Source organism: Mytilus galloprovincialis, chromosome 4 (assembly GCF_965363235.1).
Source record: "Mytilus galloprovincialis chromosome 4, xbMytGall1.hap1.1, whole genome shotgun sequence".
Lineage (NCBI taxonomy): Eukaryota > Metazoa > Mollusca > Bivalvia > Mytilida > Mytilidae > Mytilus > Mytilus galloprovincialis.
The window spans coordinates 45,501,685-45,645,863 of NC_134841.1; the positions used below are offsets into that span (position 1 = coordinate 45,501,685).

General features: G+C 31.6%; 4 protein-coding genes across 5 annotated transcripts; 2 read left to right on the plus strand and 2 right to left on the minus strand.

The window, feature by feature from the left end:
- Positions 1-39,509: 39,509 nt before the first annotated feature.
- On the minus strand, positions 39,510-49,451 carry LOC143072253 (ras-related protein Rab-28-like). The gene is made up of 6 exons (XM_076247110.1): positions 49,255-49,451; positions 46,829-46,925; positions 45,872-45,960; positions 44,847-44,976; positions 44,264-44,367; positions 39,510-43,679 (listed from the first exon to the last, which is right to left on the minus strand). The coding sequence occupies exons 1-6, from the start codon at positions 49,327-49,329 to the stop codon at positions 43,503-43,505; spliced, it is 672 nt and encodes a 223-aa protein (XP_076103225.1). The 5' UTR covers positions 49,330-49,451; the 3' UTR covers positions 39,510-43,502.
- A 258-nt stretch (positions 49,452-49,709) lies between these two features.
- Positions 49,710-59,663, plus strand: LOC143072254 (golgin subfamily A member 7-like). The gene is made up of 5 exons (XM_076247111.1): positions 49,710-49,867; positions 54,020-54,141; positions 54,663-54,815; positions 55,414-55,515; positions 56,023-59,663. The coding sequence occupies exons 2-5, from the start codon at positions 54,022-54,024 to the stop codon at positions 56,059-56,061; spliced, it is 414 nt and encodes a 137-aa protein (XP_076103226.1). The 5' UTR covers positions 49,710-49,867; positions 54,020-54,021; the 3' UTR covers positions 56,062-59,663.
- A 1,281-nt stretch (positions 59,664-60,944) lies between these two features.
- LOC143072258 (protein-lysine N-trimethyltransferase SMYD5-like) lies at positions 60,945-109,201 on the minus strand. The gene is made up of 12 exons (XM_076247114.1): positions 109,080-109,201; positions 105,720-105,968; positions 104,723-104,850; positions 104,133-104,202; positions 102,828-102,932; positions 98,439-98,501; positions 97,449-97,519; positions 66,303-66,409; positions 63,881-63,937; positions 63,489-63,583; positions 62,071-62,141; positions 60,945-61,073 (listed from the first exon to the last, which is right to left on the minus strand). The coding sequence occupies exons 1-12, from the start codon at positions 109,134-109,136 to the stop codon at positions 60,965-60,967; spliced, it is 1,182 nt and encodes a 393-aa protein (XP_076103229.1). The 5' UTR covers positions 109,137-109,201; the 3' UTR covers positions 60,945-60,964.
- Positions 109,202-109,356: 155 nt separating this feature from the next.
- Positions 109,357-118,306, plus strand: LOC143072259 (uncharacterized). 2 transcript variants are annotated; one of them, XM_076247116.1, is made up of 8 exons: positions 109,357-109,457; positions 113,327-113,459; positions 114,101-114,221; positions 114,742-114,849; positions 115,615-115,698; positions 116,654-117,005; positions 117,524-117,666; positions 118,151-118,306. In XM_076247116.1, the coding sequence occupies exons 2-8, from the start codon at positions 113,335-113,337 to the stop codon at positions 118,286-118,288; spliced, it is 1,071 nt and encodes a 356-aa protein (XP_076103231.1). In that variant the 5' UTR covers positions 109,357-109,457; positions 113,327-113,334; the 3' UTR covers positions 118,289-118,306. The 2 variants fall into 2 exon arrangements, with proteins under 2 accessions (XP_076103231.1, XP_076103230.1); XM_076247115.1 differs by having other exon boundaries at positions 109,358-109,462.
- The last annotated feature ends 25,873 nt before the right edge of the window (positions 118,307-144,179 follow it).

Genomic DNA, 144,179 nt, shown 5'->3' on the forward strand with positions numbered 1-144,179 from the left:
TGAATTTCTGACTGTACTTATTTCCTGTTTTGTAGAATCTTTTGCATGGCTTGTTTACATCGTAAAGGGTGCTCTCATACCCCCCCTGTTATAATGTCTTCAAAGCTTTTTTTCAGAAAACTTCTAAAAGCGACCGTTTCCAAGGCACTCTTCGAAAGGAAACATGGTATACAGTGTCGAAAGATACTTAAGATTATTTTAAAGTTTAGGAAAAGTCTTTTAAACGTGGGATTATATAAGAAATAGTGAACTTATATGATACATCAATATGTAACTTTTCATTATAGCATGATATGTTGTCATGTAACCTTTCATTCTACCTTGTCAATTATTATAATTATATGTAATGCCATAGGTCTTAACCATTTATTGTTAATGAGTTTGTGCCAATAAAAATATTTGTTTTATTTATTGTTTGTTAAAGTTGTAGATGTATGAGCAATCAGATGAACTTTATTGTTGCACATTTCCTGATGAATAAGTCAGATAATGAAGTAATAACTTTGTACTTGTTATCTCGATCCTTCCTCTATGAAAAAAAGTAATGGTTATCTAGAATTGAAAAAATGTATATGTGCCAATTTTAGGATTTAATGTAATTTTCTTTGTTTTATTATTAAAGCACTGCTTTTAGGCTATTTCATGGCAGCAAAATTTTATTGGTTTGGAAAGCCGGAGTGCTCGTAGAAAACCACCAACCTTCGATAAAAAAAACTGACAATCCTAGTCAATTAGGATTGGAGTTGTGTGCACCTGGGTTCAAACTCACAGCCTCCTTGTTGACTGGCTAGCGATTACAGTGGTTGAACTACTTAGACCACTTGGCCAATGAGACCCCCTTTTTTTGTTTAAAGAAAAGTCAACATTAACACAATGGTTAAAAGGACAATGGTTAAAAGGAAGGGGAGATAACATCTTTGATGTAAAAAGTGTATGAATCTCTCTGAAATTATACCACAAGTTTCCATACCATGAAGGGATTGTAAGTATTGACTTTGGGGGTTATGGCTCAAATTGTTTTGGAATTAGGGGCAAAAAATGGTGAAAAACTAGGTTTTTCTGGTCAATGGACAATTTAAACAATTTAAAAGCAGTATAAGGAAGGACACTCAAAATCATTTAACATGCAATGTTGGGGATGTTTGGATATTTCTACCTTACACTACTTGTAAATTATGTATAAAGAAATGTCAGGTTTTGGACTAATTGCAAAAAAGGGGGAGGTGGTAGTAGTTTTCAATTTTTTTTTCTCCAATTTTATCAAATTCCAAATTTTTGAAAAGTTTGAAGAAGAAATCGTTAATTGCACAATAATTTTGTAAAATCTTGACATTTGTTTTGTGTCAGAAACTCTTATATGTCAATATTTGATCACAATCCAAATTCAGAGCTGTATCAAGCTTGAATGTTGTGTCAATACTTCTTCTTCCAGTAAGCAGCCACCGTCAACTGGTTGACTATTCTGCCACATTTATGGAGTGCGTGCATGTATAAAATTTTTTAATTTAACAAAAACAAAAACTAAGTGATTTTTATATACAAGTGCAAATAAAAACATGTCAATTTAATTACTGACGGAGCTGAGCCTTGAAAGATTCAGGACTCGGGGCAGAGACCTTACAGTTGGGCAAGGTGTTCCACTCTCTTATTGTTCTAGGATAGAACGACTCCTTCCGAACTGTAGTTTTGCATATGATGGAATTCTGAATGCTTTTTCGTTGTTATTCCTGGAAGGACGTTCGTTTGGTATCAGTTTATTTGATGTATCAATCTTTACATAGTTGTTATTAAGCTTATACATCATTATCAGTCTGCTCTGTTTTCTTCGTTCTTGTAGTGTAGTCCATTCTAGATGTTCAATTATGTCACTAACAGATGAAGTGTTGTGGTATCTGTTAGTAACATACCTTGCTGCCTTCCTTTGGATCATTTCCAATCTATAAATATCATTTTGTTGGTACGGGTCCCATACTGAACTAGCATATTCCAATGTTGGTCTGACGAGGGACACATGCTTTTTCTTTTATAGACTTGTTGGAGATGTTTAAGTTCCTTTTAAGAAACTGATGGTATTGTTTGCTTTGGAGCAGATGTTGCTAATGTGTTTACCCCATTTGAGATCTGATGCAATGGTACATCCCAGGTATTTTGCTGCTGTGACATGTTCAAGGTTATGACCATGTAGTGTGTAACTGTATTAAGCTGGTGTTCGCTTTTTGGAGATGGTGAGTACGTTACATTTATCAGGATGAAACTTCATGAGCCATTCTGTTTCCCATACAGCTACTTGCCCCAACTGTTCAGGGTTCGACCTCTGCGGTCGTATAAAACTGCGCCCTGCGGAGCACCTGGTTACCTTATTAACTATTGGAGTTCATGTTAAGATATATTTTGATAGAAAATATTAAATGATAAAAAAAGCCGGTTATACAAATATCTCAAACCAGAAATTATCTTCATAAAAATAGAGGTCTATTCAAAATAATTGACAGTACTGTGGATACTTCATTATGTACCATGAAAATATGAAGAATCCACCGTACTGTCAGTTATTTTGAATAATTTTTTGCCTCCTTTTAATTGTCGAGATAATGTACAACAGTAACAAAAAGCTATTTACTGTGACGACATTTATTTTTATATTTATACACCCCTGATGAAGCAGATTGTGTCTAGTTTCTTTTGGGGTATTTTGTATTATAATATGATTTATTGGTAAATAATGTTCATTTGAGAAAACCTATCTCATATGTTATTTAATATAAAAAAAAACCAGAACAATGAGACAACTCTCCACAAGAGACCAAATTACATACTAGATTACTAGCAATGATACAGCCTTCAACAATGTGCAAAACCCATACCACATAGTCAGCTTAACAATTCCCATTGAATTAAGCCTGGATGGCAACTAAAGATGAAAGATACTTCTATGGTTGAGGGTATGACAATTTGTCAAAGCTGATTTATGATACCATCACATAGGGTATTGCTAAAGATCGAAAACGGAACGGAAAAATTAAAGAATTAGCATATTTTCTTTTTGGTTATTTTTATCTACATATATAAAGGCGTGCACAAGTAGACGGCAACTGTAAAATGCGCTTTTTCAAAAACTTTATACATATCATATTTAATATATGTATTTATAATATTTTTTGAAGAAAAATGTTTTTCATAATAAAATGATGAATGCTTGCCATGATAATCAACATTACAAGTAAGGTAAATTAATATTTAATCTATAAAGCATGAAACGGACATTTAGAAAACGGCAAAAACTTGGTGTAACTTGTAACATTAAATTAGCATGAAATAGAGTTTTTGACTTAAAACTTATACAAATTTAACATTGTATCCCACATTTTCGTATAATAGTATTGTTCAGATTCGGACTCTGACATAATATGAAATTTACAACAAACAAAAAAAAACGACCGTGGTAGATATGCTTGGAATGATCTTCGTTATGTGTAAGAGGTAGTAGTTTATATGGGGCTTTTTCATAACATAACATTAATATGTCTGTAACGTGTCCTAATCGAAATTTGAAAAAATAGGCATGACAGGAGTTTTGAATAAAAAAAAAAGGCAGGATGAGACACTTGCAAAAAAAAAAGTCAGGACAACAATTTAGGTAAAAAAAAGTCAGGATAAAATAAAAAAAAAAGGCAGGACCGAACAGAGTGAAAAATAAAAAGGCAGGACAGAGATTACAGCTAAAAAGAAATGCAGGACAAAATTTTTCACCCCCCCACCCACCCCCATAAAAATCAAATGGTAGCTCCCTTAGAGCATCTTTTTAGGTAATGCATGTTTGAGATAATTAGCGCAAATGCACAACTATTTGCTCAGGTATTACGTCGATATTGATGACTGGTGTTTTTGCCAATTATCTTGAAAACCGTATTAAAGATTGCTTAAATCTTTCCAAATAAAAATGATCAACAAGATCAGATCAACATACAAGTCAAAGTTTCGTTATAGTAAGCAATCTTTTTTTCAAGCCTGCGACTTTTGTCGCAGAAAGCTCGACATAGGGATAGTGATCTGGCGGCGGCGTTAGCTAACTTTTTTTTTTTAAATTTTTATTTTAGAACGTGGAAGACCTAGATGCTTCATACTTTGCATATGGATGCCTCATGTTGCGCAATTTCCGCCAGTCACATGTTCAATGTCCTTGACCTCATTTTCATGGTTTTGTGACTACTTGAAAAAAAGTTAAGATTTTTTGTAATGTTAAATTTTCCCTTATTATAAGTAATAGAATAACTATATTTGGTATGTGCGTACCTTGCAAGGTCCTCATGCCTGTCAGACAGTTTTCACTTGACCTCGACCTCATTTCATGGATCAATGAACAAGGTTAAGTTTTGGTGGTCAAGTTCATATCTCAGATACTATAAGCAAAAGGTCCAGTATATTCGGTGTATGGAAGGACTGTAAGGTGTGCATGCCCAACTGGCAGGTGTCATCTGATCTTAACCTCATTTTCATGGTTCAGTGCTTATAGTTAAGTTTTTTAGTTTTGGGCTTTTTTTCTGATACTGTATGCAATAGGTCAACTTTATTTGGTGTATGGACATATATTATGATCTCTTTGTCAGTCGCGCAGGTTTTATTTGACCTTGACCTTATTTTCACAGTTCATTGCCCAGTGTTAAGTTTTTGTGTTTTGGTCTGTTTTTCTTAAACTATAAGCAATAGGTCAACTATATTTGTTGTATGGAAGAATTGTTAGCTGTACATACCTGTCTGGCATGGTTCATCTGACCTTGACCTCATTTTCATTGTTCATTTTTCAAAGTTTAGTTTTCTTGGTGAATGTTAAGTTTATGTGACAGTTGTAATAAAGCTTTATATTTAAGACTATCAACATAATATCAATGATTTGTAAAGAAGGCGAGACATTTCAGTGTGTGCACTCTTGTTCAAGTAATGATTGCCCTGAAATGACGACTTTTTTAATTATCTCTTGTGCTTTGGGTTAAAAAGTAACGATAGAGTGATTTTTGTCATGGTTTATTCAAGTCTATAATGATCAATGAGAATTTCCTTTGTTTAGATGCACGCAGACCTAGATGAAATGACAACATAATTGTTGTGTGATTTTGTTGATTCAGTCGTTATTAATTTTCGTACTTCTTTCAATTTCCCTTCTTCTATTCCGTCCGTTGAAATATTTCTTTCTGTTTTCCTTCCCGTTTCTCTTTCGGTACTGTTTTCTGTTTCCGCAGTCAAGTTAGCAGCACCCGTATTAATGATGCCAGTAAAAAAAAACATTTTTGCTCTGCTGGGTATTATCTGTTCAATGTTATGTCTTTGGAGATGCAATTATTGAAAATTGATTCTATTAAACTAAAATATGGATTGAAAATGCATTAAACTAATTTAAAATATATCTCAGCAACACATGTATAAAGTCTTCGGCTTGAATACATGTAATGACCAAGACAACATTAACACCAGACAGTTTTTAAAACAGAAAAAAAGAAATTAAAAAATGAAAAGCAAAATCTCAATTTAGATAGTTGATTGAGGTGCTCAAGAACAGTAAAGCACCATGCCCTTACTGTCCATTTTAATGTATTTTTCCTTGTCAAGATTCATTGTTTTATCAAATGTACTAGTAATTGAGAACTTCATATTGAAGTATAACCACCTCAGACTATGTTTCCCCAATGAGGTTATGTTTGTAATTGGGTGTGTGCCTAATTGATGTTTCACCTTGTATTCATACTCAAGCAACCCCAAAGATCAAGCTTATTTTACTGTCGAGCCTTCGACTTTTGTCGGAAAAGCGAGACATAGCGAGACATAGCGAGACAAAGCGATCCTACATTCCGTCGTCGGCGTCCACAAATATTCACTCTGTGGTCAAATTTCAGCAAACAAATCAAACCTTTATCTTTTCATTACACATTTTTTTATTACACTATTAGTTATAACTTTATGATATGGTACAAAAATCAACCTCAAAAATCGATTTACATTGGCCCCAGATGACTTTAAAAATATTTATATCATTGAAAAAGCTCCAAATTATCTCCCTTTGGTGCAAAAATGCCATTTTTTGGCATTAAATTTGAAATACCTTCTTTAACTCATCGGTGGCCTATATTTTTTATTATTGTTTTCAAATAAGCTGTACATAAACTAAATAATTGTAAAATTTAAGCGATTTCTGTAATTAGGTTAATTTTTCATTTCGATATTACCTCTATTATGTTATAGTTATTGACCAAGCAAGTCGGTATATATATGGGATTTAATCTGCACAGCACGAGCTGATGACCCAATAACCCGAACGACGTAGGAGTTCGGGTTATTGGGTCATCTCTTGCTGTGCAGATTAAATTACATATACCGATTTGATTGGCCAATAACTGTTTTAACACATGACGTAATCAATTTACGTGAACGTTTAAGAAATGTTGACGCCATTCAGCAATCCACGGATCCTAGGAAAGTTTCTTGTACGGTAAAAAAAGGGGGAAATACGACTTTGGTTAGTTTAAAATTAATATTTTTTTTATATTTAGACTCATTCTTAAATTACGATTTAATAGTATATATTTTTTTTATCGTTTTCGTTAAATTTATTCCCAATTTTTATTAAATTGGGGACGATTAAGACTTTGACAAACTGTGGATTTTCAAATTGGTGTATGAATAAAAAAAAACATAACTGCAAGGGTTATTGAGTTTAAATAAGATTAATTGCTTTTGAATTTCTTTCCCTCAATGATATGCTCAGAGAAAAAAAGAACCGAGGAAGCTATCATATTACCAAAATTTAAAATGTTAAACAAACAGAAAAAAACGTTTCTCTTTCAAAACCTTTTACTCCCCGCATCCCCCATTTTTTATCTACTGTATTACTTTTTAAGACACGTCCATCTATAAAATGAAGTCTGATTGATCTCCAGTTAATCCCCCTGTTTTTAAAACAAACTTAAGTATGGTCCTCATTAAATTTGATTCCAAAATAGTCCCTTTATAGAAGAGATATTCAAAAAGTCGTTATAAATTCCTTTGAGTCTCAATATAATTTATCTAAATCAGAATTCTTTTATTCGGATATTCTTAGATACAATTCTTTTTTGGCAGAAATTAACAAAAATTGTTTTAACTATCTTTTTAACTTTAAAACACTGATTTAGATTTACGTTGTACACAAAATATAATAAATAGTGTATGTTCCAGCTTAGATAAAAAAAATTAAGGAAGGAGAAACCTTTCTTTTTCGAGAAAAAAAACCCCCAAAAAACTCTTTTTGATTAAATTTTTTCAAACTTTGCAACATAAGAGGAGGCACTTCAAGTGTAAGGGCAGATAGTTCAGATAAAGGTACTCTTACAATAGAATGTGTTACGAATTTCTCTATTTTATCATGTAGCAAGAAACGGGTCCGGTGACCTATTTTTGTCTTGTTCTTATCTGAAAGCATACTATGAAAGCTACCTTCTCATATTTTATCTCGAAATTCTATGGTGCAGTTTTCGTTTTTTTTGCAGAAAATTCGGTTTTCCATGCATAATCTATACAAAATCGGTCAATTTTGAACAACCTGTAGCATGAAAAAAAGCATCATGACCCATTCTTTTTATTTTTTTTTTGTTTAAAAAGCAGGATATAAACTACATTTTGGCAGATTATTAAAAATTCTATGGGTTATAATTTAGAAACCCCATCTGCCTGTTTTTGTATTTTACTTATAAATGGATTTTTTTCTGCCAGGAAACTTTCTTATAATATCCTGGATTTCTACCAAACTTAAAAAGAATCTTCTTACAATAAAAAATAGTATTGAGAGGAATACTTTTATTATTTTTTTCCTCATTTTTGTCGAGCCGGCGATTAACAGCAAAAGTAGTCGAGATACTGGGTTCCGCAGGACCCTTTCTAATGTTTAATTAATTAAATTTATCAAATCTACCTCTTGGGCTTACTCTTATTAGTTATCTTATTATTATGGACCATGTGGGCTTTTGGCCACGTCTTCTGTCTCTGTCGTTAATTTTAACAAAATACTTTCCCTCCAAAGCCACTAGATTAATTTCAACCAAACTGTACTTTGATGACCATTAGCAAACATTGTATACAATTTGTGCTTTTTCTTATGTTTATCGGCCCATCATGGATATAAAGTGAATCAATATCATTGTCTCTTCCAACATATTATACATTAGAATTATTTAAGAATCAATTTATTATTGAGGTGTCGGAAGTGGAAATTGAATATAAGAAGTATATCAAAAGCTAACTAATTTAACCTTAGAAAGAAAGAGAGAGTAACTCTTTTCCGTCTTTTGAAACCAGAAAGTTTGGAACCATTAAATGAGGAAAAGAGGAAATTCCTTCCTGTTAACTTTACTAGTAGAGGAATTGATGCAGTCAAAATCAGCTACGTTCTACATCACAAGGAGGTAACATCTAAAATTCCTATTTATTTTCAAAATCAGTCTGTTCCTATTATGTCCTATAGTTACACCAAAACCATTGCACCCAAAATATTTAACTATAAACAAACCTTGCAGGACCTTGATTAAGAACAATACATAAAGACCCTCTGACATGTGACTGTTCCCTTCACCTTATAATTACAGCCCCTCTGGGGCTCTAAACATAATTTAACATGAGAATCTCCGATACGTGATTTCTCATGGTCCTAAGTTTAGAGAACCCCAGCACATCAATTGGAACCGTAACTTCAAAATAATAATGGATTTCATTGACGAATACGCCAGAGCATGGGCTAAATGAGATGAAGTTGAACTGGACACTTTGTCAGAATGGGTCGAAACAATCAGGTCTCTGATAAAACTTCGCATTCATAAGTTGAAAAACTATGTGATTGATCGACAAAAGTCCGTTTTGTGAGACAAAGAGGCTGTGAAATGTTAATCATCTCTTCATGATAAGTATGTTGTTGTTCCTGCGGACAAAGCTTCAAATAATATTGTCTTTGTATGTAAATCGTATTTCGACGAGTGTCTTGTAATGAGCATTTGTTTGGGTTAACACATAATACTTAGTATACAAAATCAGATCATTTGACAAGGATGAGATTTTGGCGAATCATAATTCCTTCATGGCTTCTATGAACATTGCATTGAACAAAAAATCGGAGGACTTACCTTGTTTGTATTGGAAACCTAAACTTCACAAAATTCCGTACAAACAACGGTACATTGCCGGCTCATCTGCATGTTCGACTAAAAAATTGTCAATTAAATTGACTAAAATTCTGTCCGCAGTGAAAGAGAGTCTTCAGAAATACCGCGAAACTTTTTACTCGCGTAGAGATATTAACCATATGTGGATTCTTAAAAACTCTAAAGAACTTCTGAATAATTTTTAATCTCGGTCTTTTTCTGAAATAAGTTCAATTAAAACTTTTGATTTTTCAACCTTGTATACCACCATTACCAATGTGAAGTTAAAAAATCGTCTTAAAGAAATAATCCACAATGCTTTTCAACATAAAAATAGTAACGTACGCTGTACATTTATTACTAAAATGTGATACCATACGGCATAGTTTGTTAAAAGTAAAAAGTAAAAGTAAAAACATGCTACACAGAGGAACAAGTGATCAGTATGCTGAAGTTTCTTATTGACAACATATTTGTTGGATTTGAAATTTTTCAACAAATTGTCGGCATTTCTATGGGAACGAAATGTGCGCCTCTTCTTGCCGACCTCTTCTTATGTTCATATGAATCAGAGCTCCTCCAGAAACTTGTTAAAAACAAGAAGATCAAAGAAGCCAGGTTACTTGATTTCTGTTTCAGATATATTGATGATTCTTTCCATTAACAATATGAACTTTTCTGATTGGGTTCCATTAATATATCATCCAGAACTAGAAATAAACGAAAATAATAGACACGGCTTCCTCCGCCTCATTTTTTGACTTGTACCTTGAATTTGACATACACAGTCATCTCAGTACCAGAATCTATGACAAACGAGACGATTTCCCTCACCTTAGTAGAAATATACCAACTTCACCTGCTTATGGGATATACATTTCCCAACTTATTCGGTATTCAATAGCTTGCAGCTCCTTCTCAGACTCCCTAGAGGATTCTGTCCCAGTCAAAAACATATCAATTTCAATGTAGGTATTCTGTGTTTTATCAGAGACATGTATATGTCTCTGGTTTTATGATAGTCATATTGTACACAAATTTTTTGACATAACTATGGACATAAGGGAGCTACTATTTATTATTTGGGGAAGGATGGTGAGACAGGGGATAAGGATGAAAAATTTTTTCCTGCATTAATTTAATTTGTAATCTCTGACCTGCATTCTTATATTGCACTCTATTTGGTCCTGCCTTTTTTATTAGTTTATCCTAATTTTTTCACATAAGTTATCATCCTGCCTTTTGCCAAGTTGCTCATCCTGCCTTTTTGTATACTTAATTAAAACTCCTTTTTTTTTTAAAATTCAATCCTAATTACCCCTCCCCATCCCCCATAAAAAATTAAATGGTAGCTCCCTAAGGTTTTCAACCGAAGCCTGTGTTTTTTTACATCGCAACCTTCACATTAGCTCAAAATCCATCGAAGATATGAAATATTAGTAAGACCACAAATGGGAACCGTACCAGCAAAACCACATAGTTAAAATTGAAAAGGTACAAATTATAAAAAAGAAGATGTGGTATGATTGCCAATGAGACAACTACCCACAAAAAGACCAAAATGACACAGAAATTAACAACTATAGGTCTCCATACGGCCTTCAACAATGAGCAAAACCCATACAGCATAGTCAGCTATAAAAGGCCCCGATAAGACAATGTAAAACAATTCAAACGAGAAAACTAACGGCCTTATTTATGTAAAAAAAATGAACGAAAAACAAATATGTAACACATAAACAAACGACAACCACTGAATTACAGGCTCCCGAAAAGACGAGCTGCACGATATGTAACCAGCAGACATAGAAACATATCAAGTGTCAGCAACATGATAACTGAATTAGGATGGAAAAATTACAAACAAGACGAAAAGAAGGTCGACTTATCATGTGTTACAAAATAACAAACGATCTAGTAGGCATAGACAAGAATTAATATATACACAAAAAAAAAACCCAACAAGAAGCTCAAACCGGACAGGACATCATACCTACCAATTGCAGCCAGCCACCAAAGACTGTAGGAAATGGTCCATTTCCATAAACATCGTCAAGGATTGGAACAAATTTCTACCAGATACCGGCACAGCAATGTCTCTTGAGATGTTCTTACTGTGCTTTAATTTTGACAATGCAATGCTAACGTGTGCATTAACTAACTGAGTTACACAACACAGTTCAAATCTACTCTCAAAACCACGTCTTAATTGTGGTTTATCATCTACTGCGTCTGTTATTTTAAGTACCGAACGTGACTTATTCCCGAATATGACTGTTTTGCTGAATGCAAATTCGCATTGCTATTAGACGTGTTTCGGTATTTGTACGTCCTACATTCATGTATTTTATTTATGATGTTATATTTGTAATTCTGATTGGATGTTGTTTTATGTCTTAGCGCTTGAGGTTTTAATTCTATTTTTAATTTCTATATTGTTGTAAAAATAGAGAGATTAATCGCTTAGTTCAACGATATGATTAAATAGTTTAAAGCAACTAAATGCACAGGATTTATTTGTTTGTTCACAGTTTGATTTGAAAAAAAACCCGACATGATGGTTATAAAATACAATTAATCACACCATAACTAACACATTTTAATATAATTATGGTTTGTGGCGTTGATACTTTCGTGTGATGCACAGTTCATTTTCTGTTGTGCTGTATTAATGTTGGGTCATCTTCGTTGTAATTCCGTGGTTTACATTTTGAAATGTACTGTTTTATTTGTGTATTTCTCTGTGACTCTCCTGAATGTTCTTTCACTTATTTTTACTATATCCGGTCACGTAATTGTGTTAGTTTAGCGGTATTTTTAGAATTGCCATGTAAGCGAGAGGTTTGGCTTGCCATAAAACCATGTTCAATTGACATTCACCCTTTTGCTTTCGTAATATGTCCTGTACCAATTTAAGAATATGGCAGTTGTTCATACATATATAGCACGTTTTTATTTATGTTGGCGTTTATTTTTGTAGCAGTTTCTTGCCTCTTATAGTTGTATGTTCCCCACAGATTTGGTGTGTGACTCGGTTTGTTTCGATTCATGACTATTAAACAGCGGTATACTTCTATTGCCTTATTTTATCCTTAGGGTCGGATCCAGGATTTGCCAAGGCAAAGTGGCGTACGACTTTGGGCTAAATAAAAACGTTATATTTTTCAATCATAGGGGCCATAGTCCTCTCCAACCAACCCCTTTGAATCCGACACTAACCTTGCAGTAACGAAATAGTTTAATATATAGCATTACTAAACAATTTTGCACAAACTCAGTTATATAAAAATATTGAATGTCAAAAGATATACTTTTTGTCGAGCCTTAGACATAGTCGAAAAAGCGAGACTAAGCGATCCTATATTCCGTCGTCGTCGGCGGCGGCGGCGGCGTCCACAAATATTCACTCTGTGGTTAAAGTTTTTGAAATTTCAATTACTTTCTTAAACCATACTGGATTTCAACTAAGCTTAGAAAGAAGCTTGTTTATAATCATAAGATAGTATCCAGAAGTAAATTTTGTAAAAATAAAATTCTATTTTTTCCGTATTTTACTTATAAATGGACTTAGTTTTTCTTCGGGGAAACATTATTTTCACTCTGTGGTTAAAGTTTTTAAAATTTTAATAACTTTCTTAAAGTATCCTGGGTTTGTACCAAACTTAGACAGAAGCTTGTTTACAATCATAAGATAGTATCCAGAAGTAAATTTTGTAAAAAAATAAATCCATTTTTTCCGTATTTTACTTTTAAATGGACTTAGTTTTTCTGCAGGGAAACATTACATTCACTCTGTGGTTAAAGTTTTTAAAATCTTAATAACTTTCTTAAACTATCCTGGGTTTGTACCAAACTTGGACAGAAGCTTGTTTATGATCATGAAATAGTATCCAGAAGTAAATTTTGTCAAAAAATAAATCCATTTTTCCGTATTTTACTTATAAATGGACTTAGATTTTCTTCCAGTTAACATTACATACAGTCTGCAGTTAAAGTTTTTAAAACAATTAATACATTCAAAAACTATCCTGGATAACAATTTACCAAACTTGGACAGAAGCTTCTTACAATCAATAGATAGTATCAAGAGGAATGTTTTTCTCTCACTTTTGTTGAGCCTGTGATTTACAGCAAAAGTAGGCGAGACACCGGGTTCCGTGGAACCCTTACAATTTTTTAAAATCAGTTACTTATATTATAGTAACTATTTATTCTGTCTGTAATTCACGATAAAGACATCAAATAAACTGAAGTTAAATGGTAAGTGTTTCTCTTTATTTCACTGCACTCACTTGATACTAACAACCTTTTACTGAAAGACTTTGTTTACATATTTAACCAGTTGCTCAGTCTTTTGGAGAAGAAATCAAACTGGAAGTTCGTAAACTAGTTAAGCCATTTCCATTGTGATACCCGAAAGCCTACTGAATGAGCGAAGTGACAGGATCGTTGATAAAATGTACATACTGTGAAACACTTCAGCTATACAAGTTTCGGATCCAGCGATTTCAATTTGTTTTAAAACAAGGATAAAAGGGGGTCCAACCATATGTCCCAATTCAAAATCGTTGATCGTAAAAGGAAAGGGTGTTCCACCCTCCCCCGGACCCAACCTACTGGATCCGCCACTGTGTACCTAGTCGAATTTTGATCGTAGGTAGTATATATATACTATCCAGTAATAACATTTGTTTACCGGGTATAGTTTACATACAGTGATACTTAGTTCATGGAAGTATAATAACTCTTTGAAATATTAATTAATTGTTTCTGAAGCTTGCAGAAACTTCTTTTAGTATATCAAACTGTTTGAAATGCCAACCTTGAATATGTTTCCTTCATAATTTCGAAAAAAAACCAAGTGGACCTTTAAGTTTTACTAGAACACACCCGCGAAATCGCGGGCATTCAGAGCGTATTTGAAAGGATGTAAAGTGTTGTAGGAAGAATTTTGTAAAAGATGTAATGACTTGAGAATTTCAGGAAAAGTATCAAAAGTCATAGGTACTTGGGGACAGGAAAATCTTTTTTTAACCCTCCTCCTTTATTTCCAAAACTCTCCATATCCAAGAATTTGTTGCATTTCAGCATTTTTTGTTTTCTGTTAATTTCATTATGAACATACGTTTAGTGTACATGTATTTTGAACATTCCAGCCAGGAGCCTGTAATTCACTGGTTCAGTGATATTTGTTTTTCGTTCATTTTTTGAACATAAATATAAGGCTGTTAGTTTTCTCATTTGAATTTTTTTACATTGTCATTTCGGGGCCTTTTATATCAGACTATGCAGTATCGGCTTTTGCTTATTGTTGAAGGCCGTAATGTGACCTTTAAATGTTAATTTCGGTGTCATTTGGTCTCTTTTGGAGAGCTGTCTCATTGACATTCATACCACATCTTTTTTTTTGTAAAATATTTAGTGACTTGAGAATTTCAGAAAAGGTATCAAAAGTCATAGGTAATTGTTTTTCTAGCCTGGACCTTCCTTTTTTCCACAAAAAAAATCCCTTTTTTTTTGTTTGTTCTCTATTAATTTTAATGACACATGAATAATTTTAGCGCTTATCTGTATATTATGAACATTCATTAAAGGGGGGTCGAGGCAGAGGCGCTTATCTGTATATTATGAACATTCACTAAAGGGGGGGCGGGGAAGAGGCGGATTTAGGGGACCCGCCCTCTTTCTGGAAAATAATTGGTTGCTTATATAGGGAATCACTGAAGTATGATCAGAGCGGGCCCCTCTTAGGCAGTCAACGGACCCCTGCGTATGAAAATTTCTGGATCCGCCACTGCGGAGGGGCCCTGATCCCAATATCCCGGGCTTAAAAACATGAAATCCCGAGGTTCTGAATTTATTATACAAATTAAAAATATCTCGACATCCCGAAATTCGAAAAAAGAAATCCCGGATCCCGAAATGGTCAATCCTGAAATTTCGATCTTAAAAACACCCGTTCCGAAAGTGTATTTTCTTTTTACAGTCAATTCTCAGTTTAATAATAGATCCACAGCGGTCATTGATATATTATTCAGACCCTCTCTATTAAATAAACTCTGTGACTGCCGTGGATAGTAAACTTGAAAATGATATCAGACAGAAAATACACTTTATTCGTAGTATATGTATTTTTTCAAAGTAATAAGAAAAAACCGCAAACCTGAGGTTTAATCTGACTTAAATTTCGTCCAATGACGGATATAAGACAGAAAATACACTGTATTCGTAGTATTGTATGTTAAAGTATACAGAAAAACGCAAACCGGAAGTCTAATCTGACTTAAAATTTCGCCCAATGACGGAAACATATTCGGACGTCTATTTTCTTGTTTTTCACCCAAAATAACTCAATCTGAATAATCATATGAATGGATGACGAATGCGATTATTCACTGTACCCATAGGACACAGAGCATGATGATTTATTTATTGTGGAAAGAAGAGAAGCGACACCCAAAATGAGGTCTTCTCGTTTAATAGTACTAGAACACACCCGTGATATCGCGGGTCCGTGACTGAATTAAAGTATATAACTATACGCAAGCCTTATTTCAGTATTATTATTGTCATCTGATAAAGTCATGCTGAAATTGCACAGTTTTCTCTGCTTACAAATCCTTTTGTTTGAACCCGTCGAACTGGAACTGTGATTAGTATTCGTTTTGTTATCTTAGAAAGTCTTACTGATTAAAATACTACAATAGTGTCAACCCTTGTGATTATGACCCGTGTAAATAGCATAGTCCTAAATACACCGTTTGGTGGTGCGCCTGTCATATGTGGAACGTACAGATAAGGTAATAGGTAACAGGTAAATATACTATTGGTATCAGTATCGGACTCGACACGGAACTTCTTAATTATTGGCAATATTAATTACTTGGAAAACAAAAGAGCCTGGAGTGGTGTAACTTTTAATCTACACCTTTGTACTATATTAGTTATATATAAAGTTGAATTCTTTGATTCGTCGTTTTTACGTGATGACGGCTGACAAATTGGACCTCGTAATTTTAGTATTATAGATAGATGTGCATTTTATTTAATATGGTAATTTAGTTGTAGTTTTTAGATTCTGCTAGGTCCCTCAAACCCTTCCGAATTCCTTTAGAGTATCTTAACAAAAAGGTAATCTTAGCTGTTGTCATCACAAGAAGTCCGTCTGTCTATTGATTTTTAAAGATCTTCCCATTTCAGTCCATTACATATGACTAAAACAAGTTATGGTTATTGCTGTTGACGTGAGACTTGTTAAAGTAAAGGTGCAAATACGTGATATTCTTTTCAGTTTATTTACTTTCATCCCCTTTTAGCAACCTCGTTACTGCTCGTTCAGTTGATTCCTTTTATGTTTATTTTGTTTATTGTAGGTCACATTTCTGTTCGTTTTGTTTTGTTTCGTTTCGTTTCGATTAGCTTCTTTTTCTTTCCTTTTTATAGCACTTTATAGGCAAAAAGTTATCCTTCATACACTTTACATGTAATAAATCATTGAATATATATTAAGTCTGTACTAACACTGATTTTATTATCAACAAATTAAAATATAACTGAATATGTATTGCTATACAGTCATTAACACTTACGGTTTTTAAAAAGCCTGTCGATACATATGTTTTTCCATTGTGCAAGGTTCTAGACGTTTTGAAACGTAATAACACTAAATATTTGAAGTTTAAGGATGTTTACGGATTATCATTTTGTCTTGGAAACATACTCGTTTATAAGTTATACGCATTGAACTAGCTTTTGTTAAGTGCAGGAATTATCAGCTTGGTGTCATAAGTGTTTATGTTTGTTGTCAATGATTTTTACTGACTTTTACAGTTTGTTCTTATGTTGTGCTGCTACAGATATCTAATAATCTTATTTCTTTGTAAAATTTCTAATTAATTATATGATATACTCTTTTAAACTATAAGATATCTTGTAAAGTAAATAAGATATTTTATACAACAATACAATACAATAATATTTTATTAACGTCTCACCATCAATAATACAACTATAAACATTTCACATTATAAAAGTAAACCTTTTTAGAATTATTAATGCCATTCTAAAAGAATTATGAGAGACGGATTAAAAGGAACTAGTATTTACAAATTTTCAAAAAACAATTATAAAACAAAAGTTAAATGTTAAAAGATATTTACATCAATTATCGGTATAAAAAACGTCTTCTACGGTCTAAAATAAGCTTGCAGGTTTTGGCACTTTTTTGTATCACATTAATATTATCACTCGCTAAAATAAATGAAAGTTTGAAAAAAATCGGCATTAGACTAAAATTTTCGTTTTCAAAGTTTAAAATCTTATACAGTTCGTCTCTTAGATCGTCGTATAACGGACATTCAGTCAATACATGCTCCTCGTTTTCAATTTCATTGTCACAAACAAAACAAGTTCTTTGATATACTGGCAGACTCTCGTAACGTCCTGTCTCCACACGTATTGGGGCAACACCACAGCGAAACTGAGAGTAAGCTCTTCTGTGTGAATGTATAATCAGCTTATCTAGGTAAAGTTCTGTATATACATCCTGTTTAAATGTTCTATATGTACGTAGTTTTTTACCTCCTGGTCCATTTCGTCTAGTAGTGTCTTTTTGCATATCTTCATTCAATTTCTGTTTAAAGTCAGACATAAGTTTTACGTGTATAGCATTGTTAACTTGCTGCTTATCAATATCAGTGTCATTAAATAAGTTCGCTATACCACATGCTTCGAATAGACTATAAATTCTAAAGTTTGAGTTTTTGCACACTCAATGACGCCTAAAATTCTGCTCTGCCCAATTGTCTATTTTCTTATTTATTCTATTTTCATCCATATATCGTAACCGATTGCAATAGTTTATGATTACCCGCCATTGTTTCAAAGACGGTGGTGTCCATCCCGAATCTCCATTTACTGCAACGTTTGGGGGTATAACGACCAACTCCCATGAAAAAAACGGATTGCTTTGTTTTGAACTGCATTTATACACGAGAATGACTTATCTCCCCATACTGTAGCACCGTAACTAATAGTACTCCAAACCATAGAGTCGTACAGCTTTGTAGCTGCTGCAATGTACTTTGCCATGACGTTATAGTCCAAGTGTACTATAAAAACTAAGCCTAAATATGTGTAACGATATGTAACAAATATTTAAAAGATATCTTCTAAACTTTATAAGATATCTTACAAACTTTAGAAAATATATTTTAAATTATATAATATATCTAATAAAATATATAAAAAAGTAAAATCACAAAAATACTGAACCCAGAGGAAAATCTAAAATTTAAAGCCTTCTTCTCTAATGAGAAAGGTAAATATGCTAGATATACTTACTGGAGGTGTGACGAGATGATTGCAGCTGGTAATTTTCTCCTTGATAATATTTATGTACGTTTCGGCAACAAAGTTTATCGACAGGTTGTAGGTATCCCCATGGGCACTTATTGTGCCCCTTTAATAGCAGACTTGTTTTTGTACTGTTACGAATCACAGTTTATGACTAAACTCAGTAAAGATCCGTCGAAATTGCATTTAATTGATGAATTGTGACTTTTTTTTATTTTAACGAACGCAATCTATGTATTACTGGTAAATTATTAAACCAGGGATATCGTCACCAAAAATTACTTAAAACCTTTACTAAATTTTTCCATAGATATAAATATTTGGTTTTGAAGTTTGGTTGTACCTGTAGAAAACTTATTTCAAACGGGATAGCACATCCTCATTTTTTATATCATCAGATGGACAAAAATACTACATTATATAAGATATCTTATAGAGTATATAAGATATAGATTGACGACTTTACACATAAATCTATGACATACGTGATGATTTCAACTTCCTTCATATATATCATATTTCTCAGCAGTAAAATACCCTCTGCGCCATCGTATGGTGTTTACGTATCTCAATTGACACATAATGTTTATTCTTGTTCTCACTATACAGAATTAGTATACAGCAGTGTGCTCCTTAGGCAGAAACTGCTCCAACAGAGTTGTTATGAGTAAAGATTAAAAATGACACTCGGTAAATTTTATGGACACCATCAAGAATTGGTTGATCTATACGATGTGTCTGTGTCTAAACTGATTTACGACATCTTTACTATGTCTAAGACTGTTGTTTAACATCTTTTTCGTCGGTCTGCTAAGTACTGAACGTGCCATACTAGTATTTCTGAATATGACTTGTTTGTCGAGAATAAATTTGCATTGCTATACGACGTGTCTCGGTATTTATACATCCAAAATTCATGTGTTAATTATGTTTCTTTAGTTGGTTCAGTTGGATATTGTGTTACATACATTTCTTATCGTGTGTGGTTTTAATTCTGTATTTCCAGTACAATTGTCTTGTTTGTGAGTATAGTATAGTAATTTCAATTTTCCGTGGATAATGTATTGTGTTAGTCTAAACAATAATGACGTCGTCACATCATTAATTTGAAATACTAGTAGCCTTTTAAGACCGCCATTATCATGATAATCATTTGGACAAGTATTGTAGAACAATAGTAAATATTTGGATCTTGTTTCACCCCTGTCACGTCATGTAGTCATTTAAGCTATATTTTTTCACATTGCCATATAAGCGGGAGGTTTGGCTAGACACCATACCAGGTTCAACCCACTATTTTTTCTTAAGTCAAGAATATGGCAGTTGTTATCAAAGAGCTCCTTTCTATGTGTGTTGGCATTTGTTGTTGCACTACAGTATTTCTGTTGTTCTGTTGTTTTCCTCTTATAGTTGATGTGTTTCCCTCGGTTTTAGTTTGTGACCCGGATTTGTTTTTTCTCAATCTATATTTGACTATTGAACATCGGTATACTACTGTTGCCTTGATCTATATATTAAAAGAGATATCTTATACATTATAAGATACATCTTTTATATGATCTTATATAATGTGATATCTTGAAGTTAGAATAAATAGTAAAACGGCTTGCCATAAATCTGAGCATTATATCTGAGCTCCGAGTAAAGATGACAATTTTTTTCTCCATTGTGTCGGACTTTGAATCTCGTCCGCTGCTGAACTGATACTTAAAATATGGGAAAAGATTACATTTTTAAAATCTTAATCATATGAAAAGGGTGGGATAACATAGCAATACCGACACCCCTATTAATGATGTATTGACACCCCCTCAGCTAGCGTAGATGGTGTCCTAAGCACCTAAGTCTTCTTTTACGTCTTCCTTCATCAATCTAACGACACTACTCAGTATGAAATACTTTCAATATTGGTTTGATTTTTTTTTAAACATGGAGCTCAACACTAGCTTTATTCTCGTTTGAGGCAGACGCACCTTCACTATCAAAAAGTCTAATTTCTATAATGTCAATAATTTGATGTTATTTTGCAGATTAGTTATAGTAGGCACATTATTTTTATATTTGCTACATATCAACAATTAAAAATCACATTCCACGCATGTCCAAGTTATTTAAGCAACCTGTGCGTACAATTTAATTTGAATTGGAAATTGAACTCCAAGTAAGGGTCTGGATAAGGTTATGCATGTTTCTTTATAGTTTCTACATGCTCTTCCTAGTTTAAAGGTTGTCCTCCCTGAGAAGTGACGCTTTAATTGTCAGATCAATATAAATTGAAATAAGGGACACATTTTCATTTTGTTGTTGCGACTTAACATGATGCAAGACAAAAAAAAAAGAGAACTGAAAAATTAGAAAATATTTAAACGATATAGCTGCTTCATCTAAGAGAACAAATTAATATCGTGTGATTCATTTGATTAAAAGTAGATTTTATCTGTCCCCAAGTAGTTCCCATGTCATACGTTTTGGTCAATATATTTAGTTTTTAAAACAGTCAATAAACAACATTGATATCGTTTTTTGTTGGTGCTCATTCACCTGACAATTCTAGAGATTGAAATTGAGTTGAACTACCGATAATTTTCTACCTCAGGAATAGAGCTGTATTAGTCAAAACTTTGTCGTTGATATGAATTATCCATTGATATTGTCATTATTATAAATTAACTTTTTACAACTATGAACATTTTTGAAATACTAAGTCTTTTCTACCTCAGGCATGGATTACGTTAACTGTATTGGGCAAAACTTTTATGATTTTATGAGTTTTTGGTCCGCAAATCTCTTCCACTTCGTACTTAATTTGGCCTTTTAACCTTTTTTTTTATAATTCGAGCGTCACTGATTAGTCTTTTGAAGACAAAACGCGTCTGGCGCAAATACAAAATTTCAATCATGGTATCTATGATGAGTTTATTTGGTTAGTTTATCACGTCTGTAACCCTTGCTTTTGAAAAATGTAAGAGCTGTATCATTTTTATATTCACGTCTATACAATAAAAGATATGGATTAAAAATGTAACAAGCAAATAAAACGGAAAAATTTGGGAAAGCAAGATCAATATGTGCTCCCTAATACAGTGGTCATACTGTCCGTAACTGGACTATGCAGTTTATTTTGTGTTTTACGTTTACGACACATTATCAATAAGGGACATTTTGTCTGATTATTAATCTGGGTTTTGTGCCTATACTTACTAGTAGTCATGTTAGCTGAACCAATTTTTTTATCTGAACCTGTGGGTGTTTTCTTTCAGAATAGTCATGTTTAACCCCGCATCTTTCGGTATGTCTGTACCTGTCCCAAGGGAGATCCTGTAATTCAGTGGTTGTCGTTTGTTTATGTGTTACATATTTGATTTTCGTTCAATTTTTGTACATGAATTATGCCGTTAGTTTTCTCGTTCGAATGATCTGCTTTTTAATATAACTATTTATCAAATAACCACAATCTCGCAAATGGAGACGCCACTTGCAGAGTCAAGCGCACATTTTATTATAAATATGAGTAGTATAATGTGGAAAGTTTCAAAAATTAGCAGCTGGTACTGGTTTCCATATACTAGTGGTCTACAAATCTGAAAATAAACAATATAAATCATTATATTATAAACTTTGTAAAATGCATTTGTGCACTTCACACACATATTCTTACATGAAATATAACCAAACACTATATTTGAAATTCATAAATACTGTGGGTGCATAAAGATAAATATTTTTTTAAAGCAAATGCTTTGTCTTCTCGTTGTTTTTATTGTTTTGTCCTTGCGCTGCCAGTTTGTCATCGACTTTTACACAGAAACTGAGCCAACAAAGTTATGAGAATGAAAGATTAAAAATGACACTCCGTAAATTTTATGGACACTATCACGAATTGGTTGATCCATACGATGTGCCTGTGTCTTAACATTGCTAAACTTACTGAGGATATTTTCTCCACGTCCAAGATTGTGGTTTACCAATTATGTCGTCTGGTCTTTCAAGTACCGAACGTGACCTATTGCCGAATGAATATGTTTTGCTGAGTGTGAATTCGCATTACTGTAAGTCGTGTCTCGATATTTGTTTATCCAGCGTTTATGTATTTAGTTATGATGTTTCATTAGTAATTCTGATCGTTGCACATTTCCTAACACAATTCTATATAAATATTTTTGTAATGTTGTTTTTGAGAATTGTCGTAAATTGATTTTCGGTATTCGCTGTTAATCTGTGGTTAACATGTACGGATTGTACTATTATATTATTTGTTTATGTATTTCTCTGTCCTAAGTGCCTTTATTTGTACTGTATTTCTGTCATATAATGTTGACATTTTTAACATCACCATAAAGTGCGAGGTTTGGATAGCCACGAAATCAGATTCAGTACTTCTTTATTTTCATAAAATGTTCTGCACTAAGTCAGGAAAATGGCAGTTCCTATATATGTTGCAGTTCAGTGTTTCTGTTGTTTCGATGTTTTCCTCGGTTTTAGTTTGTAACCCGGATTTGTTTTCTCTACATCGATTTGTGACTTTTGAACAGTGGTATACTATTGTTGCCTTTTATTTATTTATTCAAATACAATATGGTAAGTTCTATCATAAAAAAATTACCGTTTATCCAAGCGTAAACGAAATAATCAAATTAATAATTAAAAGTGTTAATTATCAACTTATCATTATCTCCGGCCTATCAAATTTATCATTTTTTTAAGACAACCAACATCTCGTTATCTGCAGTTTTCACTTCTATGTGACCGTTTCACCTTAGAATGACCAACACTCTCAATTAACTTCATGGACACTCCCATATACATGCATGCTAAAATAAGAAACCCTTGTCAAACAAGCTTAATCAAACATGTTAGAAGACATTAAATTTCAATCAGTTAATTGATGTCTGGAGCTTGCATATCAGTTAATTGCTAGTAGTATGTTGTTATTTATGTATTATTTTGTCATTTTGTTTATTTTCTTTTATTACATCTTCTGAAATCGGACTCGGACTTTTCTTGAACTGGATTTTAATGTGCGTATTGTTATGCGTTTACTTTTCTACATTGGCTAGAGGTATAGGTGGAGGGTTGAGATCTCATCAACATGTTTAGCCCCGCCGCAATTTTGCACCTGTCCCAAGTCGGGAGCCTCTGACCTTTGAAAGTCTTGTATGATTTTTAGCTCATCGGGCCCGAAGGGCCAAGTGAGCTTTTCCCATCACTTGGCGTCCGGTGTCCGTCGTCCGTCGTCGTTAATTGTTACAAAAATCTTCTCCTCTGAAACTACTGAACCAATTCAAACCAAACTTTTCATCTGATTGATCCCTAGGGTATCTAGAATAAAGTTTGTGTGTTAATTCCCATTTCATCAAAAAACATGGCCGCCATGGCTAAAAATAGAACATAGGGGTAAAATGCAGTTTTTGGCTTATAACTCAAAAACCAAATCATTTAGAGCAAATCTGACATGGGATAAATTTGTTTATCAGGTCAAGATCTATCTTCCCTGAAATTTTCAGATGAATCAGACAACCCATTGTTGGGTTGCTGCCCCTAAATTGGTAATTTTAAGGAAATTTTACTGTTTTTGGTTATTATCTTGAATATTATTATAGATGGAGATAAACTGTAAACAGCAATAATGTTCAGCAAAGTAAGATTTACAAATAAGTCAACATGAGCAAAATGGTCAGTTGACCCCTTTAGGAGTTATTGCTCTTTATAGTCAATTTTTAACAATTTTTCGTTAACCTCAATGATCTTTTACAAAAATCTTCTCCTCTGAAACTACTGGGCCAAATTTTACCAAACATAGCCAGAATCATTATTAGGCTATGTAGTTTAAAAATTGTGTTTTGTAAATTTTTACTATCATTTTCCACTGAAACTACACGGACAAGTTCATTATAGATAGAGATAAGTGTAAGCAGCAAGAATGTTCAGTAAAGTAAGATGTACAAACACATCACAATCACCTAAACACAATTGTGTCATGAACTGTCTGCTTCCTTTGTTTAAATCACATATACCAAGGTGAGCGACACAGGCTCTTTAGAGCCTCTAGATAATTTTAGTTTTATGTGTATAATCCGGAGTTAAGTATGACGTCCATTATCACTGAACTAGTATACATATTTATTAAGGAGCCAGCTGAAGGACGAATCCGGGTGCGGGAGTTTCTCGCTACATTGAAGACCCATTGTTGGCCTTCGGTTGTTGTCTGTTCTATGGTCGGGTTGTTGTCGCTTTGACACATTTCCCATTTCCTTTCTCAATTTTAGATACACAAATCAAACAAAACTAAATATAAAAATTGATATACAATATTAAAACTAAACCTTGGCATACACAATACTTAAATAGTAACAAATGATGATTAATAAGTTATTTGCAGAAAATGAAAATATTGTCATCATGACTTAATCGGTTTCAACTTTCGGTTCTCTTGTTCAAAATTGTCAGCAGGAATGTCGATTTCTCAGAATATTCAAAATTCCCACTAACGTTTTAATTTGCTTTTCAATGTTTTTTAAATTTTGAAACGTTAACATTCATCTAAAAAAGGGAATCTAATTGACTGACGTAAAGGTTCACAAATATTTACATCCACGTCACTTACATTTTGGCGTATAAAAAATTATTCTAATTTATTTTCTTTAGAGCCTCTAGATAATTTTAGTTTTTTGTGTATAATCCGGAGTTAAGTATGACGTCCATTATCACTGAACTAGTATACATATTTATTAAGGAGCCAGCTGAAGGACGAATCCGGGTGCGGGAGTTTCTCGCTACATTGAAGACCCATTGTTGGCCTTCGGTTGTTGTCTGTTCTATGGTCGGGTTGTTGTCGCTTTGACACATTTCCCATTTCCTTTCTCAATTTTAGATACACAAATCAAACAAAACTAAATATAAAAATTGATATACAATATTAAAACTAAACCTTGGCATACACAATACTTAAATAGTAACAAATGATGATTTATAAGTTATTTGCAGAAAATGAAAATATTGTCATCATGACTTAATCGGTTTCAACGTTCGGTTCTCTTGTTCAAAATTGTCAGCAGGAATGTCGATTTCTTTGAATTCCAATAGTTCCAGTTGATTGTTTGGTGGTTTCTGATCGCGCAGTTTGGCAGTCCAAACTGGTGTATACATATTATACATATCACTAACACAAACGTTTGAATATTCACGTTTACTCTTAGCCTTTGTAATATTCAAAATTCCCACTAACGTTTTAATTTGCTTTTCAATGTTTTTTAAATTTTGAAACGTTAACATTCATCTAAAAAAAGGGGAATCTAATTGACTGACGTAAAGATTCACAAATATTTACATCCACGTCACTTACATTTTGACGTATACAAAATTATTCTAATTTATTTTCTTGCCTACGTTTCTTACATCAGCTATCATATAGTTTCACTTGAATGGAAACGCAATTATTTCTGCTTTCCGCACACGTCTTGACCTGGCATGATAGTCCCAATTTCGCGTAATTCATAAATTCAGTCAGCATTGGGAACTTTGGTACCTCCACCAAATGTAAAGAGTCTTTACCTGAACGCCAGATAAACGCTTATATGTACGCTATTCGCACGAATGACAACAGAAAAATAAAAAGACATGATAATAAGTCAATGAGGACAGGGCTGAACTAATTCGTTGCCTGTATGATTTTTTTTACCACGGCCGACGTACGTCGGAGCTATACGTCAAAAGAAATATAAAACAATACATCTTTATTAAACAAGTATCTTTATTCGGAGTTTAGTATGACGTCCATTATCACTGTACTATTATGCATATTTTAGGGGCCAGCTGAAGGACACCTACGGGTGCGGGAATTCTCGCTACATTGAAGACCCATTGGTTGCCTTCGGCTGTTGTTTGCTCTATGGTCGGGTGGTTGTCGCTTTGACATATTCACCATTTCCTTTCTCAATTTTATCTTATATATAATGCCAAACAAGCATTTGAGTTTACGATTGCATTTCTTTTTTAAAAGTAAGCAACTTGTTATATTTCTTTTATTGTGTCACGGAAACTTTTATGTTCCAGGTGGAATCCATAATGCTGGGTTTTGGATTTATTCACCAGTTTTGTAATTATTTTGGCAGATTTATCCTTAATAAGTGTATTTATGTTCAATGTTTTAATCAACTTAATCATTCAAATCATGTTATTTATTGTATGTTTTGTCTTGTAATCTGCTCTAGTACGGCCCCTGTGATTAATCAATTAAATTATTTGTATTTATATTTGTATTTGTATTCAAATGTAAGCAATTAAGAATGTTTAAAGATCTAATACTCTTGTGAAATATAATACAGTTTGCTATTATAATTTCCGAAAATATTCATTCTCCTGTGAATAAACTAAACACTTTTTTATAAAATATTTACGGGTAGATGTTCAAGATATTTTGAATTGTAAAAGATAGTCAATATATTTAAATATCTATATAATCAATATATATATATATATGTCACGTGATTTCAAGTAGGTGCATATATTATAATTTACTGATCTACTATTAATTATTACTTCCTGTTACAAAATGGACACAGAAGCAGACTTAGATCAGAATAGACTTTCTGAAATAGTTTCAGACATACTTAAATGCGAAGGGTTCTTTATGGAACATATTCATGTTTTCAGGTCTGAGTGTTTACTCTCTGAGAAGATAGCTAAAGATCTATTTGGAATAACAGAGATTAAATGTGGAAGTACAATGGCAGAAGGATCGCACATACTTGGTAGCGATATGGATATAATGCAGGTTTCTCCAGGAATCATTGCTGTCAATGGGGATTGTAATTTTTTCGATGAAAAGATACATATATTAAAAGAGGAAATGGACAAGTGTTTGCCTGGTTATACCAGACTTCTTGTACACAGATTAAATCCGAAAAGTCATTTCTTGCCGGATATTCAAACAATCATTAAGAAAGACGGAAACAGCCTCTATCTGTCCAGTGAAAAATATCTGACGATTTTTAAGAACGTTCGCACCAAATCTTGGACATTTCCCTACGGAAACGCCAACTTTTACTCCCACGGACCTTGTACAACAGCATCAATGTACAATTTGAAAGGAATTTCAATGAATATAGAATATGATATGACATGTGGAATTAAATGTCATTCCTGGCCTGTTGCTGCTACTGAGTGGTTACACAGACCACGTTTAATGGGTTGGCCATCAATCGATGTTGTTGAGAAAATTGCATCGTTTCCAGTTCATGTGATGCCAGTTGGTGATCCTAAATCGGAAATTTCTTCGATGCAGTGGCGCTTTGCGTTTTCTTACGCAGAAAGAGAGCTGATTTGGAATTTCAGTGATATCCAGTTTCAATCTTACATTTTACTGAAAAGTATTTTCAAAGGGAAAATCGAGGCTTTATCTCCCAATGAACTAAGTGGATATCAAATGAAAACCTTGCTTTTCTGGATATCTGAAGAATATGGTGTTAAAATATTTACGAAAGAAAATTTGCTTCATTGTCTTGAAATTTGTTTTGATAGATTAAAACATCACATATCGCACAGTTCGCTTCCGCATTATATTCTCCGCGATCGGAATCTCCTTGAGGGTAAATTAGACATGAAAACACGAAATCGAATTGTGGACGAAATAACGAAAATTTTGGCTGATATATTCGTTTCTATAGTCGAATGCCGCCATATTGTTTTACGATCTAGCAAATACCTAAACGTATATAAAGGTTCCAAAACACAATTCATTAGTCATATAATGACGCCACTAGTTTTTGGCTTGATGCAATGCCCGAAAACAGTAACATTGCAAATATTTTTAGAAAGTTTCAAAGTGTGCACAGGTATAACGTTCTTAACAAATAACTTCGAAGAACTTCGTACTCTTATCGAGGAATTACATTCTGGGAAGAACTTTTCTGTCAACATTTTACCATATATGCTTAAAACAGCAAAACTTTTTGCTGGAATACAGTTAGGAATGATGTTCTACGAAGACAGCATCGATGATAAAGCTCCAGAACAAATCAATATTCTTTTAAATGCTGCAGATTTAGCATTCAAAATGGGGACCGATTTGGATGAATTTTCCGGAAAACTGTACCTTGCTACCTTTGCGCTTTCAACTAACAAAATTGATTGCGCTTTGTCAATATTGTTTCCCATTATGTGTAATACAAAACCGTTCATATATAGTGGATGGTGCTCCAAAAAAAATGATGTACAGGTCTTACAATTCTCTAACAATGAAATACATTACATTGATTATGATACCATTGATGAAGAAGTGTCTAATTGTAACGATATTGTCTTTCCGAAAAATGTTGTACATTTCGTTCCAGAGCCGATTAAATATGAACTTTTCTTACAACAGTGTACAAAACAGTGGCAGTTTTGTCTGTATCATCCAGTTGTATACGCATTTCTCTTGATGTTCGAAATAACAAGAAAGATAAATGGACCAATGATTGTACAGAATGAAATTCTAGGTAAACTTTCCACTTTCATTGAAGAGTGTAAGGGGGGTTACGAACTTCATAGGGCTTACAATCTTCTTGGCTTCTGTTATTACAAATGTGGGCGAAAAGATGAAGCTATTGATATCTATTGCCGATCACTTCAAGAACAATCGGATAATAAAAATGTTGCGATTTACCACTTGTGTATAATATTGTTGGAAAAGATCACAAGTAAAATTTCAGTTTTATATTCTAGAACACAATAACGTTGTTTCTTCTAAGTTTGGAATACACAATTATCTATAGTGTGTTATTTCGGCTTTGTTGACTGAACAACAAACACCTATTTATGGAGCACCCAATGGGAATAACCTTACAATTGAAGAACGACTTCAAAATAAATAAATAAATGCTAAATTGGTTTTGTGTTTATGAATTTAGTTCTTTGCATCATAAACAAACTTAACCGTTAAAACATTTAGGATAAATAAATACATGCAACAAAAAACTTCATAATTTTCATGCTTGTTAGTCATTTGCACATGTCATACATACGGTAAAAACTATTATTTATTTATTTTAGTGCATGCTTTTTCTGCTTTATCACACCACTTGACAAACTGCAAAGTTATTGTGAGAAATTTTCTGTAGAAATATAGATATCGATGATGTTTTAAATGAACCAAAATCAAGAACACAATGGTATTACGTGTTATGAAATAATTTAAAACAAGATACACGGAAATATCATCTATACTCAGGATTTTTGTTTAATAAAAAAAGGCGATTCAAACTTTATTAGTGTTTTAGTTTTTATTAAGCAAAATACAAATATGATATTATTTCTTGGCGGAACAAACGGAACAAACATTTTAATAAAAATAATTATATGATTATCGTATTGAAGTTATATATACAATCTGTACACTTGACGTCTGTATATTGCATAATTCCTTAAACAAAATCTATTTGATCTGTTCATTGATGCGTAAAATATGCATGTATGACTATTAAAGGTAGATTATTGATCTTTGAGGGGTTCATATTGCTCAGGATTTAATATTATATAGTGTGCTTTGAAAACTGTTGATTAAGTTTAGATCAGGTTTCGTTTTTTTGCCATATTATTGTTAGTTTGACTTCGACTTAAGGTATTTGATTACAACTTGATATCTTCTGCACTAAAAGTTTTGATAATTTATTTTGATCAGCTATTTTATTAAAAAGTTCTCATACTTTTTTTGTAATGACATGAGTATGTCCATGATCTACCGGTAATTTATTATGCTCCGGTTATGAATTATAACAATGTCAAAATGACTGAGTACACGTTAGATGTTATAGTCCACTTTTGAAACAAATACATCTGAATTTAAACATCATGCAGACAATCTGATTATCAATACTAAATTCAAAAGGATATTAAAAACATTTAAAAGTATAAAAATAAAATCTGAATGTGATGAAGGTTTATTCCCAGAGGTTTGTAAATGCCAAGGTTCAAACGAATAACCGTCTTAATACTAGATATACTAATGCAAGGGGATGTTCAATTGGATTCAAAATAAGGACACTAGTAAGAAGAAACAGACTTAACAAGCGTTTTTAAAACCTAATATTTATTTTAAGCAACAGTTTACTTGATTGGGATATTCTTTTTGTTTATAATCCTTACTATGCGCTCATTTGTATGCAAAAAGTTATTGGTTATGTCAAATTGAGGAGATTTACCCCACTCTTCTCGTTTATTTATATTCATGATAACTATGAACGTTTGACTGTTATCAAGTTTTTTTTGTGCGGATCATTATGAATGCTACATATTTGTATACAATTTTTTATGGGACAACAATATTTTTCTACATAGTACAAGAAGCCTGTAAAGAACTTTTTTTTTTTTAAATTTTAAGTAATATTTTTTTTATCAGTGATGAAAAATATGTATCATTTATGTAAATAGTCTTCAAAAGTGAGACCAAATATGTGAGGTATTATTAGAACAAAATTAGAACAAAAATACTACATCCTGTCATACAGCTGGGGTAATCATTTCTACATTTCCCCCTAAAACTAAGAATTAAAGAGATTTTTTGAAAAAAAATAAGTAGAAGATTTCTGATATGCTCAAGTATTTTCCCTTGTAAAAATTGAGATAAATATACACGTTGATGCAATATTTTCAATGATGGTAAATTTTCATTATCAATGAAATATTTTTTTAATTAATCACATAAAGTTCAAAACAAATAAATATTTGATATGCAGGCAATCATCTTCATGTTAGCAATGACACGTGAGCCGTTTTATGGATAGTTATATTTACTTAAAGAAAGCGTTGTATTAGTAAAATTTCATTTTTATTTGTCAAATCAGTTTTTTTCTGCTTCAAGTCCGAAAAAAAGTAAGTTGAATACATTCAAAAAATAAACTTCGTAATAAGATTATACCCCGGTCTTTGCGATAGTTAAGACGCATAGGAATTTTTAATATCTTTTAAATATTTAGGCATAAAGGAATCTTTACTATATTTATTGCCTATTTCATATCTAGGGTCACAAAACACCAGATTGTCAAGCTTTGAGAATCTAGGATTTGGTTAAATCTCTGGTTTATATATTTCATCAAGTACAGATTTGAACTGGTTAGTCGACGAAGCATTTTTAGCATTAGTATCTAATTCATTCCAGAAATTGACAACAGAAGGTATGAAACTTTTATAATATCAAACTGTTCTGCACCTTGGGATGGTATAATTCTGAGAGTCTCTCCTAAGATTGTAATCATTCGGTGTGAGAAAACAAGGTTCTAATAAATCTATCATATAACTTGGAGAACATCCATTTTTTATTTTATAAAAGGTAGTAAGTTTATGCTTCTTCCTTCTGTCTGATAATTTTTCAAGACCTATTTCAGTGTATAATTTTTTAAGAGAAAGTCAGTTTACGTCGGAGACCAGTAATAATACGAGCAGCTTCAATTTGAACACTTTCTAATAAGTTAGCTTCTTGTAAAGTACAATTATCCCACATGATGTTTGCATAATCAAGAATAGGGCGAATAAATGCTGTATAAATTGTAATAAGTACATTTCTATCCAAGCTATATTTTACTTGTCTTAATAAATGTAATCTAGAACATGCTTTTTTTTATAAATTGCATTTATATGTAATTTCCAATTAGCCTTACTCTCAAAGTTGAGACCTAGGTGACAGTGACTTTTAACTTCTTTTATTTGGTCCCCCCCAATGCCAAAGTATAAAGGGGGAGGATTGATATCTTTTCTAGAAAATAATAGGGTATCTGTTTTGGAGGGATTAAATGTTATAGCCCAGTTTTCAGCCCATGTTTTAATTCTCCCAAGATCATCAGTCAAATACATAGAAACAGTATCATAGTCATCATTAATAATGGCATATAAAGAGGTGTCATCTGCAAATAATCTAATATGATTACTCATATTTTCCACAATATCATTAATTTAAGTTAAAAAAAGAAGGAATGGACCCAGTACCGAGCCTTGTACATCTATTATATCTTGTGAAAACTTCAATTCTTTAAATTTCTCTTTTAAAATGATATTTTTACTCAACCAGCGTTTTTATTTTTAAGACTTTTTTTTCTACAAGTGGAAATATTAATTTTATGGATAATAGATATGTTTCTGAATTTCAATGCAAGAGTGGTATATCAATTTTTTTTGTTCACCTGATCTTAGATTATGCACACAACTCAGTCTTTTCATTAGTGAACACATTTGATTGAAAATAACATAAAAAAAAATCTTGGTGTACCTCTAACTCATAATGGTTAGATCACAGCACCGACGTCTCATCTATCTATACTATTAAACGAGAAGACCTCATTTTTGGTGTCGCTTCTCTTCTTTCCACAATAAATTAATCAACACGCCTCTGTGTCCTATAGGTACAGTGCATAGTCGCATTTGTCATCCATTCATATGATTATTCAGATTGAGTTATTTTAGGAGAAAAACGAGAAAAAAGGCATCCGGGTATTGTCCCGTCATTGTACGAAATTTTTAGTCAGATTAGACTTCCGGTTTGCGTTTTTCTGTATACTTTGAACATACATATACTACGAATAAAGTGTATTTTCAGAATTTTATCTGCTATCATTTTCAAGTTTACTATCCACGGCAGTCACAGAGTTTATTAAATAGAGAGGGTCTGTATACTATATCAATGATCACCATGGATCGATTAGTAAACTTAGAATTGAAAGTAAATACGCTTTATTTATATAGTAATGAATGTTCATAATATACAGATAAGCGCTAAAATTATTCATGTGAACTTTTGATACTTTTTCTGAAATTCTCCAGTCATTAAATCTTTTACAAAATTCATTGATTACAAAAAAAAAAGAAGATGTGGTATGATTGCCATGTTGATACAACTCTCCACAAGAGACCAAAATGACACAGAAATTAACAATTATAGGTTACCGTACGGCCTTCAACAAAGAGCAAAGCCCATACCGCATACTCAGCTTCAAAAGGCCCCGAAATGACAATGTAAAACAATGCAAACGAGAAAACTAGCGGCCTTATTTATGTACAAAAAATGAACGAAAAACAAATATGTAACACATAAACAAACGACAACCACTGAATTACAGGCTCCTTACTTAAATAAATGTTCATAACATACTAAATGTATGTTCATATTGAAATTGATAGAAAACCAAAAATTGTGAACTTTGAAAATAAAGGTGGAGGATAAAAAAAAACATTTTCCTGTCCCCAATAACCTATGACTTATGATACTTTTGCTGAAATTCTCCAGTCATTCTGTATTTTACAAAATTCTTCCAACAACACTTTACATACTGATACTTTAAACTACGCTCTGAATGCCCGCGATTTCGCGGGTGTGTTCTAGTAATACTAAAATTACGAGGTCCAATTTGTCAGCTGTCATCGGGTAAAAAACGACAAATCAAAGAATTCAACTTTATATATAACTAATATAGGGCAATGGTGTAGATTAAAAAATACACCACTCCAGACCCTTTTGTTTTCCACATAATAAATATTGCCAATAATTAACAAGTTCCGGGTCGAGTCCGATTCCGATACCAATAGTATATTCCCCTGGCTGTTACCTATTACCTTATCTGTACGTTCCGCATTTGACAGGCGCACCACCAAAAGATGTTTTAAGCAAACGAGTCATAATCACAGGGTTGACACTCCTAAATTCAATCATTGTCAAATTGTTCTCTATTGTAGTAGTTTAATCAGTAAGACTTTCTAAGATAACAATACGAATACTAAAAATCTGGACTTAAAATAAAGCGTATAGTTACAGTTTTCAATTTGTTAGCAGGCATGACGTAAACAGCGAATACAAGAATTCAACTTTATTTGCAATGCTGTTGATGAAAAAATACTCCATTCCAGGACCTTTTGTTTTCCAAATAATTAATAAATACCAATAATTCACAAGTTCCAGATCGACGGGTTCAAACAGAAAAATCTTGAAAGCAGAGAAAACTGCTTTGGAAAATACCCCCATTATCATAGGATATGCACTTTTCGTTAACAGATCATGGCTATCACATCAACCAAAAAAAATAAAATATTACTCGTGTATTTTTTTATTAAAAAATAAACACAGCCATATATGGTTGGAATTGGGATGTTAAGTGTGATCTTTTGTATCTTAAAGTGTATTGTGAAGGTTGAGTGCCCATATTAATTTTACTATGTTTTTTTATTCTGTCAAACTAAACTTTATTGAATTCACAACTACCTTTTGATTTGAATTGATGTTTATCTTTGTCTCTTCCAGAACATGGATGAATGCAGTATAGAAATAAAATCACCTCAGCGTAAATGTATATATAAGTTTGCATATAGATATTATAAATCCACTGCTAAAACTGAGGAGTATTCATTTTGCTGTACGAGTTGCATAAATATTCATTAACAACTTTTAAAGGAACCAAAGATATAATGGCATGTCATAAGGCAGTTTTCAGCCTATATCTCTGACGACCTCTTTTTAAAGTACCAGTCCAAATTCTTCGTCCCTCTGCCAGGCCAACCCACTCTGCAGAACCTTTCTATTACATTCTTACTATTATCTCGTTATTCAAAATAACCTGAACTATATTCAATTTGATAGAAATCTAACTTTAAGCAATCGGTAGTCATTCCGAGCACTTTCCATGACTTTATCCAACACGTAATAAGTAATAAAGTGTTTTTGTATTGTCCAGTTTCATATTATGTGAATGTGCATAATCATATGTACCTTATTTTGAAATGTGTTAGTCATTATATATAAGCCGCGTACAAAATACCAGTTCTGTCTTACATGAAAAACCAGACTGTAATGATTAATGAGTAAAGTATTATCCATCAGAAGCCCGGTATCATGCCCTGTCAATAAAAGTGCACGGAATATTTGCTGCCCTGCATTACTTGAAGCATCACACATCAGTAAAGTTTACAGGAAATATATATAACTTACAGAGAGGCGTTTAATACCTGAATGGCATTCAAACTCAAAAGTCGAAAATAAACTGACAACGTCATGGCTAAAAAAGAAAAAAAGACCAATAGACAAACGAAAGTACACAAAAAAAACCCATAGAAAACTAAAGATTGAGCAATCAAGGCAAAAGTTGTATACCGCTGTTCGAACAACACAAACATCACCCAAGAACTATGGCGATCTCAGGTGCTCCATAAGGGTGATGAGATCCTGCTCCACGTGAGGCATCCGTCCGTGTTGCTCATGTTAGTACAAAGCCGGTAATTGGTACAATTCGGTTGGTTACATTCGGGTAAAGGGGTCGGGATAGCCGATTAAAAACAGATATATAGAACCTTGTAAGACGTTATTTTATTTGCTGTCAGATACATAAAAATCAGAATACACATTGACTTAATAAGTAACAGAACGGCGGAGGACACTTGAGCGCATTGATATGACATTTGAGCGAAAAATAGGACGTTTGAGCGCCAAAGTAGAACCCATTTGAGCGCTAGAATTTTAACTCATTTTAGCGAAAATTAAAATTGTGAAAGCCCATTATAGCGAAATAATTTTAACCTTTTTTAGTAAATAAATAATATATAATAAATCATGAAAAAAATGTTTAATAGACCCGAGACAGCAAAATATAAAACAATATAAAACATGTCCATTAATATACAGCACTAATAGACTCAAGACAGCATAACATAAAACAATATAAAACTTTTCAATTAAAATACAGCACTTAAAGTCTAAAAGTTTAAATCAAATGTTAAAATTTATAACCTGGAGAACGAACGTTATGGGCTCTAGATATACTCGCTATACAAAACTGTTCATAGAATTGCATAAGGAACTGCTCTTTCTCTTTATCTTTTCTCGATTGTGGTACACATTCCTCTTTATTTCGTATCTTTATATATGTTTGTAATTTCGTAATAGTATCGAGGAAAACGTATTGCTGGGTGATATAGTAAGGTGGGCATTATTCAACCAGGTAAATTTTCGCTAAAATGGGCTATCGAAAATACAAGTGAGCGGATTAATCCGGCGCTTAAATGGGCTCTAATGTTGGCGCTCAAATGTCCCCTAGTAGTTTTATTTTTTTCGCTCAAATGTCCTGCGCTTGTAACAGAAATACGTCGTTTTACTTACACATAAATTAGTTCAATTTCCAATAGAAAGGTAATTTAATCACAAAATATACACTCGGACTATAAAAGGATATTTAATTAATTTAAATATTTTAATATATCCATCCATAACTAGAGTTTTTTTTAAACATTAATTCCAGTTATATCTAATTTACATAGGTTGCCCTTGATTTTAATCCCGTCTTCGGTATATCCTGTACAAAGAATACAAAATTGCCCTGCCGTTGTAAGGCATATTGAATTAGGAAATATTATTCCGTTGTCTTTAGTGTTGATTTGTGTTATTAGTTCGCCAGATGCATTAAGGACGTGCAAAACACAGACGTCCTCATCCACGATTATGACGTTGTCCGCTGGGGTAGTAGCCAGGTCTGTTGGTGTGAATGGCATTTCTTTAGTATTTATTACTGGTTGGCCAGAATATGTGTTGATAATATTATCCAGTCCAAGGACTTTGACACTGCCGTTGAGTTTCTCATTATCTGTATCTATAACAAAGATATTGTCATTGCTGGTGTCGGTTATTCTTAATACTTTATTTAATGAAATGTTTTTTGTATTATCCTTTCCATATGATCTCTCTTGGTTTCCTGCATGGTTCATTACCCATACTAGACACGTATTGCCTCTTTCGTCCAAAACTCCTAATATAACCTTATATTTGCTTGTTACATGAACGGCCAGGAGTTTATAGGGTTCACAATCAAAAACAGTGTCTGTAATTTCACTTGCTTGATTTTTAATCTGTTTGAGTCTAGAACCTTCTGTAACTATTAGCAAGTCGTTGTTTGGCGTCATGGAAATGCTAACTACTTCAATGTTGAAACTCGATATTACTTTTAATCTATTATTAGCAATTTTCACTTTCTGTAATCCAGTATGTGAATTAAAAATTGAAATTACATCTTTACGCTTTCCGTCACCAATCCAAAACGAATCATCTGAGGACACTGCTAAACAATCAACATAATCAAGCCTGGTTTGAAATTCTTCCAAAACATAGAAATCAACGCAAACTTTGTTCTCATTGGAAGTAGACGCGCTTTTGTTATCGTTAAGTCCAATTTCTTTGATGTTAATAATCCGATGTTCATTGGTAGTTTTGAACATAGAATGAACATTATTCTTACATGAGCTGCACATCAATAAGTTACATTCCAAGCATTTCCACGATATTTTAGCACCCTGTGTGCAAGATTGACATTGAATTGGAGATTGAACTCCAAGTAATGGTCTGGATAAGGCCATATTTATTTATTTAATAAATTACTATATATTTATTGCGACTCAAATAACATGGTGTTTTGATAATTTCCTTGGTTATACATTCGGGTCAATAAGCTCTGTTTCTTTTGAAAAATCACTTCCTCAAACATTATTTTTTTTATAATTGTTTTTAGTTACATGCTTCTTTGCTTTTAGTATTATATGACAACAAAGATTAGAATTGAATTGAACTGAGTTGTCAATGTAAAACAATTTAATTTCATTAAGAAGAATAAATTTAAAAAAATTTCATTCAGAAGTCAATGATCACAATGTTTAGAATTTGCTGCAAGAATATTAGTTGCAAGGATATGTAAAAATAATGCTTCACAATGTTAAAACGTAATCAAATAACCAAACAATTACATGAACAAGCTACCAATTTCAAACTAGAATCTCTAAAGGAACATTCAGATAAGGTTTAGTAACATTTGGACCAGTTGTTTCAGAGCAATAACTTAGAAATGGATTGTAAACTGTTATGGAAAAAGGAGAAAACCTTTTTTGTTTTACCACATTGTTCGATATTTAGCAACAGCCATTGTGATTGCTGAGCAATCAAATCCCAAACTTCCAATTTTAAACTAGAATTCAAAAAGTAACACTCCGATAAGGTCAAGGTCAAATGAACAATGCCAGACAGTTATGTACAGGTAACAATTCTTCCATACAACTAAAATATTTGACCTATTGCTTATAGTTTAAGTAAAACAGACCAAAACACAAACCACTTAACACTGAGCTATGAACCGTGAACATCAGGTCAATGTCCAATAAAACCTGTGTGACTGACATATAGATCATAAAATATTGCCATACACCAAATATAGTTGACCTTTTGCATATAGAACAAGAAAAAAAGACCAAAACTCAAAAACTTAACTTTGATCACTGAACCATGAAAATTAGGTCAAGGTCAGATGACAACTGCCAGCTAGACATGTACACCTTACAATCATTCCATACACCAAATATAGTAGACCTTTGCATACAGTATAAGAAAAACAGACCAAAACACAAAAACTTAACTATAACCACTGAACCATGAAAATGAGGTCAAGGTCAGATGACACCTGCCAGTTGGACATGTACACCTTACAGTCCTTTCATACACCAAATATACTAGACATTTTGCTTATAGTATCTGAGATATGGACTTGACCACCACAACTTAACCTTGTTCACTGATCCATGAAAAGAGGTCAAGGTAAAGTGAAAACTGTCTGACAGGCATGAGGATCTTTCAAGGTATGCACATACCAAGTATATTTATTCTTTTACTTATAATAAGAGAGAATTTAACATTACAAAAAATCTTAACTTTTTTCAAGTAGTCACTGACACATGAAAATGAGGTCAAGGACATTGGTTGTGTGACTGACAGAAACTTCATAACATGAGGTATCTATATACTAAGTATGAAACATCCAGGTCTTCCACCTTCTAAATTATAAAGCTTTTAAGAAGTTAGCTAAGCTTTTTTTTGTGGGTTCAATGTAATTATATTTCAAAACTTCTAAAAGCAAGATTTAAGTTACATTTAAAGTCAAAACAAGTGTGTATATTCATTATCTAAACAAAGAAATAGAAGCCATTTTGTTATATATAAATAAAAACAATGTCTGATTTTGTGTATAGATTTAATCAGTAAATTCAGTGAAACATCAGATAATACTGATCTCAATAACAACAAAACATCTGGCATCATGCCAATTTAAATTCATTCAATAGAAAAATACATCCAAACATTTTACAATATGCATGCACAAAGATATGGATGGAACAATGAACTGTGTTTCAAAATTGGTGATGATCACCAAATATGTTATCTAGGATAAAAGGATAAAAGGTGAAAGGAATACAGTGTGTCCTGTCTCATCTGGCTTGCAACAGGCAGCAAAGTTCTAGACTATCAGTGATCATAGACATCTACATAAATGATACATTTTCCATACTACTGTTATATGCCTGAAATGCATTAAGATGGCAGGAATCTTATATTAAAAAGAGGGACAACTTGTATTCCATTTATTACTTTCTAAGTGCATGGACATCCTGAAAAAAAGTTTACTACAGACACATAAAATAAATTTTCAATTTTATTCCTTTTCATAAGAAAATATGTCAAATGATGGAGGATTTTTTCAATCAAACGGCTAGAAATTGAATGGAATAATACAATTAAAAATACCATTAAAATATAAAAATAAAGGGAAAAAATATCAGGTAGAGAGAGGCAAGAACATAAAACTTAATTCAATTTGGCTTCATAAGATTTTCCATATAAAATTAACATGCAAATAAGTCATGTAAATAAAGAAGGCTTCAAAGTACAAAAATTTCAGCAAAAAATTAGACATTTGTTTTTTTCATTACAAATTTTATTTATTATGCTATTAGTTAATATCTTCTGATGTGGTACAAAAAACAACTGAAAAAATCGTTTCGGTTTGGCCACAGATAACTTTAAAAATGTTTATATAACTAAAAAAGCTCCAAATTATCTCCCTTTGGTACAAAAATGCTATTTTTGGCATTAAAATTCAAATATCTTTTTTAACTCATTGGTGACCTGTATTTCTTATTGTTGTTTTTGAATAAGCTGTATATAACCCAAATAACTAAAATTTAAGCAATTTCTGTAATTTAGTTCTTTTTTTATTTCGATATTACCTCAATTTCTCCTATTAGTTCATCAGAAAAAATAGGACATCAACAAAAATGTAAGCTTCTTTTGGAGACAAAATGTGAGCTTAAATGGACGGTGACCCCATTTTCTTTTTACTTCATTTTCATATTCAGTATGAGATAAATTTCATTTACAAAAAAAATACCAAAATCCTATATTTAAAAAAAAAAGATTTATACCAGTGAGCCCCCTTAAATGTCAATTTTATCACATATAACCAGCACAATTTTAATATGAAAATAACATTGAATGGTGCACTGATTTGTCATGTGTTGATTCATTTAACACTCTATCAAATGTATTTCATATCACCTTAATAAATCACTTTTTAGAAATTTAAATAGTTAATATATTGTACTATTTAATCTGATAAATATCCAATCCCCCCTTTTTTCCATATAAAATTACATGTTATAACATCTCAACTTTCAATATGCAAGACAATACATATACACACTTCCACTGTCTTTACAAAAAGACTAAGATATTCATTGAAATAAAATTAGAGATTCAAAACAACCTTTTTCGAAAAATAAATGCAAAATATTTGTACCAGTAAATTCCACCTATATGCCAGCTTAATTCAACTGAGGTCATTTCACACCTTAATTGGTGTTAAATTGGAACTATAACATTTAAATAAAACAATATATCAACTCAAATTTACTAAATCATTTCATACACAAAATAAGATAAAAAATATTGCAGCTGATATGTGACAACAAAATGAAAGGAACTTATCATAAATAAACAAACAATTAAAATACAACAAATAAAAATACAACAATGACTGAAAGTCTATCAATACACAGATCAACACTTCTGAATGTTAGATCTACTTGTCCATTCCGGAAACAGTTCTGAGATTACACAAGTTTTACTGTTAATCTACCTAAGAGTGACAAGTCTCCTTTTTCTGTATAAAAATGTATTGATAAAAACACAGCTGTTAAAACAACTTAAAACAAGTGGACGTTTAAAAAATTATTAATTAGTAAATAATTCTTTCGTTTATTCAATTCAATAGAGGTAAGAATAATGTTACTATTTGTAAATGTGTTATTTCTGATTTTGTTAGCACTTATCTTCATCTTCCATTATTACAAATTTAACTTGACTATCCTATGTATTAAACATGTTAGAGATTTTTTTCTGAAGTAGATTAATGGTAAATAAGAGAAAGGGGTGTTGATACATTGTACAAGTATGACAGATACAACCTTCATAAAAACTAAAATAAATAAAAAAACATTTACAATTAGGATAAGCTGAGAGAGAACTGAATATCATAAACCATAAAACATTGCTACATGTATGTGATGTAATAAGTTGCTGCTTTCAAATTACATGAATCAATATCAATTGTCAAATATTCCAATTTTAGTATGAAAAAATAATTACAAATATCTTTTCCAAACTCAATCTATCTTTTAATGATTTTATGAGTATGGTGGGATGTGGTCATTTCATTGATACAACTTATTGTAAATTCTCTACAAAATATTGAAAATTACAATATTCCTTAAAAATTATGAGTTTCTTTCACAAAACGACAGACTAGGATGAATTCAGTTATTCACACATATTTGAAATTAATGCAATCTAATAAAATCAAATTGTTACAACAAAATTGAAAATCATAGCAAATCTTCAAGTAGATAAACTCCTTGCCATTTTGTTATAGACATTCCTTCTTTTTACAGTGATTAAGAGAAACTCTCTTATACAATCCTCTGAACAATCACTGCCTAGTTTATAAGAAGCAATGAGTACTGAGTACCATCTTTTTAATTGACAACCAATGGTCACTGATCAGCCACACTTTTGTGCAGAAAAAAATGAAATTTACTCCTCAAAACTAACCATCAGATCAGGTCTAGATTAACTGCAAGCATAAAAAAGTTAATTTGAATTGAAGTATATGTCTTAATAAATGCATTTTAAGGTGGTATCTAACACTACAGGGAGATAACTCTGTAGAAATCAGCTAAATGTTATAACCACATTGTTTTGTTAAGGAAGTATTAAGCTTCTCAATGATCAAAATCAGTGTTTGTCAAACTACTATATATCAAATGAATTTTTTCCGAGAAAGTGTGTGTTTTTTTTGAAATTTTCATATTTTTGTCAAAGGATCAAAGTTTTATTAAAATTAACTTGTCAAATTAATTTGAGTCAAGGTGTTTGGTACCACCTTAAGTAAAAAAAAATTAGAATTCATAAATCTTGAGTATCTGTACTTGAACAGGTACACTTTCATGGAGAAGATAGGATTGTCTTTTATTAGCTTGACTAACGTAACAACTATCATTCAGGAAAATAATAATAAGTTTACAGGTTTGTTCCAAAGATAAATATCCTCATTGAAACAGAACACTGATTCAGATAACTTCTCACAACAAAACATATAACTGACTCCATCACTTCAATTTTGATTTCATATCGCAACATAAAAAAAAAGAGAAAAAAAATGAACTAAAATTTATATCTCAGTAGCAGATCTTTTTACATTTTATACTGATTATAATGTATATGACTTAAAACTGAAAATCCTTCATCAAGTTCTTAAATTAAAATTTCTTAAAATCAAGTACATTTTCTTCAAATGATTTAGAGTTCAAAATAGGACGAAAAAAATTTAGTCTAAATCTTAAAAGTTTAACTTTGCTTATAAAGTTAAAAGAAAGATCTTTTACTTTGTGTTTAAATAAATAGGTATTATTTTTAGTGATGAAATAAAAACATAACTTTATTATGGATCGATAAAATTGAAAATATTAAATTTCCACTAATTACACCAACACAAATTTTAAAATGACAAACATTTTGTCTAAAATTTCAATTCTTCCCCCAAACCATGAAGAAAAAGAAAAAAACAAATGCACTGTTCCAAATCTCCGAACCAGCAGAGATGAATCATCATAACATTATTGTAGCGAACATAGAGAACTTTTCTGCGGTTTATTTGTGACAGGTTTAGCCGAAGCTTCGTTCTTATATTGTACAATTTCTGCCTTGATCACTTTCTGATGTTGTTCCACTTCAGGCTTAGTCAGTTTTATACCAAGAATGTCTGCTGCTACTCGTTGGAAACATAGTGACACCTGGAAATATATCTTATTTTCTTACATATTCTTTAACATGACTTGTATCATAAATTCTACTTGATTAAATAAAAAATACATACAGTAAAGTTATAGAAAATCTAGTAATAAAGTCTCGATTCACCTTTGGAAAAAAAATCTTTTGAATTATCTGTATATCTCTAACATGTCTAAAGTGTGTTGTGCTGCAGGGAAAAAAAGATCTATATAACATTCTTTATTCTTGTTATTTAGTGAAATCATGATAGTCACATTTCACTATGGAAAAGTGAAATGGCCAGTTATCTCATTTGTTGGGAATTACTTTAAGTGTTTCTATTAATACAAGGAAAGTATTTTTGCTGTGTTGTTCTCTCTCAAACTGCTCTAAAAATTCTTAAATCATGTTTTTAATTTAATGTGTATGGTTTCTGGCTTTTTTTTTTTCATTTGTGCCCTGTTAATGTTTTACATTTTTCTAAATTACTACAATCTATTATACATTTGAAAAAAAAAAACACTGTTCATGCCATATCTTTTTTTTATAGGCTGTTTAGACATAGACATGCTAATCTACAAACCTGTAATAAATACATTGTACTTACAGAATCACCAGTTTTAGCTGAGACAAAATGACTTGACATTCCTTTTTCCTGAGCAAACTTTTGATGCTTATCTATTTTCACAGTTCTCATGTGTTCTAAATCAACTGCAGAAAAGAATAGTTATGTTTATATAAGTTTTTACTACAGACTCAATAATTTTCATTTGCATATATTTTATGAAAGTATAAAACACAATGTAGAAATCTATACATACAGTTATGTACTGAAAACAATAGTAAGTTATGGAGAGACTTATCATATCCACCATTGCCTTAGTCGGTGTGTATATTACATCAAAATTTTGTGCAGTAAATCATATAATTTTTCTTCCACTTCATGCTTATGTGCTCATTCCACATGAAGAGTTTTCTCAGTGATAGTCATCTGCTTTGATTTTGTTCAAAATTTGGAGTTGTAGATGTCAAATCTTTGTTTTTTTCAATTTGTTTAAGTTTGTAATATGACCTTTAATGACATTTATCATTCTAATCATGTGTTGTTAGGCTATTTTTCTCACCGATTTTACTTAAAATTTATTTTAAATCTTTATAGCGTTAAGTCTTTAAAAAGAGCGTTTACTTACTTTTATTTCCAACTAAAGCTACATGAGGCAATTTTGTTTCTTTCCCAAATACTTTTTTTAGAGATGAATACCAATCATCTAAATTTTCAAAGCTTGCATAACTTGTAATATCATAAACTAACACGATACCCTGAAATACAGAAAAAAACAGGCTTCTTATTTATTTTCACAAAATTTTCACAATACATTATATGAAAAGACAAGTTACTTCCCTTGTGACCAGGATAATTCTACTACCTAGGATGCTAATGATATTTTCAGTAGTCATGTTTTTTTTGTTGTTTTTTTAAATTTGACACTTCCCCTTGTAATTCTGTTAAGAAATTGACACCTAAATCTGAGAAATTATATATATATATGTACGTATTACTACGTAAAAATACTTCAATGCCAAACACCAAGCTTTCATCCTTTACTTAAGTAGATCAGAAAGATTGGCAAAAGAAGAAATAAAGATGACAACAATAAAATTATCTCCCCTTTAATCTTAAAACACCTGTAAACCACCCTATTTTTGCAAGCCAGCACAAATCATTGGCATATATGTCAAACTTGAATCTTCTCTTATAAACAAACAAAGTAAGAAAATTGAAAAATGAATCCAAGGATATCAACAAGAAAGGAATAACAACTAAATAAAGTAAGTTAATTTTAAGGTGGTACATAACACTACAGGGAGATAACTCTGTAAAATCAGCTAAACGTTTTAATTACGTTGTGTTTTAAGGGAATATTAAGCTTCTCAATGATCAAAATATGTGTTTGTCAAATTACTATATAACCAGTGTAATTTTTCTGATAAAACGGTTGGTTCAAATTTTTTGAAATTTTCATATTTTTGTCAAAGGGTCAAAGTAAATACTTTGTCAAAATTTTAAGAAAATTAAACGAGCCAAATTAATTTTAGTTAAAGTGTTAGGTACCACCTTAAGTCTCTTCAATAATAAGTATTAATTAGAGCAAACTTTACTCCCTTAAAAGTTAGAATATCCATTACATGTACATGTATGTTCATTTAAACTTACGTGTGATCCAAATATGTAGTTTTCTAACATTTTACCACCTAATGTCTGTCCACCTATATCCCATACTTGTAAAGCTACATGAACATTTCCTGAAACACAAATACAATTTATTCATGATATTTAAAGAAATTCATACTTAAATATATATCCCATACTTGTAAAGCTATATATACATTTCCTGAAACACAAATACAATGTATTTATAGATTTTCATACTTATAAATAAATAAATGTAAAACTTAAGTTTGGAATTTAACCTACAACTTGTATGGCAAAAAATAGATTATAAATGTAATACATTTGTAAAAGAATATGTGACTTTTTAAATAAAGAATACCAGTTGAAGGATGAATCAATTTCTTAATTTTTCAGTGAAAAATAATTGAAATGTTATGTATTTATAAAATTTCATTCATTGATGGATTTTATAAGCATAAAAATTATAAGGTAAATTCAGAAATTAAATCAAAATGCATGGGTTTATCTATCAATTTGGGTCTGTGAAAAAAAGTTTATATGTTGTGTTATATTTCTGTCTGTAAAACAAGAGATAACATAGTTAGATGTTATTATTCTGCATGCAACGTACAATACATGTAATCATCTTAGCAGAATTTGGCATTTCTACCAAATATAACTGTACCAGGAACTGCTTCCCCATAATTTGAAAAACTATCAATAATTTGATATTAGTGATTACAAGTCATTAATATTACTACATGAGGTAGACATCCACTTGAGAAAATCAAAATGGAAAGTTGAATTATTGCAATATTCTTCCTGTGATTTTTTTTTTACACTTCATTTATTTCCAGATTCATAGTGGTAAAACGGCTAATTTAATGTGAAGTCTTAACAAGAAATACTTGTGTATTAGCTATAGACACCAAATTTTACGCATTAAAACTTTTGCAATTTATTTGTCTCAAATGTTTAGCAACCTAATTCAACAAATACCTGGTAAAACTATTCTTTTCAGGAAAAAGTCAATTCCAACTGTCTGTTTATACTGCCTTCCAAACTGTTCTTGTGCATATCTAGTAGCAAGTGATGTCTGTAATGTGAAAGAAAATTACTTCATCAGTTATTACTCAAAAAAGCAAATTTCAAAATGTATTAGCTGCACAAAAGTATCAAAGTCAATGATTGGGCCATGATTACATGAACAGGGCTTAATAATAATATAATTTCTATAGAGATGAGATGTGCCTGTGACCAGTGGCGGATCCAGAACTTTTCCTAAGGGGGGCCGCTCCAGTCATGCTTCAATGATTCCCTATATAATCAACCAAATTTTTCCCACGAAAGGGGGGCCTGGGGCCCCCAGGGATCCGCCTATGGTGACAATGCTACATGTACTAAAACTGCATATCAAATACATGTATCATTAACTTTGCATTAGTGTTTCCTGTTTAACTGACTTAATAACAAACTCAATTGTTGCATCACATACATACATGTATCACTATGACAGATGCTAGAAATTTCACATCTGCTTTTTACTTCCAAGACTTTGTCTTAGGAGAGATCAAAATAAAATAAATGTCTATGTAAATTGTAAAGAAAGAATTTTTATTTGTATACATAATCATTCAAGCTAATCTTCTGGTGTACATTTAGATAATACAACTCAAGGCATGCAGTATCTTTCACATATTTAAATTAGTTAATTTAAAGGACAATTGATTATTGACCATTTTGTTTGCCTTTCCTTGTTAATATATGTTTTATCAAATTTAACATTATTGATTCTTTTTTTATTTCAAAAATCAATTCAGTTTTTACAAATTTGTTAAAACTTCATTACCGTAAAGTTTAACGATTGTTTGCAGTTCTCTTTATAAAGTTATAAAGATCTGCATATTGACTTTTTATTAGATTTTACAAATTAATCAATACTTTAAAAAAAAGTTTAACATTTTTTTGGGGTTCGCTTCAAGTTATAGTATGTTTAAAATATCAATATACAAATGTACAAAATGATAAATTGGTACTGGTTACTGTAAATTCAGAAATTATTACGTGCATTTATTATTGCGATTCTGTCATTTCAAACTTAAATACGATTTGAATTTTTACGAATTTGAGAAAAATTCTGTTTAATTCATATAAAATATGAGTTTAGATTATTGTGTTTACAAATCTGTCACATTTTTCGCAATAATAAAAACGTCGCATTAATTTACAGTAATTAATACATATATGTTCAATGTATAAGAAGTCACATCTTAAGTTTTACTGTAAAACTTTTAAAAATTATGTTTGTCTTGAAAAAAATAATTGATTGTTTGCCTTACATGTACATGTATAAGGGCTTGATGAACAACACAAAAATACTGTAAAATAAAAAGATGTTCCCATGGCTAGATTAAAGTGACATCGTAATCACTAAATAAGCAGTTTTTTCCTTCTTTATTCATCATTGTATGTTTGGATTGGTTGATTCATGTTGTATGGTGTAGTGTCACTTTCAGTACTCTTTTGTTTTTCATTAATTGCAGCCAATTTTAATTTGTAGAGGAAGATGTAGTATCAAGGCCTCTGCATTTATTGCCCATACCCGTTAAAAAAATAATATTCTTGACATGAAAACAGGCAATCCTTGTACATGCTACATGTTCTAGTAAATTAAGAGTGGAGTCAAACTCCACTTGAAAAGAATAAAAAGGAATGTGGTGACTATACAATGTACTTAAATGGAACAGCAATTGATCATTTTTTATATAAAAAAATGAAATAAATACAACTTTTTTTAATAGTATAAATGTAATACAGTCTGGAGATCTGGAATTATTCAGATATTAACTTAATCCTGTTTGCAAAACATTATATCTTAGGCTGTCATGTCCAAGATGTTCTGTTTTTGGAGCTGAATAAAACAGGAAAAAGATTTTCAATTGCAGACAAACTGGATTTTAGTGTACTTAAAGATCATGTAAAACATGAATTCGAAACATGTCAAAATTTTTAGCAAAATCATATGTACAAAATTTTTAGCTAATGACAGTTATTTGACCTTTATCAAATGTGTGCTATGACTGCCATGGGAAAAATAAATTGAAGCTAAAGATTAATATTTGAGTTGTTACTTTGTTTACTTTTTTGTGTGATTAAGTGTTGTTCTGAGCTATCAGAAGAAGATATTGAGTGATCAGATTTATATTTTCTAGGATCTGATTTTGTTTTCATCTGTTCAACTCTTCAAGGAAGTGATATACGTGGGTTACAATAAATATTTTATGGAATATGCTTTATTCAGTTTTACAATCACAAAAACTAACTTTTCATTATTGCCTGTTAAACATATATATAAACGCCCTATATTCCTTGACACGTTTTATGTTTTCTCGGTTGCTAAACACAACACTGATGGAATGTTTTACCTTTCCTGAAGCACCATCTCCCATAATAACAATTTTGAGCTGTTTGTCTGGTGCTTCATCTTCTGAGTCCGACATATTGAACAAAAATCAAACAATTTAGACTATCAAAACAGGGATTATTTCTATTTAATCATGTTTTACTCCTCTATTTACATCTACGGTCAGGTCACCCAGGTCTTTATGTCAGATTAATGCTTGAACTTTTACCTTGTATTCCTGCTTCTAATAAGCGTTCTGTTGACAGGAATGTACCGAAAATAATTAAGGGCACCCTACAGGGGATTTGAAAAGAAACGCCTGTATAGAAATGCTTCAAATAAGTTATGCTTGCACATATTATCTATTGCAATTTTAAAAGATAAATACGAAAGAACGATATATTTCACATTTTATACTCTATAAAAGGCTTTTCAATCTTCCGGAATTAAATTATCCGGATTATGTCCTAAATTATTATTACATTGTACCACGTGACTTAACAGGAAATGCCCGTATCGTCACAACATTGACATTTATTATTATGAAAATGCTTTGTATTTAGACAGGCTTTAATTCTGTTTACAAAATACCTACAGCTTTCAATTATAGACCAAGGAAAAAAGGTCATCCATAGGTAAATTCATATCAGGCTATATTTCTAGTCGAAGTTGTACGCCAAAAACCTCTTATTTTTTTGATAAATTTGAGACTGACAAGATTTTTGTGCCTTCGAGACGTTTCGGCCACAACACCATTTCGACCATAGACGAAACGGCAGAACTATTGCATTTGATGGTCATACTGGTGTTAAGTTGCAACAGATGACCAACCACATTTCGTTTAATTAACTTATACACCTTATTGCTATTTCAGTATTTGTCTGCCATCTCTGTACATCACAAAAGTTCCCTTAAATTGTAATAGAAAATATCTGAAGCCACATTATAAAAGTAATAGTTTTCTGTTGTAAAATTTCAATCGGGACAGATTTCCAAAAAGCAATCAGGTGTACATGTATATGAGGAAGGCATTGGCATTAGCCATTATCTGTGAAAGGGGCACAGTCAGCATGTATGATTTTTTTTTTTTTAATTCAAACATATTTTAACGAATGCATGTCGTTTCATAACCTGGTCAATTCGTAACTATGTTGATTTGTAACTGAGAAGTCATACCTGGTGTAATTACATGTATATATGGTTATAATGTGTCAGTTTAAATTAATTAGTTTAAATGAAACAGTTAAAGTTATTATTTATAAATGATCAAATTGTTCATCTAATAATAACAATATTGAAACGTTATTAATTTAAAACTTTCTGAAATCTTTTTAATTATTGAATTGGCTAATTGATTATTACGCTCGGTGACAGCTTTAATAGTTTTATGAAAACTACATGTAATGACAGGTAATAAAAAGTAATTATAGTAGGTGTAAAGTGATTAAGTTGATTAAAGGCACATGACCTATGAATCTGAGTGACTGTCACTGAAAAGGTTTGGTCTGCCAATAAGTATATCTGGTGAGCTTAACACCTGACCTGTATCGGAGTCACTGTCACTGAAAATTTTAGGTCTGCCAACTATTATATCTGGTGAGCTTGACATCGGACCTGTGTCTGAGTTGTTGAAATTGGCTACAGGTATGCTACAAAACTTAGTGGTCTAGGTTGTTGCTCAGTTGGTAAGGGTTGGTCTACAATAATGTAGTTAGAACAACTCCAATCGATATCAGCCTTTGCTTTGACCGCTTTTCTGTATGCATCCCTGTGGCATGTACAATGCTGCAGGGTTTGACACTAGCATTAGAGGTGATGTAGTCCACAGGACTACCTAGAAAAAAATTTGGGTAGTCCTGGTAGTCCACCTCTATCACTGGTGAGGGCCGCAACGCGGCCCGAACTAGCTAGGGGGGTTTGGGGGCATGCCCCCCCCCCCCCCCCCAAGAAAATTTTTCGAAATAAGATGCAATTTCCTGCCATCTGAGCACCTCAAAAGCACGCAAATGTTCATTTGAGTTTTGAAAATATTTTGGTTTTTTTTTTTCAGATAAATTAAAGTTGACATTCAGTGAATAAATTTTATTACTCCTGAACTTTTACCGTCAGAAAATTTTGAAAAATGAAATGCAAAATCTGCAATCTGAGACAATTTCTAAGGCCTTGTTAGGTGGAATTATTTGACCTTTTATTCCAGGATTATTTAGAAAAAAAGGATAAAAATAAGTCAATGTTTTCATTAATTCTTCAATTCAAACAGTTTATAAGATTTTTCTTGTAGTGATACAATGTCTTTGTAATGTTTGTGAACTAGAGGTCAACTTCATCATCACTGTTGAAAGCAATTCAGTGGATACGTTGCTAAAACAAAATGCCTTAATTAATACCATTTTGAATGACATGCATATATGTTGTTTTTTTTTAATAAGAAAGCCACCAAAAAATATTGTTGGCTTTTTCTTCAAACTACCTCTTCCTGTTTCTTTTTTTGGGGGTTATAATTTTTTTATCCACATTTGGGAAGTATTTTTTTTATTAACTCTGACACCTACGTTTTTATTGCTGACCTTTGCTGTCTGTTCTGCAGTTTCTTCACATTTTGGTTATCAGACATTTTCATTTTACATTGAAAATCCCATGTTTTACAAACACTGTGAAGATTCTGATCAGAAATCCGGATCTCAAAAGTGCTTTCATAATAACAATATACGTTCAAATTTACGTTCTTCCAAATGCCATCACTGTCTTTGAAAAATGTAAACATAATTGGGAGGACTTTTATGCCAATTTTTAGCATTGAAATAGCCAGACCATATACAAATTTCCAGGTGGTCCACAGGACTACTGGTTAACCATGTTTTGGTAGTCCTCCTAGATTTTAGGGGGGCACCGGACTACCGTTAGTGTCGAACCCTGTGCTGCCATCTGGTACATACGTAACATTGAAGAACCTCTTGACGTGGTCAGACAAAAGTCTTGCATACAATGCAGAAGTCCGTCAGAGGGATGTTGTTTGACATAAAAAATTGTCTTTGACTGCCCCTATTTTTGAAACAAAAAAATAACATAATCGACTGGCATTTTTGATCATATTTACCATCTTCTACATACTGTTTATAATCCTCCAAAGAAGGAGCACAGCCGAATAAAGAAATATAACTCAATCTTATTTTCTCCTAGCATTGAGTTACCTACTATTATAAAAGATATTCTAATATATGTCTACTTGCATCGGCTTTAGAATTTATATGTTTAGGTCTTTTAAGTTATGTGAAAAGATAAAGAGGGTCTGAGTTATAACTGTTATTAAGTTGTTACAAGGAACTTTGACCCATATAAAAAAGCTGATAATATTGTCGAGTGCAAACTAACATTCCTTATTACTTGATAAAAATTCATTTCTTCAATAAATACAAATGTACTCATGAATTTTTTTTAAAAGGATATGTACAAATTACCATAAGACATTGATATGTAGCAAATTACATAAAAATATGGAGATGGGGTTTGATTGCCAATGAGACAACTCTTCTCAAGAGACCAAATGCCACAGAAATTAGCAACTAATAATTACTATAGGTCACTGTACAGCCTTCAATGATGAGCAAAACCCATATCACATACCGGTAGTCAGCTATAAAATGCTTATACATTGTGTAACTAGTCTTTGAAAGACAGAATTCCATTGATGATATGCAATGATCTTTTTATTTCTTCATTATTCTCATACATGGCATACTATAAGAAAAATGATTTCATATTGGGTTTGTCTTTTTTAATACTTTGCCAACCCTGTCTCTGTATAATAAGTGTCATCATTTCTGAATACACATGATGTGCAACAATAAAATGTTTACTTTGCAATTTCCATCAATAGAGACAATTTGTATACAAAGATAATTGACTTATTTCTAAATTTAAGACAAGTGAGTTAATTGAACACCTTATTTGCTATGTACCACAAATCATTATAAAACAACTTATGATCATTTTCAAGAATCTTCTTCATGATGGCTTCAAACTTTTCCTGAAAACTAAAATCTACAAAGGAGTAGGTTCAGTAAGACCCCTTTTTGGCCCCAAAATATAGCAGTTTTACAAAACTGTGAAAATGTAATCTTTAAGCTATTCATTTGAAAGTAGAATGCTTCTGCTACATAAATATGGGCTGTTTTTGACAATGCAATGCACATATATCGGGTACTAGCATCATTAAGTCATGCTAAATTACTGAAATCTTCAATATTTTAGCATTTTAGTTAAATTTTATACGGTTTCCGTCTTAAATGAAAGTGGCCGCATTCGTGTTCATTCATAATATTGAAATGTAAGTTGTATTTAATGATAATAGATAACATATGTAAAGGTTGAGGATGAACACGGATGCGGCCACTTTCATTTTTGACAAAAAACATCTGAAAAGTGACGTTTTTCGTCATATTTGATAGATTTTTCATATTTAAGCTTGAATCGGAGCGTTTTTAATGACTAAATCAGTTAACATCTTTCACATAAACTAATCGAATCAATTGAAATAGACACTTCAGTGTTTAAAAAGTGTCTAAAATCTTTCGTTAGATGAACTTGAAATTTGAGGCCAAAATCGGCCCTTACCGGACTTACTCCTTTAAGAATCCACTAACTTTACATCTTGTTTTTCATAAAACCACGAAAATAGATACCTACAAATAAAAGTACTTTTACAGAAAAAAACATATTTACATGTAGTAGATTTATTATACTTTTGGTACACATGTAGTTAGTTTTGATTTCTATTTATTTTGTAGATATGGATGACATAAGTGGTATACCACCCAATAATTGTCAGAAGGTCTTTATACAAAGAGATTTCTCAGAAGGCACATCAGTCAAATTTCTTACTAAATTTCCAGCAGAGCTCAATGGAAAGGTAATTTGATATGGATTGTCTCCCATTTACACAGTTTGTAATATTATCTTCATATGCTTACCCTTGTTAATAGGACAGCTCCTAAAATAGTAATGCATGTTGACCTAGATGTTTTGGTTGAATTTCAGAAAACTATATGCAATGTACATGTGTTGTCAAATATATTGCTTAATTTAGGTGACTTCTAAGCATAGACTTGTCATCTATGTGAGTGAATGCAGTGACACAGACTCTTTAGAGCCTCCAATTACATTTATTTCTACGAAAAACCTATACAAACTACATGTATATACAGTCAAACCTGCTTAAGAGACACCCGTATTAAGCAAAAACCAGTGTTAAATAAGCACCAATTTAAGATCCCTCTGTAGTACATTTCATATAAATTGAACCTGTATTAATAAAAGACCTCCTGTCTTAAGAGATCACATTTTTGCTTTCCCTTAAATGGTCTCTTAAAGCAGGTTTCACCGTATTTCAAAACAAAAATAACATTTAAAATCTTGTTGCTATTTTTACAGCTGGAGACTGATGTATTTGTGAGAACTATTACTCAACTGAATAGCATGTTCAGTGAAGCAGAAACCTTAGGAGGGAGAAATTATTGTGAAAGCTGTTTGGCATGTCTAACAGCTTATACAAGTTATATATGTTTTGATACACATTATGAAAAGGTAAAGTTCATTTATTAAGCCCTTACTGGTTGTAGTTGTTATAACATATGTACATGTGTACAGTATATAGAACTACAAATTTTGATTTGTAAATTTCAGAAGGAAGCTGCAAATTAATCGTTAGCTCTGAAAAAACTTTGTATTAAAGAGAAAGCAATATAAAAAGCAATATGTGTAAATACTTGTATTACTTTCCCTTAAAAAGCTGCTGCTGCAATTTTATGTTTTATATGTTTGAAGACATTTAACTTGTGCTAAATTACTGAATTGAGTGTTAATTTTGTTATTTTGTAGTAACATTGGCATAAAATTTAGTTTTGGATTAAAGACACTTGTAAACAATTGGAAAATCTTTTGTGTGCACCAAATGTAATTTTGATACATTTGTATATATGGAAAATCGAGACATAAAAACAAATTATAATGTAGCAATACATTTTTTCTGAAAAATAAACCCAATTGAGAAACTAAAAAAAAAAGCATTTATTTCTTGACCATGGGAACTAAAAAAGTTCATATTGATATAAATAGTTTAATGTTTACTTTCACATTACAAATCTTGCACACAAGGCAACATGTCTTTAATTTAATTTTGTAGATGTTAAAGAAAATAACCAAATTCATCGCAGAACAAAACCAAGATTACTATGTACCTAGAGGACTGATGTTGGTTGATCCAGTAGAAAGAGGACTAAGAACTGTATCCTTTTATTTCCTCATCTGGCTGAAGGGCCAGTCTTGGCTATTGCCATCATTAACTAGGCATTCATCAATTTATTCAATTTTGAAGAATCTTTATGTGACATGGCTTTGAATAATTAAAAAGGAAATGAATTTATTTCATATCTATTTTAATGACATTTAATTTGTTGTTAGAAGCTATTAAAATACTTTTGACACAAGAAGTTATTTTCAATAAACATTGAAAAAAATCTGATATATCACTTTCAACTTATCATGCAGTGTACATACATGACAAGGGCCAATTTTGTCTGGTATAGAACAAGTGTAAGATTGGCAAAGGGACTTATTTGTTTAAAAGTGTGTAATAACGCATTCAAATCAGTAAGTGACAAATGTACTGTATTGGAACAATGTTCTGCAGAAACCTTTGCAATGTTTTTGTTTTCTTGAGTTGTCTTGTGTACATTTCCCAGCAAGTCCATTTATCATACATTATGTTAACTTTTCCTTAACTAATTTTCAGCTTGAGATATGTTTATTGACTGAAAACAATGGAAGATGAGGAAAAGATGTCAGAACTTTATTCATTGTCTTCTATCTGTGAATAGTTTTTTCTTCAGAACAGCTATCATTTTATTGAATGATATACTTAGTGCAAATTGTCAGATTGTAAAAAAAAAGTCTTTAAATTTAAGTTAAAATATTGTTAGATATTAATGTACTGCTGCTAAACTTCAACTCAGAATCAGGTTTCCATACATTTAAACTTTTACAGCCTTTTTCATTTTATTACCTGTTTTCTTTTACCAATTTTATAGAAAAAAAACTATTAAATTCATGTACATGTATATAACGTACAATTGATCTCATGTTTAAAAAAAAAATTAATTTAATTTTACTTAATTTGGTAAGTCCAATAACTTCATACATGATTATATGAAAACATTCAAAATATGTGTAATGCTAACGTCAATCAACTGATTAATTCAAAAATTATGTTGCATTATGGAACTTGTTTCTGATATAACTAGGTGTTATTAAGGGTTGAACTAATTTAACTTATTTAATGAGAATTGAATATTTCATAATTCATACATTTTTAACAAATTTTTTTAAAGACATAACCATCATCATTTGTTATCTTCTCTGTGTATCATTAATGAGATCCTTTAAGTGATTACTATCCTGTCGTAGAAATGGATGTACATAAGATCAAAATTTTCCATTTCAAATTTTTCGCCATTGTTTTTATGCCCAATTTGTAGGCATAATGTTTTCTGGTCCAATCAACCTGAAACTTAATTCACATCTTTCCTATGATACATGTATGATCTTTCATATTTCATTGTCACATTAGATTTTTGAACCCAATTCCACTGAACATAGAAAATGATAGTATGAGTGGGGCATCCATGTACTATTGACACATCCTTGTTTTTCAAATGATATACAATGTATCACAGACATTTCATTATGATGTATGTATTTATTTTTCATATATATACTACGTATGATATACACTACAATGTAGATAACTTTTCTGGATGAAATTGTAGTTTTTGGAAAGTACTTCCAGAAGTACTTGATGTATATAAATTCTGACTTTATTTATCTTTCCAGATTGAAACAAAGAGGTTGACATGTGACTTATATCAAAATCATGTTTACACAGGTCGTCAATCATATATTCATATTTGTATGTTTTCATGTTTTTTATTGTAAAATATTTTATTTAGTTTATAGTTGTGACATTTTGAGACATAATTTGACTGTGATATAAGCTTGAGGTTTGTGAAGGATGGAAAACGGAGATGCCATATACCAATTATTATTTTTTTGTACATTGTTTGTGTATGTTTTATTCTTCCAAATACAGGTGCATTCATGTTGTATTTCAATCAGTCATCTTATTCTTTGCTATGACTAAGATTTTTTATACATTCTAGATCACAAAAGAGCAGGTTATACCACATCTTCTTTGTAGATGTTTGAAAAAATGGTCAGTAAATTCTCCTCGTCTTTATACTGGATGAGTTTATTCTATTGTTTTTCAGAAATTATATCTTTGATAAAGTGAAAGCCCTATTTAAAAATATATCTCCTCATGTGTATATATATATATATATATATAACTCGTCTAAACATCAACCCGACTCAGACGTACTTATATATATATATATATATAGATGAATTTTTCATAATAGTCTGAAGAGTGATGAGTTATTGTTTTCTTCCAAAATACTGAGCTCAAATACTTGCATAGAAATAGAAAATATCTTTAAATACTTAATTAGTAAATAATTTAGTCAGACATTGTGATCATAATAATTAGAATTTAAAAGAACCAGAGCGGTATTTAAATCATATTTTTACATGATGCATATGATTTCTAGTTTTCTTCTAATTTCCATGTATATTTTGTCTTTAGTTTCCACATGATTATAAAGCTGTAATGAATGTAGCAACACACTTCATAATTATTGTACTACAGTTTCAAAAAGTGTATGGGCTATAAGGCAACTACCCCCACAGTTTGTTTTTAAATAACACTTCATGAGTGTTGTCATTTTGTGGCTGTATCATTTATCTGAGGCAATTTTTGTGTAATCCTGAAGATCCCTGACTAGATTATAAAAAAAAAATATGTAGCATAACTGAACTGTATGAGGGCTTATGTCCAAAATCCTTCCTTAATTTCCATCAGGTCACAATTTTTTTTGTTTGAAATGTGAAATGAATGTGTTTTCCATCATCATTATTTTCTATGTACATAGAAAAATCTTATATTTTTTATTTAGCTCTTCAGACTTATGTTAATGAGAAAAGCTCCCATTTACCATGATACACCTATCCCCACCCCTAATTGTTAGATATTGTTGTATTGAATAAATCTGATTCATAATTGTTGTTGTATCATAACTCTTTCCAGTATTTACTTGGTGCATTTTTTTTCTCATTTATTGAATTCAGGATTCATTTGTGAAAGCTATGGTATGATTTGTTTCAGTATGTTGTGAACCTATATGACTTGATTATAAGTGTTAGTACAATTACAAAGTCAAATATTATGATTAGATTTTCATTTTAACTTTCCTTTTGCTTTACTATTTTCAACCCATAAAACTGCTCATTTAATAAAATTGTATCATTACATTAAAATTAAATTTTTAGAAAAATACGCAGAATGTGCACTCTCTTTTTTTTTTTTAAATTTCAAAAATGTCGGAAATGAAGTCATTACACTTACGATAAAGGATTATTTGTTTTTGTCAAAAATCTTTGAATGTAATGAAATACAATGAAAGCCTTTAAATACACCCTGTCAAAACGTGTTCTTCCAGCTTGCTCACGTCTAAATTTAATGTGATTATTGAATTCAAATTAACTTTAAAACTCCTCTTTTTAAAAAGTTTTGTTCCTGGTCTATTTATAGAAGCAAAAGCCAATACCATAACATAACTATACAAATAATACAATACTAGTAATATTTTGATAGAAAATAACTCACCATATATAATAAGTAATCAAAAGAAAATATCTAATTATAGTTCATCATTCATGATTTCGAGAATAAAAGATACGAGTCTTGTTATTATTTTTATGAATTTACTGTTTCGTTGTATTGTCAGTATGCTGTCAGAAGTCCTGGAGCGAAAGCACAGGCCGAACCCTCTCTACCAGTAATGTAAACGGCGGAGCTAGCGGGGTATAACGTCATGAGACAGATTATGAAAGAAAAATACGTTTACACACGAAAACCAATTTACGTTGCAATATTATATGTGAACATAATGTTTTTCCAAAATCAAATATTTATCAATTATTTTTATCTTACATTGCCTGGTTTCACCTTTAAGTACTTTAAAATAATATATGAGTTTTGTGGTTACATTTGCTAGAATACTAAAGAAAAAAATAATTAAAAAAAATACTAGAAATTATCTTTGTGTAATTGAAGATATTTTTTCCTGTTTTTTTTTAAAACAAAATTTAATATCGATATCATGATTGTCAAAAACAGTATAATGCAAGTACAACCAAACATTGTTATTTGTAAGAGTTTAAAAAAAAATTGTGTTAAAATAATTTCTTATTCCTATACATGATCTCTGAATCCCAGGCATCAATAATCTTGTTTATGCTTCAGTATCTTTAGAATCAGCATTGTAATATGTAATCAGTGCAATTTTGTTTTGATATCATCATTAAAGTCTGGTAAAAAAAGACAGTGTTTTGTTTATTTTTGAGTTTGGATAGTATTGCATGCATTTACTGGTTCACTTGTTGATCATCAACACAAATAAACAAAACTAGAGGCTCTAAAGAGCCTGTATCACTCACCTTGGTCTATGTGAATATTCCTTCGGGCCAGGTGAGCTAAAAAATCAACTGGTTAATATAAGGAATTAAATATCAGTGCTTTATATTTTCTGTTAAGTTATCGAACATAAATCTCGATGTGCTCTGAAACAATTTAAAAAAGAACAAATTTGTTTATGCAACATGTGACAATCCCCAAACAGGCTGTACCAGTTTTTGATATCCTTGAATAGATACCAAAGGGAATTTCAAAAGTTTATAGGATAACAAAAACAAATACCATGTTCTTACTGTTATCACTGTCACAGGTTATCGGAGGGTTGTCACACCTTCAAAGTAGTTTAACCCCACCACACTCTGTATGTGCTTATCCCAAGTCAGGACACTTTAATTCAGTGGTTGTCATTTGTTGCTGTATAGCAATTTTATTTCATTCATTCTTTTGTAAACAAATCAGGCCATTTGTTTTCTTGTTTTACATTTGTTAATTTGTGGCCATATAACACTGACTATGCAATTTGAGTTTTACTTGTAGGCCGTATGGTGACCTATAGTTGTTCATTTCTGTGTTATTTGGTCTCTGGTGGAGAGATGTCTCATCGGCAAATCTTATTGTTATACCATGTATGATGCTCAAAGTAAAATAGAGTAACAGACAAACAGCACTTGTCAAAACATTACACACAGAAAAGGTTGAGAAACAATATACAATAAGCTCTCTGGTGCTCTGAAAGTATCACTTATTCAACAAATGTTTTGAAGTGCCAGGTGACAAACACCTAAAAGGCAAATACCAGCTAATATCAAGCCAAGCTAACTAATTGCCCTGAGAAAATCACCCAAAAGGTAAAGCCAGCTTTTGAATTTCATATCTAATGTGCCCTGTGAAAACAAGAAGTATATACTAGCCAATTCTTTCCTATCGTAATCTTAACAAATATCTTGATGTGCCCTGTGACTATTCCCAAAAAAAAACGGGAAAAAAAACTGACAGATTATTCCCATAGGTCAATTTGCCATGTGACAATAAAACAAATGTGAACACCAGCATATTATATCAGGCCAAGTTATCTATACAGTATACCTCCATGATCACATTAATGTGAAGGATCAACAACAAAAACATAAGTAAAATGTTTTTTTTATTATTCCATATCATTTTCTTCATCCTCTTCTTCTTCCTCTGATGTGACATCTGCTTGATCTGCTTCGGACAAACACTTCACACATCCACAGGTAAAAAGGTAATTCTCTCTGAAGAAGATATAATTCGATAGAGAATTTGAACTTTTAAATGATATCAAGAAATGTATACAATACTAAAGAGAAGTTCCCACTCAAAATTACATACTGACATAGATGAAGACTGATTAAGATTCCGTAAAATTTCTAAAATACATTTTCTGTGTGTCTCTCATTACTTGGAAAATAATATTTATGACATAATGTACTATCAACAATGCTACGATTTTCAATTGCAATTTTCCCTCATAAAATAAGAGTCTTTGAGAAAGAAATGATCAAACAAAAAATTCACCACAAACTTCGTTCACATAACCACACAAATGCAAGCTGTCTCAAAAAATTTAAAGTACACTTTTTTAAAAATATCTACAATACTTCTGAACTTAAAAAAAATTTCCAGATATGTTTTTAACAGTCATCAAAAACAATTTCTGAAGTAACTGGAACACAGTTATTTTCAAATTTTATTTAAACTAGTAATTTGAAAGTACACTTTTTTAAAATTATCTCCAATACATCTGAACTCAAAAATAGTTGCAGATACGTTTTTAACAGTCACCAAAACACTTTCTGAAGTAACAGGAACACACAGTTATTTTCTAATTTATTTACAGAAGTAGACAAAAGTAGCTCAGTCACGTTTGACTGGAGTATTTGTCTCCCTGCTAACTGTTAAGGTCTCACAACACCAGGCAAAAGAGAGCGAGATTATTGCCCTTGAATTCCAGACATTAATCTAAGGTCGCATCAAAAAGAAGTTTTGCCTTCGATTTTCAGTAAAATTCCCTAATGTCGCCTCATGATTTTTGAAAATTTTTCGTTCTGAATGCACATGATTTTGATATTCTATTTTGTTCTCAGTTAGGACATTGAAAACCAAGTTCAGCCTGTATTTTTAGTTCTATTCAATGTTCAGGCTGAAATATACCAGCATGTCGTCAAACATCCATCTATCAATCAAGCTTAAAAATATGGGCGAAATATATTTTACAAAATTAAAACTTACTTTAAAAATTTCTGTCTACTATGTCTACTTCTGGAAACATCACATTCACTCAAGTAGCAGGTGCAAATTTCCTATAACAATGAAATTAAAATAATGAATTTTAATTAAAAGTAAAGTAATTTCAATTTTAATTAAAAGTAAAGTAATTTCAAATTTAATTAAAAGTAAAGTAATTTCACAAATTACAGTGGTACTGAAGTACATTATGGAATAAATAGTAAAGTATACTAACTCAAAGCTAGATTTTAAAATGGAAAACTCAAACACTGATGACTCTCCTAGTTATTATTTACAATCCAAATTTGTTGAAAGTATTTTAAAACAATTTCCCAACACCTGATTACGACCAAAAAAATAGACATTCATAGCAACAAAGAAAAGTAACAACAAGAACTCATAGTTGGTTTTTTTTTGTGGTTAGTAACCCTTTTATATTTTGGTAGACAAGTATTAGGTTGCAACAGTTGGCAATTGCACACATACTAATTTCTTTGGAGTATTTAGGACATTTTTCTCTAATAAATTTTCATGGGGTCAATTTCGGACAAATCCCTTTAATAGCCATTATCTAATGCAATATAGGGTCATAAAGTTGTAAAAAATTTAGAAAAGCATTATACTAATATGTTCACAAAATATTTTTGTTGGACATATGTCCATTCATACTTACTATTAACACTATTTGTGCTTTGTATATGTTTATGCACTTTTTAAAAAAAATTCCTTTAATATATAGGTTACTTTATCAATGCAAATTTTATGAAACAATTGCACGATTATGTTTTGTAAAAAGTATAATCACTTGCCTATTGTATCACAAAATTCCTGTTAAAATATTTTCATTTTGATTTTTTTTTAAAGCTAATATTGGCCTTATCCTTCTTTGTGCTTTAATGTTATTGGAAATTGAAATATCTTTATTTATGATAATTCAATTCTGGACTTTGATATAAGTATGTGGTAGTACAAATCTAATATATAAATATATATTCTACCCCTTGATTGAGTATGAAATGACTACACTCAAGTTAGTTTAATTTTCAAATCTAAAATGCAAGACTTGCTGTGCATTTTTTCGGATAATTCAGAGGAAAGCAAATTTGACAGCATAATTGAATTCTGACCAATGAAGAGCTGTGATCAAACAAACCTCATGTTGATTTACAAAAAAAAAGTCAGGAAAAGTATAAATCGGGTAAAACAAGAGAAAAATATTTATCACTTAACAGTTTAATTAAGGGATTAAACTTAAGATTAATTTATTTGCGATCTCCTTTGTGTGCTTATTTTTCAACCAGAAGTAAAAAGTCCACTTATTAAAAGAACAATTTTCTTTTTTCCTACACTTTTGATACATGTTTTACTACAATAAGCAACAAAACACATATATAAGAGGGAATACAGTTTTGAAGACTTACCTCCCCTTGACTGATATTTTCCTTAGCCACCAGGACTAACTTGTGGTTGTTGTTTGGAAAAGTTATTTCTGCATTTGGTATGCAACTGTGGTTACCTGAAAAAAAATATGTATAGATCATAAAATTATCAAACTTTTATTATGTTATTGTTTCAATAAAATTAAAATAAGTTCTGTGTATGATTTATAATTTTAAGCAAGTTTTAGTGTATTGAATATTAAATATAGATAATTTTTAAACAATCCTCACAAAGGTTACATTTTTACCATACATTTGCAATTGAATTGATATAATTTCATGATTTTTGAATTCTGTAAACAAAATAATTTATAAAGTTCTTTGAATCAACATTGGTATGATTTTTACAAATTGTCATATATTTTAATACTTACATGTACTTTGAAGTAGATATAAGCCAGAACCTTCACAGTCTAAGAATGTTCCAGATACTGAAATCATAATTCTATCAACATTACAAAAACATCTTGTACATCACAAATAGAATTTTTTTTAAAGTATTAGTACTGAAGCACTAGCTACACCAAGAATGCATGATCATGATGATGCAGCCACCTCCTGCATATGTAAAAATCATCACCTGTTCGATTCATTGTAATCTTTAATGATTGAACAACTTTTTGTTCCACTTTGTTTAAATCATAATTTCAATCTAAGTCATTAAACAACATCTTGGATAGTTTAAGAAATTACCAAGAAACTAAGCTAGTCTCCTATCCCTTAGGCAAAGTTGACCTATGATGAATTTGGCTAATCTTTTTTTTAGTCCCATTTGTTCATGTAGGTCTTAACGTTTCAATTTATTTATACATTTCCTTGTTTTTAAATGTTTTGGTTTGAGCATTCCTGATGAAGATTAATCTAAAAAAGCCCTTCGAACATACAAAATTTATAAAGTGTTACTTCCATTTAGAAGTAGTGTTCCTGTATTTCAAGAAAGCAAAAAAAAAGCCATATTCATGTTAAAATTGGTTATGTCACAAATTTAAGTAAATGTTCTTACTGTGGATTATTGTTCCTGGGCAGTGTTCTCACCGGGGCCTTAAAGCACCATGGTACCCTGGTGCTATCTTGGATGATTTTATAATAGAATGTATAGCCTATAGGGGCCATGGTGCTATATTTTTGGGAAATCCAGTGCTATGTTAATTTCCATGGTGCTATTTAAAACTTCTGGGGAGAACACTGTGTGTTGATTTCGTGGCTTGAATTTAAAAGTTCGAAGAATAAACTTTCTATAGGCTTGTTACCACAAATTACTTAAAACCTTTACTAAATTCTTCAATAGATATAAATATTTGGTTTCGAAGTTTGTTTGAACCTGTAGAAAATTTATTTCAAACTGGATAGCACATCCTCATTTTTATGGAGATGTTGTTTACCGTGCCTGGAAATTTAGAAACAGTCCTTGTACACTTATCTTTACTTTAAGATTTTGTTATCAGTAAATTAAAAGCAAACTGAAAAATTATTGTTACATACATATGCACATTCACGGATCTACAATCTGTCGATACCTGTATCTTAGCATTGCACAAGGTCATGTTTTTCTCTGACTGTTTATGACGTCTTTACACTTAATCCATTGGACGTTGGATGTGTACTGATTGATAATTTAGTCTTATATGCATGATTTTTTTATAAGTTGTTATTGGCTTTGAACTAGCTGTCAGTAACTGCGAATACTCTCAGATCTGTACTTAGTGTCTTTTTGTTGTTGGGATGTACAAGTACCCAGCCACGTCCACTCTGTGTTTTTTGTTAGATGTATTTCTATTTGTACCCATCTGATGAGTTAAGCCTTTTTCAACTGATTTTTTAGTTTGTTCTTATGTTGTACTGTTACACCACTGTCCCAGGTTAGAGAGAGTGTTGGGATCCCGCTAACATGTTTAACCCAGCCACATTCCACATGCTTGTGCCTGACCCAAGTCAGGAGCCTGTAATTCAGTGGTTGTCGTTTGTTGCTGTTACATAATTGTTTTTCGTTCATTTTTTTGTACATAAATCAGGCTGTTATTTTTCTCGGGGCCTTTTATAGCTGACTATGCAGTATGGGATTTGCTCATTGTTGAAGGCTGTACGGTGACCTATAGTTGTTAATTTCTGTGTCATTTGGTCTCTTGTGAAGAGTTGTATCATTGGCAATCATACCACATCTTCTTTTTTATATTGAATGCTGACTTTGACAGATTTACAAAATCTTGTATATTGTATTTGTAAATATACATTTTTTTTTCTAAATCCACACAAATTGGTACCAGTGAAAATACATGTAAATGATGCCGATGTGATTTCCAAAAAAGTAGGAATGTGAATAACATAATATGAACTTAAATGATTATAAATTCAAATAGTTACGAACATATTAAAATAATCAAATCACATGATTCTGCCATGATGAAGTAAAATAACAACAGAGAAGCTCTTTTATATTCTGAATCAAATCTCATACTTCTGGCTCAACATTTTTAAGTAAAAAAATTGTTAAACCAATTGAAGCTTCTTTTAACAATATTGAAAACAATACAATGCAACAACATGGACCACATTTAACAGGTCTGAGTTAAGAGTTGTTTTCTTAAATACTACCAGAGAGATCAAATGAATATATTTAGAACTGTATTTGATATACTGACAGCCATAAATTGTTGATTCTTTGTAAGAAATTTCTTTTGATTTAATGACACAAGATTTGATCTTCTTACTAACTGATATCATTGATTACAAATGATCTAAAATAAAATTTGTTAAAAAATATCTTTTCCTTTCATTATATTTTTAACTTCACAATACCTTTATCCATATCTTCATACAGTTGATCAATAAAAGCATCCAGTTGTTCTTTCTCTTCATCTGGTATGGCTAAATCCTCACAATTCTTCACCCACACACTTATAGAACTGTAATAACAATTTGTTTCAATTATTCTCCAATCCTTTTAGTAGCAATGTATAAAGGGTTAAAAAGATAAGTTGAAAAGAACTGACAACGCCATGTAAATAAATTGCATGACATGGTGTGGATAGGATCCAAAGCATGTTCACCTCACAGCACTATTTTGTTTTAACTCTCAAAAAGGAAGAGATAAGGCCTGGAAGATATATTTATTTACCCAATGGGAAAAGGGTTTGATTGCATTGCCAAATGAAATCCTTTCCCCTAAAAAAGTAATTCAACAGCAATCACTCTTATAGGGTCCACTAATGGTTTGGGCCATGTTGAGTAAATTGTAATCTTGTTAGGCTGTTCATAATTGGTAGTCAAAATATTTCTCTTTCTATTATAGCTTTTAAGATTATAGCGAAAAACACACAAAAAATGACTAAAATTGTCATTCAAGGGCAATGTCTCTTATAAGGAAATGACTGACAATTTCAGCCATGTGGGGACTTTTTCATAGAACTTATTTTGCAAATCATTTTTACTATTTAAATATTCTGATCTATCTGCAATAGTTTCTGCAAAAAATGAAAAAAATAGATCAGACTCAAATGGCATGGTTGCACAGAATGCTTGGTACCAATGAAACATGCTCTACACTGAACATTTGAATAGTTGAAAAATGACTAAGTTCCGAAGTCTGGAAAATGAGAAAAAAAAAATCCTCAAACAATTCCATAATAACAGGTGCACAAAAACCAAAAAAATATTTCTAAACAATTTTTTGCAACTGAAAATGACAAATTATGATCAGTGATAAACAACGCAAACTTTTCCGATGTAATAAGTAAAATATATGTGAAATTACATTACGTTGTTAGGAAGTTTCCATGGGAGATAATCAATTTTTCTTTCACAAAGTCTTCTATAGTCAAAAGAACAATGATGTTAGGTTATCTCCCATGGAAACTTATTAACAACATATTGTAATTTCAAATATATTTTACTACATATAAGATGTTTTGATTCAAATAATGTCTGATCCTTATAAATATAGAAAACTTTTGGAAAGAAAAATTTTATGGGAGCTTAGTATGGACATATTTCTAGCAATTCAAATTTCTACCTTTTTTCTAGCAATTCAAATTTCTACCTATCACCTTTAGCATGACAATTACATGTGGAGCAGGATCTGCTTAATACCCTTTTGGAGCACCTGAGATCAACCCCAGTTTTTGGTGGGGATCCTGTTGCTCAGTCTTTAGTTTTCTATGTTGTGTTTTGTGTACTATTGTTTGTCTGTTGGTCTTTTTCTTTTTTAGCCATGGCGTTGTTTGTTTATTTTCAACTTATGAGTTTGAATGTCCCTCTGGTATCTTTTGCTTCCCTTTTACAATAAAATTTGTATAAAAGATTTGTCCTAATATCATTGTTAGTGGAATTAAAGTGTTATAGGATTGTAAGTATGCTTTATTTTATCACCTTGCACTGTCACGACTTGACTGTGGTTTTCTACCATAGTTTGTTAAAATTTCTGACCAGTTGAACAGTTTGGTTTTATAAAACATATTGCAATTTGGTAAGAATTTTGAATAAATTGCAATAGGTGAAGAGCAACACTTACAGTCAAGTCACAGTAATATTTTGTTTGGTGGTTATGTTTTTTTCAACAGTAAAAAATTCTGTTTGTTTTACTCATATTTGGTGACAGAAAAGAAGTTGTTTACCATATCCCCCAAACTTTCTTTATGTGGTACATACCCGATGCTTATATTTTATTTACTATTTTAAATAATATTAATCTGCCATAAATATTTGTGCACATAGAAACTATGTACATGTTCTCCTTTTGCAGGTCCTCAATTACACTTGTGTCTCTTAAGATTTTAAAAACTGATACAGAAAATACTTATTTCAAAATAGATCAGGAATTATTTATTTTTCATTTCCCACTTATTAAAACAATCTCAGTAGTTTCCTTAGTGTAAATTACTTGTATTAATTCCTGTTCAGCATGGCTAAGAGCACAACACTGTTGAATTAATTCTATCCCAAATGTATTTTGTGATATTATTGAGAACCAAATGAAACTTTTCCACAGATTCATCTCTTATTGTTCAATCTATTTAAACTTTTGTCAGTTCTATTGTCCCATTCAATAAATACAATAGCTATTGTTCTCTGTGTACTTCATTGGGGCATATGACATTTGCGCCGATTAAATTTTTTTTCAATCTTTCATTTGCGCCGATTAGGTTCTTTCATTAGCACCTATATTTAGATTAATATATATTAGATTCTATATTTGCTCCTATTTGCATATGCAATTATGAATACTTTTCCACAGTGTAGAATAGATTGTTGTCGTTTTCATCTGGCTCAGAACTGGTCGAGGAAATCCAGTCTGTTGGGCTAAGCACAGAGTATAAAGACAAATCAAGTGACACTGGTAAATGGCTATCGCAATTTTTCGGGTTTCCATTCATTCCCCCATATGAAATCGAGGACTGCTTCACGTTTGACATTATGTCTGACTTTCCTTCTGATGACAAATGTCATGCATTATTAGACTACGTACTAAATTTAAGTACTTATATATGCCTAACTTCACATTATTCAACTCATTTCTGGGCAGCTGCACCCGTTGAAAACTATAATCATTTCATTCGCATAACAATCAACAGTTCTACAACAAATGGAAGTTTTTAACGACCTTGACTGGCTATACAGCCCTTGCACGGTCGGTAACAGTTCTATTCGCACCACACTAACATACATGTCTTTATGGATGTCATCAAGAAAATGCAGGCAGCAGGGGACAATCCTTATATAGTTACATTTTATAATTGACAATTCATAACATATGTACAACTGGCTAACGAAAGAGGTTTATAATGATAAATACAAAATAACATTCACCTGTAATTTACCTGTACACAATCAGCGCAAATGAAAGAAAAAAAATGTTGCAAGTGAAATGCAGATCGGCGCAAATGCAAAAGGCCTCTTTATTCACGGGGACCTTCAAATTTCTTTTAAGAGAAATCTATCTCACATTGATTAATTTACCTGAGTAAAAAAATCATCTTCTAAATAGACGAAACTACATATTTCAACTTAAAAATATGCATGTGATGTTGTATTTATTCAATATCAATAATATATTTTCAATCTGTTCAATATAAAGTTTATATTATAAACACTGATCTAATCATAAAAAGTTGATTTCTGACAAAACTTTTAGCATTGTTTCTATTGAAATTTGCATTTTTGTTTTGTTTTTGCTTATTTACAGAATACATTTAAAGGGGCATTAGCTACGAGATAAAAAAAATTAAAATGTGATTTTTTTTTTGTTCAATCATTAATGAAAGTGAAATAGTGAAATAATAATTTGCTTTTAGAAGCTAGTTTGGTTCAAATTTGTCAAAATAAGCTAAGAAACATCCCTGATAAATTATTCACTTGCAAGTCTTTGAATCCGAATTTATGTGAACTTCAATTCAACTCCTTAGCTAGACATGGGTTACGCATGAATTAGGCATGTTCAGTTATCAAAAGGAAAAGAATGTCAACATTGAAAGCGAAACATGGGTAAACCATTTTATTAACTGATTTGATCCACAAAAACTCATTCTTATACAGGTAGAAACGATGATTAACATATGTTTTTAATCTAAAATACACATGAAATGTTGATACATATTATCAAGCCTATGCAATGTAAATTGTTTATTTTAGTCTTTCTATAAAATGGATATACGTTTTATTATGTTGTTAATCAAATATGAGAATTTGGGTCAGTAAACACGAATTTGACAGCTAGTGCCCCTTTAAGAAGGCCTTAATTTAAACATCGTCATTTTCCAGTTTTGATTTGTCAAACACACAAAAAAACAAATTTCAATAGGAACAATGTTGAAATTTTTGTCAGAAATAAACTTTTTATAAATCAGTGTTTGTTTTGAAATGATCGAAACAAGAATGTGTCCATAGTACACAGATGCCCCACTTGCACTATCATTTTCTATGTTCAGTGGACCGTGAAATTGGGGTACAAAACTCTAATTTGGCATTAAAATTAGAAAGATCATATCAGAGGGAACAAGTTTCAAGTTGATTGGACTTCAATTTCATTAAAAACTACCTTTGACCAAAAACTTTAACCTAAAGCTGGACAGACGGGGGGACGGATGGTCAAATGAACGGACAAACGAACGCACAGACCAGAAAACATAATGCCCCTCTACTATCGTAGGTGGGGCATAAAAAAAAGTATATTATTGATATTGAATATTAATACAACATCACATGCATTTTTTTTTTAGTTTAGTTAAAACATGTATTTTCATCTATTATCATAATATCTGTTATAAATATGTGTTCTTCTGAAATTGACTTCTTTTTACTCCCTTTGCAGATCCTCATTTTCACTTGTGTCTCTTAAGATATTGTTAACTGATACAAAGCCTTCTGATTTAAAAAAAGATGCGGAAAATTATATTTAAATTCCCCTGCACTTTATATTTAAACAATCTTACTTATACTTTCCTTTGTGCAGAATTAATCATAATTTCCAGAAATTTCTAGCAGTAGGACTTTCTGAAAAGTAAATCCTCTAACATACAATAAAACTTCAGCAGATTTAAGGAACGAGAGAAAATTAAAAAAAGAAATCTAACGGTAAGGATTCTTATATTTTATCAATCTAGGTCAAATATGTTTCATATACATGAACTAGAATATTTTAATATATCTGAAACTGTCAAATTGACATAAAAAAAGGTCATTTGAACAAAATAAATTTCAAACAAATGTTTAAAATAGCTGTTAATTCATATGGATCATTTGCATAATAATGAGTTGAAAGTTCACCTGGTTTGGATGTAACATTTTTTTTATTACATCTATGTAACTATACGTATATCTTTGAAAAAAATCATTTGTACAATGTATTTACATCAGTTGTTTTTATAAACTAAAAGGGAAAAGTAAGGATATGGAGTACAGAAATCATTGCAAATGCTGTAGAATAGACTAAAATGCAAGATTAATTATTGCAATTTTAGGAAAATCTGCATACATGAATTTAAGAATGGGTGTTTTTATTATTGCAATACTCATGCAGATGCATTATTCCCATTAATAACCAGATGATCCGCAGGGCGCAGCTTTATATGACCGCAGAGGTTGAACCCTGAACGGTTGGGGCAAGTATTGACACAACATTCAAGCTGGATTCAGCTTTAAATTTGGATTGTGATTAAATAGTTGACACAGCATAGGTTTCTGACACAGAATGAATGTGGTCGAATGAGACTTAAAATATTTTTTTTGCCTTTGAGCAATTCACTATGCTGTTGAATATTAATCCTCTCAAAAAAATGTTTGAAGAAATTTTCTTTTTATTTATGAATCTGAATTGAGAAAAATTTAACCCCCCCCCCCATTTTTTTTTCACATCCCCCTTTCCTTTTTTCCAAAACTGATCTCAATTCAAATTTCTAATGGAGTTTGCAACAATAACTACTCATTTAAATACATCATAAAATATTAGAATGTAAAAGTGAATATACATTGTATATTGTATAAAACAATGATTTAAGTTGATTCAACTACTATTCTGGACAAAGAAAGATAACTCCAATTGAAAATTTCTTGCTATTGCACAATATTGTGCAATTAGTTATTTCTTGCTATTGAGCAATACTGTGCAATTGAAAATATTTGCTATTGCACAATACTGTGCAATTGAAGATTTCTTGCTATTGTGCAATACTGTGCAATTGAAAATTTCTTGCTATTGCACAATACTGTGCAATTGAAGATTTCTTGCTATTGCTGAATACTGTGCAATTGAAAATTTCTTGCTATTGCACAATACTTAATATAATAATTTTGGATCCTGATTTGAACCAACTTGAAAAGTGGGCCCATAATAAAAAATCTAAGTACATGTTTAGATTCAGCATATCAAAAAAGCCCAAGAATTCAATTTTTATTAAAATCAAACTTAGTTTAATTTTGGATCCTTTGGACTTTAAAGTAGACCAATTTGAAAACGGGACCAAAAATTAAGAATCTACATACACAGTTAGATTTGGCATATCAAAGAACCCCAATTATTCAATTTTTGATGAAATCAAACAATGTTAAATTTTGGACCCCAATTTCGACCAACTTGAAAACTGGGCCAATAATCTAAAATCTAAGTGCATTTTTAGATTCAGCATATCAAAGAACCCCAAGGATTCAATTTTTATTAAAATCAAACTAAGTTTAATTTTGGACCCTTTGGACCTTAATGTAGACCAGTTTGAAAACAGGACCAAAAATTAAGAATCTACATACACAGTTAGATTTGGCATATCAAAGAACCCCAATTATTCAATTTTTGATGAAATCAAACAAAGTTTAATTTTGGACCCCGATTTGGACCAACTTGAAAACTGGGCCAATAATCAAAAATCTAAGTGCATATCAAAGATATCAAAGAACCCCAATTATTCAATTTTTGATGAAATCAAACAAAGTTCAATTTTGGACCCTTTGGGCCCTTATTACTAAACTGTTGGGACCAAAACTCCCAAAATCAAACCCAACCTTCCTTTTATGGTCATAAACCTTGTGTTTAAATTTCATAGATTTCTATTTACTTATACTAAAGTTATGGTGCGAAAACCAAGAATAATGCTTATTTGGGCCCCTTTTTGGCCCCTAATTCCTAAACTGTTGGGACCTCAACTCACAAAATCAATCCCAACCTTCCTTTTGTGGTCATAAACCTTAATTGTGTTTAAATTTCATTGATTTCTGTTTACTTATACTAAATATATTGTGCGAAAACCAAGAATAATGCTTATTTGGGCCCTTTTTTGGCCCTAATTCCTAAACTGTTGCAACCAAAACTCCCAAAATCAATCCCAACCTTCCTTTTGTGGTCATAAACCTTGTGTCAAAATTTCATAGATTTCTATTTGCTTAAACTAAAGTTATAGTGCGAAAACCAAGAAAATGCTTATTTGGGCCCTTTTTGGCCCCTAATTCCTAAAATGTTGGGACCAAAACTCCCAAAATCAATCACAACCTTCCTTTTGTGGTCATAAACCTTGTGTTAAAATTTCATAGATTTCTATTCACTTTTACTAAAGTTATAGTGCGAAAACTAAAAGAATTCGGACGACGACAACGTGATACCAATATAAGTTTTCAATTTTTGCGGTCGTATAAAAACCTCGCAATAATTTCTAAATTTACAGTATTTATACTTGACACAAAATCCCCTTGTACATTCAATATAACTCAAACCATAGGGACAACTCTTTAATGCTTGCTCTTCATCTTAAAGTCACAGTGCAGTATATATAGAGCATAAGCTCAAACATAACTGTCAGTGTATGGCATAATGGCTGTCCCTACTTCCTATATATAAAGGTTTGTTTGCGTGAATTGTGAAACTGTTTGCCATGCTGAAGCTCTGCAAAATGTTTTTCTCCTAATATTTTTCTTAAATCAAGGCTAGAAGAATTATACAATTTAGAATGGAGAACAGAAACGGGAAACCTGACCAAATTATTTAATTTAAAAATGTATGCAACATTTTTATCAATGAAAAAAAATAAATCATATGAACATCTCAATAATAAATGCTTATGTTCAAGTAATATATAGAGATTAATACATGGCCTTTTCCATATCAGCCTGGGTATCATCCTGAGACCCCCATATCAGCCCGAGACGGAGTCGAGGTGCTGATATGGGTCGAGGGACTGATACCCAGGCTGATATGGAAAAGGCCATGTATTAATCGCTTTATCATATACTTCCGACAATAGTTTTATGTAAGGCAAATAAACTAATGCAATAACTAAAACAGTCAAACACTTTATAAAGAAAATTAAAATTATGAATGAGGCCCCTCATGGGGGGGTCCTAGTAATCACATAATCACCATTTTTTTGCCAATATAATCACATAATCATTAAATATTTGCTTATCTTTAGTAATCAAATAATCATAAACTAAAAATACAGTCCTAGGTAATCAAATAATCATGAAATATTTGGCTTAATAATCAAATAATCATTAAAAAAACAGCCAAGTAATCACATAATCAAAAACCCCATGAGGGCCCTCATGAATCAAATATTATACTATAGTTGTCCAACAACAGCATCATTAACTCCTTATATATTTATGGTAACATATCCTATAGAGGCATTTTGAAACATTGAAAATTTGGAAGAGTTTTACGATCATTACTACTCCATGTTTGTTGTACTATAAAATGATTCATAATTGTCAATGGCATTTGTTAGCAAGTATTAAACTATCCCCACAAAAGTTCCCGTAAATTTTGACGTCGTCATAAAAAACATCTGACGTCACAATGGAAAAGTAAACAACCGATACCGGAAACACCGGAAGTAACTTGCACGAGAGGCACTGATATGGGTTTTTTGCACGAGAGGCACTTGATATGGGTTATCAGCCCGGGTGGGAAGATATGGCTTGTGCACTTCCGCTCATTACACATATGCAAAAGCTATCATATTAATGCTAAGTATATGATAAATAAGTATTATTCTACTATAGCATGTTCATGAATCATATCAATCAATCTTGAATTACTTTTGATTGTTGTAATAAATGAACATTTTAAATTCTGAATTTACAGCGATTATATTTGAAAAATAGAATTACATGTAAAATAAATTTACCAAAACTATCAAATATGATTATTTTACAGACTGACAGACATCAGCAAAAATGTCCACAGATAAAAGTCTATCAGTTAATTTTTATCAGTATCTGTGTCAAAAGGTTGGATCTCCAGAAGAGGTGAGAGTTCGGAGGTTAACTTATATAACAGATGACATTGGACAGGCAGACACAACACAAATCACTAGCGGAAGTAAAGGTGAAGGGCTAGAATTAAAAGGCAGTGACTTAGATTTAATGTATCTTGATACTAGATTTACAGTGCATGAATCAGAGAGAGATGCTGTTCTCCAATCCATCCGATCCAACAAGATTCCTCTGGTTATGAATACAGAGGATACACAACCATGTTTTACACATCTACTTCTTCACCTAGATTTTCTCAATGACTACAAAATAAAACCAGAATTTAAACAAATGTTTGAGAAGTCAGGTCCGATGATAACGTTCTCAAATGAACAATACAAACAGTATTATGTTTTGAAAATGCCTCTCATTGAATCAAAGTTCGGTAATTTATTTAAAGTACATGGTCCATGTATATCAGATGCATATGAACTATTTGATCTTGCATTTTGTCTTAAATGTGATAAATGGATATCTCATGCACAATCATGGGTCAGTAGACCACGTTCAACTTGGCCTGCACCAGAACTCATAACTAAAATAACATCCTGTGGTGTGCTATTAGTTCCGATTGGCTGCAAAGGGTCCTTGAAGGAAAACCTTCAATGGAGAATATCATTTTCTGTAGCAGAAAAAATTCTTATATTTTCATTCAACCATACCCAGTTACTATGTTATGCTCTATTGAAAATATTAATCAAAGAAATTGTAAACAAAGATGAAAATATGAAAGATTTATTATGTTCTTATTTTCTGAAAACTTTGATATTTTGGATATCAGAAGAATCGGATTCATCAAAATGGACTAAAGACAATATCATACCATGTTTCATGTCTTGCTTACAAAGATTGCTGTACTGTGTAGAATATTCAACACTATTACATTATTTTATTCCCAACAATAACATGTTTTATTTACGATTTAATACTGAAAACAAAGAAAAAATGACCAATATCCTACAGAATTTATATAAACAAGGAATACACTGTTTTGCAAATTCAGAGACTTTGCATGAGTTTACAAGACTCCCTTGTGGAATAAATGCCCCACTAACAAAACAAATTTCAATTATAGAAACTACAAGATCCAGGAGAAGTCGTTTACAACCCCTACTTCTGCTTAACAGCTTGCTACATCATTGTAGAACCGTTTTATCAAAAGGCATCTTTACCTTATTTTTGTCACACGCTCACCAGTTTGAAAAACAGGCTGCAAAAATTCAACGAAGACCCAATAACAAACATCAATACTATAAGTACAAACACGACCTGAGTCAACTGTTGATAGGAACACATTCAGATGCAGTATCTGGATGGCTGATGTTGGCTTCTTTTTACTATGTTCATAAAAACTACTCTGCATCATTAAGTATCATAGATTTTGTCTTAAGGAAATTTACAGATAAACAATTATTTTTGTACACTCCAACTTGTTTAATTCAGAACAAGGAATCTATGATAAATTTAATGAAAGAAGAAAAACTTCATACAGTATTAAAAAGTATAACAATCAAGGATCTTCACTTTGATGTAAAGTCGTCATTCATTCCACCAGAACTACACATGGATAATATAAATCAAGAAATAAAAATCATTCCCTTACAATTTGCACATTTCCTCGCTTTTCTGTGTAACTATCATCTACATGACAATACATCCTGTATGCAGTCTCTACGTCAGATAAGCCGGACATTTATTGAACAAATGAAAGGTAAAAGGAATATTGAATCTGTCTTACATTCAATTATATGTCTCGGTATCGGTCTTCAGATGATGGGCGATATAATCAATGCAAGAGGTTGGTTCCAGATTGCTGCTAATTCAGATATTTTACAAATTACAAGAGCAGAAGCAAGATTGTCTTCCCTCAGTCATTATTATTAAAATAATCAATGTCGTTTCAAATTTTAAGTTTCTAATGTTTTTATATGTTATCATAGAAATACAAAAGACTGTGCTGCAATAATCTTGAACTTCTTCAAATATAATAAAGGCAAATTAATCTACACAAAATAATAAATGCCATCCACAAAACAGGTATTAATTCTATGAAAATGTTTAAAGGATAAAAACATATTAGTTTAAGTGAAATGATATACACGACATGAATTGATTTCCTTATCTTTTTTTATGTCCTTGTAACTGTGCATTTATATATTTATTAATAAAATATGTTTTACTTCATACAAAGTTCTGTTATACTTTTTGTAGTTTAAAATTGTAGATAATTCATTTATTTAATAATGCAAAGGCAAAAAGTTATCCAATCATGTAACATTTGCAATTATGATAGAACCTTAATTTGGACCATCCATATTTCCCCCTACAATGGAATGGAAAGAGAATTCACTATCCAAATCCCTACAAACATTTGAAAGAATCTTAAGTAGATAAAAGAGAGCTTTCTTTGCCGTTTACATCTCAAAGTCACAGTGAGGCTAGGTTGCACTTTGTAAATGCAGCTGTTTCACAGACCACACCTTTTTTGGGGAGATATTTAATATTCACAGATATTTTGTCATATAAAAAAGAAGATGTGGTATGATTGCCAATGAGAAAACTGTCCACAAGAGACCAAATTACACAGAAATTAACTGTATGTTTACCTACAGTGGCTACTGGTTTCCAGATCAGGGGTGTAGCTAGAAAGAAACGATGTGCAAGCAACTACCGCTGAGCGGAGCGAGGCAAAACAATTTTGAACCCTTTTATGCAGAAAAATGTTGTGTTTATTTTCTGTTTTCGGTCATAGATAGAACGGTTAAAAGAGGAGCTATATGTAGATAGGACTTAAAAAAAATTATGAATGTAAAACTATTAATAAATCTTTTGAATAGAGTAATATATAAACAACACATATTTGTGATACAGAATTTACTCAAAATTGTCCAAAATCTGCTCTTCGGGTCTAGGCAGAAACAAAAACTTCTCTATTACTTTGTCAATATTAACACTGAAATCCCGATGAATATGCAGTAATGCTAGTAACAGTCGTTGTTCATTGTTGATCGTACATTTGTTTTCAACATACGTAGTACGCTGATGGATCTCCATGGTATAGCCGACTCGCGAGATGTTATAAACCAGCGTACGTGTTCGGCATCGAGGGACCTCCCAATTGAATTCGTCAAAATTACATGCCAGGTCAGTTTCGTATGTCTCAGACAATGTTGAGATTAGTTCGTTTGTTATATTTCCTACAACACGATGAAGCAGATACAGCGCAAAGAAGCGATTTTCTGATGATACTAGATGCGACTCCACTCTCCAGTTCCCTTGTCATAAGGTCTATGAACGCAAAATATAATGAGACTTTCAAATACTGTTTTGGCGTGTTTGCAGGGTGATTGGCTCCGGCAGTCTGTCGACCACATCGCCTCGGCATATTTTTAACGATATCGAAGGGTTTTGATAATTCTAATGCCGATTGGTACATCTCATTCCAAACTGACGAACCTTACACTGTAAAATGTGCTCAATACTACATGTCTTAGACTGAGTATTACAAATTCAAATCTTGTAAAAGATATAAGTCAGTTCGATTTTTTCATAATCTCCAATAAAACTTTTATTTGGAAACCCAATGCTATTTAATGATATTCCATCAATAAGAAGGTGACAACATAGGTGTTTCCTTTAACATTCAATTGATAAATTTTGTTTGCCATTTTTTTTTTGCATGCCGAATTGACTGTGCACGCAACTGCGTGTTAGCGTATATGGAGCTACGCGCCTGCAGATATGATCTGATATATACTGAGATATATCTTTCATCTCATAAAGACACAACTAGGGGATTTTTCCATAATAAATACACATGGATAGCAGCCAAATTGAATTCTGAGGAAGACCCAAAGTGAAAGGAGGGATAGTACAGAACTTTAGTATAAGTTTAAACTCTTAGATGTTTGAGGGATATAAAAGATGAAAATATGTCTCACAGACGTATGTTTAGGCTTTTGAAAAATAGTACTGCATGTGTACTTTCCATTCAAGGATATAATTTTTACTAAACTTCTTATTAAATAAACACAATTTTAGCCTTACAAGGAGTTCCTATGGGAAACAGCTTTGTCTATATTTATAGAAGTGCAACATTAACCTATAGCTATATTTTAAAAGATCTATGTTTTATGTATAAATGAGACAACAATCCAACAACAAATTGCAAACTGAAAAGAAATCTGCATTTTTTACTTATTTTCTACAAGATTCAATAAGATGCTTGTTCTGTCATTGTGATGAGCAGATATCATCTAGAGATCATTAATGGACAGCAATTTGGTTTTTGTAATAGCTTGTCAGAGAAATGAAAGATAATGGCCCAGGAAATAGCAAACAAATAACACAATTTAACAAGAAAGAGTCCATAGTACACGGATGCCCCACTCCCATTATCATTTTCTATGTTCAGTGGACCCTGAAATCGGGATGAAAAATATAATTTTGCAATTAAATTAGGAAGATCATATCATAGGGAACGTGTGTACTAAGTTTGAAGTTGATTGGACTTCAACTTCATCAAAAACTACCATGACCAAAAAATTTAACCTGAAACTCCCACTTTCATTTTCTATGTTCAGTGGACCATGAAATTGGGGTCAAGAGTGTAATTGGGCTTTAAAATTAGAAATATCACATCATAAGCAACAAGTGTACTAAGTTTCAATTTGATTGGACTTCAGCTTCATCAAAAACTACCTTGACCAAAAACTTTAACCTGAAACTCCCACTTTCATTTTCTATGTTCAGTGGACCGTGAAATTGGGGTCAAAAGTCTAATTTGGCTTTAAAATTAGAAAGATCATATCATAAGCAACAAGTGTACTAAGTTTCAAGTTGATTGGACTTCAACTTCATCAAAAACTACCTTGACCAAAAACTTTAACCTGAAGTCGGACGAACGAACGGACGAACGAACGAACGAACGGAGTCACAGACCAGAAAACATAATGCCCCTCTACTATCGTAGGTGGGGCATAAAAATAAATTTTCATTCTTAACAAGCATTCTGTGAGTATTGCCTGGCAATACATAGTCACCTACTGATTAAAAATTCATTGAACTGGAACAAAATGCTAACTTGATCTATAACTTGTCGTGGTTTAAACTATATAACAAATATCAAGTCAATATCTTAAAGCATGACAACAAACAAGAATGTGTCCACAGTACACGGATGCCCCAATCGCACTATCATTTTCTATGTTTAGTGGACTGTGAAATTGGAATAAATTCTCTAATTTGGCATTAAAATTAGAATGATTTTATCAAAGGGAACATGTATACTAAGTTTCAAGTTGATTGGACTTCTACTTTATCAAAAACTACCTTGACCAAAAACTTTAACCTGAATTTGCACTATCATTTTCTAGGTTCAGTGAACCGTAAAATTGGGGTCAAAACTATAATTTGGCATTTAAATTAGAAAGAGCATATCATAGGGCACATGTATACTAAGTTTCAAGTTGATTGGACTTCAACTTCATCAAAAACTACCTTGACCAAAAACTTTAACCTGAAATCTGCACTATCATTTTCTATGTTCAGTGAACCGTAAAATTGGGGTCAAAACTATAATTTGGCATTTAAATTAGAAAGATCATATCATAAGGCACATGTATACTAAGTTTCAAGTTGATTGGAATTCAACTTCATCAAAAACTACCTTGACCAAAAACTTTAACCTGAAGCGGGACAGACGGACGAATGAACGGACGAACGAACAGACGGACGAACAGAAGCACAGACCAGAAAACATAATGCCCCTCTACTATCGTAGGTGGGGAGTTCAAGGGCCATAACTCTGCACAAAATTGTCAGACCGGAGCAAAATTAAAACTTGATCAGTAACTCTGTCATGATAAAACAATATACAAAATATCAAATCAAACAATATACCAAATATCAAATCAATATCTTCAAGCACAAAGAAAACTAGAGGCTCTAAAGAGCCTGTGTCGCTCACCTTGGTCTATGTGCATATTAAACAAAGGACACAAATGGATTCATGACAAAATTGTATTTTGGTGATGGTGATGTGTTTGAAGTTCTTACTTTACTGAACGATTTTGCTTCTTACAATTATATCTATCATGAACTTTGCCCATTAGTAACAGAGAACTATATTTGGTAAAAATTTACATAAATTTACCAAATTAATGAAAATTGTTAAAAATTTACTATAAAGCGCAATAACTCCTTAAGGGGTCAATTGACCATTTAGGTCATGTTGACTTATTTGTAGATCTTACTTTGCTGAACATTATTGCTGTTTACAGTTTATCGCTATCTATAATAGTATTCAAGATAACCAAAAACGGCAAAATTTCTTTAAAAATTACCAATTGGAGGGCAGCAACCCAACAACCAGTTGTCCAATTCATCTGAAAAATTCAGGGCAGATAGATATTGACTTGATTAACAATTTAACTTCTTGTCAGATTTGCTCTAGATGCTTTGGTTTCATAGTTATAAGCAAAAAACTGCATTTTACCCCTATGTTCTATTTTTAGCCGTGGCAGCCATCTTGGTTGAATGGCCAGGTCATCGGACACATTTTTCAAACTAGATACCCCAAAGATGATTGTGGCCTAGTAGTTTCAGTGGAGATTTTGTAAAAGATTACTTAGATTTATGAACTAGAGGCTCTAAAGAGCCTGTGTCGCTCACCTTGGTCTATGTGCATATTAAACAAAGGACACAAATGGATTCATGATAAAATTGTATTTTGGTGATGGTGATGTGTTTGAAGTTCTTACTTTACTGAACGATTTTGCTTCTTACAATTATATCTATCATGAACTTTGCCCATTAGTAACAGAGAACTATATTTGGTAAAAATTTACATAAATTTACCAAATTAATGAAAATTGTTAAAAATTTACTATAAAGGGCAATGACTCCTTAAGGGGTCAATTGACCATTTAGGTCATGTTGACTTATTTGTAGATCTTACTTTGCTGAACATTATTGCTGTTTACAGATTATCTCTAACTATAATAATATTCAAGATAATAACCAAAAACAGCAAAATTTCTTCAAAATTACCAATTCAGGGGCAGCAACCCAACAACCGATTGACCGATTCATCTGAAAATTTCAGGGCAGATAGTTCTTGACCTGATAAACATTTTTATCCCCTGTCAGATTTTCTCAAAATGCTTTGGTTTTTGAGTTATAAGCCAAAAACTGCATTTTACCCCTATGTTCTATTTTTAGCGGTGGCGGCCATTTTGGTTGGTTGACCAGGTCACGCCACACATTTTTAAAACTAGATACCCCAAAGATGATTGTGGCCAAGTTTGGATTAATTTGGCCAAGTAGTTTCAGAGGAGAAGATTTTTGTAAAAGATTACTTTAATTTACGAAAAATGGTTAAAAATTGACTATAAAGGGCAATAACTCCTAAACGGGTCAACTGACCATTTTGGTCATGTTGACTTATTTGTAGATCTTACTTTGCTGAACATTATTGCTGTTTACAGTTTATCTCTATCTATAATAATATTCAAGATAATAACCAAAAACAGCAAAATTTCCTCAAAATTACCAATTCAGGGGCAGCAACCCAACAACCCATTGACGATTCATCTGAAAATTTTAGGGCAGATAGATCTTGACCTGATAAACATTTTTATTCCATGTCAGATTTCCTCAAAATGCTTTGGTTTTTGAGTTATAAGCCAAAAACTGCATTTTACCCCTTTGTTCTATTTTTAGCCGTGGCGGCCATCTTGGTTGGTTGACCAGGTCACGCCACACATTTTTTAAACTAGATACCCCAAAGATGATTGTGGCCAAGTTTGGATTAATTTGGCCAAGTAGTTTCAGAGGAGAAGATTTTTGTAAAAGTTAACGACGACGGACGACGACGGACGACGGACGCCAAGTGATGAGAAAAGCTCACTTGGCCCTTCGGGCCAGGTGAGCTAAAAAGGTGTGGAAAACGGATTTCCCAGACAGACAGACAGACAGACAGACAGACGGATGGACGGACGGACGGACAGACACAGACAGACAGACAGACAATTGGTTTAAGGAAATCACATGATAACCCTCTTTGGATTCAAAGGGGCCCCAGGTCAGAAAATTTCATAGTGGTATCATGATGTTGCTTCTAATATTTTTGTGATGATATTTCATTTTTATTTTTATACAAAACTTGGCACACCCCTATGGATTTTACTAACCCTCTATCAATCTGTAGGGTGGCAGTATCAAACCATATAACTTATAATAGGTATCTTCCTCTCATCATATGTGACCACATATCAGAGGCAGGTAGTTATTCCGTATGAAGTACATTGTATTTGATTAAGTATCTGTAAACCACTTTTCATCATTCTAATCTCAACTGGTATTTTTTGAAACTATGACCTTGACATGGTCAAAGGGACCTCAAAATCAATTGCAATCTATCATAGTAACTTTGACCCTGACCTTTGAGATATTAACCTTAAAACAAATATGGAGCTTTCTCTCATTATGTTAGACTCTAAGTATAGAGGCAACCCTATATCTACTTTTCGATTTAACATCTGGAAATCACTTTTCTGCTCAAATTTTGGTCTATTTTTAGAAACTATGACCTTAGCCTAGAGTGTGGTGACCTCAAATAAATACTATTCTTTCTCTCATTATTATTTATCGTGTATGCAGGTAAACTTTATATTATTGGATATTACTTGAGTATTTTTTGTACAAGAATAAAAATATAGTATATGCCAAAACAAATAGGGTGCAATAATTATTTAATATTAATCCATCATTCTGCCTCTGATGAAGGTCCCTTATGGACAGAAACCAGTCAGGCTATGAAACATCACCAGGTGCTGTTAATTATGTGTTTGGCATATACTATATTTTCAAGCTTTCACATTTCCCCCCGCTGATACACATAATTAATATGGCTTCTACTAACGAAAGCTCAATTTGGAGCTAATGTGTTTAGAGACGTCTTATGTCAGTACACCATTACTATATTACCTATTTTCTGTACAAGAATATATCATTTGTTGTCAATTAATATTTACAACAGATAGTACGGTGACTGAGTTAGGAAAAGTCGCTTATTTAAGGAGTTTAATTGTCATTCAGACTATACGGTTATAAATCACAGTATTGGTAGTTCAAAGGTTAAACTTAACATTCTGACTTGTCGTCAAAAAATCGTACAGTGCAATTTTCGTAAAATGGGCTTTGAAGTACGTTAGTTTACTTGAACGAAAAATCGACTAAGAAAAGTTTTGAGGTCAACATTGTAAAATAACATCCGTGATATGATTTCTGTTATTATATACATTGTTGTTACACCTTATTCATGTTATTTTAACGATTTCAAATAAAGTTTAGTAAAAATGAATTCGTTATTATTAAAAGAGTTTTTGTAAAAGTTTAACACTACGAATACTTTGCATTTAATGAATACGTCCCAATTTAATTTCATAATTTTTTTTAACGCAAAATGTAAAATAATTAACATTTATATGATATTTCATACATTTGTACCTTTATTAATCAATAATATCAAATTCATTTGTCTCAGAAGCACTATTTCAGCAATTCAAGCCAGACAAAATTCATAACCCTCATATGACGGAGCTATTCGAAGCTCATATACAGCTAGCTTCTTATAGATACATATACACAATTGGGATGTGATGTATTACTTACATTTACATACTGGGATATGTTTCTTGAAGCAGTAGACATTTAGCTGTCAAATGTTAGAGCAAAACGAGAGGGAAATTGGTCTCTTCCTTGAGATCGTCATCTCAAATGTAACATTTTATTTTTGTAACCAACCGTATCGCACAAAGGTGGATGCCAGTTTACATACTCTATATGCTTCAATTTTCTGAGAACATTTGATCACCTTTTATAGATGGCTACTTTGCTTTTTAGACAGATTCCTGGACATTTTAACAGTGCTATGATATGGCAACAGAAAAGACCGTTATAAAAGCCTCAAGGGGATTAGGTGGCACTGTAGGCATAACAAATCAAAAGTCTGCACTTGTTAGATGGACCCTTAGTAGACATTTCATAGAATCCATTAGTCGTGTAATGCTGAAAAGGGATGGAATTGCTGCAAATAATGCAAATTCACAAGGAGAAACAAAGCAAACAGCAATGAAAAGAGATGAAGAACATGTTAATAATTATTGCCATTGTGAACCATCTAAATGATCCATGACTGTTCCCTTTGGTGTGGAATCCCACCCTAAATGTCTTATTAGTATCTCTACAGGCTTGAACATGTCTAAACATTTTATCACTAGTGCTCTTTCTTAAGATCACAAGGAGTTTTTATAGTCCAATATCAAAGTCAAACACAAACCTTAAATATAAATCGGGGGAAATACTTTCAGATCGCATAAATCCATAACTTGTGATTAGACGTGCACTGATATCGGCAAAATGTAGAGATGATGTAATCATAGAGCATGTGTTGTCGCACCCATTCCATTATCCCCTTTTCAAAATGACGGCACCATCAGAAAATCATGCGAGTCGGATTTTGTGAAGCATTTCGAATCTTAAGTCTCTTGTGCACTTTCCCTACCTTTGTTTTTACCATCACTCACAACTCACATAAGAGATGGTATGATATTGGTTCAATTTATTAATGCTACGAAAGGTAAAACATGCGGCAACCTTGTAACTTACTATTAAAATTAAAAAAATATGTCCCAATGAATTTCTATGGCGCACATAGTAGCACATATGTTTGACCGCTACGACACGAACAACTCTATAAAGTCTGCCGAAAGGGAACCCCCACAAAGACTACAGCTTTCATCAAAGTTTATCAGATTATAGAGCGGGGAAGTATTCTTGACTGGAAAACTTTGACAAATCCCATAAGATTCCACCTGATGCGAGCTTTACATAGTCAGAACGTTTGTTAATTCCGAAATTGTCAAAGTTATTTATAACAACAGTGTTCAGGGCTGTCGTAACTTGTTCAGCACTCAAGAGAAGGCCTATACCCAATGCCTTACACTTTGACACGGAGTTTAGGGAAATGTAAAAGAGTGAAAGAACAATCATACGGACCTCTTATACAATAGTAATTGTTCTGTGTGTTCGCTATTATAAAAATAGGACACATACAAGCGAGTTGTTGTTGCAGATGTGGAGCATAAGCAGTGTAAATGATGGGCGGAGATTTTCACCCATTCAATAACTATGTGTCTGTCTTTTCCCAACAATTTGTAAACTATGTGCCTGCTGCACATGTACATGTACTGGATGAGACGCAACTTCGTCTCTGTTTGGAGTATGTATACAAACTGTCTACAAGACTTCGAAGGACACGCACAACAATTTCAGTTGTTTTTAGAGTTTCCGCAATATTGACAATGATGAAACCCTTGTTTTGGCATGAAAGATAATTTCAAAGGTTTATGATCAGAACTATCTCTTTAAAACCACTCCATCATAATAATTATTCAAGTTTGCCACTAGTAAAGATGTTAGTTTAGTCAGGTTACCTTCCAGCGAGACAGCACTGAAACAGTATGTTTTACATACTTCGTTTCAAACTAAAAATTTGGACCGCATAACACATTGCTAAACCCCTATCCGTTCACCTTTAGAATACTGTTGGCGAGAGTAAAATGATGCATTACACCCCGTGTATTTAAAAGGGCATATTTCAGCAGAATTCTTGCAGGATCTTGTGTCTTCATTGAAAGAAAAATCTGCATGTGAAAGAGTCATGTGTTTGTTGACTACAAAACCTTACATTTCCGGGGCTTTTACCATGTAAAGGGTCAGAATTATGTAGAAATTTCAAATCATGTTCCTTGACAATTTACCAGAATATATAATTCTGTTGTGTGGATCTCTTTGATTGGAATGTTGAATTGTAACTATTTTCGAAGTATTGAGTGCTTTTTAGTTTTAATGAATTTCATGAATGATCCTTATGCAAAATATGCCTCGATGACAGAAGGATGCAGGTAAAAATAATATTTATCATTTATTGATGAGGTTGAATGTCAACCAGCAAGGTAACTACTGTAATTTTAACAGAATATGTGTTGATCTTGTGTATAAATAGAACAAATATTTGAAAAACTCCAATTTCCAGAATAAATCGATTTCTTATTCATTTTTTTTTTAACATTTTCGAGATAATTCATTGATAATTGATATGAGAAAATGTCTGTATCTAGAATTTAACCTAAATTGTTGTATATTTCTTGAAATTTTGAAAGTATGGAAGAAAAAAATAAAAACAGAATTTGATCTTTGACCTCATTTTATGCAAAACTGTTACCACATTTCTTTTTGACGACATCTATATTTCAATAGTACTCATTTTTCCGAATCCGATGATATATAATATAGCCATATAGTATGTTTGACGATTAAATCTAAAAAAATATTGGGTCTGGTCACCGTACTAAGACCTTTAAATAACAAAATTCATAGTTGATCAAGTAAAGTAAATTTAGCAAAATTAAACTCTGTGCCTGTATAAAGCAAGGAATAAAAAGCTTAGTGAATGTCCGAGGTACAATTTTTTGTGCATTTTCATTATTAATCGGTTCATTAGGTTTTCAGTAATGTTTAATTAATTAATACATCATCAATTTAATTGCAAATGTGTTTATTAATCTTTTAATCCTCGCAGCAATAAAGACCATTATTAGCAATCTTCTTTAGTTGTTTTATTTAAGTTACCTATTTAAGAGTGATAAATTCTTTGCACATGACAGAAGTCTTGCATAGGAAGTCAAAGGTTCCAAAGTGACCTTCATTAAGCAAAATTGGGAAATTTGTTCTCAAATTTTAATTTTATGATAGAATAATACTTACATAATTCCCAGTCTCTCTCTGTGAAAAGTGTTCATCAAAAAAGATTCAAAAGGAAAGGTGGGTGGGAGCCAATTACGTAAGTATTATTCTATCATATAATTAAAATTTGAGAACAAATTTCCCAATGTTATATTAATTCATAATGCTTACGTAATTGGAAATTACATTAGGAGATTTCTAAGCTATCCACAGCTGAAGAATCTTTCTGTACTTTGTATACTGTATTTTCTTCACATCAGTTCAGATATAAATAACACAACACTACACAGTTAAAATTTTTTCTTCCATTTTCTATAAATTTTTCTCCTTTTTTTTTTCTTTTTTTCAGAATTTTCTTCCATATATACAAAATTCTTATTTACACAGAATTTAAAACTTCAACGTCTATGTGACGTTAATAAAAACGAGTAAAGGTTGATTCCTTTGTCCAGTCTGCTGTGTCCATAATAGACTTCACAGATGCCCTGTTTAAAAATGCCTAAGATAGGCCCAAGGCTCTTGTAGAATGAGTACGAAATTTTTTGTCTTTTTCATTGTAAGCACATTTAATTGCATTAACAATCCAAGACAAAATAGTCTGTGATGTAACCGGTTTATGCGGTTCAATAAAAGATAACCAGATACTCCGCAGGGTGCAGCTTTATACGACCGCAGAGGTCGAACCCTGAACGGTTGGGGCTAGTATGGACACAACATTCAAACTGGATATACAGCTCTGAATTTGGATTGTGATTAAATAGTTGACACAGCATAGGTTTCCGACACAGAATGAATGTGGTCTAATGAACTTAAAATGTTTATTTTTGCTTTTGAGCAATTCAATATGCTGTTGAATATTAATCCTTTGATATTTGAAGAAATTTTCTTTTTCAATTCTGAAATCTTAAATAAGAAAAATTGAACCCCACCAATTTTTTTCACCTCCCCCTTTCCCTTATTCCAAAAATGATCTAAATTCAACTTTCTTATGGAGTTTTCAACAATAACTAATCATTTAAATACATCATAAAATATAAAATGTCATACAGTCATGATTTAAGTTGATTTAACTACTATTCTGGACAAAGAAAGATAACTCCAATGCAACATTTTATATTGGCAAATTTCCAATATACATAATTTAAGAGCAGTTAAGGTGAGATATTAAAATGAGTTTCAATTACCAACCTTACACTGCTTTTTAATTATGTTTTGTACTTAAGTAATTGTCCATTAACCTTTTCCCCCTTTTTTTGCACCTTATTCCTTAACTGTTTGAGCCATAACTCCCAAAGACAATTCTTACCATCCCTTTGTGGTATTCCAATATCCAAAATCTAAATACATGGTTAGATTCATCATATCAAAGAACCCCAAGAATTCAATTTTTGATGAAATCAAATAAAGTTCAATTTTGGACCCTTTAGTCATTGATATGGTTATATTTATAAATTACCTGTTTACAAAATTTAGAATTTTTTAAATACTAAGGCTTTTCTACCTCAGGCATAGATTACCTTAGCTGTATTTGGCAAAACTTTTAGGAATTTTGCTCCATAATGCTCTTCAACTTCGTACTTTATTTGGCCTTTTTAACTTTTTTGGATTCGAGTGTCACTGATGAGTCTTTTGTTGACGAAAAACGAGTCTGGCGTATATACAAAATTTAGTCCCGGTATCTATGATGAGTTTATTTACAACCACTGGGTCAATGCCACTGCTGGTGGAGATTTATTTCCCCGAGGGTATCACCAGCCCAGTAGTCAGCACTTTTTTGTGCTGACATGAATTATCATTGATATGGTTATATTTATAAATTACCTGTTTAAAAAATTTTGAATTTTTTAAATACTAAGGCTTTTCTACCTCAGGCATAGATTACCTTAGCTGTATTTGGCAAAACTTTTAGGAATTATGCTCCATAATGCTCTTCAACTTTGTACTTTATTTGGCCTTTTTAATTTTTTTGGATTCGAGCGTCACTGATGAGTCTTTTGTAGACGAAACGCGCGTCTGGCATATAAACAAAATTTAGTCCTGGTATCTATGATGAGTTTATTTAGACCTCAATGTGAACCAATGTGATAATCGGTCCTAAATATAAACAAGAGGCTGTCACAACGACAGCAAACCGGATTTATTAACATTTATTTGTGTCCTGGCAATATCACAAGAACCAATACTGATGAATGGTGAAAGTGAATATCGTCAATATCAAATTTGACCTCCATTTTGTCATCAGTATCAACATATTAAAATTTGAAAAGCTTAGATTGAATGGTTCATGAGTAAATGCAACAACCTGAATGGAAACGCCATTTTACCATCTTTCAAGAACCATAACTCCTGAACGGTAAAAGTCAAAATCGTCATTATTGAACTTGACCTCTATTTTGTCATCAGTAACAACATATTAAAATTTCAAAAGCTTTGGTTGAATGGTTCATGAGAAAATGCACGGACACGACGGGAAAAACCATTTTTCAATCTTTCAAGAACCATAACTCCTGAACGATAAAAGTCAAAATCGTCATTATTGAACTTGACCTCCATTTTGTCATCAGTAACAGCATATTAAAATTTCGGAAGCTTTGGTAGAACAGTTCATGCATAAATGCACGGACACCACTGGAAACTCCATTTTTCAATCTTTCAAGAACCATAACTCCTGAACGGTAAAAGTCAAAATCGCCATTATTGAACTTGACCGTCGTATAGTTGTCAGGAATAACATATTAAAATTTTAAAAGCTTTGGTTGAACGGTTCATGAGTTAATGCACGGACAACATTTGATTGCCGCCCGCCCGCCCGGCCGCCCGGCCGCCCGCTGTACATCCCCAAATCAATAACCGACATTTTTGTCACAAAAATCCGGTTAAAAATCTAAATACATGGTTAGATTCAGCATACTGAAGAACCCTGTATATTGAATTTTTGTTGAAATCAAACAAAGTTTAATTTTGGACCCCGATTTGGACCAACTTGAAAACTGGGTCCATAATCAACCAGATGCTCCACAGGGCGCAGTTATATACGACCGCAGAGGTTGAACCCTGAACAGTTGGGGCAAGTATGGACACAACATTTAAGCTGGATTCAGCTCTAAATTTGGATTGTGATTAAATAGTTGACACAGCATAGGTTTCTGACACAGAATGAATGTGGTCTAATGAACTTATAATTTTTTTTTTGCCTTTGAGCAATTCACTATGCTGTTGAATATTAATCCTCTCAAAAAAATGTTTGAAGAAATTTTCTTTTTATTTATGAAATCTGAAATGAGAAAAATTTAACCCCCCCCCCCCCCCCCCATTTTTTTTTCACATCCCCCTTTCCCTTTTTCCAAAACTGATCTCAATTTAAATTCCTAATGGAGTTTGTAACAATAACTACTCATTTAAATACATCATAAAATATTAAAATGTAAAATAAAGTGCTTGTTATCACTGAATGGTAAAGATTGTTTTAATTTATCAGTTGGTAGTAAAAGTGAATATACATTGTATATTGTATAAAACAATGATTTAAGTTGATTCAACTACTATTCTGGACAAAGAAAGATAACTCCAATTGAAAATTTCTTGCTATTGCACAATATTGCAATTAGATATTTCTTGCTATTGCGCAATAAAGTGCAATTGAAAATATTTGTTATTGCACAATACTGTGCAATTGAAGATTTCTTGCTATTGCGCAATACTGTGCAATTGAAAATTGCTTGCTATTGCACAATACTGTGCAATTGAAGATTTCTTGCTATTGCTGAATACTGTGCAGTTGAAAATTTCTTTCTATTGCACAATACTTAATATAATAATTTTGGATCCTGATTTGAACCAACTTGAAAACTGGGCCCATAATCAAAAATCTAAGTATATGTTTAGATTCAGCATATCAAAAAAGCCCAAGAATTCAATTTTTGTTACAATCAAACTTAGTTAAATTTTGGACCCTTTGGACTTTAATGTAGACCAATTTGAAAACGGGACCAAAAATTAAGAATCTACATACACAGTTAGATTTGGCATATCAAAGAACCCCAATTATTCAATTTTTGATGAAATCAAACAAAGTTTAATTTTGGACCCTGATTTGGACCAACTTGAAAACTGGGCCAATAATCAAAAATCTAAGTACATTTTTAGATTCAGCATATCAAAGAACCCCAAGGATTCAATTTTTGTTAAAATCAAACTAAGTTTAACTTTGGACCCTTTGGACCTTAATGTAGACCAATTTGAAAACGGGACCAAAAATTAGGAATCTACATACACAGTTAGATTCTGCATATCAAAGAACCCCAACTATTCAATTTTTGATGAAATCAAACAAAGTTCAATTTTGGACCCTTTTGGCCCCTTATTCCTAAACTGTTGGGACCAAACCTCCCAAAATCAAACCCAACCTTCCTTTTATGGTCATAAAACTTGTGTTTAAATTTCATAGATTTCTATTTACTTATACTAAAGTTATGGTGCGAAAACCAAGAATAATGCTTATTTGGTGCCCTTTTTGGCCCCTAATTCCTAAACTGTTAGGACCAAAACTCCCAAAATCAATCCCAACCTTCCTTTTGTGTTCATAAAGCTTGTGTTCAAATTTCATTGATTTCTATTTACTTATACTAAAGTTATTGTACGAAAACCAAGAATAATGCTTATTTGGGCCCTTTTTTGGCCCCTAATTCCTAAACTGTTGGAACCAAAACTCCCAAAATCAATCCCAACCTTCCTTTTGTGGTCATAAACCTTGTGTCAAAATTTCATAGATTTCAATCTACTTAAACTTAAGTTATAGTGCGAAAACCAAGAAAATGCTTTTTTGGGCCCTTTTTGGCCCCTAATTCCTAAAATGTTGGGACCAAAACTCCCAAAATCAATTCCAACCTTCCTTTTGTGGTCATAAACCTTGTGTTAAAATTTCATAGATTTCTATTCACTTTTACTAAAGTAAGAGTGCGAAAAACTAAAAGTATTCGGACGACTACAAGGACGACGCAGACAACGACGCCAACGTGATAGCAATATACGACGAAAAATTAAAATTTTTGCGGTCGTATAAAAACAACTTGTTCTCAACTCACTGTCAGAGTTTCTAAAAGGTGCAGTTTTTTTCAAATAATAATAAATAGACCGCTTTGAATCTAATAATTTATCTGATTGATATGACGGAATAAAAATCTTGCTGCCAAAATGTTTTGGTCTATCCTGTTTTGATAGTCCATGACGAACAAAAGTCACCCCTTTCTTCTGCACAACAATCGACTCTTCTCCAATACACAAAGATTGGAAGTCCCATTCAGGTAGAAGCACTACTTTTGGAGGTCTCGAGTTAAAAACACCCTTTATAAGACGAGTTATATAAGGATGTTGTCCTACTGGAATTTTCCCAACTGGAGCTAGAAATGAGGATAACATAGATCTATAACCAGCTATGGTTCTATACTGAAAACCTTCTGAGTATAAATATGTCAAAAACTCAGCCTCCTCCATCAAAGAGGCATTATAGGGATCAATTTCCCGTCTACTACACCAGCTATTGAATTTTCGAAATTTGACAGAATAATTTTTCTGAGTCCCAGAGCGCCATGAGGCTCTGAGTAATTTTCTAGTTTCTTCAGAAAAACCTTTCTCTTTAAACTGTTTGTCGATAAAAACCATGCAGTCAGATTGAATACGGCTGGATTTGGATGAAATATGTTTGTTTTAGGCTGGTGTAATAGATCCTCCCTGACTGGCAGGCTCCTTGGATAATTTAATATGTATTTCAGAAGATTTGTGTACCAATGTCTGCGTGGCCAATGTGGGGCTATTAGAATTAAATGACAATTGTACCTTGTCATGTGTTGCAGTATTTTTGATATAAGACAAATTGGAGGGTATGCATATGCATACATGTTGTTCCAAGGAATTGTTAGAGCATCTATTGCATAAGCCTGAGGGTCTGGGTTCCAGGAGCAATAGATCTGTGTTTGTCAATTTTTCGCAGAGGCGAAAAGATCTATGTGAGGTGTCTCCCAAATCTGAAACATTGCATGTGTTATCTCTTTGTTCAACGACCATTCCTTTGGTTGAATTTTTACCCTGCTTAAATGGTCTGCTAGAATGTTCTTTTTTCCTGCAATGTGTGCAGCTTTCAGAAAAATTTGATTTTCAAGTGCTAATTGCAAAAGTTTCCAAGTTCTCATACACAGCTGGGGAGAACGAGTGCCTCCTTGTTTGTTTATGTAACGAACAACCGTTGCATTGTCTGAACGAATAAGAACCTTTTTGTTTATCAATTTTGGGAAATGTTTTACAGTTAGAAAAACTGCCTCCATTTCTAAAGAATTTATGTTAGAAAAACTGCCTCCATTTCTAAAGAATTTATGTGGAGAAGTTTTTCTTCTACTGACCATGTACCCTGAACTATGAGACTGTTGTTGATGTGACCTCCATACCCTGAATTTGATGCGTCTGTTGTTACTGTTATTGACGTTTCCCAAGGTGTTATTGATCTGCCTATAACCAAATTTTCTATTTTTAACCACCATCTGAGGTGACCTTTTAGATGTTTTGAAAAAGGAATTTTTATTCCTAGATTTTGACAAACTGGGTTCCAATGATAAAGGAGGTGTAACTGAATTGGTCTCATAAAGAGTCTTGCATTTGGAATTAATTCTATGCATGAAGCCATAATACCTAATAATTGTAGAAAATCTCTTGCTGTTGCTTGATTTTGCTTGTTTAAGATAAGTTCTACTGCAGAAAGGAGTTCTGACACCCTTTCTGATGTAGGACGAACTATTCCTTCTTTTAGAGAAAACACTGCTCCTATGTATGTTATTGATTGTGTTGGAATTAGGCTTGACTTTTCTAGATTTACTACAAACCCTAAATTTGTTAGGAGGTTTAGTGTTTTCTCTCGATCTGAAATCAGCATTTTTTTGGTCTGATTTTTCAAAACAATCGTCTAGATAAGTTGCTAGACGAATATTTTGAACTCGTAAATGAGCTGCCACTACAGAATACACTTTTGTGAAAATTCGAGGTGCTGATGTTGGACCAAAGCACAGCACCAGAAATTGGTAACACTGATTGTTGACACAAAATCTTAAGATACTTTTTGTGTGTTTCGTGAATTGGTATGTGGAAATAAGCATCTTTTAGATGGAGAGAGAAATTGCCCAATCTCCTTTTTGTACTAAGTTTAAGACACTGTTTAGAGAATCCATTTTAAAGTGTTTTTTCTTGAGACATTTGTTCAGAGGTTTTAAATTTATGACAGGTCTCAAATCGCCTGTCTTTTTTGGTACTAGAAAAAACGTACTGTGAAAACCGTAGTTTTTTTCTTTTACAGGTACATTTTCTATAGCATTTTTTCCAAAAAGTTGACCTATTTCTGTTAGCAGAATAGGTAAATCTTTTGCAGGAACATTTGTTTTCTTTATTCCTATTTGTGTGATTTTCCCCGAAAATTTCAATTTGTAACCCTCTTTTATTATTTTTAAAACCCAACTGTGGTTTGTTATTTTTGCCCAATTTTGCCCAAAAAGTTTTAAACGACCTTTTACAGGTATCTCTGGGTTCTGACATAAAATATTTACCTGCTTTTTGTAGTCATTTTGATCTACAATTGCCACGAAAAGAACCTTTCTTTTCACCATCAGCCTCTTTTCTACCAGAACCAAAGCGTCTGAAATAAGGCTTAAATCCACCTTTGTTTTCACTAGGCTTAGCTGCTACCTTAGGAATGCGAAAATTGGAAAAGTCATTTTTAGCCAGTTTAGGACCATTAGTGTCTTGGCTAGTATGAATGACAGCACTCTTCCTTTTAAAACTTAAAGTTGAAGTAGCTGATTTACGTGTTAATTCTGGCAGTAAATCTTTAATTTGTTTGTTTGTCTCTGAACGATTTTTCAGTTTCTCTTCAAAATCTTTCCCAAGAACACCATCACTTGACAATTTAAGGGATAACAATTTATCATTAAGCTCAGTTATGTCCTCTAGACCTGTATCTAACAAGGTAGCTTTCCCACGGAACAAATGATGAAACGCACCTGTTCTAGCTGTTTGATCCATAGATTCACTGACATGGCAAAAATGTCTTTGACCATTTGGACAAGTATATCAATATTTGGTTCAGAATCATTCAGTTTTTCCAAAATCTGACTTTGATCTAGAACAATACCAGCTTCAGATTTGTCTGGTTTAGTTTTGGCATCTTCACCAAAAATATCACCAAGGATATCTCTACTGACATTTTCAGTATCAAGAGAGTCCTTATCAACTACAGAATATCTCTGAAAACAGTTATGTGTACTGTTTTTCACAGAAGATTGTTGGGATTCATTGTCAGAATCTATATCTAAATCAAGACCCCTTCTTTCGTCTCTATCTGGTTGAAGGGAAATTGCATCAATGTCATTGTCATGATTTGCAACACTAGCATGTCTGAGAGAATTCTGCCCACCTGACGTGGCAATGTCCCTAGAGTCCTGAGAAATATTCTGCCCACCTAAAGTGGCAATTTCTCTGTCCGTTTCTTGATGTCCACCTGAAGTGACAGTTTGAGAAACGAACTTTTCGAAAAGAGGAAGAAAAATATCCATTCGAGAATTCACCGAATTAACGGTCTCTTTGACACTAGAAATTTCTGCTCTCAATTCATTTTCTACATTTACAGACAAACCTGTTGTTGATATTGTCTCAGGTTCCTCTGATACTTCTTTAGCACACTTGCTGCTAGCAGATTTACGAGACTTAATTGTCGTCTTTATACGACTTCCGGTCTGTTTGATTGATGATTTCTCGTTTTTATTATCAGAGCGAGACGGAGTAGCTTTAGGAGAATTTGCTTCTTCACTTGCCGAATTTATGGCCGTAATAAAAGTGTCTGCCATGTTGACAATGAAAAGCGTCTATCTCGAAAACTTAATATTAAACTATGAAAATACATGATATATGAATAAAAAAAGTAACATTTTCCGAGAGGAAAAAAATAAAGTGTGTGAACACTTTTCGCCGAAGAAGAAGACTGGGGAATCACGCATGCGTGGTGGGAGTCAATATACCTGAGCCCTTTATTGATATTTTAAAGCGCAATCGGCGGTGTGAATACTAATTAGGGGGAGATAATCCTAATGTAATTTCCAATTACGTAAGTATTATGAATTAATATAAAATATCTGACCTTACCAGGATGCAACTTTTTAAACTAATCCTGCATCTTCTTCTGGTTAACCTGCTTTACAAATCTTACCTAACTAAATTCTAAATTCTTAAGCTTAAATTTAAATTGTTTAATTTGTTCTCATTATGAATTTTGATGAAATAATTGAAAATGGACATTAAGCAAAAGACTTAAATGCATAAAATTTAATTATTCTTCAATTTTTAATTAACTTGTTTAGACAACCATACCTAGACCCTATTCCTTGTCCATTTGTACCAATCAATGCAAACAAGGATCTGAAACCTTCAGGAGTAAACCACTGAAAAGAAAAATAAATGTATAAAATGTGGACAATACAGGGTCAAGATTTTCCTTTATTTAATAAAAAGATGGCACATAAGATAATCATCTTATTTGACTAAAGCACAACAACAAATGTTTTTAAGTTTTTATGTTTGTTTCAAATTCATTTAAATTTTTGTCCTTGTTTCAAAGCCAGTATTATCCTCCCTCCTCCCACAAAATCTATAATTGACAATGATGACTACAAAATTTAGACAATCATAATCAAAACTTGTCATCATTATTTCCAAGTTTTCCCATCTACTTTAAAGGCATTTTGATGTATAAATTGCAAATACTCTTTGAAGGGTTAATAGGTTAACTGTTACAAGGCAAGACATCAGTTCCTTTTTGAACATACCTCTTTTCCAGTTGCATTTCAATTTTAATATATGCTGGTCATCCTGGTAAAACTAATTTTGCATATCTATTGTATTTATTGTTTATTTGTTCCTGTCCCTAAATATGTCACTGGACATTAAACAAATAACAATCAACCTATCAATTATGGTCAGCTGATAAGGTATCTGTATCATATTAGAAATCTGAAGGTCATATTTAGGAGTATCATTAATGTTAGAGATCAACACAATACCATGAGTAATAATATGTTGACAGCATTTTGTAATAAAGTAATTAAATACTGTATCCCTTAAGTTTGTTAATAACATCAAAGTTTCATGGGTACCAATCTTTGTGGACTGAGGAAAACTTGTATTTTTGATGGATAATTAATTTTGTGGGTTAGAAAAATCCTGCAAACTAGCCTACAGTAAATCTTTATTTTGTTGAGTATTAGAATAAGTGGTTCACCTTCACTACCTAATCTACAAACATAAGTACCCCACAAATAATAATAAATCCACAGTACATAATACATTTTTACAGATTTATACCTGGGAAACATTTTCTTCAAAGATAAAATCAGCAGTCATCTGTCTTAGTAATTCAAGTTGTTCCTAAAAAAAGACAAGAATTTAAATAATCTTTTCAAATTTCAGAGTATGAAAAACTACTTATATTTTTATTTGTTTTAATTTCATGTTTTATGAAAACTACACGAATATGTTGTTGATGCCATATCTTTATTCACTGGTGTTAAACTGATCATGGTAATTGCAGTTACAACGATCCCAAAATGGCAGAGCCAAAAACAAGTAAAATTGTCTTCTTCTAATTTCTCTGTGTACACACGTTGTTTTCAAGAATTACTCATTAGATCAGCTGCTAGGTTGATATTTACGGTATTATTGTGTGTGTGTTAGTATCATATGTGGCCTTGTTACTGAAATAATAGCCATAGAAAATTTATGGAAGATCATCGTAACTCCAAAAGAAGATAATTGTAACTTGTGGACAAATAACTTGAAGATAATTGTAACTGTATCAAATATGTCTATGATCATAGTAACTGATTTTATCAGTACCCTCTGCTAACAGAATATTTAATAATAAATGGGGAATGTGTCCATGGGACACAGAGGATGCCCCACTTGCATAAAACGTAAATAAAGGAACATAAATCACAAACAGTAAAAGTGATACTACCTAAATTTGTTCCTGATTTGAGTTTTGTGGTAATAAGCATTTTGTTTCACAACATTTGATTGAGGCAAACTTAAGTAAGAGAAAAGAAACCAAAAATTCAGCAATTTTTCCATTTGTAAAGGGGCATAACCCTAGAACGGTATAAGTGATGCCTCCAATATTCAAAACTTGATCTGTGTTATGTAGTAATGAGCATTGTGCTTAAGTTTAATTATTTGGTCAAGGCAAACTTAAGTTAGAAAACTGAAACAAAAAATTCAGCATTTTTTTCATTTGTAAAAGGGCATATAACTCTAGAACGGTATAAGTGATGCCTCCAAAATTCAAACTTGATCTGTGTTTTATGGCAACAAGCATTGTGTATAAGTTTCATACCATTTGGTTAAGGCAAACTAAAGTTAAAAAACAGAAATAAAAAATTCAGCAATTTATCCATTTGTAAAGGAGCATAACTCTAGAACGATAAAAGTGACACCACCAAAATTCAAACTTGATCTGTATTTTGTGGTAATAAACATTGTGTATAAGTTTCATAACATTTTTATGAGGCAAACTAATGTTAGACAACGGAATGAAAAATTCAGCAATTTTTTATGTTTATAAAGGGGCATAACTAAAGAACGATAAGAGTGATGCCACCCAATTTCGACCTTGATCTGAATTTTGTGGTAATAAGCATTGTGTATAAGTTTCAAAACATTTGGTTGAGGCAAACTAAAGTTATAGAACAGAAACCAACTTTTGGACATACGTACGGACGGATGTAAAGACAGACAATTGTAAAACTTAATGCCCCCGCCATAGCGACAGGGGCTTAAAAAAAGATTATTTAAAGATAATATATAACAAAGGCGTAACAACATTCAGGCTAGAAATACTTTTTTAAAATAAGGTAAGCTTGCAATTTTCATTAAAGTGAAACTTGTACAAAAAGGAACGAGATTAATAGTTCAAAGGAGAATAAGATACCTTGACCTAAATCATATCTTTCTAGTCACACTATCATACATTCAAACACGATTTATATATAGTAGCCATTCCCATCAGCATATAAAGAAAGTTACGATTATCACTCATAAGTTACTATTATCATGTCCAAGTTACGACTATCTAATAATCAATTTACGATTATCATATCAAACAAAATTCTTCGAGTTATGATGATCTTCCGTAAAAGTTTCGATGGCTATTATTTCCCTAACAAGGCCACATATGATATTAAGAACACCCACACACAACAATACTGTACATATCAACCTAGCGGCTGAGTAATTCTTAAAAACAACGCATGCATACAGAGAAATTAGAAGAAGATGATTTTACATGTTTTTGGATCAATCATTATGGGATCGTGGTACCTGCAATTATCATGATCAGTTTAACACCAGTGTTTATTCATGTCTGCTGAATTGAGACATTTGAGAGTGTGTCATATAGTTTGAACGCTTGTCTTAGTTGAAGGCCAAATGGCAATCTATTGCTGTCTATATTTGTTGGCACATTTGTTTTTTATCAATTGCTGTCTAACAGACATATACCCAACACCTCCTGTCATTCTTAATATTAGTATTAAAGTAATAAACAGCTGCGCCACAAGCGCATGATACGCCCGTCGTCTTTGTTTGTGAAGTTTTATGCAATAATCATAAATAGTTTCTGAGACTGAGATATGGCGCGACATGTGAAACCCCCCCCCCCCTTTTTTTTTTAACAAAAAACTCAATAACTTTAAAATCAAATTTTGAATCATCTCCAAAAAGTTTACAGATCTTTAGATTAATATAACTCAGAAGTGTGTAAAGTTTTAAGCAATAATCATAAATCGTTTTTTGAAAACCTCCCCCCCCCCCTTTTTTTTCTACAAAAAACTCAATAACCCTAAAACAAAATTTTGAATTATCACCAAAAAGTATACAGATCTTAAGATTAATATAACTAAGAAGTGTGTAAAGTTTTAAGCAATAATCATAAATTGTTTTTGAGATACGGCGTGACATGTAAAAACTAGAGGCTCTAAAGAGCCTGTGTCGCTCACCTTGGTCTATGTGAATATTAAACAAAGGAAGCAGATGGATTCATGACAAAATTGTGTTTTGGTGATGTTGATGTGCTTGTACATCTTACTTTACTAAACAGTCTTGCTGCTTACAATTATCTCTATCTATAATGAACTTGGCCCAGTAGTTTTAGTGGAAAATGTTAATAAAAATTTACAAATTTTATGAAAATTGTTAAAAATTGACTATAAAGGACAATAACTCCTTAGGGGGTCAATTGACCATTTCGGTCATGTTGACTTATTTGTAAATCTTACTTTGCTGAACATTATTGCTGTTTACAGTTTATCTCTATCTATAATAATATTCAAGATAATAACCAAAAACAGCAAAATTTCCTTAAAATTACCAATTCAGGGGCAGCAACCAAACAACAAGTTGTCCGATTCATCTGAAAATTTCAGGGCAGATAGGTCTTGACCTGATAAACAATTTTACCCCCCATGTCAGATTTGCTCTAAATGCTTTGGTTTTCGAGTTATAAGCCAAAAACTGCATTTTACCCCTATGTTCTATTTTTAGCCATGGCGGCCATCTTGGTTGGTTGGCCGGGTTACTGGACACATTTTTTAAACTAGATACCCCAATGATGATTGTGGCCAAGTTTGTTTAATTTGGCCCAGTAGTTTCAGAGGAGAAGATTTTTGTAAAAGTTGACGATGCCGGATGACGACAGACGACGGACGCCAAGTGATGAGAAAAGTTCACTTGGCCCTTTAGGCCAGGTAAGCTAAAAACACACCCCTGTTTTAGTTACAAAGTCCCGTAACTCAAAAAGTTTTAATCTTATTTTCACCAAAAAGTAAACAGATTGGTTGACCATCATAAGAAACAACTATGTTAAGTTTCATTAAATTTGGATAAGTTGTTCTCAAGTTACTTTGCCATGTTTACGCCGGACAGACGGACGCCGGACATTTGTATATCATAATTTTGTATATCAAAATTTTGACGGGCGTATAAAAACCAATTTTCTTGACTAACAATTCTTTCAAATTATGACATAACAACTTTGATTAATTGAAATTAAAATGATGAACTCAATGTTATTACATGGAACTGTTCAACAAGAAGTTTGTGTACAATTTACCTGGAACTGTTCAACAAGAAGTTTGTGTACAATTTACATGTAACTGTCCAACAAGAAGTTTGTGTACAATTTACCTGGAACTGTCCAACAAGAAGTTTGTGTACAATTTAACTGGAACTGTTCAAAAAGACGTTTTGTACAAATTACCTAGAACTGTTCAACAAGAAGTTTGTGTACAATTTACCTAGCACTGTTCAACAAGAAGTTTATGTACAATTACTTGGAACTGTTTACCAAGAAGTTTATGTACAATTACTTGGAACTGTTTACCAAGAAGTTTGTGTACAATTTACTTGGAACTGTTTACCAAGAAGTTTATGTACAATTTACCTGGAACTGTTTACCAAGAAGTTTATGTACAATTTTACTTGGAACTGTTTACCAAGAAGTTTATGTACATCTTACCTGGAACTGTTTACCAAGAAGTTTATGTACATCTTACCTGGAACTATTTACCAAGAAGTTTATGTAAATCTTACCCGGAACTGTTTACCAAGAAGTTTATGTACAATTTACCTGGAACTGTTTACCAAGAAGTTTGTGTACAATTTACCTGGAACTGTTTACCAAGAAGTTTATGTAAATCTTACCTGGAACTGTTTACCAAGAAGTTTGTGCACAATTTCATCTTCCTCATTTACTGTGTTTTTCACAAATTGTGAAAATTTCTGTAAAACTGTTGACTTGTCTTTTGCCTATCAAAATCAGAACAAATTAAATTATGTCTAAGTTACAAACATACCTGCCAACTGTCACTATTTGCGTTGAATTTTTCCCATGAAAGCTCCCAAATGGAAATTTTGAAAGAACAATTTTGTCCACAATTCAAAACAAAACAATCAATTCAACATGGCTAAAGATTTGTACAAGTATGAAGCAGTGAAAAAACAACATATACATCAATTTGAAGGGTCCTTTAAAGGTTTTATAGGACTATGAGAGCCATACTGCACATAAAAAACTCATTGGCATTTTGAAATGTTGGCAGGTGTGTACAAAGACCTATCAGATTATTTTTTTTTCAGTCGTCAAAGAAATCATCAAAAAAACCTTAATGTTCCATTCTCCTAGCAATAGAGGCATAAAAAGTAAGAGGTGCACAACTATATACATGGGGTCCTAATGATCCAGTCAAGTGAAGTTCCAATTTCTATTTTAACCTAAATAAAAATGGTAAGACGTTATCTAAGATTTCTTCAATTTCTATACATGTACAATATGTTAAATGTAGATGATTTTGAATAACCAACTACTGTGACTAACAAATACAGGAAAATACACAGACAGGAAATTAAATAACCCCATATATGAGGGAGATTGATAAAAACGGTGCTTGCAAATAAAAATATGCATAGTAAAATATAATCAATACTATGCTAGCTAATTTAACATTGTGTACTGTTTTATGACATATCATCACTCTATGGTAGGAAATGTTAAGGAGACATCATTGGAAAGTGGTTTTTTTTAATAATTTCAAAAGTTTATTTTGTGAAATGACATTGAAATAGAAACTGTGTAATTAAATTATTCTGTTTAAGTTTGGGTCACACATGAACAAAAGAACGAGTAGGTGATGCAAAACGACCATCAACATGGCTGCTTAAATGCAGAGGAGCAGAGCACCAAGGACCATTGTTGGAAATATTGTTTGCATTCAATGAGTTTCAGAAGGGATAAATAGTATAACTGTACAATTAATTCATTGAAACAAAATACTTTAATTTACAACAACTGCTGATGAATTAACTATAAGAGTAAAAGAGAATGTTTCAAATTAAATGATTTTAAATAAAACATTTGAATTTGCAATTAAAATGTATACCCCCAATTAATAAAATTATCACTTATTATCTGAGATACAGTGAAGAGGGGTCACCTAGCAAAATAATAACCTGTTTGACTAGAGCTACCATCTTCACTATAAGCATTATGCTGGAGGTCTCCGGTGGATAATGAATATTTCTAAAAAAGACAATAAATTAAATAAAATGAGCCTGACTTACTTCATAACATCATCTAAAACATGATAGAAAATGACTTTGTTTTCGTAGCAAAATATAGTACATAAGCTCATTGAGTTAAAACTAATTCTTGGTGGTTAATTTTCCAATGAATGTTTGCAATCGTCAGTGATTCACTCTAAAATATCTCTCTTGTTTACATACATAATACATGTAATATATGAATTTTTGGTTAATTAGAAATAATTTCCAATGTCCATGTATAATCTTGTTTAACAACAACTAACTAGTTTTTCACATTATCAAAAGTGATTTTTCACTAAAATGCAATATTTGTAAATTTGCTCATCACTTCAAACACAAATTGTCGGTTGTTTCTCTAGATGCATACTTTTGGGTCCTACATTGTTGAGTTATCCCCCCCCCCCCCCAAATTATAGCTCACTAAATTAAACAATGTAACTGAAGAGTGAGATATCAATTTGTTAATAACATCCAGAGTTATTATAACTTGTATTCACCTCCAAGTTTCCTGAAGCCTAGCTAAAGGATGATCATTGTCTTCACTTAGTCTACTAGGACCCATACACAAGACTTGATGATATTCATCCAATGCTTTTTTTCTACATAATTCGCAGCAATATGTCACCTGTATAAAAAAAAAGTTATATTGACTGAATTTAGCAGTGAGTTTTTGCTTTTAATAATAATAATGTGTTATGATTAGGGACTCAAGGTGAATAAAATATCATTCATCAGGATTTTTTCTCATGTGTATGAAGCCATTGAAGTAAATAAACAATGATTGACATTTACAATATAATATTGGATTGATTCGAATTTTTCTCACTTTTTTCGCTATAGCGAACGGTGCTAAAATTAGGAATGCACTTAGAAATTTGGAAATTTCAATGCTTAAACTTTTGATAGTGTGTATTTATCCAACAATACCAAGGGTATCCAGAAAGGTCTTTAAAACATAAAGTAGAAAGGACTGTTTGCAGATCCTTGTTAGCAGACCTTAATCTGTATTTTATTCAGGTACTACTTTTCCTGGGTATATGTTCAAACCACAAGTTAAACTGTTTAATGCAGTACACTGTCACAAGTTCCAAAGGCTTTTATATGAAGTTTTTGGCAAGACCATGCATGCTATCAATTATCAAAGAAAAAACTATTTTACTTTCTTTCATGAAAATAAATGAATCCTTCATACATACAACAATTTATACAGAAGACTTTGCTCTGCACTTGAAAGAACCCTTTAGCTTGCAAAAACTTTTAAACACATCTGTGGCCTGTTGCATAGAAAAGTTTCAACCCCTATCCTGAGTGACTGAACATACTATTGTTTTCCAGGAGCAGTACACATTTCCTGCCCTTTATGTCCTGCTCCATACCTACCTATTTTAAAATTATTAATAATTTCTCATACTGAATATGCATGAAATAATTGCCACTGAACATTAATCAGTCAATACTAAATTAATCCATGTAATCTTTGAATAATTTAGTTACCTGGCAACCAGGACAATCCACATATGGTGACTGATCAGTAATATCACATTCCGGATGTGGAAGACTTAAATGTGGATTTGTTGATAATCTACGAGCCTGTTCTTCTGCTGTTTCTAAAGATTTCATACAGTATTCACATGCTTTGTATTTGTACAACTCATTCCATAGAAACTGTGTGGAAACAATTGGTGTCTCTTCAAAAATAACATCACCTTTGTTTATGTTTTTCTTTGCAAACAAGCCTTTTCCCTGGAAAAAAATAATATGTATGTCATGAAATGCCAATCCTAAACAATGATCTTTTGCAAGAAACATTTTAATTTTATAATAACTTTGAACATGGTTACATACTTAAGGTAGCTTGGGTGTCTTCCTCCATCTTGGATTTTGAATTAGCAGAAAACAATCGATTCGGTCTACATGGTCTAGATCTTTAATGAAATGAGCAAATTTCAAGAGTAGTATGTATTTCATGTGTAAGACTTTTCATGTTAATATTGAAAATTATGTGTTTTCATATTTACTCCTGTATATTACAAATAATGGTGATTTTTTTGTTTTATCAATTTTTTTCCAAACTTTTCCATGTAAGGGTAGATAACTCAGATAAAGAAATCTTTATATCATAATGTGTTGTGTGAATTTACTTATTTTATGATGTAGGAAGAAAATGAGTTTGGTGATCTCATTTTTTTCTTTTTTGTATCTGCATGAAAGCATATAATATATATGAGCTATCTCCTCATATGTAATCTTTAAATTATATGGTTTTGTTTTCTTTTTATCACACAAAAATAGGGATTTTCATGCATCATGTTCATAATCTATACAAAATGAAAATCTGACAAATGTGCACAACCTGTAGCTACAAAAGCCCAGTGACCCATACGTTTTATTATATTTTTGAAAAACAGTATGACATAAACTACATTTAGCATGTTTAGACAAATTATCAAAAAATTCTATGGATTCTAATTTAGACTCCCATCTACCCTAAGTAGGATACCGTAAGTGCATAATTTAAGTTAACTTTTAGTTATGCAAATGACTCTAAGAGAGACAGTATTATTTCCTCATCTATACCCAGCGGTAGTTACAGTTCTATCTTTATAGCTAACTAAGAGGACTTGATCAGCTCATTACTTTAGACTATGTAGAGGATAATAAAAAAAAATAAAAATGGCAGGTTTGCCTCTATCTTTCAATATTTGTCTGTTGCTTGCATAGGTTTTATTCAACAATGTTTAATAACATACATTTGTAGGTTTACTAGCTTGCCTTTACCAATAACATTTTTGGCAGGACTATGTAATGCCTTGTGTGACCTCACTGACTTGTGTCATTTTGAAAAGAATAAATGTATGTAACATAAATAATCTCAACTAAATCTTAATTATAAGGACACAAATTCTTGCTACAACGTTAACTGACTTGTACATTCTACATTAAGCATCAACCTACAATTTTTGTATTTTTTTTTTATGACTTAGGGCAAAAAATTTGTTGAGATAAGATAGGAAACATGAACTTGATTATTATCTTTAAACACTTGAACACTGTAAAACTCTTTAATTTTTTTACCAGATTTCAAAGCACTAGTAGTAATACCAAGATGAGGGAAATGAAGCTGATGACTCATTTAACAAATACATGAAGATGTATTTTAAAAACTGGTTTATACACATGATATACATGATATACAAGCTTCTCGCTAAGGATTTTTGAAGGCGAGTCCAGGGACTCATCTTTTTTAGGTATGATGAGTCCCAACAGCAAGAAGAAAATATTTTATTGCAATATAAAGTTATATTTTAGTCTCCATTTCCTAACAGAGCAATGAAATCAAATCAAATTCAGATCACTTTTAAACTTTTGCTATAAAATGATGATATTTGTGTTTAACTGTGTTCAGTTTATACAAAATATTACAATCTTGATGCATCTGTGGACTCACCAGTTTTGAAAATGGTGAGTCCAGACAGATTTTGATGAGTCCAGGACTCATGGACTCGCCTTAGTGAGAACCCTGGATCATACATGAGGGTAATAAAAGGGGGTACCTTCATGATGAATAAAGGTAAAAAATCTTGCCAAATGATATGTTAACGGTAATATTTGGTGCGCTTTATGAAAAAAATCTACCGATTTTGACGAACTACCTAAAATTCCTCGAAAACGGTAACGATAATTATTTCAGAACTCAGAAATAACCAGGGGTCGAATTTAAGCTTTTTGTAAACTGGCAAGCCGGAACAGTGGAATAAAAAATCTACTGGTCCGGCTGCAAATCTTAACTGGTCCTGCAAAAATGACATTCATTTGACATTTGATACTTAACAATTTCATGAAACAATTATTTTATATTAATTTCTTCAAGTTAACAGGAAATAATATTTTATTTTCAATGAATACAAACATTGACAAATATCCTCAATGAATACAAATATCCTCTTTGACATGCTGTTGATATTAATAAACTTGATCAATTGTAATACTCAGTACCTCCAGTACCCTGTAAATGATGTTGCAAGTAAATTTGTTTGCAAACAAACCGATATTGCGATGCAGTCAGTGAGTTTTATCGACAAATTTCTACTGGTCTACCGGACAACCAGCAGACAAAATCTACTGGTCCCACGCAGTTGTTGTAGATCCGTGTTTTACTCGCTTGGCTTTATAATAATTAATAACTATTTTTCTGATCTAATTTTGTATTCTATAAACTACATCTATATATTTACACTACAAATCTACAACTCTCAGTTTATGGCTACACATGCTGTTCTTATCTATAAAGTCATGAATATTTATTAGCTATGCAGGCGTGTCAAAATCATATCATCTATCTATCTATCTTCCCGTCAAGGAGTGGACTCATATTTGAGTGTATATACTCAAATATACTCATACGCGATAACATGGATAATGACCAGCCAGTACACACTGTAATGATTTCATTAACCAGTATTGAAAAGATAAACATAACACTATGACCGCAGGACCAGCGCCAATTTCGACCCCTGGAAATAACTCTAACCAATCCTGATATACAATGTATATAAGCATGACATAACTTGACATGAGGAAAATAAATCTTTAATCAAACATTAGCCGAAAACTACTGTTTCAAGCCTAACAGTAAAGGTGCATTTTTACCCTTTACATATACATGTAGTGATGTACCAAATTAGGGTTGTTGAAGTAATGACTAAATGATTGACAGGTGAGGTGTGATAGGTCTGAGGAAATTTGTAGAATAGAGGAGTGCATGGACAGTTTATCAGTACTTTATCAGAGGATTGAGGAGTAAACTTGTGACTAAATTATTATATTCATCTGATTATTTGTTCCCCTCATTACTTTTAGTTCATCAATAAGTTGTATTTCTACATTTTCTGTGCTGTTTTTCAACTCCATTTCTATTTGAAAGACCGAAGACGGTATGGAACTTATACGAAAATAAATTTTATGTTCATTTTTCTTTTAAATAATGATGAGAGGTCACCAAAAAGATAAATCATATCTAATTGACCAAAATGAAGAAATTTATTCTTGTTCTTTTGTTCAAATCTTTAAAGAACGACCGTTTGTAAATAAAATTAAACGCGGAATTGCATCTAATCCGATTTAAGTTTTTGTTTAGAATCCCATTGACAACTTCCGGCACATGTTCTTCATTTATTTATTTTTTAATTTTGATATAAGAAAAACAAGCATTTCCTTGTTTTGAATTACTTGGTAAGGTGTGTATGATATTAAACCCTTCTTCCTATAACTTTAGGTTATGATATTATAACATGACAAACTCAGAGTGCTTGAACATTTTGATAAAAAAAAGTTCCAATTTTATGACAGTCAATTTATTCACATGTACATGTAGAAAAATGTATTATACTTTTGTTTCCATTACACAGTTGATTATTTCAAAACCTGACAGCTTCATCTTTACATGACATGGCAACAGGTCCAACAGGCAATATAACCCTGCACACTTTTTATGTTGCAATTTAGTCCAATTGACCCCCCTCTGATATGATGTTATATTTACCATAAACCTATTAAAGTTTGGTTGTTATGATATATTGAATGTTTCAACATTGTCTCATCTCATGTTTCCATTTTTTTATTTACAATGTACATGTACGCAACTCTTCCTTGTAATCAAAGTTCTTCGTCTTAGATTATGTAAGATAGTATTCTGTTTGCTTTTCTTCATACATACGGATTTGGGTACCACGGATTTGTATAATTATTAATAATATTACTTTACAAACATGAAAAATCCTTGTTGTAATTAACTGATTTGTGTATATGTTTTCCTTCTTGCCGTCATGTATTAGCCATACACTGCTGGCCTATAACATAAGATTAATACAAGAATGTATCTACTGAGTACCATTCAAAAGGACCAACTCTCCCACACCCTACACCAAAGAAAATGTCAGAGTCACTCCGAAAAACTCTGATATTCCTCTCAAAATGTTGGTAGGAATTTGGGAGTAATCTCTCCCTAAATCAGGTAAATGTTTATTGTGATAGCGAGCTCACTCCCTACACCGAGGAATTAATTGCCCTTATCCTACTTTGATCTCTACCGACACACAACTGATAGGGTAATATGATTACCTGACGGGTAAAGGTTGATGTAATAAAGAATTATATTTATGGTCTACTGTACCAGTTTAAGTGTCAAATAGGTGTATAATTTTAAATGTCTATACTAATTAAGTTTAATTTTTGTGGTAATATGGTAATTATATTTTCGTATTTCTTGCTTGCCAATCTAAAAATATCTTTACCTAAATGTACTTGCTTTAAAAAAAAAAAAAAAGGATTATAAAGTATAGTCGAAAATGTGAAAAAACGCAATATTCTACTTCAAAGTTAAAGTCTTTATTTGAAAATTATGTGTCTCAAAGTTTTGTTTATGCAAATAAAAAGGAAAAATTATTCACCATTCGTTAGGCATAATAATTATGAAAGTCTACATCATTTTCTTTTTACGATTATCTAATTGCTTGAATGAATAAAAGATTTAAAAGTAAAATGTTGTTGTTAATTCTTTCAATTGCATTAAAGTTTTATAAAAAAATAAAAACTGTACTTAATTTTGACCTCAATGTTTTCACCAGTAAATTAATATTTTATTTACGAAGTGGACATACTTGTGTAAAAATAACCGGAAACTTACGCTAAATTAATGAGAGCAGTTTAAAGAAAATTATAAAAATTACGTGTCACAAAGTTTTGTATATATATGCAAGTAAAAAAGAAAATATTATTAACCATTCGTTATGCTTAATATTTACGGAATTTTTTGTTTTATGATTTGTTGGCATTACTGTAGGATAATAATACATTTCGGTTACAACAGGCAAGCTTCCACAGCTGCATTAATTCATCTTTGTATAATATTTATTTTCGCACGATGAATGTAAATTTGTGTATTTTGAACAGTGATCGTAAAAGATTAAAACAAAATTCCACGATACACATGTCAGTTATGAACAGTTTGGGTTGAACTTGAACTTGACTTACTTAACAATGTTAAATGTTAAAAATAGTTAACATTGATTTTATCCACAGCACGAGATTTTTAAAGGCCAGGAAATAATATCACGTACCAGTAAACTTAGGTGACCTTTCTGGCCGACCGTGGGAAAATTCATTAGGTTTTAAAGTTGCAGCTGTTTTGATAATGTTTAATTTCATATTGTTTCTAAACATGTATTTATGTATTGTCTATTATATGATTTATTTGTTTGTAATTGATATGCCTATAAGGGCCCTTTGATTAGGAAATAAACATATTTGAATTGATTTGAAAGAAAGACATTTTTGTGCGTTCGTATTGAGGCTCTACAAGGTCCTTTTACAATTGATTAACCGGAATCTAAAATACAATTCTTTTCCGAATAAACGAGAACACATCTTCTTTAGCTATTTGATTTTTTATGTTTTATCAGTCAAAACAGGACGTAGACCTGAACATTAGTTATACGTCCATGGTCAATAATATAAATATATGGTTGATGAAATATTGAAATTATGATGGAAATTGTCCAGGGATCAATTGTGTTCAAAAGACAAAAATACGATAAAGAACTGCCAATTGTGGGCGATTAAGAAATGTTCAAAAATGAAATGCTGACTGATTTAACTGGAATAGAATATTATGATGGGCAATTGAGGTTTAATAATAATTAAAGGATTAGTGACCTATCGGATGGCGATAAGCGGATTACTTATCATCACAACTTTTAACATCTTTTGTAAACGTTAAATGGCTGCGCGTCATAAACTTGCCAAAAACATGAAGACAGGTAAAATTATAGTAATTTAATGTGAAAATATTTTTACACTTTCCAAATTTAAATGACGAACTTGATATTAAATACTTTCGTCAATTTGAAAACCGTTTTGTAGCAAATTCACTTGAAGTTATTCCCTTTGTCCAACAGAGTTGTCACTTTACAGTTTCTTTTCGTAATTTGAATTATTGAAATCTGTATAAATGTACCGAGGTGGTGAAACATAGTATTTTACATTGCTCAATAAATTGAGTTTTACTTGTTGATCCGATGAATAGATTGGACGATCGAGTTACCGTAAAAACAGCACTTTTTTAATTAGCCAGTTGATTTTTAAATAATAAACAATCAATGCACGGATATTGCTTATTGAGTAAGTCATAAAAGATTCTAATGGTGGCAAATTCGATTTTGTTGAAAGAACCCAATGTATGACCTGACCGGACTGTAATAGAAACACAAAATAAGTTTGTTCTTCATATTTATTTTTTTTTGTAAAATTATTTCAAAGATAATGGCATGGGACAATAAAATATAAGATAATTATTATCTTATTCTAAATGATAATTTCACATCTTTATCTGTCAAAGGAAGGAAAACATTTGTTAAAATTTTAATACCGTGATTTTAAAGCACACCTGTGCAATCAAGATCGATTAAATATACATAGGTAAATTATCTGGCTAATCCAATTATGTTGTCATGCTTCGTAAATTTTCAGTACATCCGATTGGCAATAAACCAATTAACAGCCACGCGTTGTTGGGAAAGAATCTTTGGAGAAATTTGGGAGTGAAATCCGCGGTACTTGGTGTGGCTCCGAAAAAAAACGGAAATCGGAAAAAAAGGATATCGAATCGATCTGTTTGAATGGTACTGTAATACATTTTTACTCTTTTACAAAATGTTTTAGAGCCTCATATGCATGATGTAATGATAATGAACATGTGGATATGTAATCAAATGTCAAATAACAAAAATACTCAACTCCAAGGAAAATTCAAAACAGAAAGTCCGTTATTGATGGTATAATCAAAAGCTTAAACTCAAAACAACTGTCACATTCTTGACTTGGAACAGGCTTTAAGTAGTAAATGGTGGATTAAATCTGGTTTTTAAGCTAGCTAAACATAACACTTGTATGACAGTTGTATAGGAATTCATTATATTGGCAATGATGTGTGAACAACAAAAAGACAGACATAAAAGGAAAAAAAAAGGTCAAAAATTGGGGTACAGCAGTCAACATTGTGTTATCTTAATCACCATAAAAATCATTCATACATGTACTTTCAGAGGTTGAGATGGTGGTGTTTACTTGCAGCCAGTGTAACGAATCACTGAAGAAGAATCAAGTAGAAAAACATTTTCAGACACGATGTCGTAACTGCAATATGATATCATGTGTTGACTGTGGAAAAGATTTCTGGTTGGTATATTATATACATTTGCATAGGTTTATTTTTTGTTTAGAGTTGTCTCCCTTGTCAAAAATTCTAGAAAGGGGACTAATCTATGTTGTGGAGCTAATTTATATTTATTTGATAAATAAATTTACCTCAATCATGTGTCAATATGAAAAATAAGAAGTTGGGGTATGATTTGCAATGAGACAACTCTCCACCAGGGATCAAATGACTCAAAAGTTTGCAACTATAGGTGAACAATATCCTTCAATAATGAGCCATAAATTACAAATTAAGGCATACATGTCATTCTTCATTATATTATATTAATAATTTCTGTGATTATATTAAGAAATAACTTTCTTATCAAAATGAAAACAGAGGTAAGAACATTGAAATTAGATATCAAATTAACACTTATCTCCCCTAAAACTGCACTGCATGTACCTCCCTTACATAAGAATTTATTTTGCAGTACAATGTACCAATAAAAAAATTCATGTGAACTATCAGTATATCAAAATTATGAAAAGATCCTGCTTCATTTTTTGGATCAGAAGGGAAAATGAAATATGATTATGGTATCATAGAGATTTTCTCAAAATTACAAATGCCTATTATGATACTGTGTAAAATAATCCTAATTCCTATTTTTTACTTTCAGGGGAGATTCTTATGCAGAACACATAAAATGTATTAGTGAGGAAGAAAAGTATTCAGGAAAGAATTATAAACCAAAAGCTAATGCCAATAAAGGAGAAGTCAAACAAGAACAGTGGCTAGAGGTATGTAGTCCAAAATGAAGGGAAAATCGGGGAAATAACTTGTAATTGTGTGGGTAAATATATGATAGGATTTTCTTTTGTAAATATTTTGTTTGTTTGAATTACCTTCATAAAAACTCCATAGATATGTTAGCAAAAGTCATACCAAAGACATAAGCTTTTATATATATTGAAATTTTTCAAATATTTGATTATATTATTGAAATGCCATGAAACTAATTACAAATGGGAACAATTTTCTTTGCAATATAAACACAATTATATTTCTGATCTTTTGTTTTATTTTAAAAAAAAACACAATTGAATCAGCTATCGTACACCTGAAATAGGGTTGATAGGCCATCATAGGGTACAAGCATGATAACTCTAAATATGATGGTTTTTGAAAAACTTTTATACAAGTAAAATAGTGCCAATTTTAATGTTTGTATACAGACTTAAAAGAATTGATAGAACATTTTATATAATTACCCAGATGTTATACCATAAGTTGAATTAGTTTATGATGTCCTGATTTCAGAAAGTCCAGGTGGCTATTGACAAATGTATTACCAATCCAAGATTGAAAGGAGTGTTGGAAAGGATGAAAGATTATCCTAATATTCCAAGGAAAAAAGCAAAATTTGAAGTATGTATAAATAATTTGAGATATATAATATGTTTAAATGTAAATAAATTTATGAAGATAAAACAAAAAACTTAGAAAGAGTGGTATTATGGACATGACAAAAAAAAAACATCTTTGGGCCAAAAAGTTGAAAATGGTTTGAAATTTTATCAATTAAAATGTTTGTACATCAAATTAGGAAATGAATAAGATAATACCATAAAATTGCAAAAAAAGTAAAATCCTTGTTAATTTAAAAAAAAATAAATTTAAGTTTTTTTTAAGAAATCTAAATACTGGTATGATATATAGGCTGGTAATTTTAGTGCAGACATGACATTTGTTATGTCACGGTGGCATCATAAAGAAACACAATTTTAAATATTTGACAATGGCATCATAAAGAAACACAATTTTAAATATTTGACAATTTTGTATAAAAGATTCATAAAAAGGAACAGCAGCCTTATTTGAGATATTTGACTTACTTCATTGTACTTAGATTAACATGTTCAGATTAAATATCTTGTTACAAAATATCTTTAAATTGTGTTTTCGTGAATTCTTGATTTCATGATTTGGAGAAATTCTGCTTACTTATATTAATACAAGTTTGTCATTTCTTGCATATATTTGAATTCCATGTTGTACTGTGTAACTGCAGTCATCAAAGAATATTTACAGATTGCCAAATTAAAGGCATCAGCTGTAATATATTGAACTAAAAGTACATTGAGATCAGGTATCTTCTTAGTTAACAGTCTGAATTGCTCTTGATATTTCCAGAATTTTGTTAGTAACAGTATGAACGTTAGAGATAGACGATTGGTTGGTGAAGTTTGGGATTTACTGTTAGCCAATACAGAACAGGTATTTTAATGACCCAAAATAATTGAAAAGCATTGCACATCAAAATAAAAGATAGAATAGTTATTTTACCTAAATCTTAGTTTTAATCTTTTAATCATTTATGAACAAGCAGTCACAAAATATTCAAACTCTGCATAGCTCTAATTTTTCCATTTAACGGTTGAATTCAATACTTTACAACAAGAATAAGCTTTCAACCAATTTTTTTTTTGTCAGAAAAATCATCAGGAGGGCACTATACAATCTTCAATGATAGAAGTGTCTCAACGACATGGCAAGCTCCAAATTGTCCTAAATGTATAAATAAATTTACTAAGTTACAGCGTATTTAACTGGAAATTTTAAGGATTCACTAGTGACACTATGCATCTATAACTATGAAGAGAAAATACAATAGATACTTTCTTTGATACCATTTTTGTTAACTGGTTACAAAATCAGAGAATGCAAAACATAGGAATGGTTATCTGATGATGGTGGCAGCGTTAATTTTTTGCATAAGGCAGTATACCTCAGAAGGCAGAAGAACTGAATACTTCATATCTTGTATACAGGTGTATTATATTAAGAAGTTTCAATCTGGAATATATCCATTTGACCCCATTTACATGGTTCAGAGATAGCTTGCAAAATCCATATGGTTGTTTATGGTTCTATGGTCAATGTTTATATGGTTAAGTCCTATTACATATACTATAAACAATAGATCAACTATATTATGTATATTGGTGTATGGAATGAGTTTTGAGTGTACATGTTCATCTTGTAGTTTCACTTGATCTTAACCTCAGTTTGATAAACCAGTTTATGTTACCCCTGTAGTAAAATCTTATATCGTAAAGACTATAAACATTTTTAAATATTCAAACCTGATTAATGAAGCAGGCAAGACATTTCAGTGAGTGCACTCTTGTTTTGAATTAATGAATACAGTAAAAGTTTTTTTTTTAATTAGCCAAAACCAGAGCCTCCAAAGGCAGAAGAAAACAAATGTGCCGAAAATGGGTCTCAAAAAGAAAACAGTGTAAACGGAAATGTTACAAATAATGAAGAACTTAAAGAACTGTCAAAAAAAGAGAGAAAAGCAGAAAGAAAAAGAGTAAAAAATAAAGATGAAGAAGAGGAAAATACTGTGAAAGGAAAAAAATCTGATAGTAAAAACAAAAAATGTTCTGAAAATAAAACTGACAGTTCTACTGAAAATGATGAAAAATGTAATAAAAAGAAATCTAAGAAAAGAAAAAGAAAAGACACAGAAGAAGAAATTGAAGAATTGGAAGTTAAAAAACCTCACATAGAAGAGGGAGGTAAGCATTTTGAAAAAAAATATGTTTGCAAATTTAAAAGAAAAATAATGTTAGTCATGTGCTGGACAAGAATTGAATAAACTTAAACATCTATGTTGGGTCACACTGAAGTTGGATGTGTTCCCTGATGTGCCATGGTCTATATTTATGAAGTGTGATGGCTAGTTTAAAATCTGCATGGGGATATAATTCTGCATTAACATCTTCTGACAATTTGTTCCTCATGATATAGTAATATTATAATATTATATGTTGTCCCGTGTGTATTTAGAGAACGCCACTCTCCATCATACCAATCAACGTAAAAACTTGAAAAACTACTTTTAACAATAAAAATGACTTCTACATCAACATGAAAAGCATTGAAAATATAGTTTATGTAGTCCATTGCACTTCAATATAACAATATAGAACAACAAACATGACTCTTATTTCAGGTTTTAAAAATGAATGAAAATCTGTAAATATGTAGATCTCATGATGGTTATGCATTATCTATTTCTGAATTTTGATTACAGATAAAATATTAAATTCAACCACAGAGGAAAATGATGATGAAGTGGAAGATGATAGTCCAAAGAAAAAGTTTAACTGGGAACAAACAATAACAGAAGTGTTGAAAAGTAAAGGAGAATTATCATTGAAAAAACTGAAAAAGAAGGTATGAAAAAGCCATATTATGAACGTTGATTAACTCCCTTCACATTATTGATAAGTAATGAATATAACTAGAATACTTTGGAGGAAAAGAACATTAATGTTTGATGTATAAAAGAGTTTTAATTCTTCTAAATATTTATTCAACTGATTAACAATTTTACCTGTGCTCCATATAAAAAATAGGACATGTACATTTGTAAAATTCAAAATATGAAAAACATCAATGTATGCTGCCAACAGAAAGAAGAGAAGGAACAGATCTGAAAAAAATGTCACACAGTATATCTTATCAGTATGATATCTTTTTATGTTTCTGAAGTTAATTGAAGATACTAGTCTACTCTTAAAGGAGGGTAGTTTACCTAGCCTAGTAATGACTTCACGGTTCAAGCTAACCAAAGATATTACCTTTACCTACACACTCAATGCATTCTGCTGTAAAATGTATGAATAAACATATTGATCACAATTTATTTATTTTTCAGGTTTTGTGTGAGTATCAAGCACAAGTTGGTTCCTCCAAGTCAGATGAAAGAATTTTTGCTAAACTGAATAAGAAAATCAGTAAAAATCCAAACTTTGTTATAAAAAAAGAAAGAGTTAAATTGAAAAATTCTAAATAAAGTAATATATTTCTTATATTTATTTGTTGAAAAATCTTCTGACAATCATGAAAAAGGCAACACTTCTATCTGTGAATCTATTGTTTGTCTTGTCTTCCTTATTTTGTGCAGACTTGTTTATGAAAGACAATTAAAGTTTATGATAAACAAAAAAAAACCAGATAAGCATAGGAAAAACAAAAACAAGAACTGCATGTTGTTGGATGAAACAAAATAGATTGTCAGGGTTTACAGAGAGAATACATTTGTCTTTAAAATCTTGTCAAAATAGATATATTGCTTTAAAACCTGCAGAAACACATCAGCCAACAATTTAAAACTGCAAAAATGACAAAGGTCATATCTCCTTATAGCAGTGTCACGGTTAAAACCTTGATTTTTTTACATGACAACTTTTAAACATTTTAACTTTAACTACAGTATATAGAGTATTGAAGAATTTTTGAACCATTAAAAAAAATGGTGCATGGACATTTTAAAGGCATTTAGATAATCTTTTCATAAACATTTAATAAACATTTTTAAATCTGTTTCTTCGTCAAGGTAATGGATGAAAGGTATTCTTAAATTGGTCCAGAAGGAAAAAGGAGATTATGTAGTTTTCTGCATATTTATATCTGTATCGCTCCTACACTATCAGCATGCTTAAAATTGATTTTTTTTGGAACAAACCTAATAACTTTAACTTTTCATTGAAGTTATCTGAAGTTTTGTTTCAAGTTTTGTCCTATATCTGATCATATGATAGTTAATGGCATTGATACCTGAAAGATGGTTGTGTTTGAAGAAGTAACAATTACAGTTTATTTTCATTGTTTGATTTGTTTTACATCATAACTTATGAATATTACAATTAGGTTTTTAAAACTCTTAATATTAACCCCTTGGGCCATTTGGGCTGTCATTGTGGTATAAAAAGAAGCTGTGACATGATTGCCAATGAGACTATTCTTCACGATAGACCAAATGACACAGAAATTAACAACCATAGCTTACCGTATGGCCTTCAGCAAAGCCCATACTCAATAGTCAGCTATAAGAGGCCCTGAAATAACAATTATACAAAAATTCATACGAGAAAACTATGTACAAAGTAATTGTAAACTTTAAAAAATATATTCTTTGAAATCTGGGGATCTATTGTTTGTCTCTCCTTCCTTATATGGTTCACTTTTTTTTATGAAAGGCAGTAAAACCAACTAAGCATAGAAAAAAGAATTGAATGATTCGTTTTTTTGCATCTTCAATGATGTAAAGACACAATTTTCATGACCTCTTTTTAAGTTTAAGCTTAGCTTGAACACAATCGTCCTTCAGCTTTCTAGGTTAGAATGCATGTCTATTATGGTAGCAGACTGTCTACGGTGGTTGCTGATGCTATGAATAAATAAAATAATGGTCAAAGACATAGTTGACCAACTTTGCGAGACCCTCATGGGTATTGAAGGTAATTAAACATCCCTAGTAGTATGACTATCAATTGTTTTGAAGTTGTGCAGCTTTGGTAAATGAATTGTTCTTGAATTGGATCTCTAGCAGTCCCCTTGTTGATGCTTAAACTCATCATAGATATTAAAATTGAAATTTTGTTTTTGCACCAGACGCATGTTTCTTCTACAAAAGACTCAACATGTGGAATATTTTCCTATACTTTGTTGTCAGTAGTCGAGGAAATATCAATGCATACATTGGTGGGGTATATGTCAACGACACCAACATTAGAATAACAAAATAAACACAGAATCATCTACAGGTTAACATTCAGTTTTATGAAATGTATATTTGTAAAGAAAGTAGAAATAGAGAAGTTGCTGAGGAACATTGACAAACAGTAGATAATCAAAAGCAGTTAAAACATACAAGAAAAACTCTACTTTTCAATAGTTATCAAAGGTCCCGAGCTTATAATTCGACTCATCAGTTACTTTGGATGATATAGACTAAGTTATATCATGTATGGCTACTAGCATGGTTTTATGGATCTGTATGAACAATTAACTTTGAACTGATACACTAAGTACATCAACAAAGGCTTCATTAAAGAATGTGTAATAAGATCTTCAAAAAAGCACAAACTTATTGATAACTGGAATAGACGAGATTTACATATAAAATACTCGAAGGTTTGAAAATAAGTTTTTCTGCCTACAAGGAAATAATTTCTTACTGATGATAAGATTCTAGAGAATACGTAGTTTTTTCTTTCCAGATATTACTTGTCATGAGACAACATGTTATTTTATTTGTTGATGTTGCTCACAATGTTACTAAGAAGAGTTAATGTGTGGAAAAGATAAAATCACAAAAATACTGAAATCCGAGTAAAATTGGAAACGGGAAGTCCTTAATCAAATGTCAAAATCCAAAGCTCAAACACTTAAAACCAATGGATAACAACTGTGCAATTCCTGACTTGGTACAGGCATTTGCTTATGTATAGATGATGGTGGATAACATCTGGTTACCTTTCACTTGTATGTCAATCGCATAAATTTTCATTATAATGACAACGATGTGTGAACAAAACAAACAGACATAATAGGTCACAATGTCAATGCATCCACCAATCACAAATATGTTCTTTCTGGTTTGTTTCAATATCTGAGTTCCATTTTTCTTAACTAATCTTTTACCAAGAGGGCCAGGTGTCATTGCCTCTACCAGAAAGTCTGATTAATTTCACAAAAATGTTTACAAGAAAAATACTCTTGATAGGTCATTACTTTTTAGTATAATTTGTGATCAATTCATATCAAGATGATTTGTGAAACGATCCCCTGTTGTGGTTATCCTCTTTTCTAAATATACGAGCTATTTCTGAATTAAACTATTCTTCCAGAAGAGGCTACTTTATCATCTGCATGCCTGCTGAATGAATTTAGTGGTAACCTAAACTAAAAATGTTCATTAGATTAAACATAAGATGTGATTAATTTTCTCTGTAAAAACAATGGTTTTTTTTTGGAAATCAGCTTTTATGCATGGGTAAAATGTTTATGTGTGACTGGTTTTCTTGAGTTTTTCCTTCCACTATTTTAAATTGTATTTTTGCTTCTCCTTGCATAGGCGGATCCGGGGGGGGGGGCTGGGGGTCCGGGCCCCCCTATCGTGGGAAAAACTTGGTTGATTATATAGGAAATCATTGAAGCATGACTGGAGCGGCCCCCCTTTAGGTCAGACACCCCCCCCTTAGGAAAAGTTCTGGATCCACCACTGCCTTGGATGGATTTTACAACATGCGACACATGGACGATAATCGTGTTTCAGAGACAACAGCGATGACATGGTACTTACCATACTTATATAAAACATTGTTTTATGAAATTACAAGAGATTTGTAGACAGATTTGATATGATGTGACATTTTCGTCTAGAAATTTAACTATATTTTCTACTGCAAAGATTAGAGAACGTTGAAAATGTATATAATAAAGTGTTTTATTACAGAGTATACCGATTTAAATTTGCAAGGTCAAGTTCGTACGCGTTTTAATATCTTTCTTTATCTTTAACATATCAACATAAAATTGATACATGCACATAAAAAAGAATAACGTATTTCGCAATGGTCGGTAGGTCTTGAGAAAACTGCAATAACTTGTATAAATAGATGCATTATCAAAATATTTATGTTTAGATTTTTCTGAAACATTTTGGAATGTAAATGTAAACAGGAAAATTATTTTTATAGCAATTTCGAAAAGATTTAATGTTATTTAATTCATACAGAAATGCACCGAATTAAAATCAAAATCAAAACAAAACATGGCAAATGAAATTACTTTTGTCACTAATATTCAAAGGTCACAAAAGACAATTTATTTCATATAGTATAGACCGTATCGTCAATTACCTTTTATAAGAAAATCTGGAAGTATCAATTCAACCAAACTCTAAATACGTTTGCGACACACATACCAATGTTTCATTTGTATTTGGTTACTTGACAGTGTATGAAAGTGAGAACAGTTAACATTTGTTAAGTGATTACTTAGGGAAAATGGTGGGTATTATAACTATTGATATGCCAACCTAAACCCGACGGACTGCTAGAGAAGACAGCAAAAGAGGGACGAAAGATACCAGAGAGACATTCAAATTACAGATCGAAAATAAAGTGACAACGCCATGGCTAACTTGACAAAACTTTGAATTTTTATAATACTAAGACTTTTTTTTACCTCAGGAATAGATCACCTAAGATGTATTTGGAAAAACTTTTAGGAAGTTTTGGTCCTCAATGCTCGTTACTTCGTACTTTTTTTAACCTTTTTTTATTTAAGCATCATCGATGAGTTTTTTTTTAGACGAAATGTCCGTCTGTCGCAAATACAAAATTTCAAACCTGGTATCTATGACGAGTAAATTTGTTCTCTCAAATGACTAGAAATTGCCTCTTTTGAATATCAGTAAACTACTGTTGTTTCTCATTTGTTCAAATTCACAGAAGTTAACGCTTATATGTAAATTGTTTTAAAGAATTGAGTATCAAATTATTATTTTTTTGTTCATGATAACATTTTAAAGAAATGTGAGTGTAAAAATCAAATCAATGATGCATCTTAATCTGGGTTTAGATTTAACAATTTTCTTAGTTGTCATGTCAAAGTAGAAAGTTCAAGTACCCTCACTATTATTGTCACTTTGCATTGTCGTTTTGTCATACATTTGCCCTCTTTATTAATAAATATTCTATAAATGATAGGGGGAAAAGGACGAGAAGATATATAGTTATAAAAGGCACCAGGATTATAATTTTCTACGCCAGACGCGCGTTTCGTCTACATAAGACTCATCAGTGACGCTCATATCAAAATAGTTATAAACCCAAACAAGTACAAGAGCAATGAGGATCCAAAATGCCAAAAAGTTGTGCCAAATACGACCAAGGTAAGCTATTCCTGGGATAAGAAAATCTTTAGTTTTTCGAAAAATTAAAAGTTTTGTAACAGGAAATTTATAAAAAATTACCATATAATTGATATTCATGTCAACACCGAAGTGCTGACTACTGGACTGGTGATACCTTCGGGGACGAAACGTCCACCAGCAGTGGCATCGACCCAGTGGTGTAAATAGTTATCAAAGGTACCAGGATTATATAAGATATGTTAGTTGTAATTTATATATCTCATCAATAGAGATATAACAAAAACTTCAACATGTTCAACGATCAAGAATTTAATGGCATTTAACTAATTGAGTTGCAACGAAAAATAATTTCAGACATTACTAGTTTTTAGATACTACTTAGACAGTTTTGTTAATGCTAAATAAAAATAGTTGGCAACTTACACGAATTGAATTTACATTATTATAAATCACAAACAGATAAAATGCATGTTTCAGTGATGTTATATTTATGATTTTCCAAAATACTTTCTTTGAAGTAGTGGTTCAAACAGGTTTTGAATGTTCACTAAACACTTTTAACTTTATATATATTTGGCGTACTAGGGTATCTGTCAGTAATGATATGAACTGTAGAAACTGGCCATGTTTTTTTTCTCTCTCCATAATTTGATTATTTTTCTGATGACAATTATTTTTTAAGACTTTTTAAGTTGAAAACTGAAAAAAATATATATTATTTTCCTTGTCTCAAAACTTTTGTCGGAATCTTTCTAACACTTAATCTAAATTATTTGCTTATCAGGAATCACATAGATTCAAACAAAGGTACCGAGTATTGTTATAGTTATTACTTGGTAAATTTTTATTAGGTATTAGGGTTAGTTGCAATTGACATACATTTAAAGAGGACGATTGAATGTTCGATAGACACTTATTGTGCAACACTTCATTTTATTCATATGAAGCAGATATTATCTTTAGATTTTCAAATGTATTTAGATGATGTACTGTCTTAAAATATGATTAAGTTACAACTAATTCGAATATGACGTGCTTCTTTCGCTTTGTAAACAACCCTGTGGTAAAATTCTCAATATATCTATACTTAGCGCAGACTAAGAGATATACATAATAATGACTGTTACAATATACTTCCCACGTAAATCTACATGTATTGGAACCTATTTGCGGACCCTTTGCCGATTTTATTGTTTTAAAAAGTGCAATTAAAAAAAGACAAAATAACTGTTATTCTTGTTCGGATGCATAATAAAAAGCAGTAATGCACAAGAGCTCGGAGAAATCAACAATATAAAAATAAAATAAAATTCCGTGAAAGTCTATTATTTTTTTTTTTGGCGCATTTAAGTCATTTTAAAACATGACGTCATACAAATGAAACCGCTAAAGTTGAAAGTTTTCTGTTACGAGAACCATCGAAATTCGTATGATATTGTATTAAAACTGATTTTTGAGGTAGGTTTTGTTTTATTTTCTATTTAATTGCATTATTTGCATATTTACTAATTTCAGCAAGTCAACATGGCGGCTCCTTAGTTGTGAAACTTCAACTTTGGATTTGACGGAAGCTTACGAAAAAAACGTGTAAATTAAAAATGGCAAATGTTGGGTTTGAGAATTAGAAGAAGAAAACAGTTTTTTTTCTAGCGGTTATTCACGAAATAACCCATGCTAGCTACGGATTAATTAAGATATTTGAGCTTTATCAAACAGGGAGTAAAAAAGAACAGCGACACACACACCAAACCAACCCTCGCTTCAGTATTCAATGCAGGATTGTTGGAAATTTACACATGGCCTGGGCCGTGATATTCGTTAAAATTCGAATATCACGGCCCAGGCCATGTGTACATTTCCAACAATCTATGGCTTCCATGAATTATTTCTTAATTTACATATCATCTATCCAGTCGATGCAGCAATGCTATCTTCATTCCTTATCCAAATTGGCTATACTTGTGGTCCTTTTATGTTTGATCAGCATTTCAATGTTTGTATTAAGTTATGATTTTTTGAATAATTCGGCCGCGCGCCCCAATACAGAGGCAATTATTGTCGAATAATCATCTGGTACAGTAAAGTTGGCATTGTTAATGCTATCATACCCGTAAATACACATAGCAAGAGAAAACAATTCTAAGAAACATTCTTATTCTTGAATAATGTGATCTTTGACATGTAAACGTAATGTACAATAAAACGTGATTTTACTCTGAATTTACAAAAGCGATGTTATATGCCGAAGCTTTTGCTGGTTTATATATATTTCGTTGCTCTTTTTAAATATGATTAAATGAGAAAAGTATGGACGAATATTAGTGAAAAACCAACGAAAAACACAAAAACAATTTAATCAACATAACAATTTTGGCTTTAAACGTACAAAAGTGTTCACCTGGTGTTACTTAATATAACTCCTTTATTTAAGGTCAAATTCAAAAACACGGGTCAAACAATATAATGTCTTGTAGTTTAAGTTTAAAATACTTATTTTAATGCAAGTTGTATATCTTTTACAATAATGTTCTTGTATTTTTGCTTTTATTTTTTATAATCAAAGATCTCTAAAGTTGTTCGACCGTAGGTTTTTATATAGTTGATGGTAGTTATATGATTTTTAAATTTACGAACATGTATTTTAAATTAAGTGTTACAACTACAGAAATACTGAATTTGGTATCAACATTAAAGTATAGATAGACAAAACCACACAATTGTGGTAACTGTGGAAATATCATTTTAAATTAATTCATTATAAACATAAATTTGTATTCTCACCGATTAACTTGTAGATTTTTTATGGAGTTCGTTTTTTTGTGTGGTTAATACTTTTTATTCGAATTCATAGGTTATAAAAATATGAAAACGCTTCTAGATTACCGACCAAGAAGTGGATATAACTGTCGATTTTCGACCATTGATATTTTCAAAATTCTTTCTGATTTGAAACTTGAAAAATTTGTGAAATTTATGTCGCGGTCCCCATCTATCACAGCTCTCCACATCATAGGTAAAAGCACGCTATTCCAGCACTATTAACGTCTTTCTATCTAGCCTACATTTTATCTTACCAAACAACAATGCATATATTTTAACTGTTGTTTGTTTTCAAAACAAGGTATGATACTAGCATTATGAACCGCAAAGAAGTCTTTGTTATCAATCTTACTACAGATGAAAATGTTACTGTTACAGGCACTTACCAACCCAGTCACATTAGCGGCAACCTTGATCAATTGTGAATTCTTCAAACTTTTACAATAGTTGTTCTGGTAAATTGGATTTTTGATAGTTTAGTAAGGTTGTTTGTCTTTCCTTTTTTGTCATGGATTTGTCGTTTCTTTTCGACTTATAAATTTTGAATGCCCTTATGGTATCCTCGGCCTCTTTTTTGTGAACAATGCGCGTTACAAATACATGCTTACCTGTGTATAATATGACGTAATATTTTTCAAAGTTGAGGTCTTTCTGAAATTGTTTAACATTTCACAGTGGTATAATACTTTTACTTTAATTATTCATCCCTGATTTTTCATTAACTTTGTATTTACATTATATCATAGATCAAATAGATATAGGAAGATGTGGTGTGAATGCCAATGAGACAACTCTCCATCCATATAACAATTTAAAAAAAGTAAACCATTATAGGTCAATGTACGGCCTTCAACACGGAGCCGTGGCTCACACCGAACAACAAGCTATAAAGGGCCCCAAAATTACTAGTGTAAAACCATTCAAACAGGAAAAACAACGGTCTAATCTATATTAAATGAAAAACGAGACACGAGAAACACGTATAAATTACATAAACAAACGACAACTACTGTACATCAGATTCCTGTATAATTTATCACCACCGGACCGGAATCTCTGCTGGTGGAGAATCTGTCCCCGAGGATTCTACCAGTCCGGTAGCCTAACAGCAGGAAAACTAGTAGAACAAAAAATATCGATTTAGGAGTTTCGAACAGCGGTATACTACTATTGCCTTTATTTACCTGCATGTTGATAAAAAAAAGAATAAAAAATCTTGTGAATAAAAACTGTAGAATTCGGATGATTTATTTTTCGGAGTGACATAGCATGTGACAATTTTGCAAAATATATATATTTTTACATCTAAATTTTCAAATACACTGGGTTAGTCTTGTCACTTCATCATTCAATATAGAAACATTGTATTTTAGTGAATATGATAATGTAAAAGTCTGTCTGAATACTTATAAAGTTATATTTAGACATACCACAATTGTTATCAGTGGTTTCAATCATCAAGTAATGTCTTAAACCGTTGTTTATTGCAACTCATTCAGTTATCTAACATTATCTAATTATATATCGCTTCAGTCGATAGTATACGTCTATCGATCAGATAATACTTATCTACCGACTAATCTGATAATTATATATATACTAGTCAACAAAAGAAACGATACACAACTTTGGAATAAAATTTATCAAAAAATATTAAATATAAAACAAAATGAGATATACTATTTTAATTGCATTTGCTTTCATTTGCGATGTACGCACATATGAAAATGAAAATCAAAACCTGTCGGAAAGTGTCTAAATGCCTAGTAAATGATCAAAGGGTGCAAATCCTTTTTGCGGAAAGGTGGATAAAAAATCGACACACAATTTTATAAGTTCTAAATGAACTTTCAGATTTGTTTAAAGATATTGAATATGCTAATTAAGTTATGTTCATCTTGTAACTAATGGGTTGAAATATTGTTTTTTTTTTCTTCAAATTTTAGTAAAAGAAAAGTGTTTTTTTTTTTATATTTCAAAAAATGTAAAAAATAAAAAAAAAACGTTTTCGTCTCAAATCAATGCTTTAGATATGAAAACAACACACTGTAAATTTGGAACCTTTCGGATTGGTTTGAAGATTGTTACCGTTTTTTAAATTTCACTTAACACATACTGTCTATGGTAAATCAGATGATAGTGTATACATTTTAACGATTTCTTGTGGGGCCAAACTTTGCTTTGCAAATAAACGAAGAAACTGTTTGATTTTTTAAAAAAGAATTGATGGCAAACATTGTCTTTATCTTTAAATGAGAGGTTGGCATCATTAATTGGAAGTTCTGTTTTAGTCGTTTTATGTAAATTAAAAAAAAAATAATCGCCAAATGACGTCATGAAAGCAACCAAAATATTTTTTTTAAAACGGATTTATATTTCCATGGCCATTAAGTATTACTACCCTCAATATTGGTACTATAAACGGAAAACTTCATCTTTAATTTGAAAAAAGTCGTGTACCGTTTCTTTTGTTGACTAGTATATATATTTATATGTCCTTCTATCTTTTTCTGTTTATATTTTCTTTGAGGCATCATTAAAGAATACGTGTATGTCAAACTATTGAAAGACAGATCAAGACTACACGAAGATTGAATATTTCGATACGTAATTATCCAATTTCCAGTACGGTAATAGACGATCAAATAACAGTGAAAAGTTAAAGAGTTCTGTTTATCTATTTGTTACTTGTATAAAAGTGTCGCCTTAACAGAACATTTTACTATTTTGAGAACGCATTCGTTCTTGATCAACAACAAAATGATTTACAATATACTGCAAAAACGATAAACAGGGTGAACTCCATCCAGAATTTCCATAAATTTAAATATCTTTAAACTGCCCACTCTGTATTTCAAAATGGAGCACGGCTATTGCATTTTTTTCTCTCATTTAAATAATAATATGAATGGTGCAAAATACATTGGTCATGTTAATATGAAGGTGTACTAGCTACCAGTGTCATTTTGAATCTCACAAATCGATATTTTTTGTTCTACTAGTTTTCATGCTGTTAGGCTACCGGGCTGATAGAATCACCGGGGACAGATTGTCCACCAGCAGAGATTCCGGTCCGGTGGTGATAGATAGAGGCAACAGTATTATACCGCTGTTCGAAACTCATAAATCGATATTTTTTGTTCTACTAGTTTTCATGCTGTTAGGCTAGGTAAGATTTTGTTTAGATTCAGTTTTACAAGTATCTAGTGCATACTCGATATCTCGATAATACTGAACATAAAACATCTTGTACATATGCATGTATAATTCTAATAACAACGTTATAAAAAACTATTTTTTTTAAAAACATACCATTGTTAGAAATAACCCGCCATTATTATTTTATTATTAATTTCCTGGACTTTGCATAAAAAGAGTGCATGAATTTTTGATGGTTTTCTCTAGATTTTTCACTGATCTTTTCACCTAGATAGGCATTTTAAATATACTAAAAACTCAATGCTTAAGAATATTACATTTTGATGCGAGTATTGGAATAAAATTGAGAATGGAAATGGGGAATGTGTAAAAAAAGACAACAACCCGACCATAGAACAGACAACAGCAGAAGGTCACCAACAGGTCTTAAATGCAGCGAGAATTTCCCGCACCCGGAGGTGTCCTTCAGCTGGCCCCATAACAAATATATACAAGTTCAGTGAAAATGAACGCGGTCTTTTTCTTTATTGTATTCCTGTGTCTTTCATGCATATTTTGATTTTTAATTCCCTTTAAGTAGTTCGCTTGATATTTAGTTTCTGTTCAGGTTAATACTGTATGTCCATCAATAGGGGCTTTAACTTGTATTAATGTTTCTCGGAAGCGATATAAGAATATCGTTTAGTAATAACTAAGCTATTATCAAGAGTCGAAAGATACAAAACGGATAATCAAATCATAAGTTGAAAGCAAAAAACTGACAATGCCTTGGCAAAAGAAAGGAAACGACATAAAGACTATTACCAGTAAACACAATAGTTACACAACATAGAAAACTAAAGACCGAGCAACATGAAAACCAACAAAAACCGGCGTGATGTCAGGTGCCCAGTCAGGGTAAGCAGATTATTTTACACATGTTGCATTAGTCGTTGTGCTTTTTTAAAACTATGATGTTAATTTGATATTTATGCAAAAACATAAGACAAAGTTAAGAAAACAATCAACCCTCAAATAACTCCTCCAAAACAAATGGAAAAAATAAACGAATATGTCTAATCGTACTAAAAGTTAACATCGACGTATCATCATTCAATAGGTGCACCTAGATGTTTTACACTCTTTGGTAAGGTTCAATTCCGTATTTACATATGTTTGGCAATATAATTCATGTATTTTAATTTACTTTAATGCGAGTTTTATATCGATTACGATAAGGTTTGAAGTAATGCCTTTTTACTTGATTTTCCTATTCCCATAGATCTTCAGAGTTGTTCTAACTTACGTCTCATATGATAGATGGTAGTTTAATTATTTTTGTTTTTAACGCAAACATATATTTTGATGTCCTGTAGTGCACTAACTCTATCTAATCAATACTTGCATTACTATAGATACACAAACCACAATGTTGTTGTAACTGTGAAATGATCATTATAGAACCATAAATTTATATGAACAGCTGAAGTTCCCAGATAATTTTGTGTAAGCGATAATCTGTAATATTGGTTTGCATCTTCTTAATTGATTTATGAGGTTTAAATGTCGTTAATTGATGTTGACTTAATTTACGTTAAAACAACTTTTTTCTCAAATTATGGGTGAACATCATACATGAGAGAAATTTGATGAATTTAAATGTCTAGTGTAGATGATTTCAGTGATTTTACTTAAAAATTGGGGATTCTAGCATAGTCTATATCGAGTCAAGTCGTTAACGATATCAAAGGTGAGCACGCTGTTTCCAGATTATAAAAACGGGTTAAAACAGCATGTACAACTACCACTAGAAAATCATAATTCACATGCCCTTAAATCCCTTTTAGTTAATTGTGTTATCTATCGTACTCAAAAAATGCTTTGTTAACAGTCATGACCATACAAATGACGAACAAACACTATGTGTTTGAACTAAAACGTCAAGTGGCTACAATGTTTTTAAAATCTCTTAAATATTCAGTCACAAATTCCATATTAAAATATGAGTCAATCTCGTCCTTCTGATCTACAAGGTAATATATTTCAATAAAAAGCTCTATTCGTAAAAACATGAGTTAAATTTGGTCCTATTGTGTATATGCTTGGTTCAAAGTTTATTAATGATAACACCTCCTAATCATAATTGAGGTAAATCACTACTGTTAAGAGGACAAACACCTTTGAGATCTATAGCATGCAAAACTGTAATTTCATTTAGTATTTTTCAAGTTTCTTTGCATTTGACATACTAAGGTAAAATGTCACAAATAGGGCTACATCAGTAAACCTGTGTTATAATCTCGATCACTATAAAAACAAACAAATATGTAATACAGAAGCACAAAAAGGCATTTAGACAAAGCGCATTAACAAAAATGACAAGTCTTTCCTTAGAAAAAGGTAGAGTCACAAAAATACCGAACGCCGAGGAAAATTCAAAACGGAAAGTCCATAATCAAATGGTAAAAAATCTCAAACACTTGAAACGAATGGATAACAACTGTCATATTTCTGACTTGGTACATGTAATGTCTTTTATAGAAAAAAGTGGGTTAAACCTGGATTTATCGCTAGCTAAACTACTCACTCATATGACAGTTGCATAAAATTCCAATATATTTTTTCTACACTCAAACAAAACAATTAGGAATACACAATATCTATATAGAAAAGAACTATTTGTGATAATTTTGATTTAAATTTGATATTGCTATTCTTGGCATTTACAATGAACAATCTTAAACCATCTGTCCATTATTATGATGAAATGCCTTGCGTCTTCAAAGAAATTAAATTAGTTACATAAGCATAACGAATTTATGAGATTTTGTAAAGTTTCTAAACATTATACTATAAAGGTAAGAAAATACAGTATGATTGCAAATGAGACAACTTTCCACCAATGACGAAATAAATATTTTGGTTTTTTTCTGTGTATGTGGGCATTGTGTGAATGAGTGGACAACGTTTGTTTTACGGGGGTGGTGTTTATAGACATCGTAGAATAAGAAACGATCCTTGCAAAATTATTTGTCCGTTTCGTAAATGTCATCAATTCATCATTTAAAAAAAACGTCTTTAGAGAATGTAATATCACCAGCATTAATTATAATTACAATAGTTCTATACTTATCATGTTGTATTCTCATCATGTTTACGAACACCAACATTAATTGGTTAAACGTTATCAGTTAAAACAATAGACAACCAACTACATTTTTGCTTTTAACGTACTTGAATCATTATCAGCTTTAACTGTTTGGCAATACAAAACTAGATATGCCTATTTCATTTGAAGAATGAACATTTGAAGGAATTCGAATTCGTGAGGGACCTATAATAGTTTCTTGTGTTTGCTAGTCCTAGTAATTGGATTTCGTTTGTTCGAACATCAGTCCCGTTTAAATATTGTCATCCGGATTTCGATTGTTAAATCCCTTTTAGACAGTTTGATTCACACTCCCTTTCTGGAAGGGGATTATGAAGGGACCAAATGTATTATCGGCCCAAGAAAAGTGATGTTAAATTTTGATGTGATACCTATAAGCACTTGATGATATTTTTGCTTTGCATTTGGATAATTAATGAAATGTTACAATAATGGGCAAACATCAATGAAAAAGCAACAAAATCAAAACAATAATACTAAAATTAACATTAAAGGTTTTAGCTTTCAGCGTAACAAAATTGTTCAACAAGTGTTTCTAAATTTAACTACTTCGGTGAAGTTCAATGCCAAATATATGTTCATGTATTCAAACTTGAATGCGAGTTTTATATAAATAGGATACTAATTCAATTATTTGCTAGATTGTCCATGATCAAGTATTTAAAACATTGTTCGACCCTATATATATGTCTCATACGATAGATGGTAACTTAGAACAAAAAAAAAATCTTATACTTTTAATAGATGTTGTGCAGCTTATATAGAAAAATTCAGTTCGCTACAAAGATCAAGTATCAGCATCTTTATAGTTATACATTCTGACTGAAATCCATAGCTTAAGAAAAAATAAGCAAAAGTGTTCTAAATCAGATTAGAATAAAAATTGGGCTCAAAAGTATAGATCTTTGTGCGTGGTTTGTAAAAATCGGGAACTCTGAAATAATTTAATGGTGGTCCGAATTTTGTCAAGACTTTCATATCTAAGTTAAGAACGATTCTACCACAGCGTTAAAACTGTAAGATGATAAACAACACGAACGACAACTTCAAGGATATTATTAAAGCTATTGGAAATGGTAAGAAGTTGTCAAAAATTCACATGTAATTCAAGACTCAATATTTCAAGATTTTATTTGAACAATCAGACACAGATACATGTGTAACATGAGGTCTACATAATGGCATTACATAAACATGACGATCTCATGTGGTATCAATAACATAGATATAGCAATAACAATAATATACAAATATGTTTTTCAACATTTTCAACATATTAGCAATGTTTTTGATTAAAAACAGAAAGTCGTTTATACAGTTGTACATTACATATTAAAAGAAGACCTTCCATTTTTTTATAATTAGGTATAGGATTCACTGTGCAGTAGCTTGGAAGAAACTTTTCCCTTAATACAACAATATTTTGATTAGTACATTTAAATAACAAATGAAGCTCATCACAAATATTACTCCTACACAAAGTATATATTCTATCATGCTTCGGGATAATTTGCCATCTGCATGTTTCGATAGGCAGACGCAGATTTGAACACCTTAAGTGTGTGATCCAAAGCCTGCAATACTCAGGAAATTTTAGAAGGTATGTTTCTAAAGTAAAATCTTTTTTAGATATTGAGTAAAATTGTCCTCGTGATGAGTTTTCAATATTGCTAAACCACTGTTGTACAAACTCATCACACAGTATTTGTTTTAAGTACATTTTATTAAATTACAGTAGCCTGTTTGATTGGCAAAAATATATCCAATGCTAGTACCATTTAATATTGGTTCTATACAATTTACCCCTTTAAAGGTCTATTTAGATTTAGGATTTAAACCAAGCATCATTCTATACAATAAACTGCATAGCGAGGTCCTCAATCATTAATGTAACATAAATTTGTTGAGTAGAAATTTAAAAGAGCTCCTGTTTGTAACACAATGAAGATGTATCATCTATGGTATGCAAATCTTTGGCAAGCTATCTGAAAATTGATCATTATACAACTGAATAACATCATTTTACGGAGTATATATTTCACATTGTCTTTGACAATGACTTTATATGCATTTTGGACATACATTTCAAAGAAAAATCCTTGCATAGGAAACATACGAAAAGTACGCACAGTTTATTGCATAACTGTCTTCACTTGATATGCCACAGACAATGTATCACCTGCTTATTACTAACTGATCTAGACAAACACATGATATAATAATCGACTAAATCATTCTATTGAAGGCACATCAATATCAATTCTTCCTTAGCAATACAAATGTTTAGATTAAATCTTATTTTTATCTAATAGAAACTCTTAACAACTAGTATTTATGGATCTGTCTAAGCTAGATTATTATAAAAGGATTGATTTCCCTTGGATATTCTGTTATACTGAAGATAAATACTTGCCTTTTTTGTTTTTGTTTATTTTATGCTTACTTTAACAAAGCATGGTGATTGGATATCCTGTGGAAGGGGATTGCAAAATCGGTGTAAAATCCTTTAATTGATTTAATATCATTAAATCTATGAACACTTGTTTTAATTGATATGTTCTTATTACATACTTTTCTCTTTAATTGATATAAAATAAGCAAAGGTCATCATTTTCTTTATTAATCAACCAGTCGTTTTCGGTTTTATAATTGTTGTATAACTCAACAACGTTGCACTCATTTCGACGTTTTGTGTTATTTTAAAAACAAAGACACCAATTTGACTGATGTTTTCTACACACACAAAAAAGAAGACGAAGTCGATGGCGATGCCTCTATTATCATTTCACATCATTTGAATGAATATGTCTTTATCAACAACATTGCATTTGTGCTATTGGGATAACAAATAAGTTTTAAATACATTTTTTTATACATTCTAAACAAATTTTGAATTATATGGAGGATTTAATTTCAATAATATTTTAATATGTGTAACATTTAAATGAACTATTTTTTCAACTTTTTGGAGTACAACGTGTGAACTTTTTGTTCCAAATTTGACTTAAATCCCTGACATAGCCCATTTAGCTCTTCATTGATCGTAATATATATTAAATACATCTTCATTTTATCAAGAAGAGCATACACATGCTACAAAACCTTAATTAAGACTTTTGATATAAGGAACAATTTAAAATAACTCTCATTTTGAATACATGTTTTTTCGATTTATGAAGAATAGATCCAGACAGTATTACAATATACAATTTGTTACGTGATAAGAGAAATTTGAGAAATGTATTTGGAGATTTATTCTATGGTTATCTATTCTAAGAATTTCAAAACTAGAATTGTTTATTTACACAATTTGAAAAATGTTCAAATGGATACATAAAAGAGCAACAAAAACCTCACCAACTTGCTATTCTTAGATCAATGGAGTGTTAGATTAGATAAAAGTCCATAATTTATAAACTATACATTCAAAGACGTAGTTATATATAAATACGAGTTTAGAAAGAAAGGCAGAACCAAATACTAAGGACTACTAGAAGATGAATTCAAAAAAGGTTAAAGAGCTTAAATTGCATTTTTAATTAATAGTACCATTTGGAATGTCTGAATACTATGTGATTGGTGTAAATTTTGCAATCTTCTTTAAGGGTTGCTCTTACCATAATACACAAAGTATTTGTCTTACCATAATACACATGAAGTATTTGTCTTACCATAATGTTGATTGAGCATTTCTCTTACTTATTCGAGGAAGTGCAAGGTCAGAAGTTAAGCAAGTTTAATACATTACCGTAATGAATCCAACACAGCTTTAACACTTAGTGATATTTTTGGAATATACTTATGTAATAATGTTTATTGCTGTTTGTGTATCTTCTCTTTTATTTATTTTTATGTAGTTTTCATTGTATTTTCTTTTTTTATCGATTTGACTAGATCTTAAAAGTTGTTAGACACTATTCTCTACTTATCAATGTCATTTGGAATGAATTTATATTCAATGTAAACAGAAAGTTTGTTTGTTTGTTTGCAATTGATTTGGTGCCACTATAAATTTCAAGGCTGTACAGGAACTTAAACACGAAAAAAGCTATATGACAAAAAAGGATCCAAAAATAATAGCAAAATTTCAGCTTTGCTTGATGAAGGTGCAACCTTAGTTTTTTTTCAAATTTCGAAATTTAAAATCAGACAATTCAGGAAACGTTTCTCTTTTAAATCATGTCAATTCCGAAAACGGACTACTGAGACAATGATAAACTCGGGAACTAATAGACCACACTCAGTGGGACCAACCCAGTGCTATACCAATGAAAATAACTAGATAAACGGTTATTAACTTTTTTCTTTTTGAATATAATTGTGAAATTCTTGTATATAAGATGTATTTAGTAGACCTTAGTGTATGCATTGAAGTTTTTATGAAAACAACAACGCGACCTGAATTTTATAGTTGATACATAGTGTGCAGATCGTTACGTTTCACTAATAATTGTAATTTGCCTTTGATAAGTAACGATTATTTTGAGTTTGAATATTGAATATTTCAAAAATCAGCTTTAAGTTCCAATAAGAAGATTTCGTCGAATGGGCATATATTGTGTATTGTGCGTGATAGAAACAAGGGTTTTTCTTCGTTTCACCAGGTCAAATTTATCAACGTAGATTCAATTATAATTATGTCAGTAATAAGTCCGGATCAAAATTATTTCGGCTGGGTTATCGTTTTTGACGTCACATATCCGTGATAGGCAATTTTATGAGCTGAGCAGAGTGAGTGGGAATACCTATTACTAATGTTACACATGTAAATATGTCTGATTGTTTTCTAATAAATCTGAAATCTGATAATAGAAACGAAGGTTTATGTTATGATTCTAATTCATTGCCTAATATATCCACACGCACTTGAGTTTTATTGTCGTATTCGTCTCCTCTAAAAGTCACAACGAGGCACTCAAAACAAACATAATCTTCCACCTATGTAGCACCACAAAGAAAGTTCACTTGAAAACCAGTGTCAACAGTACAATTTCATATTAATAAAGTGGAAGTAATAATAGTATTGAAATGAGTAATTACATAGCGAAAAGTGGACAATTGGTGCTTGACTTTTTCATGTTATTGCACCAAACTGTTGAAAATTAGCTCATGGCTTGTGTTATGAGCTTGCAGAAACTGCTGCGTTACAACTATTAATTGTTTACTGGCTGATAACATATTTTCTAATTAACGTATTTTTGAGTATTTTACTTCCTAACAAGAAGGGTTTTCAATCTTGCTTTCGAAATGCGCAGATTTAAAATACCAGAACTATTTTTAGCTAATACCTATGAAAAAATACTGCCAGGCTTTGTGAAGAGAGCATATCTTATTTTCAATTTAAAGATATCTAAGGGTTTTATTTTTATAAAATCTGTACTGATAATTGAAATGCACTTTTCATGCAATACAATTATCCAAATATAAAATGACATTCATAATTGGAACAACTGTAATCTGTTTCACAGATGATATCGGATAGGTTCCTTACGTCGTAACTATAATCCCATTCCCTTTCATGAATGTGACCTACCGAATTAGACTATTTACCGGATTTAATATAACATGAGCAACATGCCACATATGGAGCAGGATCTGCTTACCCTTTCGGAGCACCTGATATCACCGCTAGTATTTGATGGGGTTCGAGTTGCTTATTCTTTAGTTTTCTATGTTGTGTACTATTGTTTGTCTGTTTGTCTTTTTCATTTTTAGCCATATGGCGTTGACAGTTTATTTTCGATTTATGAGTTTGACTGTCCCTCTGGTATCTTTATTCCCTCTTTTACTATAGCCAGAACGTAAAAATATCTGACCTGCACTTTCTTATCATCGAACAAGGTGTGTATGGTCATGATTCAGACTTCAGGACAACGTGACAGTAATTAAAAAGTATTAATTGAAAAATCATGAATTTTAAGTTTTTAGCAAAATGTTCAGACTCGATTTTATGATGAATCTTAGCATTATTTTGTATGTTACTTCTTAATATTTTATTTTCAAATTATTTGTATTACCCTTATGAATAGGGTTGGCGTGAAATATCAACAGGTGCATAATATATATGTTGTCTTTGTACGTATTTTCATATATGCACTGTTTTCACCAAATTAAAACATAAACGAACTATCAAAATGTGTGTATGCTTAAAATAGACTATCAGTATACATTCTCTATAGTTTTGTCAGATTTTAGCATTTTAGGAAATCTCATATATTTCAGCAAAACACAAGACGTCTGTTTTGAAGCCGTAATCTTTGTATGTTTTCAAAGCTAGAATGACAGATATATATTAAAAAAACTTTTTAGAATTGAAACACGGGCTATGTTTCTATTGGTTATAAAAAGAGGTAAAAATGAGAATCTAGAAAACCCGGCAACCATAATAATTGATTTCTGATTTGTTTCTGATATCACAGAGTTTGTACCTTGATATGTTGTGTGTTGTGTTAAGTTTGCTGTATGCTATTCAGTGATGTCGTACAATAATATCAATCTTCACAAAGTAAGTGAACATTAATTCCCAAAATACTGCTCAAAGTGGTGCAATAATCAAAATTTGTATTAAATGACTTTTATGTTAATTTGTTATTCGGATTTATAACGTTCAAGTGTGTAGGAGAGTGGGTAAGACATGATAAATTGCAAAAAGAAAATAGCTTGTGTACATTACCTGCCATACGAATGTTAACACAATAAGGTATAGAATGTTGTCGATAAATTTGCAAGCATAATTTTCAGACTGTGAAGATATGTTTGTTGACTTGAGACATATACACATCGTAATACGTCAATTTATTCGTGATGGTGACCATAAACTTGCTTAACGAGGATTTCAATTTTGTTTTAGGAGTTTTTGCTTAAAGAGGACACCTCTGTTAATGAAGTCATTATTTATTTGAGCATTCAAAAGTTAGTATATCTTTATCTGAAAATGTTACATGTCTTTTATTATATATCTCGCACCCTTTTGTCTTCTACATTTTCCCCCTTCTTACCTTGATATACATTTGTGCGACAGTAGTTTACAAATGTTAAAATCTTATTAATCAATAAGGAAAAGACATGTCGAGGTAAAAGTGAAAGTATAGCATCGAATTTACAAGGAAAGCAACCGGATGCTCAAATCAAAGTCTTAAAGGAAAAGATAATGTTATACAATGCTAATTTTGTTGCATCCTCTTCAGTAGTCCTAGAATAATGTGAAATCCGACGGCTTTTTTTGGTGACTTGTGGGGATCACACATCATTCTACCAAGTCTAAAAAGAGACTGTCAGATGTCAGAACAATCTAGGGTAATCTCTTTAGTAACGCCAAGTGATTCTGTTAAACCTTATTTACTGTAAATTCAGAAATTATTGTGATTTTGTCATTTTAAACTAAAACGCGATTTGAATTTTTGCGATATTGAGAAAAATCCTGTTTATTCATATCAAAGATTTCAAAATGCGATTTTAAATTATTGTATGATTTCAGTTTTCCAGTTTTGCGTATCTACCTACATCACAGTTCTATATTATTTACCGGAACAACAATAAACATTGAGGATATTAAATGTTAGTTTTGATTATTTGGTTTGGACATTACAAATATTTGTCACTTACTACTGAAAATTCAGAAATTTTGCAATGTTTTTATTATTGCGAAAAATGCGATACGGTACCGCTATTTATAATCGCAATAATTTACGATGGTAGCAATGGTGAATAAAAGACAGATGTAGTTTACTAATGTTTATTTCAAAAGGAGGTAGGGCTAAGATATAAAAATGTACCCGCCATATTTTCATGTGCCTTTTCTATGTCTAAAATATCGTCAATTTCTTAAATGTTTTCCGTTATTTTGATATTTGAAAATTGAGTGTTATGATAGATCTTTGATTGTTTCTATAAAATTTAGTTTCAACTTTTTAGAAGCGAGAGATTCAAAGCATGATATGTTGTTTGGACACTTACCAATTATTGCCCTTAAATTTTGATGGTTTTTGTCGTTCCTTTGCTGACAGTTTGACGTTTTTTTTTTTAAACATCTGCTTATATTTCTGCGCGAAGAAGTTTGATTCACGGAATGACATTGTTTTTATGTGTTAATATGCAAATAGGAATGTTATTTTCAATGAGACAACTCTCCACCAGAAACAAAATGACATAGATATTAATACTTACTTTGCCCTAAAACACCAAATAAGGGCAACCACGAAATGCTGTGGAGTTTTTGTATGATCTAAATTCCGATGAAATAAGAAAAATTCCGATGAATAACTTGACAAGACAAGATAAGACAAGACAATTTATTACAACTTAGGCACACGTATGATGCTAAGAGGATAACAATTATACATGAACAATAACAGATATAAATTTACATTTGCAATCAATTGATATCATACAATATAATTGAAATATATCATATAGTACAAATGCTTGCAAAATCAAAATACAAACATACAGGAATCACCTTAACTTAGATTTGTTTCTTAAAATCCACACAATGGGCCAAATGTTGATTTATAAAAATATTTAAATGATAGAGTAGCAATATGCCAAAAAATGTCTTTAATGATTGAAAGGCGAAAGTATCTTAATATTCCAAGAGAAGAAATGTACTGCCCTTTATGTAATAATGGGGAAATTGAATATGAACAACATTTCTTATTACAATGTGATAGATTTATATCAAAACGAGAAATAAAAGAAAATGAAATAAATGTTATATTTGAAATACAACGTAACATAAACTTTGTTGAAAAAAAATCTGTTGGTTAGAATAGCTCAGAAGTATTTCTTAGACAATCTTCCTCTTTTAGCGCTTGCAACAATTAAACCTTAAAATGAACATAAAGCAATCAAATACTTGAGTCAAAGATATTCGTGTCATTGAAATAAGTATTAATTGTATTTTCCTCTTGCAATAAAGTGCACACCTCACTTTCAAATATGTTATCATTTTAAAGTTGTAATTAGTTACAGAAAACCTTCTTGAAAAAAAGAGAAAGGAAAAAACCACAGAACATTATACAGTTTTTAATACGTAATCTTATTTTTAATTTTTATTTGCAATTGCAATTGTATGTGATATGTAATTATGTTCGTGACTGACCCATGAAAGTACACGGCAAAAAATGACACGACTTTACATTGTTACATGCCATTACTTTCTGAGAAGACATTTCCTGTCTCCGCTGCCAAATACAAAATTAAAGTAAAACGAAATAACATAAGTTATTAAATGCGTCTGATTTTACGTACGTTATTTACTTAAATATATCCGATTTTCAAAACCGCTAAAAATCACTTATATGAACTTAAATGAAAAAAGGAATGTACATTATATACATGTGACAGAAACAGTACAACATCTCTCTCTCTCTCTCTCTCTCTCTCTCTCTCTCTCTCTCTCTCTCTCTCTCTCTCTCTCTCTCTCTCTCATAATACTTATTGTCTCTAATCAATACGTGATTAATTTAATAGAGGAAATCTATTTAGGTATTATTTTCAAAGCAAAATTATTTAAGGACAAACAGTCTCTAACTAAAAAATCCAAAAATTCATTGATCAAAATATATTGGTATAAATGGAGAATTCAGCTTAGTTGTCTGTTCATGAATTTTTAGCCCTATTAGATTCATGTCAAAGTAGAATGAAGTCATGTTATTTAGATTTCAAGAAAACCCATTCCCATCAATAATATAACAGTGTTTATTCAGTTTTATTTCTCTTTAGATTTAACATGTTTGATGTGTCGACCGTGAAGCTGTTTTGTTCCCTTTATTTGTTATGTCATATGTTTCTTTAACACTTTATATCATATTCATATTGAGTCAACAGTATGTCATAATTAAAATCTGATCTTTTAAATGTAAACAAATGTGGAGTATAAATCCATCAAATCCTTCTTATCTAGTTAGTAGGAAGGAAAAGATTTATTAAAGTGATACATTTTAATGTTGTGTCGTTGTTCTCCTCTTATATTTAATGCGTTTTCCTCAGTTTTAGTTTGTTACCCCAATTTTGTTTTTTGTCCATGGATTTATGAGTTTTGAACAGCGGTATATAAAGGCAACAGTAGTATACCGCTGTTCAAACTCATAAATCCATGGACAAAAAACAAAATCGGGGTAACAAACTAAAACTGAGGGAAGCGCATTAAATATAAGAGGAGAACAACGACACAACACTACAATGTAACACACACAGAAACGGACCAAGCATCAGACAAAATCCCACATATACTACTGTTGCCTTTATTTATTCGTAATGTATTTAAAACATACGGAAAAAAGTTTTATCCACTTCATATAGTTGGGAAACATAAAATATTACAAATGAAAACAACCTTTATAATGTTGGTGTGTTCGCTTAAAGTAAAATAACAAAACTTAGATAAAAATTCAAAATGAAAAGTGCCTGATCAAATGGCAAAATCAAAAGCTCAAACTAGGCTATTTTCAACCTATTGTTTAATTCTCATGTATCCTTTCAGTGACTTCGGAGCCAGAGGTAACTAACACTTTTATTATCTACCTGCATATTTGTTCGTTTGCTGGTGCTAAATATAACATTCAGTGTCTTATCATGGCGGTCAGTGTGTAACGGTTGAGGAAGTGTAGTGCCCGATGTGAACAACCGAATAACGTCAAGAAAACTGGTAGCCCTGGCCTTAAGTATATTAGAATGGTACATAAGTCAAAATTGATATTGACTAAAAATCATATCATATCGTTAAATCGAGGCAACATAACATATTTGACATTACATATGATAAATGTATCAATTTTAATACCTTGATTTTTTAAATTTCACCTAAGCACATCCTTAAACTTTACCATTGTATCTTTGCTGTTAAATAATATCAAATTTGTAAAAGATGTGCAAATTGTTGTGATGAGCATGATTCCAAATGTACTTTCTAGTCAGTCGTATTGCAACTAACTGGTTATGTGATATACGGTCGTAGCATGATTACTTATTTAGAGGAGGAATTATTCTCAAGTAAAGATTTCTTGTATCAGTTATTTGTATTTAACAATCAATTAAATATAATCTTTTATTCTTTTATCTATTTTATGTACTAATTAGAGAAAAAATCTTGTTAAGCAAAATTGTTTTTTATCCATTTTAGGGGGAAAAAGAAGAATATTCTCCAAACATTTTATCAGGTTATGTCAAAGAAATTGAAACAAAAAGCTTTCCCATTTCTTTTCTCATTTATTTGTCTTTCATTGGGTTTTATAAAAAATATCCAAATAGTAGCTTGAGAAAATAACATTGTATAAGAAGTGTTTATTTTTGTCTTGTTTACGTAAATTACAAATTTCTTCTTTTCGTTTATACGTAAGTTTTGCCTTCATTTAACTTAAAAAGATCAAGGTAGAAATTAAGAACAATAAAGATGACAGGAATAACATTATTGCTTGAAAATTAAAGATTGTTTCGACAACTGTCTATTTTTTTATTAACTTGCTCAAATGTTTAGGTAAGAATCTTCCTTTTGATTACAAATATTCATGTTTTATTTTCGCAAATTGCTGAAGAAAAATAAGAAATTTAGAAATGACAGGTATGACTTTTTTGTTTGATATATGCTTACATATGATTTAACTGCTAATCATTTACTGGCGCATACAGTAGGTTTTCAGGCAATAATAAAGCTGAAAGAAAAATGACAATAAAAGGAGTGTACAATTTATTATGCTTGCATTGGTTACGTGTCTAGAAGGTAAAAGATAAAAAATGCATTTACAAAGAATCTATTTTCAAAAATAAGTAGCTATAATTAATAGGCGAGTGACTTATTTCAAAAAGACGCTTAGTTAACGACTTTAATGCACCCACCTAACACACGGCTGTATTATATATCATTCGAAAGCTGTTAATCTGTACTTTCTGTTT

Bases quoted from the DNA above. Each gene is read 5' to 3' on its own strand.
- LOC143072253 (XM_076247110.1), bottom strand. From the start codon at position 49,329: ATGTCGGACTCAGAAGATGAAGCACCAGACAAACAGCTCAAAATTGTT. The intron at 45,961-46,828 runs GTATTTGTTGAA...TTTGTGTTTCAG, and splicing joins GAAAAGAATAGTTTTACCAG to GAAATGTTCATGTAGCTTTA. The intron at 44,977-45,871 runs GTAAGTTTAAAT...TCTGTATTTCAG, and splicing joins ACTACATATTTGGATCACAC to GGTATCGTGTTAGTTTATGA.
- LOC143072254 (XM_076247111.1), top strand. From the start codon at position 54,022: ATGGATGACATAAGTGGTATACCACCCAATAATTGTCAGAAGGTCTTT. The intron at 54,142-54,662 runs GTAATTTGATAT...CTATTTTTACAG, and splicing joins CAGCAGAGCTCAATGGAAAG to CTGGAGACTGATGTATTTGT. The intron at 54,816-55,413 runs GTAAAGTTCATT...TTAATTTTGTAG, and splicing joins TTGATACACATTATGAAAAG to ATGTTAAAGAAAATAACCAA.
- LOC143072258 (XM_076247114.1), bottom strand. From the start codon at position 109,136: ATGGAGTTGAAAAACAGCACAGAAAATGTAGAAATACAACTTATTGAT. The intron at 62,142-63,488 runs GTAAGTCTTCAA...TCATTGTTATAG, and splicing joins AAAATATCAGTCAAGGGGAG to GAAATTTGCACCTGCTACTT. The intron at 61,074-62,070 runs GTAAGTTTTAAT...TATCTTCTTCAG, and splicing joins AGTAGACAGAAATTTTTAAA to AGAGAATTACCTTTTTACCT.
- LOC143072259 (XM_076247116.1), top strand. From the start codon at position 113,335: ATGGTGGTGTTTACTTGCAGCCAGTGTAACGAATCACTGAAGAAGAAT. The intron at 114,850-115,614 runs GTATGTATAAAT...TGATATTTCCAG, and splicing joins GGAAAAAAGCAAAATTTGAA to AATTTTGTTAGTAACAGTAT. The intron at 117,006-117,523 runs GTAAGCATTTTG...TTTTGATTACAG, and splicing joins ACCTCACATAGAAGAGGGAG to ATAAAATATTAAATTCAACC.